Genomic DNA, 121,896 nt, shown 5'->3' with positions numbered 1-121,896 from the left:
GACCAACACATCTACATATATAATCCAATGGGCGACCAACACATCTACATATAATCGCATGGACGACCAACACATCTACATATAATCGCATGGACGACCAACACATCTACATATAATCGCATGGACGACCAACACATCTACATATAATCGCATGAACGACCAACACATCTACATATAATCCCATGGACGACCAACACATCTACATATATAATCCAATGGGCGACCAACACATCTACATATAATCGCATGGACGACCAACACATCTACATATAATCGCATGGACGACCAACACATCTACATATAATCGCATGGACGACCAACACATCTACATATACTCTCATGGACGACCAACACATCTACATATGATTTCGTCGACGACCAACGTATCTACATATAATCGCATGGACGACCAACACATCTACATATAATTGTATGGACGAGCAACACATCTACATATGATTTCGTCGACGAACAACACCTCTACATATAATCTCATGGACGACCAACACATCTACATATAATCGCATGGACGACCAACACATCTACATATAATCCCATGGACGACCAACACGTCTACATATAATCGCATGGACGACCAACACATCTACATATAATCCTATTGACGACCAACACATCTACATATAATCGCATGGACGACCAAAACATCTACATATAATCGCATGGACGACCAACACATCTACATATAATCGCATGGACGACCAACACATCTACATATAATCTCATGGACGACCAACACATCTACATATAATCTCATGGACGACCAACACATCTACATTTAATCGCATGGACGACCAACACATCTACATATAATCTCATGGACGACCAACACATCTACATATGATTTCGTCGACGACCAACATATCTACATATAATCGCATGGACGACCAATACATCTACATATAATCTCATGGACGACCAATACATCTACATATAATCTCATGGACGACCAACACATCTACATATAATCGCATGGACGACCAACACATCTACATATAATCGCATGGACGACCAACACATCTACATATAATCTCATGGACGACCAACACATCTACATATGATTTCGTCGACGAACAACACCTCTACATATAATCGCATGGACGACCAACACATCTACATATAATTGTATGGACGAGCAACACATCTACATATGATTTCGTCGACGAACAACACCTCTACATATAATCTCATGGACGACCAACACATCTACATATAATCGCATGGACGACCAACACATCTACATATAATCCCATGGACGACCAACACATCTACATATAATCTCATGGACGACCAACACATCTACATATAATCCTATTGACGACCAACACATCTACATATAATCTCATGGACGACCAACACATCTACATATAATCCCATGGACGACCAACACATCTACATATAATCTCATGGACGACCAACACATCTACATATAATCGCATGGACGACCAACACATCTACATATAATCGCATGGACGACCAACACGTCTACATATAATCTCATGGACGACCAACACATCTACATATAATCTCATGGACAGTGATTTTGATCAGTGGATTCTTTACACATAAATCAGATACTCGTTTTACACGTACTGGATAGAAATTCGGAATCAATGGTAGATCGGTATAAGTTATGGTCAATGGTTTATCGAATACCGGTGGCGTTAAATATCCAGTAATGTTGTTTATCACAGATTGACAATTAATCCTTTCCCAAGCGGCTACTGTTTGTCGCGTTTCTTCCGCCCAATCAACTTATTAGCTCACCTCAACTCACAGTTCAGGTGGGCTTATTCTGTCGACGTCCGTCTGTCCGTCGCAAACCCTCTGATTCTCAACATCTGTAACTCGTGTACCAGTGTGTTATTTAATGTACATGTAGAGATGATCATGATATTTGTTGTGGTCAAACTTCTGTTGCCAATTTTTCATATTGATGTTTGACGTTGTATGACCTTTCTGAGATCATACCTCGGACACGCCCAATTTTTCCATATACGACATAAGTATGTTGAAAAGTTTTATTGTACAGGTTGATCAGTGAAAGGACTATTTGCGTCGTACACAAGCTGAACAGATGGACAACAAATATACACATTACATATGAAACAACACCTTGCTAAATGACTGATGCTATAATTACAGTGATGGGTGAAAATGAAATTTTCAATATGGCGCTACTGAAAGATCAACCACAAGGTATTGTGATCATTGACATCCAAGTTGACGTAGTCATGTGCATGAATCTACAAAACCGTCGTATGGAAATAAATTATCTAAAAGTTGAAAAATAACAGTAGGTATACGTATAGAGTAAGCACATATTTGTCAGACACGTGACATACTGCACGGCGTGGATCGTTGCTCAAATATAAATTCCTGGACTGTCGGTCCAGACTCGATTTTTTACAGACCATGGTCATACATGTATAACAAGTGTTATATTTGGGACATAACCGTCATAGAGCTTTAATCTTGCTGAGTGCGACATTAGAAATACAAACAAAAACATTCTTATCAGAACAAGGAATTACTTGTCTATTTTGGAGTGTGGCTTTAAACAGCAAACGAAAAAACCACAAAAAATGTCTTACTATATGCAAAGTGGTATGTGCGCATGCGCATGCGTGCGTGCGTGCGTGCGTGGATCTTTAAATGTAATAAGTATATAAGTATTGATGGCACTATTTGTATGAATAATTACATGCGTTATATATGTATATGTACTAACGGAAACAAGTAACTGTGTTTCATAATAAGTTCAATACCAATTAAACAATGCATCTATCAATACATATTCATGAACACGTCACCTAGATTTTAAGGTCGTGATTCACATTTTTAACATGCATGTTCATGTACGGCGCACAATTTGAATATTTGCGTGTTTGTCGGGAGCATGATACTCACACACGTGTTTTTTTCAAAGTGAACAGCACACGATGATTATTTAGCTATCAGATGCTCATAAAAAAATCAACGTCTACGCGCCGTAGGTATGCTTCAAACAGGAATGGCGGAAAACGAAACTGCCAGACACGAACGAAACACAATATCATCTCTTTTGGGACGTTACCGGCAGCAGGGCTTGCAACGGGACGGTCGTCCTAGTGTGATGTCACGTCAAGAGAACCATATTCGGTGGGTGCATATACGGCATCGATACCAAACTGCCACGTTAGCAGTTCGAACAATGCCTGGGTTGAGACCAATCAGTGGCAGAACCGTACGCAACCAGTTGAGGTAGCACAACATCCGGCCCCGACCTCTAGTGGTACGCCCAATTTTGCTTCCGCGTCACCGTCAGGCACACTAGCTTGGTGTTAACAGCATCTGAGGTTCAGAAGACAAGACTGAGACAGTATACCGTTCACAGATGAGTCCAGGTTTCATCTTGACAGTTGTGATGGTTGTGCAAGGATGTACAGGTGTCCATGAGAACGCTTGCGTTACTCAACGTCTTCAGTATGATGGTGGAAGTGTAATGGTATTGACCGGCATCACTACTCATGGGAGAACACAACTAATCATTGCTAATGGCAGTTGGAATGGCGTACGCTAACGGGACGCCGTCGTTCGACCTTTTGTGCAAATGCAGAAACGTACCGTCACGTTGCAGCAGGAAAGTGCCTACCCACATGTTGCACGTGTTGAACAGCCTTTTTGACACAGCTTAACATTGCTGTACTGCCATGGCTGCCTGTTTCTCACGACGTTTTCCTAATAGAACATATCCGGGATGAGAAGTGGAGCGACGCCTACGACAGGACCAAAACCAGCCGGTAGCGCTAGCTCAATTGGACCAACCTTTGTTTGACAGTTGGAACAACATCCTCCAGGGTCTTTTCAATCATCTGGTATCACCGCTCCCTCGCCTGTATCAACGCAAATGGTGATCACACCCTATATTGACATTGTTAGTTAAGTTGTTAGGACACCCTTCCTTTAGGACGTGTATCTCCGTCTCCTGTGACCAGGTTTGGGTTTTTTCAATGAATGTGTTATGATAAAACATTGATCAGACGAATGACCACTTGATATGAAGCACAGTTATTTTATTCCGATGGTATATACAGTATGAGAGGCTGCACATGACGTGTTGGAACTGGTAGATCTACCAGAAGAGAAAAGAGGAAGAGAAAGGTATACTTGACTTGACAGACATTGAATAGGTTCAGTGTGAGCAATGTTATTCACCAATGTTTGGTGTTCGTATCTTTGTTGTCATTTAATTAGCATGTGTTGTGTATTAGGATTTTAGGGCACTCAACAAAGAGGGGCACCGCCTATGTAGATCCAATGGAGATAGTGATTATTACCTACTGTCGGCGTTGTCTGTTTATGTTCATGTTGCTTGTTTGCTTATCCCAACGCTACAATTGTCTTTCAGCGTCTTAAATAAAGACAGAAGATCTCTATACAAAGATCCCGCATCCAACACAAATATCCCAACAAACAGACTTAAGATGACAGCTATGCCAACATATCCCATACTGACTGCTGATTGCCGATGATCTGGCGCACTGGTTTTCTTTCTGATGGCTTGGGACACTGTGTCCTTGTCTACAGTCAGCTCTTTCTTGATGCTCTCAACGACCCGTGTAAGACTCTCCGAGGCGATGTCAGTCTTCCAGGGGGAGCACTTGCAAGTACATCGCTCCTCTATAGTTTGTTGGGGCTGACTTACAAAAGGGGTTGATGCTGTCAGTGCAGTATTAGCTTCAGATGATTCTTGTGTTTCTGTAGAGCTGAGAATGATGCTTGACGTATCTATTTGTGCTGAAGCATCTGAAAGAAAGGTGGGTGGCGATGTTAACATTGATACGTCTACACTAGAAGTTTTATGGTGTACAGGGGACTCGCTGGGAGAACTACCAAGAGAGGAGATGGGCGGCACCATGTCGATAGAGGTGGTTGACGGATATATGAAGGAGGATAATACCAAATGTTCTAAAGAGGAAGCAGATGGGTTCACGAAGGTGGCTGTTGCAATACCTTCGGAGGAAGTGGACGATACCAAATGCTCTACAGAGGAAGCAGGCGGGTTCACGAAGGTGGCTGTTGCAATACCTTCGGAGGGAGTGGACGATACCAAATGCTCTACAGAGGAAGCAGGCGGGTTCACGAAGGTGGGTGTGGCAATACCTTCGGAGGAAGTGGACGATACCAAATGCTCTACAGAGGAAGTAGGCGGGTTCACGAAGGTGGGTGTGGCAATACCTTCGGAGGAAGTGGACGATACCAAATGCTCTACAGAGGAAGCAGGCGGGTTCACGAAGGTGGGTGTGGCAATACCTTCGGAGGAAGTGGACGATACCAAATGCTCTACAGAGGAAGCAGGCGGGTTCACGAAGGTGGTTGTGGCTATATCTTCGGAGGTGGATTGTATTACGGGTTCAGATGAATACTCTGAAAGAAAAATTTAAATAGTATAAGGTATGTTTTATGATGCTCGGGGGAGTAGTGTCAAATACAAAACTCGTAGTTAATGTTTTCATAACACAGATTATCCACATTAACATAATATGTTAAACAATGTTCACAATTCATCAAACAAATAATTAATTACGGAATTTGTAGTGTGTTTATTAAAGACGTACAGACAATTCACATGATGGTCAAATTTTTCATTAATGTTGTTAATATGACGATTTAGTATGTCATCTATATTCCCTTGGCCACGCCCAGAAACCTTTGCTTGCGGAACTGAATCCCAGTTCACCCTGAGTATGTTTCTAGATTTCTCAGCACTATACCCGTGCTTCTGGGTTTCACCAAAGTAGTAAACGTCTGAGATCTGCATCAAATCGGGCTTTCCTGTCACATCAAGCTGACTAGCCGTTATGTGGAATACACACGTTAACTGGAATACACGAAACACTCAGTCACTCCTTGTGAAGTGACATTCACAAGTACCCAGAATAATTCCCTAGTTCGATACTTAATGTACCTTCATAACATGTACCCAGAATAGTTCCTTAGTTCGATACTTCATGTACCTTCACAACATGTACCCACTTTAGTTCCCTAGTTCGATACTTTGTGTTCCTTCATAACATGTACCCAGTATAGTTCCCTAGTTCGATACTTTATGTACCTTCATAACATGTACCCAGTATAGTTCCCTAGTTCAATACTTCCTGTACATTAGTTCGATACTTCATGGACCTTCACAACATGTACCCGCCATAGTTCACTACTTCGATACTTTATGTACCTTCACAACATGTACCCAGCATAGTTCCCTTGTTTGATACTTCATGTACCTTCACAACATGTACCCACTCTAGTTCCCTAGTTCAATACTTCATGTACCTTCACAACATGTACCCAGCATAGTTCCCTTGTTTGATACTTCATGTACCTTCACAACATGTACCCACTCTAGTTCCCTAGTTCGATACTTCATGTACCTTCACAACATGTACCCAGCATAGTTCCCTTGTTTGATACTTCATGTACCTTCACAACATGTACCCAGCATAGTTCCCTTGTTTGATACTTCATGTACCTTCACAACATGTACCCAGCATAGTTCCCTTGTTTGATACTTCATGTACCGTCATAACAAGTACCATCTATAGTTTCCTTTGTGGCAGGGGTGGGGCATTGTCACTTTTTTACACTTTTATCATGATAACCTCATTCAATATACTTTATATAGGACGAAGTTATAAATATTTAGTTTTTTAGCTGATCGGAACTTGTCAAGCGAAAATGAAGTAGGTTGTAGGTGCTTATCGCGAGGATTGTGCTGACAAACCAATCAACACAATGTCTACGATTCTTTGATTCTAACCCATGGTGAGCGAAACCTGTCACAGCAAAGGCGTCAAGCTTGCCCAGTGTTAAAATGCTGGCTAAGAAATGTGTATGGGTGCTTCCTCACAGGGTTCTCACCTTCCGTACTAGTCACTGTGTGGTCAACAGGTGCCCCAGTTATGGCGGACGCTTGCATTGTCGATGATGATGCTGGAAAGTAATTATTGGAAACACAGTTTGATTTAATAACTTCATTCCTCTAAATGCTTCTCTTAAATAGAGACAAACATTTCATAAATGAAACTTTTCTTGTACTGAATCGCCATGTAATTTGTGGGTTTCACATCACGACCAAGTCACACATGAACCACAAAGCTAAGACGTTTAACAATCTGTTTTGTAGTTTTTAGCCCACACGTGCTACCTGTGAAATAACACCCAATTCCACAGGGAACGGCTCTTTGCAAAGTAAATTGTATCAGCGTTAGCCAGGTCCACTATTTATGTAGCAATTGTTTGTGGTATACATGTATTCGCATGGCTGAAGGAACTATATATTCATGGTGCTGTGATAGTACAAGCCTACACACATCATAACTTTTGACTGGTGCTAGGTATGTAGAAATGTAAGTACCACATGCAGTGTTGCAGTTAAAGATTAACATAGACATACACAACACATACCAACAGCTGCCTCCTTACAGTCCTCGTCAAACATGCCATCATAGTCCCCATCTGCAGGTAGAAACTCATGTAGGAATTACACTTTCAAATACCAAACAACATTCAAAATGATACCCATTTTCAAAGACGCGTCAAAGTGGTTATGATTCGAGTACGAAGTCAAAGAAAGGGAACATTGCAAGTACATATTTCTCATAGTGTTTTGTGATACACATACCAGGATAGCTAGTTACTTGTATAAACTATACCTTGCACATTGTGTTAGATTGTAACATTTATGTTGTTTTCACCTGGTCTGTGTTACCGCATCATTGTTGTTTCCTTACTGTAACAATTAGTCGATGCTATATCAACTTGTCAGTGTTACGGCATTATCGCTGTTTCCCTTAGTTACTACATCAAGTAGACTGTGTTACGGCATTATCGTTGTTTCCTTACTACATCAAGTAGACTGTGTTACAGCATTATCGTTGTTTCCTTACTACATCAACTAGACTGTGTTACGGCATTATCGTTGTTTCCTTACTACATCAACTAGACTGTGTTACAGCATTATCGTTGTTTCCTTACTACATCAAGTAGACTGTGTTACAGCATTATCGTTGTTTCCTTACTACATCAACTAGTCTGTGTAACGGCATTATCGTTGTTTCCTTACTACATCAACTAGACTGTGCTCAAGCATTATCGTTATTTCCTTACTACATCAACTAATCAGTGTTACGGCATTATCATTGTTTCCTTACTACATCAATTATTCAGTGTTACGGCATTATCGTTGTTTCCTTTAGTAACTACATCAACTAGACTGTGTTACGGCATTATCGTTGTTTCCTTACTACATCAACAAGACTGTGTTACGGCATTATCGTTGTTTCCTTACTACATCAACTAGACTGTGTTACGGAATTATCGTTGTTTCCTTACTACATCAACTAGACTGTGTTACGGCATTATCGTTGTTTCCTTACTACATCAACTAGACTGTGTTACGGCATTATCGTTGTTTCCTTACTACATCAAGTAGACTGTGTGACGGCATAATCGCTGTTTCCTTACTACATCAACTAATCAGTGTTATGGCATTATCGCTGTTTCCCTGAGTTACTACACCAACTAGACTGTGTTACAGCATTATCTCTGTTTCCTTTAGTCACTAGATCAACTAGTCAGTGTTACGGCATTATCGCTATTTTCTTACGAAATAAATTAGACTGTTTTACGGCATTATTGTTGTTTCCTTACTATATCAACTAGTGAGTGTTATAGCATTATCGCTGTTTCCTTTAGTTACTACATCAACTGGTCAGTGTTACTGACATCAACTAGTCAGTGTTACGCCATTATCGCTGTTTCCCTTAGTTACTACATCAACTAGTCAGTGTTACGGCATTATCGTTGTTTCCTTTAGTTACTACATCAAGTAGACTGTGTTATGGCATTATCGCTGTTTCCTTACTACATCAAGTAGACTGTGTTACGGCATTATCGTTGTTTCCTTTAGTTACTACATCAAGTAGACTGTGTTACGCCATTATCGCTGTTTCCCTTAGTTACTACATCAACTAGTCAGTGTTACGGCATTATCGCTGTTTCCCTTAGTTACTGCATCACCTAGACTGTGTTATGGCATTATCGTTGTTTCCTTTAGTTACTACATCAAGTAGACTGTGTTACGCCATTATCGCTGTTTCCCTTAGTTACTACATCAAGTAGACTGTGTTATGGCATTATCGCTGTTTCCCTAAGTTACTACATCAAGTAGACTGTGTTACGGCATTATCGCTGTTTCGCTTAGTCACTAGATCAACTAGTCAGTGTTACGGCATTATCATTGTGTCCTTACTACATCAACTAGACTGTGTTACAGCATTATCGTTGTTTCCTTACTACATCAACTAGACTGTGTTACGGCATTATCGTTGTTTCCTTACTACATCAACTAGACTGTGTTACACCATTATCGTTGTTTCTCTTTAGTAACTACATCAACTAGACTGTGTTACAGCATTATCGTTGTTTCCTTACTACATCAACTAGACTGTGTTACAGCATTATCGTTGTTTCTTTATATATCAAGTAGACTGTGTTACAGCATTATCGTTGTTTCCTTAAGTAACTACATCAACTAGACTGTTTTACGGCATTATCGTTGTTTCCTTACTACATCAACTAGACTGTGTTACGGGATTATCGTTGTTTCATTTAGTTACTACATCAACTGGTCAGTGTTACTGACATTAACTAGTCCGTGTTACGACATTATCGCTGTTTCATTTAGTTAGTACAGTGACTAGTTAGTAATAACATATTATCGTTTTTTTAGGGGCGGTCGGGTAGCCTAGTGGTTAAAGCGCTCGCTCGTCACGCCGAAGACCCGGCTTCGAATCCCGACATGAGTACAATGTGTGAAGCCCATTTCTGGTGTCCCCCGCCGTGATATTGCTGGAATATTGCTAAGAGCGACGTAAAACCAAACTCACTCACTCACTATTATCGTTTTTACCTTACTACAGCAACTAGTCACTGTTACCACATGATTGTTGTTTCCTTACTGTAAGGGTTAGACGATGCTCCCGGATTATCACTGTAAGTTTAGTAAAGGGCTGCATGTGTACATTTTGCTGCCCGAGACATTTTAACGCTATCATTCACACATGACCTATTGTTACTGTGACAACTCGCGCATACCGTCTGAGATGCCAATGGTGCAGTTCTCCTCATCAATCAATCCGTCACAGTCGTTGTCGATGTTGTCTCCAGGAACTGATGGCGTCAATACACACGGCTGAAAAGAAGATAACAGTTTCTGCATACAATAATGATGGTCATAGTAATTAGGCAGGTAACAGGTGTATTGAATGTAGTCAGACATTGCAACGTTCAGAAACTTCCCAGCCTTGTTTTGGTCTTCATGGTGAATGATTCAGATGAACAGTTAATTTATTAAACTTATGCCAAACAACATTCAGACTAGTTTGGGCGGTTTTTTTACCGTTGGCCTACACATCTGAGATCTGATTTTGTTGCTGGGGGGCAGTGTTGGCGGCCAACAGTGGCTGACATAATTATGAGAAGCAAGTTATCTCTGTAAATGAAAACAGTCTTTAGGATAAGATTTTCCAATAGAGTATCAATATCTTTGATGGAATTGCATTCATGCTGTGTCGTCGACAATAGCACACATGCACTACCTCGTCGAGAAACAGACATGGACCTTACAGAGAAATACCTGGTTGATTGCATCAAGTCTAAAGGCCAGCGGGAAGGAAAATGTCCCGGGTGCGAATAGAGCCATTCTGGTGGCAATGTGTCCACCAATGATAGACTCAGCTGATCCAGTAATATTATTTGTGACTCCTTTGTCAAACGTCGCAGAGGATGTGGCTAACATCATAGTTCCGGGTAGATTTTCCCAGTTCATAAAAACATTGTCGTTATAGAAGATATTGAAAGTATCTGACTGGTTGGCGATAACCAGGAGGTTTATTGTATCAACATTTGTTGGAGGTATAAACACATGGTCTTCGTTAGAGTATTGTTCAACTGGAATGACTAGCACCATCCCTCCGTCAATCGTAATGCTATATTCAACCATCAATTGCATAACCATGATTGGTTTGTCACTTTCTATCGTGCCTTTGTCCAGCAGCATAATGTCCTGGAACATCCCTTCAAATATTAAGAAATAAGGAGTGGAAGTTCCATTCATGTTGAAAGTAACCAGGGTGTTGTCCTGTGAAGCAATGATTCTGATGTGATCTCTACACGTGGCACAGACACTCAGCCGACCAGGTGTTTGGACAACTGCAGCTAAACGCCCAAGTGTTTGAAGAGGCATTAATTGTTCAATGACCATGTCTTTATTGGAACGTCCCATCACCCTGGTAAACTGACCCCCTGTAATGACGGCTACTGGCTTGGTTGCTGTAATCTTAGACCCCGTCATGTCAACTGCACTCAGTACCTGAGCGGATTCGTACATAGCCAGACTAATAATAATAGTCTCCCCGTGCACATATTCAGCTCCATCATAGGTGACCACGTGACTTTTGTTCACAAGCTTAAGTAGAACTGTCACGACAGTGTCTGGATGAGCAGCAGAGATGTCAATGAAACACATGTTGTCTTCACAATAAGTCGCAGCAATGTACTCTCTACCAAGCCCGTCTATGGGCAGAGCTCTGAAAGCTCCCCCAGAGTAATCCGGTGATGGATCAGCCGACAGAATCATAAGTGATACTTCTTCCGATGCTTCTAGTAGCAGGGTGTTATTGGAAGAACTTGATCCGTTCACTTGAAAGGAATACGGGACGTCAAAGCTGTGGCTTGTCCCTGCAACACAACACCACTGGTGACACAGGGTATAACGAATATTGACAACGAATACAGACACACTGAAATGCTGAAAGCCAGGACTAAACCTCGAGCTCTGGCAACACATGACGTTTTTCCTTTGGCCTGAACTTTTCTGAAAAAAGGAAAAAGGAAATAGAACCAATACAAGATAACTAACATTATCATAATATATATCGTTTTAACATGTAGATATCTTTATTTAAACACATAATCTTCCACACAATTGTTCGCACCGACATATGCAGCCCCATGTACTGCCAGTCCCAACTGCCCCGGGTGTAGCACATGACAACTCGCCTGGCCCGTGTGTAGCACATGACATCTCACCTGGCCGGGTGTAACACATGACAACTCACCTGACCCGGGTGTAACACAAGACAACTCCGTGGCCCGGGTGTAGCACATGACAACTCGCCTGGCCCGGGTGTAGCACGTGAGTACTCACCTATCCGGGGTGTAGACGGTGACAACTCCCCTGACCCGGGTGTAGCACATGACAACTCACCTGACCGAGTTGTAGCACATGACAACTCACCTGAGATAGTGTAGCACATGACAACTCACCTCACCCGGGTGTAACATATGACAACTCACCTGACCCGTTTGTAACACATCACAACTCACCTGCCCCGGGTGTAGCACATGACAACTCACCTGACAGGGTTTAACACATGACAACTCATCTCATCCGGGTGTAGCACATGACAACTAGCCTGGAAGAGTGTTACACGTAACAACTCACCTCAACTGCGTGTAACACATGACAACTCACCTGACCGGGTTTTAGCACATGACAACTCCCCTGGCCCGGTCGTAGCACATGACAACTTCCCTGACCCGGGTGTAGCACATGACAACTCACCTGACAGAGTGTAGCACATGACAACTCACCTGACAGGGTGTAGCACATGACAACTCATCTCATCTGGGTGTAGCACATGACAACTAGCCTGGAAGAGTGTTACACGTAACAACTCACCTCAACCGGGTGTAACACATGACAACTCACCTGACCGGGTTTTAGCACATGACAACTCCCCTGGCCCGGTCGTAGCACATGACAACTTCCCTGACCCGGGTGTAGCACATGACAACCAACCTAACAGGGTGTAGCACATGACAACTCACCTCACCCGGGTGTAACATATGACAACTCGCCTGACCCGTGTGTAACACAACACATCTCACCTGCCCCTGGTGTAGCACATGACAACTCACCTGACCGGATTGTAGCACATGACAACTCACCTAGTCCGGGTGTAGCACATGACAACTCACCTGACCCGTGTGTAACACATGACAACTCACCTGACAGGGTGTAGCACATGACAACCCACCTCACAGGGTTTAGCACATGACAAGTCACCTCACCCGGGTGTCACATATGACAACTCGCCTGACCCGTGTGTAACACATCACAACTCACCTTGCCCGGGTGTAGCACATGACAACCCACCTAACATGGTGTAGCACATGACAACTCACCTGACAGAGTGTAGCACATGACAACTCACCTCACGCGGGTGTAACATATGACAACTCGCCTGACCGGTGTGTAACACAACACATCTCACCTGGCCCGGGTGTAGCACATGACAACTCACCTGACAGAGTGTAGTACGTGACAACTCACCTGCCCCGGGTGAAGCACATGACAACTCACCTCACCCGGGTGTAACATATGACAACTGACCTCACCCGGGTGTAACATATGACAACTCGCCTGACCCGTGTGTAACACAACACATCTCACCTGGCCCGGGTGTAGCACATGCCAACTCACCTGACAGAGTGAAGCACGTGACAACTCACCTGCTCGGGTGAAGCACATGACAACTCACCTGACAGAGTGTAGCACATGACAACTCACCTGACAGAGTGTAGCTCATGACAACTCACCTCACCCGGGTGTAGCACATGACAACTCACCTCACCCGTGTGTAACACATCACAAATCACCTGGCCCGGGTGTAGCACATGACAACTGACCTGACAGATTAGCACGTGACGACTCAACTGGCCCGGATGTAGCACGTGACAACTCACCTCACCCGTGTGTAACATATGACAACTCACCTGGAAGAGTGTAGCACGTAACAACTCACCTGACCGGGTTGAAGCACATGAGGACTCACCTCACCCGGGTGTAGCACATGACAACTCACCTCACCCGTGTGTAACACATCACAAATCACCTGGCCCGGGTGTAGCATATGACAACTGACCTGACAGATTAGCACATGACGACTCAACTGGCCCGGATGTAGCACATGACAACTCACCTCACCCGTGTGTAATATATGACAACTCACCTAACAGAGTGTAGCACGTGACAGCTCACCTGCCCCAGGTGTAGCACATGACAATTCACCTCACCCGGTGTAGCACATAACAACTCACCTCACCCGGATGTAACACATCACAACTCACCTAGCCCGGGTGTAGCGCATGACAACTCACCTGACAGAGTGTAGCACGTGACAACTCACCTGCCCCGGGTGTAGCACATGACAACTCCCCTGGCCGAGTTGTAGCACATGACAACTCACCTGGCCCGGTCGTAGCACATGACAACTTCCCTGACCCGGGTGTAGCACATGACAACCCACCTAACATGGTGTAGCACATGACAACTCACCTGACAGAGTGTAGCACATGACAACTCACCTCACCCGGGTGTAACATATGACAACTCGCCTGACCGGTGTGTAACACAACACATCTCACCTGGCCCGGGTGTAGCACATGACAACTCACCTGACAGAGTGTAGTACGTGACAACTCACCTGCCCCGGGTGAAGCACATGACAACTCACCTCACCCGGGTGTAACATATGACAACTGACCTCACCCGGGTGTAACATATGACAACTCGCCTAACCCGTGTGTAACACAACACATCTCACCTGGCCCGGGTGTAGCACATGCCAACTCACCTGACAGAGTGAAGCACGTGACAACTCACCTGCTCGGGTGAAGCACATGACAACTCACCTCACCCGGGTGTAACATATGACAACTCGCCTGACCTGGGTGTAACACATAACAACTCACCTGACCTGTGTAGCACATGACAACTCGCCTGGCCCGGGTGTAGCACATGACAACTCACCTGACAGGGTGTAGCACATGACAACTCACCTGGAAGAGCATTGCATGTAACAACTCACCTCACCCGGATGTAACACTTGACAACCCACCTAACATGGTGTAGCACATGACAACTCACCTGACAGAGTGTAGCACATGACAACTCACCTCACCCGGGTGTAACATATGACAACTCGCCTGACCTGTGTAGCACATGACAACTCGCCTGGCCCGGGTGTAGCACATGACAACTCACCTGACAGGGTGTAGCACATGACAACTCACCTGGAAGAGCATTGCATGTAACAACTCACCTCACCCGGATGTAACACTTGACAACTCATCTGACCGGGTTGTAGCACATGACAACTTACCTCACCCGGTTGTAACACATCACAACTCACCTGCCCCTGGTGAAGCAGATGACAACTCACCTGACAGGGTGTAGCAAATGACAACTCACCTGGAAGAGTGTAGCCTGTAGCAACTCACCTCACCCGGGTGTAACATATGACAACTCACTTAGCCCGGGTTGTAGCACATGACAACTCGACTGATCCGTGTGTAACACATCACAACTCACCTGGCCCGGGTGTAGAACATGACAACTCACCTGACAGAGTGTAGCACGTGACAACTCACCTGACAGGGTGTAACACATGACAACTCACCGGGAAGAGTGTAGCACATAATAACAACTTAGCTCACCCGGATGTAAGACATGACAACTCACCTGACCAGGTTGTAGCACATGACAACTCACTTAGCCCGGGTGTAGCACATGACAACTCGCCTGACCTGGGTGTAACACATCACAACTCACCTGGCCCGGGTGTAGCACATGACAACTCACCTAACAGAGTGTAGCACGTGTTAACTCACCTGCCACGGGTGTTGCACATGACAACTCACCTCACCCGGATGTAACATATGACAACTCGCCTGACCTGGGTGTAACACATGACAACTCACCTGGCCCGGATGTAGCACATGACAACTCGCCTGGCCCGGGTGTAGCACATGACAACTCTCCTGGCCCGGGTGTACCACATGACAACTCGCCTGACCCGGGTTGTAGCACATGACAACTCCCCTGGCCCAGGTGAAGCACATGACAACTCGCCTGGCCCGGGTGTAGCACATGACAACTCCCCTGACCCAGGTGTAGCACATGACAACTAGCCCGGCCCGGGTGTAGCACATGACAACTCACCTGATCCGGGTTGTAGAACGTGACAACTCACCTGACCCATGTGTAACACATGACAACTCGCCTGACCCGGGTGTAGCACATGACAACTGACCTGATCCGGGTTGTAGCACATGATAACTCACCTGACCCGCGTGTAACACATGATTACTCACCTGACAGGGTGTAGCACATGACAACTCGACTGCCCTGGATGTAGCACATGACAACTCACCTGACATGGTGTAGCACATGACAACTCACCTCACCCGGGTATAACATATGACAACTCGCCTGACCTGGGTGTAACACATGACAACTCACCTGACCCGTTTGTAGCCCTCGACAACTCACCTGGCCCGGGTGTAGCACATGACAACTCACCTGACAAGGTGTAGCACGTAACAACTCCCCTGGCCCGGGTGTAGCACGTGACAACTCACCTGACCAGGTTGTAGCACATGACAACTCACCTGGCCCGGGTGTAGCACATGACAACTCCCCTGACCCGGGTGTAACACATGACAACTAGACTGGACCGGGTGTAGCACATGACAATTCAACTGATCCGGGTTGTAGCACGTGACAACTCACCTGATCTATGTGTAACACATGACAACTCACCTGACATAGTGTAGCACATGACAACTCACCTGGCCCGGGTGTAGCACATGACAACTCAACTGAAAGAGTGTAGCACATGACAACTCACCTGACAGGGTGTAGCACATGACAACTCACCTAGAAGAGTGTAGCACCTAACAACTCACCTCACCCGGGTGTAACACATGACAACCCACCTAACAGGGTGTAGCACATGACAACTCGCCTGACAGAGTGTAGCACATGAGAACTCGCCTGGTCCGGGTGTAACACATGACAACTCGCCTGGGCCGCGTGTAACACATGACAACTCACCTGACAGAGTCCGTGTAGTGTTGACTTGCCCTGGGAGATTGGGTGTCTGCAATGTGACGTCGACGCCGGGTTTAGATAGATATACAGCCACAGTTAGGGCAGGATCAGGGGTATGGTAGGGGAACACAAACACAAATCTTGTTCCATAGACATCTCGGTCACCTGCACAAAGAAATTACTCTTAAATGCAGTTTCCCCAGTGCAACCATGTACATGTCAATTAATCAAGGACAATTAATCATGTTTGATAGACAAACCTGTTCAGTATAAAAAATGCAATCCATTTGAATTTGCGGTTTAGCATGAAGCTCTTTATAGAGAAAATAGCATTTATATCAGCTACGTGTATACCCATGCACTTACCTGACACAATGACAGAGCAGTCCTTCCCAACATAATCTGAAAGGAAAGTGGTTGATACAGTCGCCAAATACAATACGGTGTCTACAATAGCACCTACTCAGAGACACACTCAGAGTGCTATATGGCGGCGGTCTGTGAATCGAGTCTAGACCAGGTTACAGTGGGTGAGATGATGAGCATCGAGCTACAGAGCTCATGTGTAATACGTACAGACTCAGTTGGTGAAACAGCTGATGTGGGATACGTACAGAATCCGTGGGTGAAACTGAGCTGATGTGTAATACGTACAGATTCAGTGGGTGAAACTGAGCTGATGTGTAATACGTACAGACTCAGTGGGTGAAACAGCAGATGTGGTATACGTACAGACTCAGTGGGTGAAACAGAGCGGATGTGTAATACGTACAGATTCAGTGGGTGAAACAGCAGATGTGCAATACGTACAGATTCAGTGGGTGAAACAGCGGTTGTGTAATACGTACAGATTCAGTGGGTGAAACAGCAGATGTGTAATACGTACAGATTCAGTGGGTGAAACTGAGCTGATGTGTAATACGTACAGATTCAGTGGGTGAAACAGCAGATGTGTAATACGTACAGATTCAGTGGGTGAAACTGAGCTGATGTGTAATACGTACAGATTCAGTGGATGAAACAGCAGATGTGTAATACGTACAGACTCAGTGGGTGAAACAGAGCGGATGTGTAATACGTACAGATTCAGTGGGTGAAACAGCAGATATGTAAACCGTACAGATTCAGTGGGTGAAACTGAGCTGATGTGTAATGCGTACAGATTCAGTGGGTGAAACAGCAGACGTGCAATACGTACAGACTCAGTGGGTGAAACTGAGCTGATGTGTAATACGTACAGACTCAGTGGGTGAAACAGAGCTGATGTGTAATACGTACAGATTCAGGGGGTGAAACAGCAGATGTGTAATACGTACAGATTCAGTGGGTGAAACTGAGCTGATGTGTAATACGTACAGATTCAGGGGGTGAAACAGCAGATGTGTAATACGTACAGATTCAGTGGGTGAAACTGAGCTGATGTGTAATACGTACAGACTCAGTGGGTGAAACTGAGCTGATGTGTAATACGTACAGACTCAGTGGGTGAAACAGCAGATGTGGGATACGTACAGACTCAGTGGGTGAAACTGAGCTGATGTGTAATACGTACAGATTTAGTGGGGAAACAGCTGATGTGTAATACGTACAGACTCAGTGGATGAAACAGATCTGAAGTGGGATACGTGCAGAATCAGTTGGTGAAACAGAGCTGATGTGGGATACATACAGACTCAGTGGGTGAAACAGAGCTGATGTGGGATACATACAGACTCAGTGGATGAAACAGATCTGAAGTGGGATGCGTGCAGAGTCTGTGGTTGAAACAGAGCTGATGTGGGATAGATACAGACTCAGTGGGTGAAACAGAGCTGATGTGGGATACATACAGACTCAGTTGGTGAAACAGAGCTGATGTGTAATACGTACAGATTCAGTGGGTGAAACAGAGCTGATGTGTAATACGTACAGATTCAGTGGGTGAAACAGCAGATGTGTAATACGTACAGATTCAGTGGGTGAAACTGAGCTGATGTGTAATACGTACAGATTCAATGGGTGAAACTGAGCAGATGTCAAATACGTACAGATTCAGTGGGTATAACTGAGCTGATGTGTAATACGTACAGATTCAGTGGGGAAACAGCTGATGTGTAATACGTACAGACTCAGTGGATGAAACAGATCTGAAGTGGGATACGTGCAGACACAGTGGGTGAAACAGAGCTGATGTGGGATACATACAGACTCAGTGGGTGAAACAGAGCTGATGTGGGATACATACAGACTCAGTGGGGGAAACAGAGCTGATGTGGGATACATACAGACTCAGTGGGTGAAAACGCTAATGTGGGATACGCACACACTCCGTGGATGAAAAAGGCTGATGTGGGATACGTGCAGACTCAGTTGGAGAGCTGACGTAGCACATACTTAGAGACGCAATCAGAGTGCTATATGTGAATCGGGTCTAGACCAGGCAATCTAGTAATTGAGATAATGAGCATCGATCTACAGAACTGATGTGGGATACGCACAGACTCAGTGGGTTAAAACAGAGCTGATGTGGGATACGTACAGACTCAGTGGGTGAAACAGAGCTGATGTGGGATACGTACAGACTCAGTGGGTGAAACAGCTGATGTGGGATACGTACAGACTCAGTGGGGAAACAGCAGATGTGCGATACGTACAGACTCAGTGTGTTAAAATAGAGCTGATGTGGGATACTTACAGACTCAGTGGGGAAACAGCAGATGTGGGAGACGTACAAACTCAGTGGGGAAACAGAGCTGATGTGTGATACGTACAGACTCAGAGGGTGAGACAGTTGATGTGGGATACTTACAGACTCAGTGGGTTAAAACAGAGCTGATGTGGGATACGTACTAACTGAGCGGGTGAAACAGCTGATGTAGGATACGTACAGACTCAGTGGGTGAAACAGAGCTGATGTGGGAGACGTACAGACTCAGTGGGTGAAACAGAGCTTAGGTGTAATACGTACAGACTCAGTGGGTGAAACAGCTAATGTAGGATACGTTCAGACTCAGTGGGTGAAACAGAGCTGATATGGGATACGTACAGACTCAGTGGGTGAAACAGCAGATGTCGGATACGTACAGACTCAGTGGGTGAAACAGAGCTTAGGTGTAATACATACAGACTCAGTGGGTGAAACAGCTGATGTAGGATACGTACAGACTCAGTGGGTGAAATAGAGGTGATGTGGGATACGTACAGACTCAGTGGGTGAAACAGCAGATGTGGGATACGTACAGTCTCAGTGGGGAAGCAGCAGATGTGCGATACGTACAGTCTCAGTGGGGAAGCAGCAGATGTGGGATACGTACAGACTCAGTGGGGAAACAGCAGATGTCGGATACGTACAGACTCAGTTGGGAAACAGAGCTGATGTGGGATACGTACAGACTCAGTGGGTGAAACAGCTGATGTGGGATACGTACAGACTCAGTGGGTGAAATAGAGGTGATGTGGGATACATACAGACTCAGTGGGTGAAACAGCTGATGTGGGATACGTACAGACTCAGTGGGTGAAATAGAGGTGATGTGGGATACATACAGACTCAGTGGGTGAAACAGAGCTGATGTGGGATACGTACAGACTCAGTGGGTGAAACAGAGCTGATGTGGGATACATACAGACTCAGTGGGTGAAACAGCTGATGTGGGATACGTACAGACTCAGTGGGGAAACAGCAGATGTGCGATACGTACAGACTCAGTGTGTTAAAATAGAGCTGTTGTGGGATACTTACAGACTCAGTGGGGAAACAGCAGATGTGGGAGACGTACAGACTCAATGGGGAAACAGAGCTGATGTGTGATACGTACAGACTCAGAGGGTGAGACAGTTGATGTGGGATACTTACAGACTCAGTGGGTTAAAATAGAGCTGATGTGGGATACGTACTAACTGAGCGAGTGAAACAGTTGATGTGGGATACGTACAGACTCAGTGGGTGAAACAGCTAATGTAGGATACGTACAGACTCAGTGGGTGAAACAGAGCTGATGTGGGATACGTACAGACTCAGTGGGTGAAACAGAGCTTAGGTGTAATACATACAGACTCAGTGGGTGAAACAGCTAATGTAGGATACGTTCAGACTCAGTGGGTGAAACAGAGCTGATGTGGGATACGTACAGACTCAGTGGGTGAAGCAGCAGATGTGGGATACGTACAGACTCAGTGGGTGAAACAGAGCTTAGGTGTAATACATACAGACTCAGTGGGTGAAACAGCTGATGTAGGATACGTACAGACTCAGTGGGTGAAATAGAGGTGATGTGGGATACGTACAGACTCAGTGGGTGAAACAGCAGATGTCGGATACGTACAGTCTCAGTGGGGAAGCAGCAGATGTGGGATACGTACAGACTGAGTGGGTGAAACAGCTGATGTGGGATACGTACAGACTCAGTGGGTGAAACAGCTGATGTGGGATACGTACAGACTCAGTGGGTGAAATAGAGCTGATGTGGGATACATATAGACTCAGTGGGGGAAACAGAGCTGATGTGGGATACATACAGACTCAGTGGGTGAAAACGCTAATGTGGGATACGCACACACTCCGTGGATGAAACAGCTGATGTGGAATACGCACACACTCCGTGGATGAAAAAGGCTGATGTGGGATACGTGCAGACTCAGTTGGAGAGCTGACGCAGCACATACTTAGAGACGCAATCAGAGTGCTATATGTGAATCGGGTCTAGACCAGGCAATCTAGTAATTGAGATAATGAGCATCGATCTACAGAACTGATGTGGGATACGCACAGACTCAGTGGGTTAAAACAGAGCTGATGTGGGATACGTACAGACTCAGTGGGTGGAACAGAGCTGATGTGGGATACATACAGACTCAGTGGGTGAAACAGAGCTGATGTAGGATACGTACAGACTCAGTGGGTGAAACAGAGCTGATGTGGGATACGTACAGACTCAGTGTGTTAAAATAGAGCTGATGTGGGATACTTACAGACTCAGTGGGGAAACAGCAGATGTGGGAGACGTACAGACTCAGTGGGGAAACAGAGCTGATGTGTGATACGTACAGACTCAGAGGGTGAGACAGTTGATGTGGGATACGTACAGACTCAGTGGGTTAAAACAGAGCTGATGTGGGATACGTACTAACTGAGCGGGTGAAACAGTTGATGTGGGATACGTACAGACTCAGTGGGTGAAACAGCTGATGTAGGATACGTACAGACTCAGTGGGTGAAACAGAGCTGATGTGGGATACGTACAGACTCAGTGGGTGAAACAGAGCTGATGTGGGATACATACAGACTCAGTGGGTGAAACAGCTAATGTAGGATACGTTCAGACTCAGTGGGTGAAACAGAGCTGATGTGGGATACGTACAGACTCAGTGGGTGAAACAGAGCTGATGTGTGATACGTACAGACTCAGTGGGTGAAACTGAGCTGATGTGGGATACGTACAGACTCAGTGGGTGAAATAGAGCTGATGTGGGATACGTACAGACTCAGTGGGGAAACAGCAGATATGCGATACGTACAGACTCAGTGGGTTAAAATAGAGCTGATGTGGGATACTTACAGACTCAGTGGGGAAACAGCAGATGTGGGAGACGTACAAACTCAGTGGGGAAACAGAGCTGATGTGTGATACGTACAGACTCAGAGGGTGAGACAGTTGATGAGGGATACTTACAGACTCAGTGGGTTAAAACAGAGCTGATGTGGGATACGTACTAACTGAGCGGGTGAAACAGTTGATGTGGGATACGTACAGACTCAGTGGGTGAAACAGCTGATGTAGGATACGTACAGACTCAGTGGGGGAAACAGAGCTGATGTGGGATACGTACAGACTCAGTGGGTGAAACAGAGCTTAGGTGTAATACATACAGACTCAGTGGGTGAAACAGCTAATGTAGGATACGTTCAGACTCAGTGGGTGAAACAGAGCTGATGTGGGATACGTACAGACTGAGTGGGTGAAACAGCTGGTGTGGGATACGTACAGACTCAGTGGGTGAAACAGCTGATGTGGGATACGTACAGACTCAGTGGGTGAAATAGAGCTGATGTGGGATACATATAGACTCAGTGGGGGAAACAGAGCTGATGTGGGATACATACAGACTCAGTGGGTGAAAACGCTAATGTGGGATACGCACACACTCCGTGGATGAAACAGCTGATGTGGAATACGCACACACTCCGTGGATGAAAAAGGCTGATGTGGGATACGTGCAGACTCAGTTGGAGAGCTGACGCAGCACATACTTAGAGACGCAATCAGAGTGCTATATGTGAATCGGGTCTAGACCAGGCAATCTAGTAATTGAGATAATGAGCATCGATCTACAGAACTGATGTGGGATACGCACAGACTCAGTGGGTTAAAACAGAGCTGATGTGGGATACGTACAGACTCAGTGGGTGGAACAGAGCTGATGTGGGATACATACAGACTCAGTGGGTGAAACAGAGCTGATGTAGGATACGTACAGACTCAGTGGGTGAAACAGAGCTGATGTGGGATACGTACAGACTCAGTGTGTTAAAATAGAGCTGATGTGGGATACTTACAGACTCAGTGGGGAAACAGCAGATGTGGGAGACGTACAGACTCAGTGGGGAAACAGAGCTGATGTGTGATACGTACAGACTCAGAGGGTGAGACAGTTGATGTGGGATACTTACAGACTCAGTGGGTTAAAACAGAGCTGATGTGGGATACGTACTAACTGAGCGGGTGAAACAGTTGATGTGGGATACGTACAGACTCAGTGGGTGAAACAGCTGATGTAGGATACGTACAGACTCAGTGGGTGAAACAGAGCTGATGTGGGATACGTACAGACTCAGTGGGTGAAACAGAGCTGATGTGGGATACATACAGACTCAGTGGGTGAAACAGCTAATGTAGGATACGTTCAGACTCAGTGGGTGAAACAGAGCTGATGTGGGATACGTACAGACTCAGTGGGTGAAACAGAGCTGATGTGTGATACGTACAGACTCAGTGGGTGAAACTGAGCTGATGTGGGATACGTACAGACTCAGTGGGTGAAATAGAGCTGATGTGGGATACGTACAGACTCAGTGGGGAAACAGCAGATATGCGATACGTACAGACTCAGTGGGTTAAAATAGAGCTGATGTGGGATACTTACAGACTCAGTGGGGAAACAGCAGATGTGGGAGACGTACAAACTCAGTGGGGAAACAGAGCTGATGTGTGATACGTACAGACTCAGAGGGTGAGACAGTTGATGAGGGATACTTACAGACTCAGTGGGTTAAAACAGAGCTGATGTGGGATACGTACTAACTGAGCGGGTGAAACAGTTGATGTGGGATACGTACAGACTCAGTGGGTGAAACAGCTGATGTAGGATACGTACAGACTCAGTGGGGGAAACAGAGCTGATGTGGGATACGTACAGACTCAGTGGGTGAAACAGAGCTTAGGTGTAATACATACAGACTCAGTGGGTGAAACAGCTAATGTAGGATACGTTCAGACTCAGTGGGTGAAACAGAGCTGATGTGGGATACGTACAGACTCAGTGGGTGAAACAGCTGATGTGGGATACGTACAGACTCAGTGGGTGAAACAGCTGATGTGGGATACGTACAGACTCAGTGGGTGAAATAGAGCTGATGTGGGATACATATAGACTCAGTGGGGGAAACAGAGCTGATGTGGGATACATACAGACTCAGTGGGTGAAAACGCTAATGTGGGATACGCACACACTCCGTGGATGAAACAGCTGATGTGGAATACGCACACACTCCGTGGATGAAAAAGGCTGATGTGAGATACGTGCAGACTCAGTTGGAGAGCTGACGCAGCACATACTTAGAGACGCAATCAGAGTGCTATATGTGAATCGGGTCTAGACCAGGCAATCTAGTAATTGAGATAATGAGCATCGATCTACAGAACTGATGTGGGATACGCACAGACTCAGTGGGTTAAAACAGAGCTGATGTGGGATACGTACAGACTCAGTGGGTGGAACAGAGCTGATGTGGGATACATACAGACTCAGTGGGTGAAACAGAGCTGATGTAGGATACGTACAGACTCAGTGGGTGAAACAGAGCTGATGTGGGATACGTACAGACTCAGTGTGTTAAAATAGAGCTGATGTGGGATACTTACAGACTCAGTGGGGAAACAGCAGATGTGGGAGACGTACAGACTCAGTGGGGAAACAGAGCTGATGTGTGATACGTACAGACTCAGAGGGTGAGACAGTTGATGTGGGATACTTACAGACTCAGTGGGTTAAAACAGAGCTGATGTGGGATACGTACTAACTGAGCGGGTGAAACAGTTGATGTGGGATACGTACAGACTCAGTGGGTGAAACAGCTGATGTAGGATACGTACAGACTCAGTGGGTGAAACAGAGCTGATGTGGGATACGTACAGACTCAGTGGGTGAAACAGAGCTGATGTGGGATACATACAGACTCAGTGGGTGAAACAGCTAATGTAGGATACGTTCAGACTCAGTGGGTGAAACAGAGCTGATGTGGGATACGTACAGACTCAGTGGGTGAAACAGAGCTGATGTGTGATACGTACAGACTCAGTGGGTGAAACTGAGCTGATGTGGGATACGTACAGACTCAGTGGGTGAAATAGAGCTGATGTGGGATACGTACAGACTCAGTGGGGAAACAGCAGATATGCGATACGTACAGACTCAGTGGGTTAAAATAGAGCTGATGTGGGATACTTACAGACTCAGTGGGGAAACAGCAGATGTGGGAGACGTACAAACTCAGTGGGGAAACAGAGCTGATGTGTGATACGTACAGACTCAGAGGGTGAGACAGTTGATGAGGGATACTTACAGACTCAGTGGGTTAAAACAGAGCTGATGTGGGATACGTACTAACTGAGCGGGTGAAACAGTTGATTTGGGATACGTACAGACTCAGTGGGTGAAACAGCTGATGTAGGATACGTACAGACTCAGTGGGGGAAACAGAGCTGATGTGGGATACGTACAGACTCAGTGGGTGAAACAGAGCTTAGGTGTAATACATACAGACTCAGTGGGTGAAACAGCTAATGTAGGATACGTACAGACTCAGTGGGTGAAAAAGAGGTGATGTGGGATACGTACAGTCTCAGTGGGGAAACAGCAGATGTGGGATACGTACAGACTTAGTGGGGAAACAGCAGATGTCGGATACGTACAGACTCAGTTGGGAAACAGAACTGATGTGGGATACGTACAGACTCAGTGGGTGAAACAGCTGATGTGGGATACGTACAGACTCAGTGGGTGAAACAGAGCTGATGTGGGATACATACAGACTCAGTGGGGGAAACAGAGCTGATGTGGGATACATACAGACTCAGTGGGTGAAAACGCTAATGTGGGATACGCACACACTCCGTGGATGAAACAGCTGATGTGGATTACGCACACACTGCGTGGATGAAAAAGGCTGATGTGGGATACGTGCAGACTCAGTTGGAGAGCTGACGTAGCACATACTTAGAGACGCAATCAGAGTGCTATATGTGAATCGGGTCTAGACCAGGCAATCTAGTAATTGAGATAATGAGCATGGATCTACAGAACTGATGTGGGATACGCACAGACTCAGTGGGCTAAAACAGAGCTGATGTGGGATACGTACAGACTCAGTGGGTGAAACAGAGCTGATGTGGGATACGTACAGACTCAGTGGGTGAAACAGCTGATGTGGGATACTTACAGACTCAGTGGGGAAACAGCAGATATGCGATACGTACAGACTCAGTGGGTTAAAATAGAGCTGATGTGGGATACGTACAGACTCAGTGGGTGAAACAGCTTATGTAGAATACGTACAGACTCAGTGGGTGAAACAGAGCTGATGTGGGATACGTACAGACTCAGTGGGTGAAACAGAGCTTAGGTGTAATACATACAGACTCAGTGGGTGAAACAGTTAATGTGGGATACGTTCAGACTCAGTGGGTGAAACAGAGCTGATGTGGGATACGTACAGACTCAGTGGGTGAAACAGCAGATGTGTAATACGTACAGATTCAGTGGGTGAAACTGAGCTGATGTGTAATACGTACAGACTCAGTGGGTGAAACAGCAGATGTGGGATACGTACAGACTCAGTGGGTGAAAGTGAGCTGATGTGTAATACGTACAGATTCAGTGGGGAAACAGCTGATGTGTAATACGTACAGATTCAGTGGGTGAAACTGAGCTGATGTGTAATACGTACAGATTCAATGGGTGAAACTGAGCAGATGTGTAATACGTACAGATTCAGTGGGTATAACTGAGCTGATGTGTAATACGTACAGATTCAGTGGGGAAACAGCTGATGTGTAATACGTACAGACTCAGTGGATGAAACAGATCTGAAGTGGGATACGTGCAGACTCAGTGGGTGAAACAGAGCTGATGTGGGATACATACAGACTCAGTGGGTGAAACAGAGCTGATGTGGGATACATACAGACTCAGTGGGGGAAACAGAGCTGATGTGGGATACATACAGACTCAGTGGGTGAAAACGCTAATGTGGGATACGCACACACTCCGTGGATGAAACAGCTGATGTGGAATACGCACACACTCCGTGGATGAAAAAGGCTGATGTGGGATACGTGCAGACTCAGTTGGAGAGCTGACGCAGCACATACTTAGAGACGCAATCAGAGTGCTATATGTGAATCGGGTCTAGACCAGGCAATCTAGTAATTGAGATAATGAGCATCGATCTACAGAACTGATGTGGGATACGCACAGACTCAGTGGGTTAAAACAGAGCTGATGTGGGATACGTACAGACTCAGTGGGTGGAACAGAGCTGATGTGGGATACATACAGACTCAGTGGTTGAAACAGAGCTGATGTAGGATACGTACAGACTCAGTGGGTGAAACAGAGCTGATGTGGGATACGTACAGACTCAGTGTGTTAAAATAGAGCTGATGTGGGATACTTACAGACTCAGTGGGGAAACAGCAGATGTGGGAGACGTACACACTCAGTGGGGAAACAGAGCTGATGTGTGATACGTACAGACTCAGAGGGTGAGACAGTTGATGTGGGATACTTACAGACTCAGTGGGTTAAAACAGAGCTGATGTGGGATACGTACTAACTGAGCGGGTGAAACAGTTGATGTGGGATACGTACAGACTCAGTGGGTGAAACAGCTGATGTAGGATACGTACAGACTCAGTGGGTGAAACAGAGCTGATGTGGGATACGTACAGACTCAGTGGGTGAAACAGAGCTGATGTGGGATACATACAGACTCAGTGGGTGAAACAGCTAATGTAGGATACGTTCAGACTCAGTGGGTGAAACAGAGCTGATGTGGGATACGTACAGACTCAGTGGGTGAAACAGAGCTGATGTGTGATACGTACAGACTCAGTGGGTGAAACTGAGCTGATGTGGGATACGTACAGACTCAGTGGGTGAAATAGAGCTGATGTGGGATACGTACAGACTCAGTGGGGAAACAGCAGATATGCGATACGTACAGACTCAGTGGGTTAAAATAGAGCTGATGTGGGATACTTACAGACTCAGTGGGGAAACAGCAGATGTGGGAGACGTACAAACTCAGTGGGGAAACAGAGCTGATGTGTGATACGTACAGACTCAGAGGGTGAGACAGTTGATGAGGGATACTTACAGACTCAGTGGGTTAAAACAGAGCTGATGTGGGATACGTACTAACTGAGCGGGTGAAACAGTTGATGTGGGATACGTACAGACTCAGTGGGGGAAACAGAGCTGATGTGGGATACGTACAGACTCAGTGGGTGAAACAGAGCTTAGGTGTAATACATACAGACTCAGTGGGTGAAACAGCTAATGTGGGATACGTACAGACTCAGTGGGTGAAAAAGAGGTGATGTGGGATACGTACAGTCTCAGTGGGGAAACAGCAGATGTGGGATACGTACAGACTTAGTGGGGAAACAGCAGATGTCGGATACGTACAGACTCAGTTGGGAAACAGAACTGATGTGGGATACGTACAGACTCAGTGGGTGAAACAGCTGATGTGGGATACGTACAGACTCAGTGGGTGAAACAGAGCTGATGTGGGATACATACAGACTCAGTGGGGGAAACAGAGCTGATGTGGGATACATACAGACTCAGTGGGTGAAAACGCTAATGTGGGATACGCACACACTCCGTGGATGAAACAGCTGATGTGGATTACGCACACACTGCGTGGATGAAAAAGGCTGATGTGGGATACGTGCAGACTCAGTTGGAGAGCTGACGTAGCACATACTTAGAGACGCAATCAGAGTGCTATATGTGAATCGGGTCTAGACCAGGCAATCTAGTAATTGAGATAATGAGCATCGATCTACAGAACTGATGTGGGATACATACAGACTCAGTGGGCTAAAACAGAGCTGATGTGGGATACGTACAGACTCAGTGGGTGAAACAGAGCTGATGTGGGATACGTACAGACTCAGTGGGTGAAACAGCTGATGTGGGATACTTACAGACTCAGTGGGGAAACAGCAGATGTGCGATACGTACAGACTCAGTGGGTTAAAATAGAGCTGATGTGGGATACGTACAGACTCAGTGGGTGAAACAGCTTATGTAGAATACGTACAGACTCAGTGGGTGAAACAGAGCTGATGTGGGATACGTACAGACTCAGTGGGTGAAACAGAGCTTAGGTGTAATACATACAGACTCAGTGGGTGAAACAGTTAATGTGGGATACGTTCAGACTCAGTGGGTGAAACAGAGCTGATTTGGGATACGTACAGACTCAGTGGGTGAAACAGCAGATGTGTAATACGTACAGATTCAGTGGGTGAAACTGAGCTGATGTGTAATACGTACAGACTCAGTGGGTGAAACAGCAGATGTGGGATACGTACAGACTCAGTGGGTGAAAGTGAGCTGATGTGTAATACGTACAGATTCAGTGGGGAAACAGCTGATGTGTAATACGTACAGACTCAGTGGATGAAACAGATCTAAAGTGGGATATGTGCAGACTCAGTGGGTGAAACAGAGCTGATGTGGGATACATACAGACTCAGTGTGTGAAACAGAGCTGATGTGTAATACGTACAGACTCAGTGTGTTAAAATAGAGCTGATGTGGGATACGTACAGACTCAGTGGGTGAAACAGCTGATGTAGGATACGTACAGACTCAGTGGGGGAAACAGCAGATGTGCGATACGTACAGACTCAGTGGGTGAAACAGAGCTTAGGTGTAATACATACAGACTCAGTGGGTGAAACAGCTAATGTAGGATACGTTCAGACTCAGTGGGTGAAACAGAGCTGATGTGTAATACGTACAGACTCAGTGGGTGAAACAGAGCTGATTTGGGATACGTACAGACTCAGTGGGTGAAACAGAGCTGATGTGGGATACGTGCAGACTCAGTGGGTGAAACAGCTGATGTGGGATACGTACAGACTCAGTGGGGAAACAGCTAATGTGGGATACGTTCAGACTCAGTGGGTGAAACAGAGCTGATTTGGGATACGTACAGACTCAGTGGGTGAAACAGCAGATGTGTAATACGTACAGATTCAGTGGGTGAAACTGAGCTGATGTGTAATACGTACAGACTCAGTGGGTGAAACAGCAGATGTGGGATACGTACAGACTCAGTGGGTGAAAGTGAGCTGATGTGTAATACGTACAGATTCAGTGGGGAAACAGCTGATGTGTAATACGTACAGACTCAGTGGATGAAACAGATCTAAAGTGGGATATGTGCAGACTCAGTGGGTGAAACAGAGCTGATGTGGGATACATACAGACTCAGTGGGTGAAACAGAGCTGATGTTGGATACGTACAGACTCAGTGGGTGAAACAGAGCTGATTTGGGATACGTACAGACTCAGTGGGTGAAACAGCTGATGTGGGATACGTACAGACTCAGTGGGGAAACAGCAGATGTGCGATACGTACAGACTCAGTGTGTTAAAATAGAGCTGATGTGGGATACTTACAGACTCAGTGGGGAAACAGCAGATGTGGGAGACGTACAGACTCAGTGGGGAAACAGAGCTGATGTGTGATACGTACAGACTCAGAGGGTGAGACAGTTGATGTGGGATACTTACAGACTCAGTGGGTTAAAACAGAGCTGATGTGGGATACGTACTAACTGAGCGGGTGAAACAGTTGATGTGGGATACGTACAGACTCAGTGGGTGAAACAGCTGATGTGTGTTACGTACAGACTTAGAGGGTGAAACAGAGCTGATGTGGGATACGTACAGACTCAGTGGGTGAAACAGAGCTTAGGTGTAATACATACAGACTCAGTGGGTGAAACAGCTAATGTGGGATACGCACACACTCCGTGGATGAAACAGCTGATGTGGAATACGCACAAACTCCGTGGATGAAAAAGGCTGATGTGGGATACGTGCAGACTCAGTTGGAGAGCTGACGTAGCACATACTTAGAGACGCAATCAGAGTGCTATATGTGAATCGGGTCTAGACCAGGCAATCTAGTAATTGAGATAATAAGCATCAATCTACAGAACTGATGTGGGATACGTACAGACTCAGTGGGTGAAACAGAGCTGATGTGGGATACGTACAGACTCAGTGGGTGAAACAGCTGATGTGGGATACGTACAGACTCAGTGTGTTAAAATAGAGCTGATGTGGGATACTTACAGACTCAGTGGGGAAACAGCAGATGTGGGAGACGTACAGACTCAGTGGGGAAACAGAGCTGATGTGTGATACGTACAGACTCAGAGGGTGAGACAGTTGATGTGGGATACTTACAGACTCAGTGGGTTAAAACAGAGCTGATGTGGGATACGTACTAACTGAGCGGGTGAAACAGTTGATGTGGGATACGTACAGACTCAGTGGGTGAAACAGCTGATGTAGGATACGTACAGACTCAGTGGGTGAAACAGAGCTGATGTGGGATACGTACAGACTCAGTGGGTGAAACAGAGCTGATGTGTGATACGTACAGACTCAGAGGGTGAGACAGTTGATGTGGGATACTTACAGACTCAGTGGGTTAAAACAGAGCTGATGTGGGATACGTACTAACTGAGCGAGTGAAACAGTTGATGTGGGATACGTACAGACTCAGTGGGTGAAACAGCTGATGTAGGATACGTACAGACTCAGTGGTGAAACAGCATATGTGGGATACGTACAGACTCAGTGGGGAAACAGAGCTGATGTGGGATACATACAGACTCAGTGGGTTAAACAGAGCTGATGTGGGATACGTACAGACTCAGTGGGTGAAACAGCTGATGTGGGATACGTACAGACTCTTTCGGTGAAACAGAGCTGCTGTAAGACACGTGTATGGGGTATGAGAAACATGTTCTCATTGAGAGCAGTAAAATATATTAATGTTACAAGTTGACAACGGTTAACCATGCACCTGTCAGCGTGCAGTTGTCCTCGTCGGTCTGGCCGTTGCAGTCGTTGTCTACCTCGTCTCCGATAGACATCACTGTCGGGGAACACGGCTGTAGAATAAAGATAGTGTGAGGAGACAGTGTGTACAGGCAGCGGTAAATATGTGCCCCTGCTTCGGGCGAGTAAAACACATCATTTGATGTACATATTTGAATAATGGATTTAAACGTCTTGTTACAATTCAAACCTTTTCATATATCAACTGTTTTCATTTGAATGAGTGAGCGAGTTTAATGTTACGTCATTAAAGTACATTATTAGGATAGGAGTATAGGTGAATTCACCTACAGTTTTGACAAGCTTAAACATGACAACGAGACCAGTTGCGTGTATATTTTACAGTTACCGGATTGATGTTTGCATAGTTTCTTCCGCCAGTATACGCAAACGATGGAGACCCACGGCCGTGGAAATAGACAGCAAATCTGGCTTCAGGGCTAGACGATACAGTGATGTAGTTGGAAGTGACAGAGACCTCGGCCACCACGTAGTTAGAACTGCCCACTGTAAACCAGTTGATAACACTGTTGGACTCCACCAACATGTTGCCCGTGTACTGTTTCTTTGTTACAACCGTTATAATGCTGCTTGTCAATCCGGGCACTTTGGGCACAATCACATTCGTTCCCGTGACAAACTGTTCATTTGGTACCACCAACACCATTGTAGGAACTCCGGGCTCCGTGACTTCCCTCTGCCCCGGCGACAATCTCACCACCATCACCGGCTTGTTCGAACTGACGAGTATCTCGGCACTGCCACTGAAATTCCTCTGAACCCACTGCCCTCTGTTAGATAGAGTTATGGGACTCTCGCCAGATATCGTTACAACGGTATTTGACTCAGAGGTAATAATTCGGAAATAATCTCCAGTTTTAATCCTCCCTGGAGTCCTGACAGCGACATGCACTCTGCCCCACGTGGTCACCGGGGACATCGGCTTCAGAAGGAACCCCTCCCCAGCACCCCGGACCGTCGTGGCACTGCTCCCGCTGTACACCACGATGTTGGTATTGGATGAGATGCGAGTTCCTGTGAGATCACTAGCACTCTCTATGTGAGCCACCTGGTACTGATTCAAGGTCATGGTTATCGTATCTCCACCGTGGTAGGTGACCCCCAGGAACTCAACGGTCACATCGCTGTTTCCACCATTTGTTAACGCAACTTCAACAGTCGTGCCAACATCCAAACTAGCTATCTGTATGTGACAGAGATGCGCCGCCTCTTCGCAGTACGTCGCCACATAATACTCGCTCCCCAAGGATGTGGTGGGGATAGCCGAGTACAGTTCCCCTCTGTCGCCAGCAGTGTAACGCCCAAATATTTTGACATTCTTATCTGAGGTCAGGCGAACCATTTTAAAACTTATACCATCTCCGACTATGATATTGTTATTCACTATTGAGAGTTCACCATTCGTCATCAGCATTACCGTCGTGGCAGCTGACCCTGATTCGTAGACTGTCAATGTCATGGGACCAGTTCCTATCACGTACGGGCTAAGTGACACCGAGCCGTTATATCCTTTCATTTCAGGGTAGATAAGCACAAACTCCCTGCCGTCACTGAAGGCGGCACCTGAAACATAACGTCCGGGTACAGTTATTTATATAAGTAATTGGTATAAAATTATGTCCACGTTTGTCATTTAACATCTGTGGTAGTTCTTTCAACATAGCATGTTGGTCTTCTAATGTTTGAGAAATCACTTATGATAAAGGAGGTGTTTCAAAATACTAAATATCCGCTTCAATTTCAGAAAGGTAACACGTTCCACAAATGAAATTTATATGTTGCCATGTTAACCACATTTTCACCAGAGACGGATATTTTCTGATAAGAAGTAGTAACAAATTCCTAATTACAAGTATCATGTTGTTATTCATGTTATGATTGTTGATCGTTGCATCAATAATTCTGGATGTACAAATTCTATTGTAACTGTGGTATGACAATGCGTGTTTGAGTACAAAGTATAATCTATTTCGGTTTGGCAACTCACCCAATTGTAGTACAGGCAGAAGAAGTACAAAATAGGCAATGCCTCCCATTGTCGCCATATTCTGAAACAGCAACACACCTGGTCAGCAACCATCATGACAAGTAACTACGCACAGTAAGTACTTGGGTACATACCTGCTACAGTGACTACATCTCACAGCAAGTCATGGTAAGTACTTGGGTACACAACTGCTACAGTGACTAGATCTCACAGCAAGTCATGGTAAGCACTTGGGTATACACCTATAACACTGACTAGATCTCACAGCAAGTCATAGTAAGTAGTTGGATACACACCCACTACAGTGACTAGATCTCACAGCAAGTCATGGTAAGTACTTGTGTAAATACCTGCTACAGTAGCTAGATCTCACAGCAAGTTATAGAAAGTACTTGGATACACACCCAATACAGTGACTAGATCTCACAGCAAGTCATGGTAAGTACTTGGGTAAACACCTACTACAGTGACTAGATCTCACAGCAAGTCATGGTAAGTACTTGGGTACACAACTACTACAGTGACTAGATCTCACAGCAAGTCATAGTAAGTACTTGGATACACACCAACTACAGTGACTAGATCTCACAGCAAGTCATGGTAAGTACTTGGGTAAACACCTACTACAGTGACTAGATCTCACAGTAAGTCATAGTAAGTAGTTGGATACACACCCACTACAGTGACTAGATCTCACAGGAAGTCATAGTAAGTAGTTGGATACACACCCACTACAGTAGCTAGATCTCACAGCAAGCCATGGTAAGTACTTGTGAAAATACCTACTACAGTAGCTAGATCTCACATCAAGTCATATTTGGAAGTTGAAGGAACATCTGCTAGAGTGACTATATCTCACAGCAAGTCATGGTAAGTACTTGGGTACATACCTGCTAGATGACTACATCTCAGAGGATGTCATTGTACGTACTTGGTACACACCCGCTACAGAGACTACATCTCACAACACGTCATGGTAAGTACTTGGGTACATACCTGCTACAGTGGCTAGATATCACACCGAGTCTTAGTAAGTACTTAGGTACATACCTGCTACAGTGGCTAGATATCACAACAAAATTTGTTAGTGAATGGAAAACTTTAACAATTGTCATGTTTTTCAGACCATATTGTACACTGAAACAGTTTGAAAACGTACAGCGGATTTTGACTTTTGATAAGTAACAAGTGACTGGAAACTTATCCAGTTTTAACAATGTGAACGGGGATTGAAACCCATGCCTTGCATGCCTTCAGGTCTCACTACCACATACTCAATTGATTTATTTCCTGTCAGTAATTTATTTCGCTTCAAACATTTCCCAAATTCCACTATGTACCATTGATAGATGTTGTGGGATTCGATCTTCAAAGTAAATTCAATAGCCCATGCGCCGACAACATCGATGACATGTTCTGGGCATAATCAATATCAAAGGCCGGTTTGTATCCCCTAGTGTCCTACGCCGTTCTTCCTGTAAGGCCTATCAAAGCTGTTGGGAATTCTTGGAACGCTGGGGTCATTTGCGAATCCTTTGACCCAGAAGGTCCCAAAGTTGTTCAATCAGTGACATGTCTGGATATTTAGACAACCAGGACAATGTTATGACTCCTTGCTGCCTCAGTCGACTGAAACATGAACTCTTTGAGGACGTGCATTTTCATCCTGGAACTCGAAGGTCAAATGGGATTACCACTGGATGTAACATTTGGTACACATAATGTTTACCCGTCATGTTTCCTTGCAAGATCATCAGATCCGTCCTCTTGCCGTATACGATGCCAACTGAGACCATGATCGTACCTCGTGCTCTTGGACTGCTGCCCGATTGTACTTCTCTCCACATCGTCTCCAAACACGTTGCCCACCATCTGTAAAAGCATGTCCATTTTGGGGGGCATTTTCCTTCGTTGTACCCAATCAATGAACCGTGTGGCTGTGACGTTTATTGGAACATGTGTCACCGTGGACGGCATGCTATACAGGTGCAGTGTGCCAAGTTTGAGCGAGTTTGCTTTCCGCGTTCAGTTACTGTGCCTCATGCAACAAAAGTTGTCATTTTGTTCTGAAGCTGAAATGAAGCTGAGTTCCCTCAAATATTGTTCCTCGTATATATCCAGAAATAGATCTCTTCATTTATAAATGAAGCAAAGTAAATTGATTGTTTTTACATTTGCATGTGTGTACTTTTCCAATAAACCTTCTCAATATGTAAAATATATCAAAACAATGTTTAGGGGCTGCAGTTTTGCCAACCTTTCACCACCCTCTGCACGCCTGTCTCGTGCCTCAAGTGTAACCTATTTACGCACACTGTGCACATCGGCTTTTACGTTTATGTCTCCATAAAGGGAAACATAAATTTAAGTCAATTCTTATAAATGATAAGCCAACAATAGTGACCTCACAGATTTCTTGTTATCGATCAATTCATACAAACAGCGACATGAAATCAGAGAAATCTTAAGAAGTAAAACAGGTACCACTGTGGTAGTGAAATGGACTATTTGAAAGATATTCTAGACAAATTGCATGACAAAACAATTGAGAGACAGAAACTTGTAAAAGATAATCAAGAGTTGTTTCATGAGTTGGAATCTTATGATTTGAAGATTAAAGACAGGTTTGATCTGTTACATACAAATGTGTTAATGTGGAAGGAAGAGACATAGACAGGAAAGATTACATGAACATGAGACTTATATCAGTGCATACAGATGCTTCTGTGAGTCATATTTCTGCCGCAAGTCAACATTCAGTAAAAAAAGCATTGATGGCTAAAGTTGCTGCCAAGAAGGCCACGGTGTGTATTCGTGCAGAAGCATTTATACCGAACCTATTATTGCAGGTTGTCGTGATATTTTGAACATGTTGAGAAGAGAAATGAGTCTGGTAGCAATGATAGCGGTGAGCCATTCCCATCAATGCAGAAGCAGATGTTCAACCTTCTTCAGTTGCCTAAAACATTTGATGGAGATCCATTACAATACTGGATGTGTGTAGGTTCATTTGAGAATAGTTTTGTGCCAGTAATAGTGTCAAGTTAAATCGTCTGCTGCAGTATTGCATCATGAGGGCCCTGACTGTCATTGAATGTGTCGCAGTAATGGAACCTGAAGATAGTTTGGTATTCCGAAGAAAGGAGACTGTTGAGTGATTGCTTTGGAATCAGTTTGTCATCATAAAGGACTGGATACAGAAGGTTACTGAGAAACGCTGTTGAAGGCTTGGAGATTTTGCAGAACTGCGACGATATGCAGACAACGTACAGAGTTGTGTTGTTACTTTGACAACAATGGGCCTCCTCAGCGAAATTGATGATCAAATGCGAATGGGAAAGATATTGGAAAGTCACCACCCTTTCTTCAAGGAAGATGTCGGAAAGAAGCTGTTGGTGTTCTGAAGGCTAATGGATAGTATTCTGATATTACTCACTTGGCTGGATTCATAGAAACTGCTGCGGAGGAAGGGAATGACCCAGTCTTTGGAAGAATCGGTATTTCAAGAGATGACAAAATGAGAAAAAAGGGGAATTTGGTTCTAATGTTAATATTCAAACCAAAGCTGTTTACAGAGGAAATGGATACCAAACACAGTTCGGAAGGAGGGAGATGCCTGCCTGCAAGTATTGTAGTGGTGATTATGCCATATACACTTGTATACAATTCAAACAGATGAGTCCAGAAAACGGCATAGGTTTGTTTATGAGAAGCATTTGTGCTGTAACTGTTATTCAATCAATATATGTCATACAGCTGTTTACAGCCAAGCAAATGTTGTGTGAATGGATGTTTTGCAAGCATTTGAGACTGTTGCACTCCAGCAGAACCAATGGACTCGGGCTCATTAACATCAAAAGAAAACTCAAGAAATCTCAACGCAAACAACAGTCCAATCTCTAGATAGCTCTTCTCATTGTACAAGCTGAGACTCAAGGGTGTGAAAGTAAGTGCATCAGAACATACGCCTTACTTGACCCTGGAAACACAAACACATTCTGTACACAGGAACTCATTAAACAGCTTGGTCTACAGGGTAGTAAAACAACTTTGTCATTAACAACACTCACTACTAATAACTCCAAATTTGACACTAGTATGGTAACTCTCTATGTTGCGGACCTGAGTGGGATACACTGCATTAAGATGCATAATGATTTTGTCATTCCTGAAATTCCAATTTATGGAAACAGTAGGACATCTCAAAGTGATTTAGACAAATGGCCTAATTTGAAAGAAATTAATCTGCCTGAACTGGAAGGGGCTAAGGTAGATCTTATCGGACAAGACACTCCTTCGGCGCTGGCACCAATTGACATTCGTAGAGAAGCTTCTGATGAACTGTGTTAGGCTGGGTTGTGAACGGACCACTGGAGAATGTCAGACATGGAGCAGTAACACTTCATTATATCCAAGCAGTACAGAATGATTGTGAGTTACAGTCTTTAATTGGGGAGTTCTGGAAAGTGGATTCATGCGATATGGGTAGTGAAGTTACTATGTCTGTGAATTATAAGAGAGCTAACAACACGTGGGGCCAAAGTGTAGAGAAATTCATAATGGACATTATAAAATGGACATTCCATTCAAGTCTGATCATCCAGAGTTGCCAAACAATTATGCCATCGCAGAAGCAAGATTGGAATCTTTGTACAAGAGACTTTAAAAGGACCATAACAATGTATGAAAGATATCGAGGGGGTTGGGGTAGGGTTGGGTGGGGGTGGGTATGTGATTAGAGACTCAATGGAGAGCGGGTCGGGAGTGTTGTGTCCATTGTCCTTTCATGTGGGGAAACTGGGTCAGTGGCGACTACTGTAATCCGGGCTAGACTGTTGTTATCAAATGGCGTGGAATCTAATCCAGGTCCTATCTCAACGGAAGATCTAAATGCTGTTAAATCGGCGATCTTGGATGAGCCAAAGGACTTTAGAACTTCAATGCACACAGAAATAAACTCAATAAAAGAAACAGATCAATTACAGTAGTTAGAAAGGTGCAGAGTGACACGGAAAATATGCAGCGAGACACTGGTCGTTCTCGCCCACTTATTGCCAAATAAGTATTGAGTGAGGACAAGGTTAAAGTACTGAAGATGAGACCGAGTCTACAGTTGGATTCCATAGGAGTCCCAGATGACCTTACTCAGCATCAGCCAGGTAGTATTGCAGAGCAAAGAGCGAGGGGAATTGCAGCTTACTTCAAGAATGGCCGTCTTGTTATCAAGCCCAAAGAGCAATATCACAAAACAACTGAACAAAAAGCCCGTGCTCACTTCCGACAGAAACGCCCTTCACGTGAACTTAATAAAACAGTCACTATACACATTAGTTCTGGAGATTACATCTCTGTATTTAAACTCAAGGCTTCATTAACTTCTTAACAAAATCAGAGGAGCAATGCATCCCAATAGAAATACGGCCGGGCAAAGTCATTGATACATCGGACTCAGATCGATAATACATACAGTGAAATCAAATTGTCTTCTCTCATCAATATGTACATGGAACATAGATGTTCTGCGAAGTAAACAAGATGACATTGATTTTCTTGACTAAAGCAGGTCACATGACATTACATGTTTCCTGGAAACGTATGTAGACAAGAATATAGCTATCCCTGAACAACATGGCTTTGTACTCTTTTCTAGCAATGCAAACAAACTTGCCAAGTTCTGTCTACTGTCAGGGGACATGTGCTTTTGTGTCACTTTTAAATATTATTTTTTCTTTGAATTACATATACTCAATGGTCGTGTTGCTGGAGATAGTGGCGGTTCTTTTGCTTACATCTCTGATAAAGGATGTAGTGTCATCGATTATTTCATTTCCTCTGTTGAACTTTTTAGCTATTACAAAACCATACCAGTAGACAACAGAATTGAGTAAGCATATGTCCGTAGATTTACATTACAAAGATAATGTTAAGGATACCATACCAGTAGAAAACATACCATGTCCTGTCAAATATTGCTGGAATAAGTCTCATGCTGACACTTTTGTAGCCAACATGATGGCCCTTAAACAATATGTAACAGGCCTTGTTAATAATAATATTAAAAGGTATAGTTGGTTTGATCGTTTCGGCAATCATTTTAACAGCTTAAAAAATACTACTTTATAATATAAAATGAAACTGACAGCCCTGCACATATATGTGAGGTTGAAGAGCTTATATCAGAATCTTCTATAACAGTTGAAGAAATACATAACAAAAGAGATCTACAATCGTCCAGACGCTAACAGCAATTATAGAAAACAGAGGCGTAAAGACAAAATCTAAATTTGTTTCATTCATAGATTTTAAGAAGGCTTACGACTGTGTAAATAGAAATATTTTAAGGGATAAAGTTTCTCATCATTATATTAGAGTGCAATCATTATACAAGGACGTTAAATGCAGTGTTCGAGTGAAAGGTTTCTTTACTTCCTGGTTCGCGGTAAACCGTGGTTTTAAACAAGGGTGTTTGTTATCTCCCTTTCTTTTTAACTTTTTCATAAATGATTTATCAAATACTCCCAACATTCTTAATATTGGTGTAACTGTAGACAATTTTAATATTGCAGCATTAACATGATTTAGCTTTGCTAGCTGAGAATGAAGCTGATCTCAGTAAATTGTTAGATGTTCCACTTACATGGTGTTGCTCCATTAAGGAAAAGTCTAAAATTGTTCATTTTAGAAACCCGTCTGTAATACAGACGAAGCATGTTTTTATTGTCGGAAATATGATTTTAGACATTGTTGATAAGTATAATTATCTTGGTCTACTGTTTACAGACAACAGTGTGGCAGTGTGGGTTCGAATCCCGGGCGGAACACAACACAAAAAAGGTACGAGAATCTGTTCCTTACTCGGAAAGTACTCTCCCAAATATAACATTTGTTACATTTGACCTCTTTCTAAATAGTATTGTGTGTTCATAGCTTTCGGCCATGGTAGCCATGCCAATTTACACATGTCAGAGGAGTACACAAAGTACGTGATCTAGACCACCAGTTGCTGAGTGGGTTAGATCGCTGACTATGTGTGCTGGCGATTAGGTGCCTCACTCTGGCAGTGTTGGTTCGAATCCCGGACGGGACTCAACCCCCCCAAAGTACGAGAATCTGTACGAGAAAGTGTTATCCCAAATATAACATTTGTTACATTTGACCACTTTCTAAATGGCATTGTGTGTTCATAATTATTATGACAGTTTATATTAAACAATGCATTTACTTAATTGAAAATCTGCCAGTTTTTAACATGAAGTAATAAATAGAATCTAATGTTTGGATTCGATCTTCCTTACTCACATACGAATTTCTGCATAGCACTGTTTGTTAAAAATACATTTCATTTCGAAGAGCATAGTAATTTTTACGCACAAAAAAGAAGTGTAAAGCATCTTCGGTATGATATCCACAGGAACAAGTTTTAGTATCCAAAATATATCTATCATACTGATCTGCGTTAAACTCTCCATAGCCAAGCCTAAGGCGACTGTGAATAATTTGACATTACCTGTTTCCACAACTTAAATACCAGTGTATGTCATTATCTCCCCTTACATGTAGCACATTCTTAAATTGTGTAACGATCCCTGTCCTCTTCAGGTTTTCTGATAACATATTTCAAAGTTGTATTGTAGCCGGTATAAATGAATCTGTTTGAAGATTAGTTGTATCTCTAAGTGTGTCTTTGTGCTTTCCGACACTGTATAGAATAAACCTGCAAAATATTCGGGGGAGAGATGATTATTCATTTTGTAAAACATTACCAATTTTAAAATGTATCTTCTGTCTTTTAATTACCTACAATTTTGTAGTTGTCCCGGGTCGTCAAAATCAACTAAAAGTGACATATTTATCATTGAAAGTGTAAAGACGTTTAGAAGGATATTCAATCTAAGCATATACCACTTATAATGACACAGATCGTGGTGTTTAAAGCACTTTAACCAACGTGTCTGCTTTAAATAAGATGAACAGTGACATCATAGAGTTGTATTTAGTTAGATATAGTACTATGCTATAGATGTAAGCGCTATGCCGGACAGATGGACATTTGAATCACGATGGTTGGAAGTATTTGATACGTTTCAAATCTTATTTAGTTTAACGATTTCTCTTTTACATGTAACCTGGCTCAGCCACGCTCACAGACAGCTCGACTTTCTGTTTTTCAAGCGATTTACCCGCAATAACTTAACGATGCTGCACCTTTTTCGTTTATGATTGTTCATTAATGTCACGTGTGTATGTTACATCGATAATATGTAGGTACGGTCGTCGATAATGGGGAAATAAGCCAATAATACCGATATTTCTATTGGTTGTCCTATCACCTGCAGCCACTGACAATTCCTATAAATATATTCCAGAACATTTGTTCCACATTACAATACAGAGATGCCCCAGTGTGACAAGCATCGTAGGGTGAGTCCGGTGTTAAACTAATGATGGATCGAGTCAAGAGAAGAGATTTCAATGTATTTAAACAACAGCTAAGTGTAAGTAGGCGTGATAAAAGCTGCAACTGGATTATAATAGCTTTCCGATTGCTAAAAGTGATTATTTGTAGTCCATATGGTTCGTGACTTTTAATCTTATCCAACCTCACATACCCACTCTTGATTAATTTGCCGTGAATACATTGTCGATTGATACAGGGCCCTTTTTAATTCAATCAATCGTCGAATAATGGTAGTTTACCGTCCCACCACACATCGACAACAGCTGTGGTCAATATGTTCCAGGTTTTTTGTCATGATGAATACGCAGGGAGTATCACGTTCATATTGGAGCATTACCAGGTCCCTGGTTCACACAACTCACTTAAGTTTGGCCATAATAATAAAAGCTTAGCTGCGTTCAAGCAGGAGTATCGACAAAACGAGAGGATCTTATGTTGTATAGTAATAGTTTTATCAGAAAATGCAAACTTGGCTTCTATTTTGACTAATATTTTTTTTGTATCCATAGTCCAACGGTAATTCCAGGATCTGATAATTATGTTTAATGTGTTTTTAAATTGTTTTTGCATCTTTGTTTAATGTCACACTGAACATTATTCCATCTACACGACGGCCTCCTGTAAATCATCGAGTCGGGATAAACGATGACGATACACGTCATACGGGTACGATGTCACTCATACAACCAAGTATCCGAGCCTTACCACCCGATCCATTACGACCAGCGTACATGAAGGTTGCTAGGGATTTATTCGAACACGGGGGCATGTTATTATTGTTTTGCTTTTCTCAACATAAACCCCAAATATATGATCCAATAGGAACTTCGCAAGCGAACAAAAGCATTGCTGTTACCTGAAATGTACGACACTATCAGATGAAGGGTTTCATCACATTGTCACAGAACGGTTGCACAAGACTTTGCAAAATGCTACCACTATATACATCTGATTGGTGCGAAAAGTTCAGTCTTTTTCGCGATTAAGGATCACCTACCATCTTTTTCCAGAGATAATTGGAGCTATTAATAGAGCATATACACCGGTTGTGTGTTGGTTTCCACTTTGCCAGTCGCCTGAAAGGATTAGTGGTTACGATACAGTGCTCTGTTGGCCTTGTTTTAACCAAGTACAACTCAGCCCTCATTGTCCGAGTTTGACAGGCCAGTTGGCAGCAGTAAGATGACAACTGAACTGTGCTCACAGGAAGAAATAAAGTTCATTCATATCTTAATCACAAATCAATCAATACAAATACAAATGATTAGCTAATGAGAGGGTTAATGACGTAGTATTAGGAAAGGGATTGACATGTACCAAAAAGAACTCAACAGTAAGTTTGATTACTTATTATTCATTACTCAACCTTTTATGCTTTCAATGTTTTGTACTTTAATTCACACCGTTCCATATATTTGTGTGAATGAAGGGTTTTTGTTTTCATATTAACATATTGTTCTATATAGATCTAATTGCAAATCTGATCTTTTTAAAACACTTTGCCATATATTTGTGTTTTAATTACATAGCTCCGATCAGACACTCTCGCTGCTGTTTCTCTAGTTCCAACCTCAAATATCTATCACTGAAAGACGTTTAGAAGGATTATTTAATCTAACCAAATACCACTTACAATGACACAGATCGTAGTATTAAAAGCAAACGCGTAGGTCAAAGTGAAGCTTGTGTTCCAATACACTCAAACATATAGATATAAGTAATTTATGATACTATCCTATGGATGTAAACACATTTGGTGATACATATGCAAGGTTTAAGTTGGTTATGACAGCACTGGCCAAGTCGGATTGAACACTTGTGAGTGAGTATGGTTTTAGCAATATTCCAGCAATATCACGGCGGGGGACACCAGAAATGGGCTTCACACAATGTACCCATGTCGGGAATCGAACCCGGGTCTTCGGCGTGACGAGCGAACGCTTTAACCACTAGGCTACCCGACCGCCCCGAACACTTGTGAAACTATGTAGAGGGTATGCGGAAAAAAGCTTTCACTTTAACCAACGTGTCTGCTTTAAATAAGATGGACAGTGACATCATAGAGTTTGTATTTACTTAGATATAGTACTATGCTATAGATGTTAGCGCTGTGCCGGACAGATGGACATTTGTATCACGATAGTTGATACGTTTTAAATCTTATTTAGTTGTAACGATTCCTCTTTTACATGTAACCTAGCTGAGCTACGCTCAAAGACAGGTCGACTGATATATTTGTGTTTTAATTACATAGCTCCGATGAGACACTCACGCTGTTATTTCTCTAGTTCCAACAGTTTAAGTTCCCATTCCAGTCTCTATAGGCACAGAGCAAAAGAAATCCACCACTACCTCGTCAAGGACAAGAACTTGACCCTCCAGACTCCTACACCAAGACGCACAACAACGACAACTTTCTACTGTATGCAGTCGAAAACAGCAAGCCCCTAATTGGTTGCCACTGAAGAGAACCGCCATCATCTTATCTCTGTCGATGCCTACTTTTGCGATGGTACATTCAGCATGTGATCTGGTCAATGTTACCAGATGTAAATCATCCATGCATTTGTCCAAGGAAAGATCTTGCATGTTGTTTCGTGCCCATAAAAAGCAGACGGCACACATGGATGTCTTAACCATGCTCAAACAGAAGGCCAGTGAGATGAACGTTAACTTGTAGTCCACCACTATCTTCACTGAAAGGTTGTCTATTTCATCTCCGACAAGCCCTGTGGATGAAAGTTAAATCGTGCCATCTCCAAGATGCCTTTTCAAACGACGTTTAACAACTTCGTGCACCGTGCTTTTGCCCTTCCGCTTATGAGACGGATGTTGAGAACGTTTAGCTGCATGCCATTGAGTATGCTGGTATGGAGAGCATGAACGTGGGAAACTTCGCTGACCATGTGACAGAACAGGATGGAAGGTGGGGAACGTGCTATGTGGAACCACTGTGACATTCCTGGTCCACGAACCGCCAACCGTGTAGAAGGTTCGATCTCCAAGATGGCGAAGGTATCAGATAGTCATCCCAGCCTCTACAAGTTTATATTCATTCTTAGGACAGAACAATAACACTTTGAAAATAAACTTCTTCTACTACATGCAGTTGATGCCATCCACGAAGATGACGTATAAAGCCCTTGGTGCCTCACCTATGTAACTGAACTCATACTATGTTTGAATATGGTGGCGCCTCTCTCACCTTGTTGATACACAGTGATGCTCAGTATTACTTATTGTGTATTATGTTCTATGAACAGTGAGAAATGACCATTGTATCAATTAAAATGATATACGTATATATAAATGTGCTGATTTTATATAAAAAATGTTTCAAATCAAGATTCAAGAGTGATAAATGAATTTGTGATGAATAAGCTGGAACACACTATACCTTAATATCCCATTGTTTAAGGGATTCACACGCTTACTGACCCATAGCACCTTAACAGTGGGGACTGGCAAAGTTTGAACCCATCCAGGTTGGGCAAGCGTGATCTAGAAGGAGCTGGGATTTTGTCATTATATCATTCAGATCACGGGTACCGATTCTGTGTTCACTTACATATGTTTCAAGCTTCAAACCGAGATGTAGAATCTCTAAAAATTGCGGTAGTGAACGTTTGAGAACGTGAAGTCAACAAACCTTCAGACTTCTTTTCCTATATCGCATTTAAACATCACTGGTATTTGTCTTTTTAATACGGGTGCTGGTATTCAACAGCATTGGCCTTTGCCTTGTCTAATACAACACTACGATGAAACATTGTTTTATACAAACACTGCAATTGGAATGGAATATAGAAATTGGAATGAGTTGTGTGGCCATCAGCTGAGAGTTGGAGCCTCAACCAGCTGAATCGATTCGTACATAACCAGACCCAATGTGGTACAATGATTGCATGTTCTGTGCAATATTTGTGTGCAACAGTTAGATACTGCGGGATTCTCCCTTTTTTCCATCATAAGGTTCTGAACGGCGCTCACAATACATACACGATGACGTAATGAACAGGTTAACACTAACAATGATGGTGGTCGTGTATCGCTATGGTAACATATCGCAAATGGACACCCAGCGAAACATAATAACATGTCATTCTGTCATTTTGCAACTGTAAAAAGATGGATTTTAGTGTTGTCCTGAAAGATGACTATGAGAAGATTGCTCTGATAGAAATTGGGAGATTGTGCTATGGGGTTGAAGCAGCTGCAGCGAATGCTTTGTCTCTTATAGAAGTTCTGGTGCATGGCTGCGTCAGGCGAGATGAACCCACAGAACCCCCACTTTAACCCCTAGGCCACCACACAGCCCCAGTTGAATAAGAAGAGTGACTGATAGAATGAATGTGAAATCCGCAGTCAGCAATATTCCAGCTACAGAACCACCGCCTATAGATAAACAGATAATTTTACGTCTATGTGTTTATGAATTGGGACTTCTTCTAATAATGACTTATACTAAATAAAACAATTAGATGGATGTTTTGTGGTGTTACTTCGGAAGAAAGAATGACTTCAAACTTCTGGGTTTGAAATCAAACAATGTTCGTCCCACTTAATTAAGGTAGCATTTCCCATATTGTCAACACATTTCCCTAAATTCCCCTGATGAGGTTCGATCGCCTGCAAATAGTGTATCAACAGAGTAAAAGCTACCTCGTTTATATATACCAGACATAGGATTGGGCCAAATATTGGACATTGTCTTAAACTCGTAAACTGTGGAATATTCTCAATTGAAGAAGACTTTTTGGTCCTAACTGAAACATAGCCTTGTAAGACCTTATTATTACCTATTGTAGGACCAAACATGATCAAATGCAAACTTGGTGTAAACATTTCATGAAATTAAGTGCTGATTTTCAGATATGAGAGAAAACCTAAACCTGTGAGAGAACCCAAAGTATTAGACTTGCTATTCGACGGCGAGTTGTGGAATATATGCATTTATATTGATCAGTTATTAATTGTAAGGCGTAATCAACGACACCTGTGCTTGTTTTGAAAGATAGTCTGTTCACAGACCAGCATCTTGCTGTGTTTTCAGAGTACCCAGAAGCAGAATATATACAATAATGATGTCACCGAGACCTGGACACAAAACCGCATTTTAAGAGTCGGAAACAAATAGTACGTGTTCGGTACCGTTTTTCACCACTCGAGCTCTCTCGTATTTTGTCTATGTTCTCGGTGATGCAGATGTTTGCATCTTTTACCAGGCTATAGTTGGACTTGAAGAGTAACCGGACACAGCTCCAGCGTCTGGAGCTTTCTCATTCACGGAGAGCGGAATGAACACAGCGATCTTGTACACAATTACCAACTTTCCTTTTCGGCAGACCGGCTCCATGGTCTAGTGATAGAGTGTTCGACCGGGGAGCGCAAGGTCCGGGGTTCGATCCCCGGCCGCGTCGATGGTACTTATTGTTACCCTGTCCCGCGCTCGGCATTAAAGGGCTTAAACAAGGACTGGTCGACTCGGAGTCAGTATACTGTGTCTGATTGGGGTGTTCATGTAAAACTGCTTCATAATATCTCAGTTTGCTGGCAATATAAAACGGCATCAGTCCGGAATAGTACAAGCACACACACACACACACACACACACACACACACACACACACACACACACACACACACACACACACACACACACACACACACACACACACACACACACACACACACTTATGTATTAAGTAGAACATGTATGCAACTTTCAAATGCCACACTTCCCGCAGACAGTACTTACATGGTGACTGGTCATAGCACCGTTTACAACTGATAACTCATAACCAGAATGTATAAGTTTGACATAACTAGGATTAACAAGAGTATATCGTCATAAGTGAAACAACTTATTATGCACAATAAATGGTCCTACCTACAAATTAGAATAATCTTATTTGTGTTTATTTTTGGAACTGAATCCAAAAAAAGGTTTTTAATTAACACCCATCCGTCATGCAGAAATGATTTACAAACAACCAATATAATCTGTCTTTATCTTATGATTTTCATTTAAAACAATCATTATCGGTTGATGTATGACGTCACTGCTAATCCTAACAACTCCAGATCAAAGTGTGTTGATTTTATGAGTACCGGCGGAGCGGGATCCACACACGTCGCGGGTAATCCTAGGGCACTTTGTTCTACAGCCCTGGGCCCCGTTCCACAAAGTGATCTTAGCTCTAAGTTGATCGTAACTCCCATTCTTTAACACTGACTTACGACAATCGTAGCGCTAAGATCGCTTTGTGGAACGGGGCCCTGGTCAGTAAGTGTTCAAGTCAATCAGTTTTATTCAGTACTTAAAAGGCCACAGGCCTATAGTGCAATGCGTATTTACATGTAGGTGACGTGGTTGTTAACTAACAATTCTGTTTCTATGTGACATAGCATGATAAACATATGTTGACAGGTTACATAACATAGTATCATTAGATGAAGTTAAAAGATCTACAAACTTATGGACATTCGGGTGTACAGAGTAGAAAGATGGCAAATATTTATCACGTAAATGTTTGAAAGCTTGACATACCAGGAGAAAGTGAAACTCATCTTCAATTGAATTTGTGTTACACAATGTGCATATTCTGTCTCTTCTATCAGTGTGATTATATCTACCAGTCTCTATATACAGGTTGTGAGAGGAACATCTAAATCGTGCTAGTGCATTTCTAACATTTTTAAACTCAAGTTTACAGAGGTACGCATCAATTTCAATATTACATTTCATGATTCTATAATATATAGAGGTTATCACGCGAGTGTGTTTGGGGATGGTAAATATCCTGTATTAGGAATAAACATTGTATTTAGCGAGCCATGGCGAGCAAAATACATAGTGTTTATTCCTAATACAGGATATTTACCATCCCCAAACACACAAGCGTGATAACCTCTTTATCATATAATGTCATTCTTTAATTTTGTGCTTGAAAATCGCTTTCCCTCCCTCACAAACATTACCTAAACATTGCGAGTTTTCCTGGAATGCGCGCATTAATATTTATTACGTTACAGGGTAAGTGATGTGTCATTCGGAGAGTGACAGTAGACAATATAGTTCCAACTGAAATCTGTTTCTTTAACAGTGGCGAAGCAAAATATACGCATAACAACAACAAAAAATTACTCGCATTTCGCGGCAATCCATCGGTCTTTGTCAAAGGGAAGCTACTCTAACCCTAGTCTATGAGACGTCATGGCCAATTATCTCTGTAGTTTATCCAGATTCCCGATGGTTAATTCTGACTCGATTGCCGAATGACAAGGGCGACGCCATGTTTGTTTATAAACAATGAAAGTAGTCCCTACTTGACCTTTGATATTTGCATCTGTATCCGCATATGACCCCAACGGATATCGTTTTTATCCGTTGGCTTTATCCTGCCGAAAAACCTACCCATTATATGATAAAAACATTTATTTGATTTGAACATTAATTCTAACCATTTCTGCAAATACATATCTTTTAATCTCTGGGTGAAGGACATTAAAAAGAGCGGTTCTGATTCTACACACTGATTTTACCACATAATAATTAAAACCCGTAATAAATAATAATTCTCTTACGTTTGTTACCCAATTTCGTTTTCCAGTACTGTCGTAGAGTTTTAACATATCTAAGCACTTCCTAGTGTTTCTATCATTAGTCATGTTTATCAAGCGAAGCCAGTATTTAATAACTTTTAAGTAGGATTGAATATACAGCGGATATCGTCCCGTTTCTCCATATACCATTATGCTGGATGTACTATTTTTAACTCCTAAATATTTCTTGCAAGCAAACAAATGTACTTTTTCCCCCATTTTTGAAGACTATAACTTTTGTTTTTTCTCTATTTACAACTAAATTTGATTCTTTACAGAATTTTTCAAGTTCATTAATTTGCCTTTGCAAACCAATCACTGTCGTGAAGAAATGTATGACATCATCTGCGAACAGCAAGTGTTCAGGTCACGCAGGCGCTTTGTTCTACAGCCCTGGTCAGTAAGTGTTCAAGTCACGCGGGCGCTTTGTTCTACAGGCCTAGTCAGTAAGTGTTCAAGTCACGCGGGCGCTTTGTCATACAGCCCTGGTCAGTAAGTGTTCAAGTCACGCGGGCGCTTTGTTCTACAGGCGTGGTCAGTAAGTGTTTAAGTCACGCAGGCGCTTTGTTCTACAGGCCTGGTCAGTAAGTGTTCAAGTCACGAGGGCGCTTTGTTCTACAGGCGTGGTCAGTAAGTGTTCAAGTCACGCGGCGCTTTGTTCTACAGGCGTGGTCAGTAAGTGTTCAAGTCACGAGGGCGCTTTGTTCTACAGGCGTGGTCAGTAAGTGTTCAAGTCACGCGGGCGCTTTGTCCTACAGCCCTGGTCAGTAAGTGTTTAAGTCACGCAGGCGCTTTGTTCTACAGGCGTGGTCAGTAAGTGTTCAAGTCACGCGGGCGCTTTGTTCTACAGGCGTGGTCAGTAAGTGTTTAAGTCACGCAGGCGCTTTGTTCTACAGGCCAGGGCCCACTTGCACAAAGCTATCTTAGCACTAAGATGATCGTAACGCCCATACTTTAACATACGCTTACAATAGTCTTAGCGCTAAGATCGCTTTGTGCAAGTGGGCCCTGGTCAGTAAGTGTTCAAGTCACGCGGGCGCTTTGTCCTGCAGCCTTGGTCAGTAAGTGTTCAAGTCACGCAGGCGCTTTGTTCTACAGGCCTGGTCAGTAAGTGTTCAAGTCACGCGGGCGCTTTGTTCTACAGGCCTGGTCAGTAAGTGTTCAAGTCACGCGGGCGCTTCGTTCTACAGGCCTGGTCAGTAAGTGTTCAAGTCACGCGGGCGCTTTGTTCTACAGGCCTGGTCAGTAAGTGTTCAAGTCACGCGGGCGCTTTGTTCTACAGGCCTGGTCAGTAAGTGTTCAAGTCACGCGGGCGCTTTGTTCTACAGGCCTGGTCAGTAAGTGTTCAAGTCACGCGGGCGCTTTGTTCTACAGGCCTGGTCAGTAAGTGTTCAAGTCACGCAGGCGCTTTGTTCCACAGGCCTGGTCAGTAAGTGTTCAAGTCACGCAGGCGCTTTGTTCTACGGGCGTGGTCAGTAAGTGTTCAAGTCACGCGGGCGCTTTGTTCTACAGGCCTGGTCAGTAAGTGTTCAAGTCACGCGGGCGCTTTGTTCCACAGGCGTGGTCAGTAAGTGTTCAAGTCACGCAGGCGCTTTGTTCTACAGGCGTGGTCAGTAAGTGTTCAAGTCACGCGGGCGCTTTGTTCTACAGGCCTGGTCAGTAAGTGTTCAAGTCACGCGGGCGCTTTGTTCCACAGGCGTGGTCAGTAAGTGTTCAAGTCACGCGGGCGCTTTGTTCTACAGCTCTGGTCAGTAAGTGTTCAAGTCACGCGGGCGCTTTGTTCTACAGGCGTGGTCAGTAAGTGTTCAAGTCACGCGGCGCTTTGTTCTACAGGCCTGGTCAGTAAGTGTTCAAGTCACGCAGGCGCTTTGTTCTACAGGCGTGGTCAGTAAGTGTTCAAGTCACGCGGGCGCTTTGTTCTACAGCCCTGGTCAGTAAGTGTTCAAGTCAGCACTAACACTTGGATGAACTACATCAACGCTTTCATAATTAATAGATTGAGAATGGTAATACAGCTCACGTAAAAATATCATGAATAAATGACTGAAATGTTATTGTTCATTTTGATGAGTTAATTTGCCTTCTCCACGCCATTTCAGACAACGCGAAGATGCGCTGGGAACAAGTATCCATACATGTTTCAAGAAACCAAGTATTGAGAATATCTGTACGTTTGTTAAGAGAAGGCGTTATAGCTTTAACTTTGTCCCATACAGTAACATGTCATGGTGATTTAATTTTATGGTTATATACGATATGTCTAAGGGTTTCAAACACGCCCACCGGAGATCCCATATCATAAATAGTGTTCCTTACCTCACAAATGTAGATGGTAGTATCCGACAACAACACTTCTCAAAACTCTTTCCTCACAAAACTTGTCAGATACAATCAGGAATGCCATGATAACTGAAGATCTCTCTTTCATATGTCCAATATTTTTTCAATATTAATGTACGTGTACATAATATATTTGCCGTGGAGAGGATTAGAAACAAAAAGAGTATTCTGCGCCGCGCACCCCACCACCCTGCGGTCCAGTGGTTTCAAAGATATAAATGTCTGTCAAATTTTCTACATTATTTCCATCTTAGCTCAGTCAGTCGAGAAGCAATATAAACAAAGGTATCAATCATAGATGCGTCCAGTGTTAACAGAAGCCATCACCAACGGATATCAAGTATTCGATGTGGCGGCTTGGGAGAGGGGTTTATTGATTTTGCCACTGACAGCTTTTCAAGCGTGAAAAAAAATCGGTAAACTTTGTCAATGGTCCTACCTAGAGGTATAGAGAACTACGTGACATAGATTGTGCCGATAACATCGACTGTCTGCCTCATAATTAACCTCCTGATAAAATTCTATAGTTGGCTAATGGGTCTGATCCAAACACTCACACAAACAATCAACAATAGACGATAATGAGTTACTACGGTATGTAACTAGATTGATATTATATGGCTCTTTATTAATATTAAAAAGTGTCATGCTGTATCTTTTATGCTTTATTGTTAAATTTGTTTTTGAATCATTCCACTAATTAGATGTACATATTGATGTAGGTATTATAAGGATGAACTGCAGCCCAAATCTATGTATTTTCAACAAATGCAGATTGATCAAACTGCAATACATATCACCGTCATTCGGTGTTGTATAGCTCTGATAACACGATTGTGCAAATGACTCCATAAAGTTTTATGAGATCCATATATTTCAGATAAAATCGTTTATAATTTGTTTGGCTAGTTTTTGGTTTTAATTATTCTTATTATTCAAAAGAACTGGCCCGTAGGAGATTCGTGGTACTACATGGTACTGGGTATTGTTGTCTTGTGGCCACCGACGGCGTGACCTTTCTAAATACATTGATTATTATTAGTTATTGGATTGTAACGGCGTGCATTGATTCCCATACTCATTTACAACTTCTACACCGGTGGTACTTGATCCCTTTGCGATCTAAAGTAAGTAAATAATGTCAGAAATACTGGCTTCAGAAATCTCTATCCTTTTATGATTGATTGACTTAATGAAGCATACTCAATCCTGGTCATAATGCTACATGCATGAGTGACATCAGTCTGTGGAGGATCTGTCACAAAACGATGGTACATCTCAGTTGTAACAATGAAGGAACTGAAGCATTATATCCATGCATTATAATACTGTAAAAATAAAATGTTTGTAGTACTAAATACCGGTGACTGTATATGTTAGATTGCACTATGACATCATACTATGTTCGAGTGCACTGTGACGTCAAAATAGCGTAACAGTAAAGCTGTGCTCTTGAAAATCACATTCGTGAAACCGGTTGAGTAAATTATACAGCTCATCTTTGGACTTTTGTATTTTCTATTTTATCTATTTTATCCGCAAAAGAAACGTCATCCCAAGTAACATTGCATGAAAAGATGTCATTTAAATATTTGGGTAATTTTTGTCAAAGTTTCTAAAATTTAACATTACATTGTCCGGAAAAATAAAATTTGATGATAAAAAACCCAAAGCAGATGACAATAAAACCGATCGCTCAAACGCATCACGGCAACGGCCATGGTAACCAGATGCACGTGAGTTCCATGCAAATTGAAATGCACATGCGTTCCCCCATATCTTGCCTTATAAAAGTCCACCCAGATCGGATAACATTCATTCTTTATTGAATTGCTACCGCATGCCAAGATTGACAAGAAATCAGCGACACCATAAGGACCATATACAGACTTCAGTAACGGTACCAGACCACCAACACTACAGATGACCGACCACGTAGTGGAAGACCAAGGGTCACCATCCGACGTCAGGGTCCTCAGATTGTGCGACAGCATCTACAAGATCGCTTTGTTACTGCGGAAACTGCTCGACAGACCATGGGGTACCTACAGCGACACATTAGTGCGGACACCGTGCATCGAAGAGCAGACACTTCCACTGTCACAGGCCACAACGAGGACCCATTCTGATACCACGTTATCGCCGGGACCGTCTTCAGTGGGCAACACAGCACCAGCATTGGCGCCACCATCAGTGGAGAAGAGTCCTCTTTTCAGACGAGAGCCGTTACTGTATCTCATCACCAGATGGCAGAGAGAGAGAGAGAGAGAGAGAGAGAGAGAGAGAGAGAGAGAGAGAGAGAGAGAGAGTCTGGCGACGCCGTGGGGAACGTTATTCGGATGCTTGTGTTGTTGAGAGAGACTCGGGGGGTGGTCCGAGCATCATGTTGTGGGGCGGCATTGGTCTTGCACAGAGGGTTGGCCCTGTGGTCTTCCAGAACATCGGTCCAGGGAGAAGCAATGGTGTCACAGCAGCTCGGTACATTGATCAAGTCTTGAGACTACATTTGGCACATCGCTGTAACCACAAGTTTCAGCATGATAACGCCCGTGCCCACACTGCGGGAGCAACAAGACACTTCCTCCAGCAGAATGGCATCAGAACCAAGCAGTGGCCTGCCTTCAGTCCCGATTTAAATCCAATTGAACACCTGTGGGGCGATATTCAAAGGCAGCAGAATGACGTCCGACCAAGGCCGAACTGTGTCAGGCGTTCCTCAGAGTGGGGGCTCAAGTGCCTATGGTCTTCATCAACCGCCTCATCCATTCAACGTATCGACGTTGCACGGCAGTCAATAATGCACATGGCGGACACACGAGATACTGACTTGTGATGCCATTTTCTCAGAGATTGGTGTTGTTTCACTTTCAGAACAATTGACACCTTAATTTCAACCTTGATGATCAGTTTTGCCAAGTGTCATCTTTTTAATATGTCTCAAAGTATGTTTAAAGTGTTTGGACAAATAAGGTTTCTCATATATCTATCCATGGTGACGTTTCTTTTGTGGTTCAGTATATTATATATACAAGAAACCGATGCTGGTTGTAAGTCGTTCAAAAAGGGTGTATGTTAATACATCTGTCCAGCAAGACTAGTTAAACCGCAGAGATTATGCGGTTTTCATTGATTTCAGGAAAAAGCGTTTGACTGAGTCTTTTATACTCTATTTATTGCTACAGAGTGATTGTCACGGTAAAATGTATAACATATGTACACACTATTTCATGTTGCTTCTACTTAATATTCTTGACTTATAGTGCTGCGATTTATGGTTTTAAATACAGAATATTGAAAAAACCTTATCATTGCTTTTCAAACATTTTATTGGAGATTCTAAATATAAATTTACATCATTTATTGCCATACCTTGTGAGCGTGTCAGGAGGTATGAGGTCTCTGTAATAGACATTAATATACTGGTGTAAAAACCCTATAGATATCCTCGAAATTGTTCATATTCAATGCTAAAGGATGCTAATGCTTTTGGGTTTTACATCTTCGCACGGTGCTGTTTGGAACGGGTTTACTTAACTCAAAGGATGTAGGCCAAGATCTTAACACAATTATATTTAGTACGTGTGACTTAATGTTTACACTGACAGCCATACAACAACCAGCTAAATCGCGGAGTAAAATAGTTCCTCAAAAAGAGAGGTGACATGGGCGTATGGATGCACAACTTGCTCTTCAGAAACATCTTACGCAGCAGATGTGTTCAAATCATATCCTCATCAGATGAGAAAGGTCTGTAAAAAACTACCTCAGTAAGTCAGGCACAATGACAGCGCGTCGTAATACATTTACATCAAGTACAAGACGTCAAAATGGCCGACACGATAAACGTGACGGGAGAGATTTCCGAAGTTGTTAATGAACCTGTGGCGGTAACATGTGTTAGTCATCATTGCTCAAATGGCCGATCATTGAAAGGTGAATAAAGATGCGTCAAACAGACACAAAGGTAAATTCATAGATTGCTGGAGACGGTCAATGTCAGCCTAGGCACGGATCGAGTCGATACTACGATAGTTTAGATGTGCATTTCTTCGTTTGTTCATTAGGATGGGCCGTAGCGAGGATATTCGTGAACAATCGTGCAGTCACGCTCTCTGACATTTCTCAATGTATACTGAAAGGCTGAGACCAAGAATAAAGGTTCTAAATGATCAGAAAGAACGCTTATGCATGTTTTCGTGCTAGGGAATTCCCAGGGGTTTCCCCAGGAATATGGAAGTAGTCCGTCAGTGTTTAGGGGAGGGGGAGGACATCAACGTTGTTGTTGTGTAGACAGGCTCCTGAGATCCGTGCTGTACGCGGTTGAGCGTTGTCCTGCTGGAATACACCGTTGCTGTTGGCTGCAATTAGGATGTGATGTGACCTGCCATGATGAGAGACGTCGTCTGTAGACCCGTGCTCTTCCATCCCATCGGCGGCGGAGAAATCTTGATTCGTCGCTGAACAATCTCTCCATCGCAGTTGAGGCCATACCCTGTGTTTGACGACACCAATGCAGTCGTTACTGACGATGTTGTCAACGTCGAATAGGACAGCTTGCTCGTAGACCTGCTGCTCTTAAACGGTTTCCTACGGTCTGGTCGGAGATTCTGCGCAGTCGGATGTAGCGATCTTGGGCGGGGCTGGTTTCTCTTGGTCGTCCCGACCTTGGCCGATCACGTGTTGACCGATGCTGTTGAAACCGATCCAATAACCTTGTGATGGTGCTGGGCTCTACATTGAAAACCCTGGTTACAGCTGATCGGGATTCCCCTGCCCGCAAGCGGCCTATGACGTTGTTTCTTTGCACTTCTGTTAATGTTGGCATGTTGTTGAACTGTCACTGTTCGATTGACGCAGATGCCAGGCAATCAAAAACCCCGTACTTTAATACCGCTCATAGTGCTTCTGCACGTGTAGTACGTACAGCTCTATAGCTCTTTTGTTAATGCACTGGGTGCGTTTTTCCGAATCGAAACTAATGGTTTGCATGTCCTTGTTATGATCATTTTGATCCGGAAAATTGTCACTGGCACTGTTATAGCCAAAATATCCGTATTGCGTTTCTTTGTTTCAATACAACATAATCTTGTCATTCAAATGCATAAATAAACTGACGTCCAAAAGAAACTTTACCAGAGTTTGAAATCACTCTTGCTTAAAAACAACAAAACATACATGCATGAAGTAAAGTGTATTGAGAATATCAATATATCAACATAATCAACACTGAAAATGACAATCATACCGCGACCGAGAATGACGTCAGAGCCCCCCCCAAAGTTGGGTGTGGTACAAAACTCGAGCTTTCAGAATCATGGACAATAGGCAGAGTACATAAACAATCGCTCACGTTCAATAACAAGTCGCTAGTAACGTGTGTGACCACCAAATACCTCAATACACGCACAAACTCTTCGACGCACAGAAAAAGTCAGTCGTCTGATGAGGTCACGTGGGATTTGACGCCATTCTGCTTGGAGGGCCAAGATCAGTTCTTGCCGGTTGGCTGGAGAGTGTGGTCGTTGTCGAACACGACGATCCATCAAGTCCAGGAGGTGTTCTATGGGGGACATGTCGGGTGAGCGTGCAGGCGACGTCAGGACGTTGACGTTGTTGGCTGCGAGGAAGTTAGTGACACTTCTGGCTGTATGGGCTCTAGCGTTGTCATGCTGATAAATGACACCACGTGGCTGCTGTTGGAGAAATGGTAGGACAACTGGACGAAGAATTGTATCCATGTAACGCTGAGCTTTCAAGTTTCCGTCAACGATGACCAGCGGTGTCCTCTCCTGCCCACAGATCCCTCCCCTCACCATGACACTCCCTCCACCATATGGCACGACCTCCTGCACGCAACACGCCGCCGTTCGTTCACCCCTTCGGCGGTAAACACGTTGTCTTCCATTACCCTTAAACATACAGAATCGACTTTCGTCAGTGAAGACAACCCTCTGCCAGTAACGTCGTTGCCGACGTCGTACAGTCCGGGCCCATCTCAATCGCAGACGACGGTGTTGCGCTGTCAATAGCTGTCCTCTGTATGGTCTAAAAGCCCTGATTCCATGAGCCCTGAGTCTCCTGGCCACCGTCTGTCGACTAACCCTGTGATCTAAGGCATTTGTCACCGATGACGTCACTGTCAGGAAGCGATTTCGGAGGTGCAAGGTACGCAAGTAACGGTCATCATGGGGCGTGGTCACCCTGGGTCTGCCTGTTCTTGGCCTGTCAGCGGTCCGCCCTGTCTGTCTGTAACGTTGCATCAAGTTGGTAACGGCAACACGGGAGCAACCGAAGGTTCGTGCAATATGGGCGTGGGTGGCTCCAATCTGTACCATACCCAAGGCTCGTTCACGTTAAACAGACGATAAACATTTTCTGCATACACTATTGTTGTATTTAGGTTATGTGTTTTAGATAGACTTCATCGGAAAAAAAAAATATGCTTTGTCTGAAATTAATATTTTCAGTTGGTAAAGTTTCTTTTGGGCGTCAGTTTATTATATAAATAATATTGCGTACAACAGACTATGCACCAAAAATGTTCACATACAGATGATGTACTGAGGTCACGAGGCCCCTTTTCCGTAGTAAAGAGTCTGAAGTTATAATAATTCAATCGTGTGTATGTAGAATGATATACACCAGCAGCTAGCCTTTGAAAAGTACATTTCATAACCGTCAAGGAGCCAATTAGTAATTCCAGTTCTTTCAATATTGAACAACCCTTTCATCAATCACCATTGATATTACGTTGTCTACAACATCGTGTAAAACTATCATGAATTTAAAACGGGAGCAATTTGTCTCCATGTATTGATATTTGACGTTCATATTGTTTACAGAAGCTGATCAATTCTATTTGTCTTGGCGTGGAATGAGTAGGACCTAATGCAAATCCCCTGTGATCAATCGGAACAACAGAACAAAATATGGAATAAACATTTATGAACCGTCACAACAGTATTTCCTTCATTTGTAAAGGTAAAGCAATAGCCTCATGTATGATTCAGTGTTCCGAACCGAACCTGTGTTACGACTTGCTTCCATGGAACGGTTCCCAATGTTGGCACAAAGCAAACGAATTGTTTACATGACGATTGCATGAATGTACTTCGACATTAATGATGAACTGACCATTTGTCAGCTATTCTCCCTCTTTATAGATAACTTACTTTATGCTATATTTCTATTGCAAGCGCAGCCCTAATATGACCATTTTATTGAGTATAGTAGTGGTGTACTGTTAATACATTGCATATCTTAGATTATCAGGGACGTTCACAACACATGGGTCTTTCAAGGCGGAGTTGTCTTGATTCAGAATGTGTAGTCTGTTGTGTAACAGCACGTAGACATCAGTTGTAACACCACGAACATTTTCCCGTGGTGTTTACACACCACTTCAGATATGTGCTACCAACACTGCTATTTCCTGCAGGAGAAGTAGGCCCTGTTCTGCATGTGGTGGACAACTCATTGGCAGCATTGTATTCCGTACAGCTTGGAATTGATTCAAGAGTATTTTGTCCAGTTGACAATCGCTTTGTTGGTGGTGTGTATGTATGTATGTATGTGTGTGTGTGTGTGCGTGCGTGCGTGCGTGCGTGTGTGATATGTACGAATGCATGTTGTTACAGTTACTTGGAAATGAATATTAGAGTGATGGTGAAACTGACGAGGTCGCAGAAGATGTTGACGCTGAGGCGAGATTGGTGTCCCAGGAAGGTGTTTGTGCTGGAGGCGTGTTTTATGAGGCCGAAGTAACATAAACATTGAACAGTAACACGACTTGCTGGCAGATTTAATTCTACCACGGCGCCAACAGGAAACAAGACTTGTATAATGTAACAATGCCCTATTTTTAGTGTGACAACACATCACAAACTGACTTCCTGACGGCCGATTTGGACACCCAGCATGATTCAACACTGAATCTAATAGCCTCCGAAAATCAAGGATACAAGCACACGCTTTGTAGGAGAATCGTGAGACAGACAGTAGTCGGCGTGTTATTATCAAATGTGTTCCGCACAAATATATTCCCACATGTTAACAATGATCTTCATTTTATCGACATTTCATTCAGTACAAATTGTTTGCTAATTGTGAAATGAGCACTAGCTACGCAGTATGATGCCACATTTATGCCTTGGCGGTAGGAATCATGAAGATATTAGATCAAAATTATGTGCAGAGATTCCCTCCACGAAGTCTGTAATTAGTGGCCGTAGAGAACGGGCTGTTTGAAATATGCCTAATGTAATGAATCCGGAATAAAATGGTCTGCATGTATATCTCGGGGTAGGATTATACTAGTATCGCGAGGTTCAATTGTTTTAGTTCCGATCTGTCAGAAAAACTTCAGCGCTTTAATTTCTCAGTTCATTTTAATCATATTTGAGAATCTTCTCTACCGATAACCGATTAATCACCAGGCTGTGAGATGTTGGCACTGTCATATAGAATTCTGACACTTATAGGAAGTTTGAAACAAAAGCCTGTTTTCCTTTACATTGGACCTTATCATTGCATGGTATCGCTGGACGCCTCAGTCTGGTATCGCTTGACGCCTCTGCCTGGTATCGCTTGACGCCTCTGCATGGTATCGCATGACGCCTCTGCATGGTATCGCTGGACGCCTCTGTCTGGTCTCGCTTCACGCCTCTGCATGGTATCGCTTGACGCCTCTGTCTGGTATTGCTGGACGCCTCTGTATGGTATCGCATGACGCCTCTGCATGGTATCGCTTGACGCCTCTGTCTGGTATTGCATGACGCCTCTGTATGGTATCGCATGACGCCTCTGCATGGTATTGCTGGACGCCTCTGCATGATATCGCTGGACGCCTCTGTCTGGTCTCGCTTCACGCCTCTGCCTGGTATCGCTGGACGCCTCTGTCTGGTATTGCTGGACGCCTCTGCCTGGTATCGCATGACGCCTCTGCATGGTATCGCTTGACGCCTCTGTCTGGTATTGCTGGACGCCTCTGTATGGTATCGCATGACGCCTCTGTCTGGTATCGCTGGACGCCTCTGCCTGGTATCGCTTAACGCCTCTGCCTGGTATCGCTTAACGCCTCTGTCCGGTGTCGTTTAACGCCTCTGCCTGGTGTCGTTTAACGCCTCTGCCTGGTATCGCTTAACGCCTCTGCCTAGTATCGCTTAACGCCTCTGCTTGGTGTCGTTTAACGCCTCTGCCTGGTATCGCTTAACGCCTCTGCCTGGTATCGCTTAACGCCTCTGCTTGGTGTCGTTTAACGCCTCTGCCTGGTGTCGTTTAACGCCTCTGCATGGTATCGCTGAACGCCTCTGTCTGGCATTGCTTGATGCCTCTGCCTAGTATCGCTGGACGCCTCTCTCTGGTATTGCTTAACGCCTCTGCCTGGTATCGCTTAATGCCTCTGCATGGTATCGCATGACGCCTCTGCATGGTATCGCTTGACGCCTCTGTCTGGTATCGCTTGACGCCTCTGCCTGGTATCGCTGGACCCCTCTGCCTGGTATCGCTTGACACCTCTGTCTGGTATCGCTTGACGCCTCTGCATGGTATCGCTTGACACCTCTGTCTCATATCGCTGGACGCCTCTGCCTGGTATCGCTTCACGCTTCAGCCTGGTATCGCTTCACGCTTCAGCCTGGTATCGCTGGACGCCTCTTTCTGGTATTGCTGGACGCCTCTGTCTGGTATCGCTTCACGCCTCTGCATGGTATCGCTTGACGCCTCTGCCTGGTATCGCCAGACGCCTCTGTCTGGTATCGCTTGACGCCTCTGCCTGGTATCGATTGACGCCTCTGTCTGGTATCGCTTGACGCCTCTGTCTGGTATCGCTTGACGCCTCTGCATGGTATCGCTGAACGCCTCTGTCTGGTATTGCTGGACACCTCTGTCTAGTATCGCTTGACACCTTTGTCTGGTATCGTTCGACGCCTCTGCCTGGTATTGCTTGATGCCTCTGTCTGGTATCGCTTGACGCCTCTGTCTGGTATCCCTTGACGCCTCTGCATGGTATCGCTTGAGGACTGTGCATGGCATTGCTTGACACCTTTGCCTGGTATCGCGTAACGCCTCTGTCGGGTATCGCTGGACGTCTCTGTCTGGTATCGCTTGAAGCCTCTGTCTTGTATCGCTTGACGCCTCTGCATGGTATCACTTGACGCCTCTACATGGTATCACTTGACGCCTCTGCCTGGTATTGCTTGACACCTCTGGCTGGTATCGCTTAACGCCTCTGTCTGGTATCGCTTAACGCCTCTGTCTGGTATCGCTGGACACCTCTGCATGGTATCGCTTGACACCTCTGCCTGGTATCGCTGAACGCCTCTGTCTGGCATTGCTTGATGCCTCTGTCTGGTATCGCTTGACGCCCCTGCCTGGTATCGCTTAACGTCTCTGTCTGGTGTCGCTTAACGCCTCTGTCTGGTGTCGTTTAACGCCTCTGTCTGGTATCGTTTGATGCCTCTGCATGGTATCGCTTAACGCCTTTGCATGGTGTCGCTTAACGCCTCTGTCTGGTATCGCTTGATGCCTCTGCATGGTATCGATTAACGCTTCTGCATGGGGTCGCTTAACGCCTCTCTCTGGTATCGCTTAACGCCTCTGCATGGTATCGCTTAACGCCTCTGTCTGGTTTCGCTGAATGCCTCTGTCTGGCATTGCTTGATGCCTCTGTCTGGTATCGCTGGACGCCTCTCTCTGGTATTGCTTAACGCCTCTGCATGGTATCGCTTTACGGCTTTGTCTAGTATCACTTAACGCCTCTGCCTGGTATCGCTTAAAACCTCTGCATGGTATTGCTTAACGCCTCTGTCTGGTATCGCTTAACGCCTCTGTCTGGTATCGCTTAACGCGTCTGTCTGGTATCGCTTAACGCCTCTGCATGTTATCGCTTAACGCCTCTGTCTGGTATCGCTTAACGCCTCTGCATGTTATCGCTTAACGCCTTTGTCTGGTATCGCTTAACGCCCTTGCATGGTTTCGCTTAACGCCTCTGCATGGTATCGCTTGACGCCTCTATCTGGTATCGCTGGACGCCTTTGTCTGGTGTCGCTTAACGCCTCTGCAAGTTATCGCTTAACGCCTTTATCTGGTATCGCTTAACGCCCTTGCATGGTATCGCTTAACGCCTCTGCATGGTATCGCTTGACGCCTCTATCTGGTATCGCTGGACGCCTCTGTCTGGTATCGCTTAACGCCTCTGCGTGTTATCGCTTAACGCCTCTGTATGGTGTCGCTTGACGCCTCTGTATGGTGTCGCTTGACGCCTCTGTCTGGTATCGCTTAACGCCTCTGCATGTTATCGCTTAACGCCTCTGTATGGTGTCGCTTGACGCCTCTGTATGGTGTCGCTTGACGCCTCTGTCTCGTATCGCTGGACGCCTCTGTCTCGTATCGCTGGACGCCTCTGCATGGTATTGCTTAACGCCTCTGCATGGTGTCGCTTAACGCCTCTGTATGGCATTGCTTAACGCCTCTGTATGGTATTGCTTAACGCCTCTGTATGGTATTGCTTAACGCCTCTGTATGGTATTGCTCAACGCCTCTGCATGGTATTGCTTAACGCCTCTGCATGGTATCGCTGGACGCCTCTGTCTGGTATCGCTTAACGCCTCTGCATGGTGTCGCTTAACGCCTCTGTATGGTATTTCTTAACGCCTCTGTATAGTATTGCTTTACGCCTCTGCATGGTATTGCTTAACGCCTCTGCATGGTATCGCTGGACGCCTCTGCATGGTGTCGCTTGACGCCGCTGTCTCGTATCGCTGGACGCCCCTGCTTCCTACTGAGAGGTTATGTTGTCAGGAGCACCATGTTTTGCATATATTGATGTTGCCAGTATTCGTGACATGTACACACCAGCAAATATCAGAATACCATGATCGAGCATGAGCTAATGCTTCATTTCCATATTCAGACCTAGGAAAGATGATTCGTGATCAATAGCTAATCCATTTCAAACACAAATCTCTCTGTTGTACTGACGTATAAATCAATGGCAACATTTGGTAACAGGACAGTCATGATATTACAAGATTCACTTAAAAGCGTAGCCTTGCAGTTGCCTCATTATCACATAATCTACATGCAGACCTCTTTCTGTCCATAACCACGTACAGAACCCCTTCCAAGACCCACATACAGATCTTCTTTCCAAGCCGATCTCATTTCATGGTCAGCATAAACCTTACTGGTTACACACAACCAAATGTTTTCCCATAGACTCTTATAGTAACGTTTGTTTTTTTAAATAACTAAGCATTCAACAGCTATTACCTGTACGTGTGAGCACAGTTTGGCCTTAGAGCAGCAATAAAAAAGATAAAAATGACCAGCTTAGCCAGCTCCTTTTCCGAGTACAGGAAGCTAAACACACCACCCCCAGTTTCTTACCAAATGTCACCTACTTGAAAATAGCTGTGGTCACATTCAGCATAAGTCATCATGTTGAAAAAGACAGTACTAAATACAGAAAAAAACATGGTCAGTTTTAATAACTGGATGGATGTACATTTGAAAGACATAAAAATCTTACAGAATATCCTCCAATCACAGCCTGCAGATATCTCTTTATCTGCACCGCACTGTCCAAACTGGTACTGATTTGGTGTAGTAGAACCTGTAGCTCCACACAAATTAAACGTTCTCCTTGTTAGGTCCACACACATATAAAGATCTCCCTATCGGGTCCACACAAACATAAAGATCTCCTTTCCAGGTCCACACAAACATAAAGATCTCCTTTCCAGGTCCACTAAAACATAAAGATCTCCTTTCCAGGTCCACTAAAACATAAAGATCTCCTTTCCAGATCCACTAAAACATAAAGATCACCTTTCCAGATCCACTAAAACATAAAATTTCCTTACCATGTCCACACAAACAGATAGATCTCCTTTCCAGGTCCAAACAATCATATATATCTCCTTACCAGGTCCACATAAACATATAGATTTCCTTGCCAGGTCCACACTAACACAAAGATCTCCTTACCAGGCCCACACAAACATAAAGATCTCCTTACCAGATCCAACAAAAGATACAGATTTCCTTACCATGTCCACACAAACAGATAGATCTCCTTTCCAGGTCCAAGCAATCATTTATATATATCCTTGCCAGGTCCACACAAACATATAGATTTCCTTGCCAGGTCCACACAAACATATAGATCTCCTTACCAGGGTCACACAAACACAAAGATCTCCTTACCAGGTCAAAACAATCATATATATCTCCTTGCCAGGTCCACACGATTTCCTTGCCAGGTGCACGCGCATATATATATATATATATATATATATATATATATATATATATATATATATAATATAAAAAATAAATAATAAATTATCAAGAAATCTTATTTTGAATAAACTGATGAAAATATTAATATTTCAAACATCCTGGCTAATCCATACAAAACCAAACCCAAATTGAAATAGAATATGTTTGATATGTGTAGCCCATGTGACTCTGCCAGCATCATCAAGAGACTTTAACATTAAATAACATTGATGAGGTAGCCTATTTCTATCTAGTGTGATTAGTCTACACCTGGGCCCACTTGCACAAAGCGATCTCAGCGATAAGGAAATAAATATATATAGTGATTTCATCAGGTGTATAAGTATTAAATGTAGAAAAAAAACAGAGGCCAGTTATTCCTGCTTGTCAAAACTCCTTTATCCACACAGGATCTTTCGCCGTTCAACGGCTTTTCAGGTGTAATGAAAATTTTAACTAACATTTTAGTCCTAGGCGACGCTTAACAGTAGTATTTGTGGCGTCATAATGCCTATGATGTAATAGTGACAATAGAGGGAGAAGTAAAACGTAGCCAACAGCCAACGTTATGCTTTTGACGTCATAAAGCATATGACGTCATAGCTAGTGATAATAGTGGGAGGCATGAATAGATTATGGTGTGAGTGTACAAATACACATTGAGCTGGACAGGAGCTTGAGGTGGTGTCATTTTATAGATATTTAGGTATAGTATTTACAGCCAGACTAGTTTGGACTAAAGCACAGTCATGCCTTGCATCACAAACAAATAAAGCCATAATGGCAATATACAGGTATAAAAAGAGAGTAGGTGATATTAATTGTACTGATCTTTTCAGGATTTTTGATGCAATGGTTACACCAATATTGTGCTATGGGTCAGAAATCTGGGGAACAACATATTGTAAAACTACTGAAAATGTTCAGATAAGAATGTGCAAATATTTCCTGAAAGTTGGTAAATGTACATGCAATAGTATGGTACTGGGTGAATGTGGTAGAGCTCCACTTCAGCTTACACACATGTCACGGGCAGTTAAGTACTGGGCTCACTTTCACAAAGCGATCTTAGCGCCAAGATGATCGTAACTCCCATACTTTAGCATAGGCTTACAATAGTCTATGCGCTGAGATCGCTTTGTGCAAGTGGGCCCAGGTGTAGACTAATCACACTAGATAGAAATAGGCTACCTCATCAATGTTATTTAATGTTAAAGTCTCTTGATGATGCTGGCAGAGTCACATGGGCTACACATATCAAACATATTCTATTTCAATTTGGGTTTGGTTTTGTATGGATTAGCCAGGGTGTTGGAAATATTAACATTTTTATCAGTTTATTCAAAATAAGACTTCTTGATAATTTTAAACAAAACTGGTATTCTACACTACACTCTTCTCATATATGTGCTAACTATGTGTTATATAAGACACCTTGACACGTGGAAACAAACTTATGCATTGCTATTCCTGTACATTTGAGAATCTGTTTCACAAGATTTAGATGTGTCAATTTTAGACTTATGACAGAAACAGGAAGATACACTAATATACCATACCATTTAAGACTATACCCTCATTGTTGGCTAAATGACAAATTGTACTTAGAAGACGAGATTCATGTTTTACTTGTATGTGATGCATATACCTATATTAGAAAAAAGTATGTTAGTAAATACACCAGAAATGACAGTGCAGTAAACATATTCATAAATATTATGAACACTCAAAATACACATACAATAAGTGATCTCTGTTTACACATATTCAATTTGCAAAAAAAAAGGAATATGTTCAATACCACTAATATACCTATTTTCCAAGAATGCTACATACGGTATATATATATATAAAATTAAATTTTCGTTGTGTTCATGGAAATTCCTGCATTCTGATTAGCTGAATTTGTCACGTGTTATTGCATTCATTTCCCAATGAATGTAAAAAATTAAGCCACGCCCACCGCAGCGCACTACTTTTATTACTGCGGAATGTCGGGGAATCCCAATATTACAGTCGAGGGAATTCCCTTTCTGCTCACGTGTATCGTCATGCACAGGACATTTAGCGACTTTCATGCATATTCATTGTCCAAACTACCCTTTGAAACCGAAGGCCGAGAATGAATGAAACAGCAAACGTGCAGGCTCGCTCGCCTGTTTTTTTACCGGTCGCCCCGGTTTAACTTTCATGTCTTCGGGTTTCATTTATAACTAGCATTTCTCCAACTGTGTTTTACCGTAATCAGGGAAGTAATGTTTGAATCACGCAGTAAATGACCATGTTATTTGAAACAGCCGCCTTCTCTCGGACATATTTCTTCCGGTTCGTTACAGTCTGACTGTTGCAGTTCTTTTCGCCTGTTGCCTTAATTGACAGGTCCAATGAACCTTGTTTTAATCCCGCTCTCTGTTGATTGGCTACTGACTGTGTAGGCGTGTCAAGTTATGTGCATAAATTAAACGATCATCTGATTCATGTCACGCCACTGTATGTATTCCTACACCTGGAATGTTTATCAATGTCGTCATTTTTGTCTGTTTTGATATATGCAACTGTTTTGGTTTAAACTATTGTAGATAAAACATGTTTTACGTTGTCGAATTTAATTATAAGCATTGACTGTATATTTGATTCATACCTCAATGAACCGAAAAAAATACACAGTCAATCCTTAAATAAATATATATATATATATATATATATATATATATATATATAGATAGATAGATAGATAGATAGATACCGTTAGTTACGCTGTTTTGACGTCACAGTGCACTCTAACATAGTATGACGTCATAGTGCAATCTAACTTTGTGACGTCACAATAGGGCAGGCGTACGACACATACAGCAATAAGTATTGTAGTGGCAGTAAAATGTACAATACATTGTAATTGTATAAAATAATGCAATTATTTCAGGCCATTTAATTTTGGTTTGAAAGTATTAATACAATAACTTTCTTTTATCTTTCTCAATGCATCATTGTCACATTTGTAAAACGGGAATATCACAAAAATTGCTGTTTTATTCCCGGTACATTGATCAATGTGTTGACTGAGTGGGATACATCGACAAGAGGGGTCCCTTATTTGTCGTCGGTGGACCCTCACTATATGTTTGTAAGGATGTAAAATAGCGCTAAGAAATGAAACCTTTATATGTCTGTATTTGGGGGCACTGGCCTCTAATCTGAATAAATTGTCTTATATTACGGCGATCTGTAAATAATCGAGTCTGAAACAGACAATCCAGTGATTAATATCATGAGCATCGATCCACGCGATTGGGATCGATGACAAACTTCAACCAAGTCAGCGAGGCTGACCACCCGATCCCGTTAGTCGCCTCTTACGACAAGCAGAGTCGCCTTTTACGGCAAGCATGGGTTGCTGAAGACCCGGATCTTCATGGGTCATAAACACTTGGAACAGATAACTGCAAACTTTCAAACAGTTTCAACACACTGTTGTCCCAAGACTTTTTAAATTTAATTGACCATAATCTGGAGACGCCCAGTTCAACTTTATCCAGAAACGAACAATATCAATTCTCTGCTTTGCGATGGGCAACATCCACAACATCTCGTCTCGTGTAGCGAAGTTAGGAGTTTTCAGGCCCACATAAAAAAAAAGAAGTTAAGTTCTATTTTGAACCGTGTTAGTACAGCTAAACTCTCGATTCCCCCATGTGGCAGAACCGTTGGACAAAACAGGTTGAACCAGGTTATTGTACATCAAACGGAAACATCAAACGGCATTCCGCCAATAGCCTTAAATTGACTAATTATTGCGCCGAGAGCTCTTCCAGTAGATTAAGCAATTTCTTTGGTTGTATTATTAATATCATGATGTTCCTGCAGCCATATTCCTAGGTATTTACAACCAGATGCAATGTCAATGGTATCCTCACCACAAGAGAAGCTGACATCTGATTTGGGTATATTTAATGGTCTATTAATGAACATTTGTTGTCTTTTTAATATTGATTTGCAATATCCAACGTTTACACCAATCCGCAAAACAATCTAACATCAACTTAAGCGAAAGCCTATCCGCTGCTATGAGAGCAATATCATCAGCGTATAACAATAAACTCAGCATGTTGCCGGCAATATCTACGCCACACTGCAGATGGTTAATTTCTTGCGCTAAATCATTGATGAATACAGAATATAATGTCGGGGACAAGGCGCAACCTTGTCTAACGCTAGATACAGTGAAAGTGTCAGTCACCCAACCACTGATAGATACACATGATCATGACGTTTTATTTTCATACATTCATTTTACTGCTAAATAGAACTTACCAGTAATACCCTGTTTCAACCGTCTATACCAGAGACAGTTGCGATTCACTCAGTCAAATGCCTTCATAGCATCAACATAACAAACAAAAGTGGGCTGTTTCATTAACCTCATGGTTTAATTACGGAATAGAGTGTGTATATGTTACAGGGAATATGTATAATCCCTGAAATTTTCAGGGAATATATTTCATGTCTGATTCACTCAGGGAATATACATAATCTCTAAATGTTTCAGGAATTATACATATTCCCTGATTTAACATCAAGTTTGTTAGACATACTCAAATTACTTTTGAGGCTCTCAGATGGTCAAACTTGATGCTCTATATGCTCAGCGGTGCTTCGTTTAGCGCGAAAGTCATTCTGTACTTCAGCAAATATCGCATTAGAGTCTAGCCAATAGGTAAAACGGAGATTAAAAAAATCCGAATAAAGATTAAACGGAACAGATATCAATGATATACCACGATAACCCAAACGATCCCTTACTTTAGTATCGCGCTTTCTGATCACGCGCGATATTATACTATCACGCCACTTTTCTGGACAGGTAAAATGTTGAAGAATACAGTAACACAAGAACTGTTTTTCAGAGCTGTAGCAGGAATACGATCTACACACCATGCCTTACCGCGTGTAGCCCGGTTGATGACATTCAGTACTTCCTCGAGGGTTATCGGTGCATGGAGACTACTGATGTCATAAATATCGGAATTGACAGACATATTATAAACATCTTCCGTGATAATCTCAAGGAATTGTTCATCAAACAAACCAGCAGAGACGGTATTGTACAGTGAACAATAGTCTCATTGCCAATACTCCAGGACAACATCCTTGTCAGTTACAATCACACCATCCTTAACTACGATCATTGGCAATACCAAATTTTCCAATTGCTTTCCAAAACTCACGAGAATCTTTTACGCTGGTATTTGTCTAAAGTTTGTATATGATAGGAGCGTTTTGACTTTCCCCATAGCTTATCAAAAGATTTTCTTTCAAAAACGCACTTTTGTTTCAGTGCATTTATAAGGAGAGGAGATTTAAATTTTAACCTCTTTCACTCACACTCACGATCAGTAACCACATCCCAAAAGGACTGCAGTGCATCACTCCAATAAAAGACTTATAAAATGACCTACCACTGGAAGTTCTAGGTTTGTATGGCAAACTTCCAACCTTATCTGATGCCATGTACAACCACGTCAAACATCCATCATATGCAGCATTAGCATGTTGAACCGAGAGGTGGGATTCAATGTTACTAACAGTTTTATTTATCATTTTTAAAGAATCTTCACTTGATAAAACTCATTTGGAAAGTTGTTTAGCCGGTAAGGCTTATGAACTGATGAGGTGAAGTCTTGTCCTCAGCAGGCTTATAACATTCATGGTCGGTACAAGACATGAATGATCAGGAACAACTTCTGGAACGTTTGCACCATTGATACACGTTGACATCTTTAGTACGTTAAGTTTCGAAAAGCCAGACAAATCTTCATGGGCAACAACATTATAATCAACGACTGAGCAGCCATTCTTGAATAAGGTATAGTCCTGCTTGCCAGCACGACCGTTCAGCACACACATGTTGCTCTCAATAAGATAGTCAAGAAAAAGATTGCCATGAGAATTATATTTAAGGTCAATTACCTCTAGTTCGTCCACAAAGTCAACTCCCTTGATGCAATATTTTTTTGTTCCAATGCGAGCATTAAAATCCTCATATAAAAAAATTAACCCTTCATTTTGATTTAAATACATTCGTTTCTAACAGTGTCTCGAAAAACTTTTCGCCATCATTTACTCTTCTCAAACAAGACGGTGGTAAATAACATACACACAGTATAATTACACACTCCGGATCAGGCTTAGAGACAAGCAAAGGATATCACCAGTATCTGAATCTACAATCACAACATCAAAGTAGGTTTAGAGAGAATTTTTAATAAAGGCACCAACACCACCCGACCCTCGTTTAGCCTTAGAAATAATCTGGCGACGGATGTTTCCATACCATGTGAACCCTTCCACATAAAGGCTTTCATGGTGTCTTAAAAATGTTTCATAAACACCAAAAATATCACAATCTAGTTGTATTAGAACTCTCTCTAAATTGTTTATTAGTTGACTCGCGCCTACACCATCCGCCTGCGTTCAAAGCACCAAGCAACACTGTGTCCTGTTCTCTCCTGGCGGCCAGACGCTTACCATGGAAACGAAGATTCTTTCCTTTGCCGATCTCTGTGATCATCGTCTGCATATTAAATCGTGAGATAAGTTCATCCTGAGACATTGCGCTTTTGAAGTAAACATTCGCGAAGTCCTTATTTTCACCTAAGTTCCTTTTATACTGGAAAAAATTCCTTTTCTGATCACCGGGTTCTGAGTACACCAAAACAAGACCCGGTTTGTTGTCGCTTCGCTGTTTACTCTCTGCACGTGCTTCACGGACATCTGTCAATTTCAACCCGTCCCTTATAACGCGGTTGACCAGTCGACATATGGTAGCAGGGTCCTTCTTCTCACGCTGGTCAATCGGTAGATTTCTCACCACAGCATTACAAACCACTTCGTTGTTCGTTGTTCTGATCCCTTCAGGACATCGGGAAACTTCTTTTCCAAAGTGTTGACGGACCTCTCCACCGAATCACATTTCCTAGTGAAGTCTCCAGTTGTTTAACTTTATCCGTAGCGTCATTATTTACTCCTCGAATTCCTTCTTTGTTTTCTGTCTCTTGTTTCAGCACAGCGGGCAAAATCTTAGTCCCTCTCGCTTGATGCTGACATCTTCCCGAGGCAAGGGAGTAAACTGACTCTAAAAATCGCATTCATTGTAATGAAAACGTTGCATATCCGAACAACTGTCTTCCTTGTCGTCGTCGCGCGTGTGTGTGCGTGCTTGTACAAGTCCGGACTAATACCGATTTCATAGTGCTAGCCCAATGAGATACCATGCCGCAGTTTAACATGAATTCCCCACTCAGACACAGTATACCGACCTGTCCTTGTCTTAGCCCCTTAATGCCGAGCGCCAGACAAGCTAACGTCTTTTGGTATGACGCGGCCGGGTATCGAACCCCGTACCTGACCGGACTGACGCTCTACCAGTAGACCGCGGAGGCGAGGCGGTTATAAAGCTTTTGAACTTGATATATTCTCGCTATAAATTGATCTTATTTCGACCTTTCAAACCAGCAATCGCCTTGTAAAAAAAGATGTATTTATTTATACTTCTGTCAATCCGACGTTGTTTTACTAGTACTGCTTCTATCCATTTATAAGATGTTTCATTAACAACATAATCTAGTATCATGTAAGTATATGGATTATATGAGGGACCGTTAGTATTCGCTAATTAATGCCAGAAGGAAATTATCCGTTTAAGCACCTTAATGTTCAGGGGTTCATTGAAAACATAAAATTGAAGTCTTAAGATCTGTTACGATTTTAAATAATTCAGTTGCAGTTTGACCTAACTTACTGTCATATGTACTCTTCAATTATTGGATGAAATAAAGAATGTCTGTCTGCCATCTAATGTAAGGTTAACGTTTCGAGTTCTTTTTATTTGGCAGTACATTGCTTTTGTCGCGTTTGCTGTTAATGATTTTTACAGAAACCACAAATGTCCTATTTCTGTGAAGATTTATACCAAGGCATGTATAATTATCAACAATTTCCAGTATCTTTCCTCATAAATATAATATTGATTTGGTGGATTTTGCTGGGCCTCCAAAGATGATCATTTTGGTTTTGGAAATATTGACATTAAGCTTCCATTTTAAGCAATATTCAATAAAGGAAACCTAATGATCGTGTAACCCAGGTTGAGTATTGTTGTATCGTCTGCACAACAGTAATACTATTAATTTAACTACACTGTGATCCAATAAATCCCTTCACACCCTCGTTATCCTAAATATGGCCCATAACGAACTCGGTGGAATCAAATCTTGCTAAACCAACAATGGAGACGCCTTAATATAATGGAGACGCCTTATATATTTGCTCATACTTGGTTTCAAAAGACAATTCAACTGCATAAATTTTACTGTATGTATGGACAATAAGCAGCAAGTCATTGTAGTCATTAGCATTCATCACTTGCCAAGGAATACGTCTTCAGAACACATGCTTGTTGTAAGAGGCGACTAACGGGATCGGGTGGTTAGGCTCGCTGACTTGGTTGATGCATCTCATCGTACCCCAATTGCGTAGATCGATGCACATGATATCAATCACTGGATTGTCTGGTCCAGACTCGGTTATTCAAAGACCGCCGTCACTGAGCTGGTAATATTGCTGACAGCGGCGTTAAACAACAAACAAACAAACAAACAAACAAACAAACAAACATTCACTGGTCAAGAGCAAACGTAAATGGTGACTAAAACATCCTCATCGACACACTGTAACTTATGATGGTTCAACAGAGACCAGTTAGTTCACTAACGTTATATCATTAGTTGTCGCCTACACTGTCCCCACCGTATATGTTATAATGAAAGTCTTTGGTAACGAGGAGCGGTGGGCTAGTTTCAGTGGTTGAAGCGTTTGCTCGTCACGCAGTATGGTAACAACGCGGGGACTTGGTGTACCCTGCCGTGACATGGTAGGAAGGAAGCGGACACTCTGATTACTCGAGCATTTGGAGTTAAGCTATGTGTTTACTTAGACTGCGCTGTGGGACAGCGCTATCTGATATTATAATCGTGTTCTACCCGGACTCTTTCCATTATATTTTGTTTGTTTGTTTGTTGTTTAACGCCGCACTCAGCAATATTCCAGCGGTCTGTAAATAATCGAGTCTGGTCCAGACAATCCAATTTTCATATCGATCCACGCAATTGGGATCGATGACATGCATCAACCAAGTCAGTGAGCCTGACCACCCGATCCCGTTAGTCGCGTCTTACGACAAGCATTTCCATAATGTACAAACAACATCTTATTTTGAGATGCATGTTGCCTGACCCGCTGTACGCCTGTGGTAATTCCTGTCGGTTGGTTGGGTTTCGTTGCGCTGCGTTGCGTTGCGTTTCATATATTGTGGAGATAACATGTACTCCTGGGACTAAGTCCAGCCAGCAGTTTGGTAGTCGGGTGTTGGCATTATCTGGTGGTACTATATGGTAGGACATGGTGCCATAATGTGTATAATAGCGACGACACCACCTGGTTGCATGAAATAATTCAGAGAAAGTAATTTTCTTTTCACCTGGATTATTATCAGGGGTCGTGTTGAGCACTTATCCATATTACAAGTCAATGCCTGAGACATTAATCACCATAGGATATACCACAAGTGTTGCGGTGTATGTGTATTGTCGTTGCTGGCAGACAATCACTGGACCCGATCCTGAATCAGCACCATATAGATAGGACAATGAGGCCGGTCATCAGTGTTAGGTGGTTGTGAACGCTGGTTATCTCAGCTGGCATAAAATATTTTTCTTTTTGTCTTCAATGTTGATAAACTTACATAGTCAGGAGAAATGCTTCTTTCTTAAAGAAAGCCTTTGGTGTCTACTTTTCACAAATTTCTACAAAGATTTCTAAGATCGCGTTACGACTTCTGCTCAGAAGTGGCTTCATCGGGGTTACAACATGTGGAGGACAGTTCCAATTTGACGCATCAGTGACAAAATAATTAACGATGCAATTCCCTATTTTGACTTGTTCTATATGTTGTTTCAGGTGAACACTTGACTTGCCCTCACGTGTGTTCATGACGGGTGCCTTTGGTGGGGCACGTTACGTTTACCATTTCGTTCCTGTTTACAGTGCAGGGCAAAGTTATATTATATCATCCGGAATTCCTGTTGTAGTTCCCAACGTAGACATGCGGACATATAACGTCGACATATAGTGTTTGTTTGTTTATGACAAGATGCCACTCCTGTATCAGGTATCATTGTTTTGACCTAAAGGCAGACCTACGTTGTTTTAGTGTACGAGGGGTGCTTGATATGTTCTGAGCCTCACATAGATAAACTTGACCTAGATACTGGATTGTAGCCAAGGTAATGCCTGATTTATGCACTATCAAATTGTCCCGATGGAAAAGCACACATATCCTTGGCTTCCCGCGTTTCGTTATCGTAATACCACCTCATACTGACCTCCAAATTGCTCCGTTTATGGCCTCCGTAAATTGATGATTGTCATGTCAAATGCTTCTACTGTTTTCATTGTTCTTTGGACCCATGGAAGTGGTTCATCCACAGTCACAAATCGTTGTAAGAACCTTTCTGGTTCAGATTCGAACAGAACGGTTTTATAAGATGTTAGAAGGTTTGGAATCCAAGGAGCTGTCACATTCTTCATTGCAAGGTTTCCGTGATAATGGAATGTGCCTACTGAACTAGCAATACTCCCAGTCATTTGGTGGTGGTAGTAGATTCTCTCGATAATTTCACAGGCATTCAAGGAAGGGGGTTATTGTCAAGGCTCTCCCTGTCACGCTTAAACTCTGCTACCTACCTTTTTTACGATTGCAGCGGAAGGGACATCCTTCCCTCGTGTTGTACTCATATCTTTTGGTGTTAATAAGCCTTTTTTCTGCTAGTACCTGATCACTGCACGTTCCTTCACAGTCACAGGCCCCTGTTTATTATACTGGCTTGTACACAGCGAAACAATTTGTTCAATCGATTCATGTTTCATTTTATATACCTCAATTCCATCATGTAATGTCAACAAAATATTTCACCATTACGCAATTTCATTCCAGATTTTCAACGATCCATGCATATAATCTTCACCGCTATTTTGCCTTTTACGCCCCATCGAATTTCGGCGGATAATCGAAACAGGTCATTCTCTGACGTTGACGTCTTATAGTCTGTGTGAGGCTCAGAACGTTTCAGTAAAACATCGTATGCGCAAGCGATGTTAGCTTACCAAGATGAAATACTTCAAATTACCAATTTTTAAATACTAGTAAGGCCATTTTGACATTTGACTTTTGTTCATTTTGATTCAGTACATCCAGATGCGAAATGATGTCAATCAATTGAAAAACGACAGAACTTACCTGTACTGCGTATCTACTTCAACCTGCCAGTCACACAGACGAGAAACCTTCAACTTTATACTTTTTATACCATGTGTGCATGACTTCAGTGAGTTGACAGCAAATGCTAGAGCAGGAGTTCGTGTTGTCCAACCTGTATCACGCAGTGAGTTGAAATCACTAATTGATTAGTGGTGTTCCTGCCTGTTTGAGCTCACTGCGTAGACGACACAGCGCTCACTGCGCTCCAGTATATCAGTATCGCTATTGATCTTGTCTGATTGCCACACTCATAGACTTGGCAATACACTATACACATGATCCTTCTAAAGAATTTGAAATTATCTAAGTATTGAATACTTATTAGGCATTCACGAATGGCAATTTTTTTGTCACTGTCCAATGTTTTGAAACAGGTTCTTGAATCCGGAAAAGTGATGGAAGCCAGCAGGAATTCAGTGTTTTCAAATATGTTTCCAATCTGCACTTTGGAAAGTAGAGAAGACGCAGCCCACTTCTCACTCTTATATGGGGACAGCCAGCCTTCTAAATCTAGTAACCGCCTCCGTGGTCTAGTGGATAGAGCGTTTGACCGGAGAGCGTAAGGGCGGTGGTTCAATCCCCGACGGCGTCATACCAAAAGAAGTTTAAAGATGGCACTTGTTGTTTCAATGTCTGTCACTCGGCATTAAGAGAACGTGAACGATTCGTAAAATTCTCAAACGATCAAGCCTGTGATGTTTGCCAACATCAACCAGGGGCGGTAACTCTAATTTAGTCTTTACCGTTGTCTGCCGCTCAAATCTGACAGCGCTGGACAGTTCAGCAGCACTTCAATCATGCTGCCACTGACAATCACTGCAAATAAACATTCTCTGCTGCCATATAACATTGGGTGTCTTTTTCATGATTGCATGTTCGTGAAGAGGACAGATCACGTTGGTCAATATACTAGTCAAAAAACGTTAGGGACCATGAAACGTGAATGTTAAGAACAAGTATAAGAACAAAGATAATTGTTCACACAAACATCATATGCAGGAACCTTTATGTCTGTAAAACCAAATACCAAAACACACAACATTCTACGTATCTCTATCCAATAATTAATTACCCTTAATTGGCTGGCTACAAAAATATTACTAAGGCCTGTTTCACCAAGGATTGCCTTGTTTTAAGGCAATCTTACCAACACCTAGAAAACATTTGAAATATGAAATGTGAACTTTTCAATTGCAGCGTAATACTTAGCACCCCATATTTCAGAACCATACAAAAGTATAGGCATAATTTTGCCTTAAAAATTAGTACATGCTGTGAAAAAAGACACACGACTATTTTTCCTGAATAAATTATAAAGAGGCATAATGGCTTTCGACGCCTGAGCAGCTAATTGCTTACATGCCATAGACCATGACAATCTAGAGGAGAACATAAGACCTAGATATTTATAGTAAGTGACTTCACTCAAGTTAGACGAACCAAGAAACCACTTTTCTCCCCGGCATATAATGCGGGGGGATATAGCGATCAGCCAGTCTGTCTGTCCGTCCGTCTGTCCGTCCGTAATCATTTCCTTTTCCGGGGCAGAACTCGAAAATAATTCAGTGTATTTGATCGAAACTTGGCATGTCTATCAGTCACATACTGAAGTTGTGCCTTTTGCTATTTAGGAATTTAGGAATTTATATTTTTTAGGTTTCCATGGTAACAAGTTGGACTTAGGTTCTATAAGGGTGGTGTTCGTTTCCGGAGCGTAACTCAAAAACCGTTAAATTCTTTCTTACAAAACTTTGCATGTCTACCTGGCACATACTGAACTGGTGCCTTTCGCTATTTAGGAATATTTTTTTTAATTTATTGTTTACGTTTCCATGGCAACCAGTTGGACTTAGGTTCTATAGGGTAGAGTTCGTTTCCGGAAAATAACTCAAAACCCATTCAAAATTTTCTTACAAAACTTTGCATGTCTATCAGACTCATGTTGAACTGGTGCCTTTTGCTATATATTTAGGAATTTTAGAAATTTTTATTTTTTACGTTTACATGGCAACAAGTTGGATTTAAGTTTTTATATAGGGTGGGTTCACTTACGGTGTATAACAAATAAACTGTTAAATAGTTCCTTGCCAAACATTGCATGTCCATATATAAAGTACATACTGAACAGGTTCCATTTGATATTAAGGAGTTTTAGAAATGTTTATTTTAGAATTTCCATTGCAGCTATTTTGACATGGGCTAAGAGAAATGTTGGGTCAGTTACCTGGTTTTGGACCATAACGTGTTAAAATGGGTGGGGGATATAGATGACTTCGTTGTCTATACGCTTGTTTCTTGTAATTTGTCATTTGTTTGCATAAAAAAACTGACAGAAACACACGTTTTTCTTTCCATTTCATATGGATACGACCATGGTGGATCTTTTGTTGGTAAACAATGTAGGCTTTTAAAGGAAAATTCAACTCTTGACTCATTACATACAGAATTGCACATTTACTTGTGGTTACTTTACAGACAGCTGCCGGGGGGGATATGTCATCTTTCTGATGACTCTTGTCATGTTTTGCAACAATACCACCTTTTCTAAAAACTACAACATTGGTTTGAATCAGATTTACTTAATATATAAAGTGGCCGATTGTGAGAATATTTTATACTTTTAAAAAGGTTAGTTACAGTGCCGTGGTGCTAGTGTTTAACAGTAACAAGTCAAATAACTCCTCACTTTCTTCGGGACATATTGCCGCATTGCTGTGGCAGTTTGGTTGGGTTGTGTGAGATCTCATTTCTCATAAAAAGTCACTAAAGTCTCGGTGAAGTAAATGAACTCACCACATCCATTAAATCTCCAACTACGCATCTTTGCTTTCAAGTTTCTTTTTAACGCCGTGACTACATCTGCTCAACACGTCAATTTCCCTTTTAGTGGATGCTAAACTTGCTGAACTTACCCTATTCTTTCGTAATTTATTCAAATGTGTTTTTTCTTAATATTATGAACTCTCTCGTTAGAGGGAATGATTAATGCAGAACTAAACGCATGATATATGACGAATCTAGCTTATTTATAAACGGTTAATAGTAGGGCCAGTAAATGTGGAATAGGCGTAGTCGATATTACTTTGCATTGCATGGCATACTGCCATTGGAAGTGTTTTTAGCCAGGTATATAGTTGTATTGAGTGGTTGGTATTAGATTCTGTCTTAGTGTGTGCCTGTCAAGCTGATCGGTGGCTGTGATTAAATCCTTTAATATCATATTCACACGTTAGAGGATTCGCTTGACTTACGCGTCAATACTGAGTTCAAAACTTGTTTCGGTAATCGAAATCCATTAAGCTGTTCGATGGTCGTAGATACACTGTAGACAAAGGGACAGGCCATATACACCTAGATATTGGCCCCAGCTGAGAAACACACAAGACAACGTACGCTAGTGCAGCTCGGACCGGATCCTAACGTGTGTGACAAAAAGCACATTCGTACACGACATATCTATCAAGTCGTTTCTTCCTGCTCTCGGACATCTCCAGAAAAGGCAGTCGTTGAGCGTTGTCAACCAGTATAGAATGGCCTAAGATATAGGACACTACAACGTCTGTAAAGTGTTTGACATTCCATAATCATCTCGAACTACTTTCATTGTAGTCCCCTTGGCTCTTCTTGTGTTTAAAGACAAATAAGCTAGCACTAAATCTAGTTGAAGCATTGAGCCAATGATCTTAAAACATACATCAAAATATAAGGCTGAGGGGGCATTTCCAACCGAACGTGTTAGGGGGCCAGTGCCGGCACATAATTAGTAGCATGTCACCTACTGTTGACGAGTTATTAAAGCAATCGACTGCCTGTGTTTATTTGGAATTAATGACGCTTTAGATACATGCACATATTGAACCGTAAGCTAGCTTGAATATTATGCAATTTTGTGATTAGAACGTGCATATAGATTAGAGTGTGTATGCGCAGGACAAAGCTGAGTGGACGTTAACCACCGTCTATCAAACACGTTACTCGCGCGACATTGTGTTGTAGACCATGGAAGCAATAAAGTCTCCTTGGTGGCTGGGATTTTCATTCTGTCTGCTTCCGTCCTCTGAAGCGGGATTGGTATCTACTTAGTTGAAGGCCTCCTCCCGACAGCCGTCCAAATGTCGATAGGAACTGAACTTGTGTAGAATTCTAAACCTTCGGACAAGCAGACGATGAAAGTCCACTGTGAAATCTCATTAACATCGCATCTAAATGTAAAACAAATAATTAATTATCAATTAATACCGTTACTCCACACACCGCTTGACTGAACTCAAGGTAGACGGACGTATACGTGTCTGAATGCAGTCAAATACAGCAATGGATGCAAACAACATTCTGGAAACCCATTCATTTGTTGTGGGATCGGTAATGGTATGAGGGTGTGTTTAAATTGTAAACTTGCCTTGATCACTGCACTGGGCAATCTGAACGAACCTCGATATAAGATGGCATGCCAGAGAGAGCAGTTATCCCTCATTTTAACAATCATGCGCTGGCCACTAGACCTGTATTCATGGATAATAATGCTAGAACTAATAGATCACGGGCTATCCTGGTTGCTTAATTCACAATGTCATGGAGACACTTCCTTGGCCAGCAAAACGTCCAGATCTTAATCCAGTAGAACATCTGTGGGGCATTTTAGACCGTCAAATTTGACAGAAACTTACATGTACCTGTCCACATTATTTTAGGATTCTGAAATCGTGTATCATGCTCCTCGTCCCAGCCGCTATCGCCCTTGATAGCTTCTGACCTGTCTTGTCCCGGAAGTCCATCTTTCCCTGAATGATTACTACAGCTAAATCGATGCCAACGGGAATCTGCTTGAAACAATATCTACCGCGTGGGGTATTACATGTCGTTTGGAAGTGTCTGGATGAGTGGTATCTTCTAGAACCAACTTGAATCAACAAGTTAAGAATAAAGACTTGAGGCCCTGTCAGCTGCTAAACTATATCCTCGAAGGCTGCAACGTTCAACTTCTTCAGATCCATATAGATCCTAATCGTGTTGTTGCTTTTCACACTAGTGTGCACCAATGTGTTAGTTGTGTCACTTAGTAGATTGTTTCTATGACCACTAAAGACACAAATATTGAAGTTGTACATTTCAACTTCTGCAGATTGTGTGAACTTCAATATCTCCAACACAGGTTCACTTTCGCCAGGGCAATCACATTTCTTGCCCTGGTGATGCCTTATAAGGGAGATTCCCATACGTATTGCCGTATATGACCGAGGTGTCCGGTCGTATGTCAATCGTCAACTTAACCTATCTTCAGATTCAAATATTAATAATAGTTACAGTTCACCAAACCTGTTTAGATAAATCATGTGGCTCAAACAGTTCGCTCTCTCTCTCTCTCTCTTTGTGCCACAAAGTATTAGTGTTGGTGTGTTAGCACTAATGCTGACGTTGGTATACATGAAGATCGGGTTGCATTATGTGCCACAAAGTATTAGTGTTGGTGTATTAGCACATATGTTGACGTTGATATACATGAACATCGGGCTGTATTATGTGTGTCACCAGGTATTAGTGTTGGTATGTAGTTCTAATGTTGACGTTGATATACATGAAGACCGAGGTGTATTTTGTGTATCACCAGATATTAGTGTCAGTGTGTTAGCACTAATGTTGACGTTGATAAACATGAAGACCGAGCTGTATTATGTGTATCACAAGATATTAGTACTGGTGTGTTAGCACTTATGTTGACGTTAATATGCATGAAGATCGGGCTGTATTATGTGTGTCACAAGGTATTAGTGTTTGTGTGTTAGCACTAATGTTGACGTTGATATGCATGAAGACCGAGCTGTATTATATGTATCACCAGGTATTAGAGTTAGTGTGTTAGCACTTATGTTGACGTTGATATACATGAAGACAGAGCTGTATTATGTGTATCACAAGGTATTAGTACTGGTGTGTTCGCACTAATGTTGATGTTGATATGCATGAAGATCGGGCTGTATTATGTGTGTAACAAGGTATTAGTACTGGTGTGTTAGCATGAATGTTGACGTTGATATACATGAAGATCGGCTGTATTATGTGTATCAGCAAGTATTAGTGTTGGTGTGTTTGTTCTAATGTTAACGTTGATATACATGAAGACCAAGCTTTATTTTGTGTTTCACCAGGTATTAGTGTTGGTGTGTTTGTTCTAATGTTGACGTTGATATACATGAAGATCGGGCTGTATTATGTGTATCACCAGGTATTAGTACTGTTGTGTTAGCACTAATGTTGACGTTGATATGCATGAAGATCCGACTGTATTATATGTGTAACAAGGTATTAGTACTGGTGTGTTAGCACTAATGTTGACGTTGATACACTTGAAGACCGAGCTGTATTATGTGTATCACCAGGTATTAGTGTTGGTGTGTTAGCACTAATGTTGACGTTGATATGTATGAAGATCCGGCTGTATTATGTGTGTCACAAGCTATTAGTGTTGGTGTGTTAGCACTTATGTTGACGTTGATATACTTGTAGACCGAGCTGTATTATGTGTATCACCAGGTATTAGTGTTGGTGTGTCAGCACTTATGTTGAAGTTGATATAAATAAAGATCCGGCTGTATTATGTGTATCACAAGGTATAAGTGTTGGTGTGTCAGCACTTATGTTGAAGTTGATATAAATAAAGATCCGGCTGTATTATGTGTATCACAAGGTATAAGTGTTGGTGTGTTAGCACTGAGGTTGACGTTGATATGCATGAAGATCGGGCTGTATTATGTGTGTCACCAGGTATTAGTGTTGGTGTGTCAGCACTTATGTTGACGTTGATATGCATAAAGATCCGGCTATATTATGTGTATCACAAGGTATTAGTGTTGGTGTGTAAGCACTAATGTTGACGTTGATATACATGAAGACCGAGCTGTATTATGTGTATCACCAGGTATTAGTGTTGGTGTGTTAGCACTAATGTTGACGTTGATATGCATGAAGATCGGGCTGTATTATGTGTATCACCAGGTATTAGTGTTGGTGTGTTAGCACTTATGTTGACGTTAATATGCATGAAGATCGGGCTGTATTATGTGTGTCACAAGGTATTAGTGTTGGTGTGTTAGCACTAATGTTGACGTTGATATGCATGAAGACCGAGCTGTATTATGTGTTTCACAAGGTATTAGAGTTAGTGTGTAGCACTAATGTTGACGTTGATATACATGAAGACCGAGCTGTATTATGTGTATCACAAGGTATTAGTACTGGTGTGTTCGCACTAATGTTGACGTTGATATGCATGAAGATCGGGCTGTATTATGTGTGTAACAAGGTATTAGTACTGGTGTGTTAGCATGAATGTTGACGTTGATATACATGAAGATCGGCTGTATTGTGTGTATCAGCACGTATTAGTGTTGGTGTGTTTGTTCTAATGTTGACGTTGATATACACGAAGACCGAGCTGTATTATGTGTATCTCCCGCTATTAGTACTGGTCTGTTAGCACTAATGTTGACGTTGATATGCATGCAGGTCCGGCTGTATTTTGTGTGTCACAAGGTATTAGTGTTGGTGTGTTTGTGCTAATGTTGACGTTGATATACACGAAGACCGAGCTGTATTATGTGTATCACCAGGTATTAGAGTTAGTGTGTTAGCACTAATGTTGACGTTGATATACATGAAGACCGAGCTGGATTATGTGTATCACCAGGTATTAGAGTTAGTGTGTTAGCACTAATGTTGACGTTGATATACATGAAGACCGAGCTGTATTATGTGTATCACCAGGTATTAGTGTTGGTGTGTTTGTTCTAATGTTGACGTTGATATACATGAAGACCGAGGTGTATTATGTGTATCACGAGGTATTAGAGTTAGTGTGTTAGCACTAATGTTGACGTTGATATACATGAAGACCGAGCTGCATTATGTGTATCTCCCGCTATTAGTGTTGGTCTGTTAGCACTAATGTTGACGTTAATATACATGAAGACCGAGCTGTATTATGTGTATCACCAGGTATTAGTGTTGGTGTGTTTGTTCTAATGTTAACGTTGATATACATGAAGACCAAGCTTTATTTTGTGTTTCACCAGGTATTAGTGTTGGTGTGTTTGTTCTAATGTTGACGTTGATATACATGAAGATCGGGCTGTATTATGTGTATCACCAGGTATTAGTACTGTTGTGTTAGCACTAATGTTGACGTTGATATGCATGAAGATCCGACTGTATTATATGTGTAACAAGGTATTAGTACTGGTGTGTTAGCACTAATGTTGACGTTGATACACTTGAAGACCGAGCTGTATTATGTGTATCACCAGGTATTAGTGTTGGTGTGTTAGCACTAATGTTGACGTTGATATGTATGAAGATCCGGCTGTATTATGTGTGTCACAAGCTATTAGTGTTGGTGTGTTAGCACTTATGTTGACGTTGATATACTTGTAGACCGAGCTGTATTATGTGTATCACCAGGTATTAGTGTTGGTGTGTCAGCACTTATGTTGAAGTTGATATAAATAAAGATCCGGCTGTATTATGTGTATCACAAGGTATAAGTGTTGGTGTGTCAGCACTTATGTTGAAGTTGATATAAATAAAGATCCGGCTGTATTATGTGTATCACAAGGTATAAGTGTTGGTGTGTTAGCACTGAGGTTGACGTTGATATGCATGAAGATCGGGCTGTATTATGTGTGTCACCAGGTATTAGTGTTGGTGTGTCAGCACTTATGTTGACGTTGATATGCATAAAGATCCGGCTATATTATGTGTATCACAAGGTATTAGTGTTGGTGTGTAAGCACTAATGTTGACGTTGATATACATGAAGACCGAGCTGTATTATGTGTATCACCAGGTATTAGTGTTGGTGTGTTAGCACTAATGTTGACGTTGATATGCATGAAGATCGGGCTGTATTATGTGTATCACCAGGTATTAGTGTTGGTGTGTTAGCACTTATGTTGACGTTAATATGCATGAAGATCGGGCTGTATTATGTGTGTCACAAGGTATTAGTGTTGGTGTGTTAGCACTAATGTTGACGTTGATATGCATGAAGACCGAGCTGTATTATGTGTTTCACAAGGTATTAGAGTTAGTGTGTAGCACTAATGTTGACGTTGATATACATGAAGACCGAGCTGTATTATGTGTATCACAAGGTATTAGTACTGGTGTGTTCGCACTAATGTTGACGTTGATATGCATGAAGATCGGGCTGTATTATGTGTGTAACAAGGTATTAGTACTGGTGTGTTAGCATGAATGTTGACGTTGATATACATGAAGATCGGCTGTATTGTGTGTATCAGCACGTATTAGTGTTGGTGTGTTTGTTCTAATGTTGACGTTGATATACACGAAGACCGAGCTGTATTATGTGTATCTCCCGCTATTAGTACTGGTCTGTTAGCACTAATGTTGACGTTGATATGCATGCAGGTCCGGCTGTATTTTGTGTGTCACAAGGTATTAGTGTTGGTGTGTTTGTGCTAATGTTGACGTTGATATACACGAAGACCGAGCTGTATTATGTGTATCACCAGGTATTAGAGTTAGTGTGTTAGCACTAATGTTGACGTTGATATACATGAAGACCGAGCTGGATTATGTGTATCACCAGGTATTAGAGTTAGTGTGTTAGCACTAATGTTGACGTTGATATACATGAAGACCGAGCTGTATTATGTGTATCACCAGGTATTAGTGTTGGTGTGTTTGTTCTAATGTTGACGTTGATATACATGAAGACCGAGGTGTATTATGTGTATCACGAGGTATTAGAGTTAGTGTGTTAGCACTAATGTTGACGTTGATATACATGAAGACCGAGCTGCATTATGTGTATCTCCCGCTATTAGTGTTGGTCTGTTAGCACTAATGTTGACGTTAATATACATGAAGTCCGAGCTGTATTATGTGTATCACCAGGTATTAGAGTTAGTGTGTTAGCACTAATGTTGACGTTGATATACATGAAGACCGAGCTGGATTATGTGTATCACCAGGTATTAGTGTTGGTGTGTTTGTTCTAATGTTGACGTTGATATACATGAAGACCGAGGTGTATTATGTGTATCACGAGGTATTAGAGTTAGTGTGTTAGCACTAATGTTGACGTTGATATACATGAAGACCGAGCTGCATTATGTGTATCACCAGGTATTAGTGTTGGTGTGTTACTTCTAATGTTGACGTAAATATACACGAAGACCGAGCTGTATTATGTGTATCACCAGGTATAAGTGTTAGTGTGTTTGTTCTAATGTTGACGTTGATGTGCATGAAGATCGGGCTGTATTATGTGTATCACCAGGTATTATTGTCGGTGTGTTAGCACCAATGCTGACGTTGATATGCATAAAGATCCGGCTATATTATGTGTATCACAAGGTATTAGTGTTGGTGTGTTAGCACTAATGTTGACGTTCATATACATGAAGACGGAGCTGTATTATGTGTATCACCAGGTATTAGTGTTGGTGTGTTAGCACTAATGTTGACGTTCATATGCATGAAGATCTGGCTGTATTATGTGTATCACCAGGTATTAGTGTTGGTGTGTTAGCACTTATGTTGACGTTAATATGCATGAAGATCGGGCTGTATTATGTGTGTCACAAGGTATTAGTGTTGGTGTGTTAGCACTAATGTTGACGTTGATATGCATGAAGACCGAGCTGTATTATGTGTATCACCAGGTATTAGAGTTAGTGTGTTAGCATTAATGTTGACGTTGATATACATGAAGATCGGGCTGTATTATGTGTATCACCAGGTATTAGTGTTGGTGTGTTGTTGTAATGTTGACGTTGATATACATGAAGACCGAGCTGTATTATATGTATCACCAGGTATTAGTGTTGGTGTGTTTGTTCTAATGTTGACCTTGATATACATGAAGACCGAGCTCTATTATGTGTGTCACCAGGTATTAGTGTTGGTGTGTTAGCACTAATGTTGACGTTGATGTGCATGAAGATCGGGCTGTATTATGTGTATCACCAGGTATTAGTACTGGTGTGTTAGCACTAATGTTGACGTTGATATGCATGAAGATCGGGCTGTATTATATGTGTAACAAGGTATTAGTACTGGTGTGTTAGCACTAATGTTGACGTTGATATACTTGAAGACCGAGCTGTATTATGTGTATCACCAGGTATTAGTGTTGGTGTGTTAGCACTAATGTTGACGTTGATATGTATGAAGATCCGGCTGTATTATGTGTGTCACAAGCTATTAGTGTTGGTGTGTTAGCACTTATGTTGACGTTGATATACTTGAAGACCGAGCTGTATTATGTGTATCACCAGGTATTAGTGTTGGTGTGTCAGCACTTATGTTGAAGTTGATATAAATAAAGATCCGGCTGTATTATGTGTATCACAAGGTATAAGTGTTGGTGTGTCAGCACTTATGTTGAAGTTGATATAAATAAAGATCCGGGTGTATTATGTGTATCAGAAGGTATAAGTGTTGGTGTGTTAGCACTGAGGTTGACGTTGATATGCCTGAAGATCGGGCTGTATTATGTGTGTCACCAGGTATTAGTGTTGGTGTGTCAGCACTTATGTGACGTTGATATGCATAAAGATCGGGCTATATTATGTGTATCACAAGGTATAAGTGTTGGTGTGTTAGCACTAATGTTGACGTTGATATACATGAAGACCGAGCTGTATTATGTGTATCACCAGGTATTAGTGTTGGTGTGTTAGCACTAATGTTGACGTTGATATGCATGAAGATCCGGCTGTATTATGTGTATCATCACCAGGTATTAGTGTTGGTGTGTTAGCACTTATGTTGACGTTAATATGCATGAAGATCGGGCTGTATTATGTGTGTCACCAGGTATTAGTGTTGGTGTGTTAGCACTAATGTTGACGTTGATATACATGAAGACCGAGCTGTATTATGTGCATCACCAGGTATTAGTACTGGTGTGTTAGCACTAATGTTGACGTTGATATGCATGAAGATCCGGCTGTATTATATGTGTAACAAGGTATTAGTACTGGTGTGTTAGCACTAATTTTGACGTTGATATACTTGAAGACCGAGCTGTATTATGTGTATCACCAGGTATTAGTGTTGGTGTGTCAGCACTTATGTTGAAGTTGAGATAAATAAAGATCCGGCTGTATTATGTGTATCACAAAGTATAAGTGTTGGTGTGTCAGCACTTATGTTGAAGTTGATATAAATAAAGATCCGGCTGTATTATGTGTATCACAAGGTATAAGTGTTGGTGTGTTAGCACTGAGGTTGACGTTGATATGCATGAAGATCGGGCTGTATTATGTGTGTCACCAGGTATTAGTGTTGGTGTGTCAGCACTTATGTTGACGTTGATATGCATAAAGATCCGGCTATATTATGTGTATCACAAGGTATTAGTGTTGGTGTGTTAGCACTAATGTTGACGTTGATATACATGAAGACCGAGCTGTATTATGTGTATCACCAGGTATTAGTGTTGGTGTGTTAGCACTAATGTTGACGTTGATATGCATGAAGATCGGGCTGTATTATGTGTATCACAAGGTATAAGTGTTGGTGTGTTAGCACTGAGGTTGACGTTGATATGCATGAAGATCGGGCTGTATTATGTGTGTCACCAGGTATTAGTGTTGGTGTGTCAGCACTTATGTTGACGTTGATATGCATAAAGATCCGGCTATATTATGTGTATCACAAGGTATTAGTGTTGGTGTGTTAGCACTAATGTTGACGTTGATATACATGAAGACCGAGCTGTATTATGTGTATCACCAGGTATTAGTGTTGGTGTGTTAGCACTAATGTTGACGTTGATATGCATGAAGATCGGGCTGTATTATGTGTATCACCAGGTATTAGTGTTGGCGTGTTAGCACTTATGTTGACGTTAATATGCATGAAGATCGGGCTGTATTATGTGTGACACAAGGTACACTACTGCCTAGAAGTTCATTCCCCTTACACGCATGGGCAACGCGTTACGCAACCAGTGTGCATCGGGTTGGTCACGCGTGTGAGACCCGTGTGCAACGCGTTGCACACGGGTGTGCACCCCGTCCGCCACTCGTGTGCAACGCGTGACACACTCATTAGAGGGGGAACAAACTTTTGACCAAAGGAGGACCCGTCTTAAGCTGAACCTGGAGGTGGTAACAAGGAGAGAAAATTTTGTTATCCTGACGCAAAATGATAATACACATGTATTTCCTAATGTCTCCTTTCTTTATGTGATTTTGTGGGAATAACATGAATACTGTTGCGATTAAATAGATCTGTTTTGTTTTATACGACCATTGCTTCTAAATCCGATGGTGTTAATTAAGAGAATACATGGTCCTGGAACATGTTATTGCAATTGAAATGCTTTTATTGTGATTTGACATTAACCGTCTGTAGTACGACTTTCAGTGATAATATGTATGAGGTTTGGCGGCGCATTGTTTTTATTGGACCCTGATTACTTTATGATGACTTGGACTCTTTATCACAGCTCCATAGCCGTGAGGCTGGAAAAGAGCAGCATGTAATTAATGAGGGTGGGTTATATCATTGAGGATACACTTGAGGGAGAGAATACTAATTACCGTACTACAGGAAGAGACCTGTAGACGTAAGCGCGGGGTTGTGTTTTAGCTGGCCGTTTGATAATGGCCGCCAGGAGAAGTGAGCTTTGCCTGCATCATCTAAAATAAATAATAAGATACAGCAGTGTTATTTTCACGGTCTGTTGAATAAACTCCCAGCGCAACGGTCAATGTATCTTCTACTTGATCCTTGATACATCATTTTGTCTTTCACAATATATAGTATTTCAACGTACAAAGGACACTGATCTAAAGCAATTCCGCGGGAGTAGTTGTTACCTGTGCATTACTGTATTTTCCCAGTGAGTACCCGGATGATATAGCAGAAATCTAGACTTGTTCGCGACCTGTGTTCGCCATTCGTAAGCGCATTTTAATTGAAAGTAGAAGGACGTATGGTCACACTGATCAACAAAAATGAAATACAGTTTTTGAAATGTAGGTATATTTGTGGGGAGCATCGGTAATGGTGATGCAGTTTTGATAAGTCACTTGCTTGGTAATTGTGCAATCTTCGTGTACACTATTTTGACTTGCAACACAGAGTAAATATTTCACTGAACATTGCTTATTTTACCGTGTGTATATGTTTACATTCAAAATGTAAACAGATTTCACTAAGGAAATGTATTAAAACGCCTAAATATTCAGTTTAAAAATTAACTGAAAAATATGTCCATCTTTATTAATATGATAACGAATTCCAAATATGTTTAATACCATCACCAAGTACAGTTCTGTATTGTTTGGCTTCTTTTCTTAGCATAATTAATATATTGTGATGTGTTTAAGCTCTCTTGGTCGTCTTTATCATTTTTAGTCAGTCGGTTAAATAAATGAATGGATTATTCAGTCAATTTGTAAAATGACTGAAATATTTAGATATTTAATAAATTGCCTGAGTGAATCATATTTTACACATTGACTGTAACATATACACGCTTACAAAAGAAAATACTTGTGAAAACACCGTCTATCGCGCATCGAAAAACTTCCCAACCAAACGGAATGGAACAAGAATGATTCTGTTCAAAGCTGCAGCGAATGAATGAAAACAAAATGCAAATATCATTATAACAACCTACCAAAGTTATAATGTATCCGGGAATATCAACATACAGGAACAATATCCATTGCGTCTGCAGCTGTACAAAAATACTTATTCGATGTAAAATGTCTATGTGAGAATCAAATACTTTAATAATAATTATTTGGAAACAATATTTGGAATATATATGAAATATATTAAAATATTTAAATATATCGTTTTTAAACGTTATTTAAATGTATCGAATAGTATAACCCGTGTTTGTTTCTTAACTGATCACTTATTTTGTTTCAATTGTTTCACACAGGTGCCAAGTTAGCTGAGAAAGCCCACGTGACAACTATTTTTATAATGTCCACGGTTCTTAAAAACATACATTGAGTTAGATAACAATGAACAACTAGTCAGTGTATTATCGGTTACCCTTTGAACAAAGTACATTCGATGGTCCTTCAGCATCAACATTGTCGAGGTGTAATTTCATTTGTTTCTTATAATAAAGCTTGAAATTCTTTATGATCCTGGCATCTAGTGTTAATTGTTAAAGTTAATCTCTGCAGCCGGTGCGTGTCAAAACACGGAGTTGTGTACTCGCGGGCAGATGACCACGGAGTACGCTGACCACTGTGTCGGATTAACGAGACTGATTAATGAGTGATTTCAGTAATTCGTTGCAAATTAGGTGTGTCGGAGTCGGAGTGCGAGAATGTCGGATTAACGGGACTAAATAGCGCTGAATCAATCGGTTCCCATCATTTGTGTCGGATAAAGCCGAGTGTCGGATTAACGAGTGTCGGATTAACGAGACTTGACTGTATGTTGTTTTTACATCTGTACTTCACGCCATGATATGAGTATTCCCTAGGTTTAGTAACCCTACCTTCACATGTAAACACTTACTTTTGACGTATCCACTGTGCAAGATAACAGTAATTAATCAATCAACGTATTTCCTGTTGATCCTTTGATGTCTGGGAATGATCAGTTGATTTACAAAAAAAGTAAAGCAACTGATCATACATCACTTGCTGGGCTGCGACGTGCATAACTCACATTCCACCTCACTTCAAACCTGGATTTAGATTAAATAATTACCCCAGGTACAAGAAAGACCAAATTTGAACCTTTATCGGGTAATCTGAGTTGTGCTACAACTAAGTATACATGTTATAAATTCATTAACTGAGCAGCAAGTGAATTACGACAAATACACAAGTGTAGGGTTATACCAGAAAATGTGGATGACAACAAGGGAGTAGTAATTGTATCATCCACGCAATCCGAAATCCGCAAATGCTTTCACTCAGGGATACTTTTTTATTATCAAACTGTAACAATCAGGGGTATTTCCAAATGACGACATCCGATGAGCTTTCGCCGTTATTTGTCTGTTTGTTTAGGCTGAAGAAATTAATTACCATGCGCCCTTTGTTGAAATCTTCATAGATCACGGGTAACCAATCAGTTTTCAAAAATGCGTAAGTTTATTTAGCTGTCCTTGCAGACTGGTAGCCCAGTCTCTTGTCACGCTCGGTTGCGTTAACGAGCAAATTGACTCACGGCAGCTAGTAAGCCCAAGCGGAAATCCAAAGGTCGTGCTACCTGAAGAATCAACCTTCATTTGCGAAATATCTACTGCTCTCAAAATCAATATTTCTCCCAATACTAAAAGTCAGAACTTTCTAACCAAGGAGTACCAGTTGAAACTGGTCGATGGCTGAACATTCCCAGGGAAGACAACCAGTGTCCACTCTGTGATTCTATCGCCGTGGGAGATGAATTGCATTACATCCGATGTGAAGCTTTTCACCAACGGCGATATGAACTCTTAAATAAGCAATATCTTAAGTTTCCAAACATTTAAGAAAATTATGACCACTAACAGTGTAAGAAATCTTAAAGGCCTATCTAAATTCCTTAACAATGTGTATAATACAATTGGTAAATTGTATTAGTATCCACGTATCCTATTTTTATTAAATTGTACATAATAAAAATTGTAGATAATTGTATGTCATGTTATATCTAAGAATAAATGAGTTTGAGTCCGACACCCGAGAAGAAGCCAGAGATTAGTGCCCCTTTTTGAATAGTTTACAATCATGTGTTTTACCGTTAGCTGTGTTGGCTTAAACGTATTTTTATTTCAAAAGAAATCTGTATCGGTAAACAAGCAAAACATGCTTATGTAATACCTCTCCAGGTAACAACTTAACAACCGCTGGATATATATAAGAGAGTGATGAACATAAACATACGAAATGCACAAATGAAAGCAAGCAAGTGGTGTCTTTGAAATAAGGTAATGCAGTTTTCCTTTACTACATGCATAAACTTAAGCTACTCAAACCTTCTGCTTTTGACAATGATGTCATGAACTGATTTAAGAAGAGTCATGTTTGTATAACTGCTTAACTACTGCCATGTAATATAATTTTTAGACCATACCCATGTGTGTAGAAATACACAGTGTTTCTGATATTATCGTATTTTTTAACAGTTATAGAAAAAGTGAATTGCATCTTCAAGGTGATATCCACAAGTGCAGTCTGGTATGTCTGATACATGTCGTCTAAACTTATCAGCGTTTAAGTCACTGCAGCCGAGCCTAAGGCGACAGTGGACAATTTGGCATGATCTATGAAAATATTTGAAGTCAAAATTATTAATAATTGCATCAGAACGATTAATTAAGGATTTGATTTCTTTTAATGAGCGAGCATTAGTTACTTCATCGGATAGAGGGTTCCGCAGGTTGATCATATCCAGAAGAAATGATAATAAGCATAGGACTGTGTTCTACATTTGATTGTTTGTATGTTGAATCTTTTCCTAAGGTTATATTTCCTGTTATCAGAGAATTGAATATACACTTTTCAAATAATTTGGCTAAGCAACTTGTGAGTGCTACAAGTCTATAATTTGAGCATTCATGTTCATCGCTGACACTGACACCGCATCAGCCCGGCAGTGGACTTGACACAATTATTTGCGCACCGATTATATAACTCCTACAGACAGGTGGGGTGGTTGTTCAAAGCGAAACGGACGACCCCGTCTGTTATCTAATAAATGCTGTGCGGCGCCTTTGATCTTGCCTCCAACCATACACCTTATAGTAGTAAACGACGATCAGGATGGCCTGGAAATAAACACAATTCTGTCTGCCCGGTGCATCCACAATTAACTAGAATGCTTCATATCTACAAATATATATAGAAAATAGATTGCACTTCTTTATTTAATCATTACCCTTTTTTACCCTCATAGTACAAGTGCTTCCCCGTGTGCGAGATAGGCTTAAGTCGGAAAGCGCACGTTATATCTCCGAGGTACCTATCTACCAGAACTCTATTTGCTGTTCTGGCCATACATAAATATATGTAAGTTACGTACATGGGGAGGCTAGATTATTTACAGCTTACAGCAATATAGTGCAAATATTATGTTCAATAAAAGAAAACGTTGATAGATCTATAACACACTTTTTGTACTATTAAACCAACTGTGGACTTTTAAGACATTTTCGCTTATTGTAATAACATCTAGCTAACCAATCATGTCTATCTCTGAAATCCACAAGCATAGTTGCTGTCAAACCTAAAAAACATATTCAGGGAGGTCAGTTTTGATTTGCCAAGCACCTTAAGGTGAGTTTATTTTTAAACTGTCAAAAGCGATTGTCCCTTCAATACTAGTATATGTCTGGAAGCTGTCTCTCGGACTGTTATGAGTTATGATGTATTTTATGATATAACTGGGGAATGTTCAAATTAGTTACTGTCGTTTAATCCAACGTTCTAACTGTCAACTGTCTCAACAGGATCATAGGTTTGGTTATATATCTCCTCCCTGTCTCTATGTCTTAAGTTGTTAATCGGTAACTGCGGTCCAAATGTATCAACTTATTCATCTATTGTTGCAAACTTGACTGATTTAAACATATCTTATTGATCATGAACTACTCAGTCAGTCAAGCACCTGTATCAGAAATGTAAAACCAGCCATGTTTCATGTAGTCCCAATATCACTGAAAAATGCCGATGTAACGTGACAAATAAATTTACTCACAGGCAATATATTTTTCGTGAGAGTGAAGCACAATTTTATTAAAGTTTTATTAACAATTTCATAAACTATAATAATATTAATATTAAAATTCATCATCACTTGCCAAGTTTATGAAAATGTCCCCATTTGGGAGATGTCACATATAAACAAGGATTCGAACTAAGTTTGATCGTCTTTGACACTGAGGTTTATCCCCACTTTGCCAGCAAACTGCAGAAGATTAACAGTGAGTGAGTGAGCATCGTTTCTATGTTTATACAAGAAAGGATGTCATGCCAAAAACGCTCACAGTAGTTAGTAAGTAAACTCACGACCTGTCATGACCTGGTTGAGTGACTTCCTCAAATGAACGTGAAAGGATTACCCACAGAGAAAGAAAGGATTAAAGTCACCCATAAATCTTATCCTAACGTAGTACTCCAACTTCTAAATGCCTCTCAAAGAAGGATTAAAATCCTAAAGATATCCTATCTACGTGGTATAGGTACTCACAACCTCTAATAATAAACTGTTACGTTTGGTATCCCCAGCAATACTCACTATGGTAATTGGGCAAATGTAAAAATCACAAACCCTAACGAGATTCTGTCTACATGGTCATACCCGGTGATTGTGAAGATCTCAAATTTTATCAACTGTCAGACAGCATGGCTGTTCATATTCATTTACAACATCCTCTTATAATTAGTATAAAAGTGTCCCACACAAAACCTTCTTTTATTTATTTTTCAAAATACAACACAGAAAGTTGGGTGTGGGGAAATGGGACATATTCCTACGTGAAATAATAAGACATTAGTAGTGGTGACGGCTATGTCATAATTGAACTGTCTAAAGCATAAATTTGGCGAACGAAAAACGTTATATTTGCAATCAAATGGAATGACTCGTGTGGGCAAATGAATATGTTCGCAATCCACAAACAATTATTTTATTAATGGCGAACATTTACCAACCCGCGACAATCGTGTCAACACGGGGGTTTCTTAGCAATAAACTCGCATCTAAATTCACTACTGTTCTACTGTCGGCTAGCCACAATGGCTAGACTGGACCCTAGTGGAATGGTTCATGCCATAAAAGTCTAGCAACCGAACACTAATTAAGATGGGCCGACCTTGTATTTACGGTCTGGTGAACACAGCTCAATGGCCGCTCATTAACTCAAATTTCACATCTCACTGTTTTGTTTTATTTCACTATTCATTTGATAAATTTGTCAACTTCAACTGGAACCCGGTCCCGTGTTACACGCGTGGCACACGCGTGTGCAACGGGTTGCACACGCGATTCACACCCGTTGGACACGGGTGTGCAACGGGTGTGAATCGCGTGTGCAACCCGTTGAGCACCCGTGTCACATGCGTGTTACACGCGTTCTCAACGCGTGTTAGGGGAATGAACTTTTAGGCAGTAGTGTATTAGTGTTGGTGTGTTAGCACTAATGTTGACGTTGATATGCATGAAGACCGAGCTGTATTATGTGTTTCACAAGGTATTAGAGTTAGTGTGTTACCACTAATGTTGACGTTGATATACATGAAGACCGAGCTGTATTATGTGTATCACAAGGTATTAGTACTGGTGTGTTCACACTAATGTTGATGTTGATATGCATGAAGATCGGGCTGTATTATGTGTGTAACAAGGTATTAGTACTGGTGTGTTAGCATGAATGTTGACGTTGATATACATGAAGATCGGCTGTATTATGTGTATCAGCACGTATTAGTGTTGGTGTGTTTGTTCTAATGTTGACGTTGATATACATGAAGACCGAGCTGTATTATGTGTATATCCCGCTATTAGTGTTGGTCTGTTAGCACTAATGTTGACGTTGATATGCATGAAGGTCCGGCTGTATTTTGTGTGTCACAAGGTATTAGTGTTTGTGTGTTACTTCTAATGTTGACGTTAATATACATGAAGTCCGAGCTGTATTATGTGTATCACCAGGTATTAGAGTTAGTGTGTTAGCACTAATGTTGACGTTGATATACATGAAGAGCGGGCTGTATAATGTGTGTCACAAGATATTATTATTGATGTGTTAGCACTAATGTTGACGTTGATATACATTAATATCATCCTGTATCATGTGTGTAACAAGGTATTAGTACTGGTGTGTTAGCATTAATGTTGACGTTGATATGCATGAAGATCCGGCTGTAATATGTTTATAACAAGGCATTAGTGTTGGTGTGTTAGCACTAATGTTAACTTTGATATACATGAAGACCGAGCTTTATTTTGTGTATCACCAGGTATTAGTGTTGGTGTGTTTGTTCTAATGTTGACGTTGATATACATGAAGATCCGGCTGTATTATTTCTGTCACAAGGTATTAGTGTTGGTGTGTTAGCACTAATGTTGACGTTGATATGCATGAAGATGGGGCTGTATTATGTGTATCACCAGGTATTAGTACTTGTGTGTTAGCACTAATGTTTACGTTGATATGCATGACGATCCGGCTGTATTATATGTGTAACAAGGTATTAGTACTGGTGTGTTAGCACTAATGTTGGCGTTGATATACTTGAAGACCGAGCTGTATTATGTGTATCACCAGGTATTAGTGTTGGTGTGTTAGCACTAATGTTGACGTTGATATGTATGAAGATCCGGCTGTATTATGTGTGTCACAAGCTATAAGTGTTGGTGTGTTAGCACTTATGTTGACGTTGATATACATGAAGACCGAGCTGTATTATGTGTATCACCAGGTATTAGTGTTGGTGTGTTAGCACTAATGTTGACGTTGATATGCATGAAGATCGGGCTGTATTATGTGTATCATCACCAGGTATTAGTGTTGGTGTGTTAGCACTTATGTTGACGTTAATATGCATGAAGATCGGGCTGTATTATGTGTGTCACCAGGTATTAGTGTTGGTGTGTTAGCACTAATGTTGACGTTGATATACATGAAGACCGAGCTGTATTATGTGCATCACCAGGTATTAGTACTGGTGTGTTAGCACTAATGTTGACGTTGATATGCATGAAGATCCGGCTGTATTATATGTGTAACAAGGTATTAGTACTGGTGTGTTAGCACTAATTTTGACGTTGATATACTTGAAGACCGAGCTGTATTATGTGTATCACCAGGTATTAGTGTTGGTGTGTTAGCACTAATGTTGACGTTGATATGTATGAAGATCCGGCTGTATTATGTGTGTCACAAGCTATTAGTGTTGGTGTGTTAGCACTTATGTTGACGTTGATATACTTGAAGACCGAGCTGTATTATGTGTATCACCAGGTATTAGTGTTGGTGTGTCAGCACTTATGTTGAAGTTGAGATAAATAAAGATCCGGCTGTATTATGTGTATCACAAAGTATAAGTGTTGGTGTGTCAGCACTTATGTTGAAGTTGATATAAATAAAGATCCGGCTGTATTATGTGTATCACAAGGTATAAGTGTTGGTGTGTTAGCACTGAGGTTGACGTTGATATGCATGAAGATCGGGCTGTATTATGTGTGTCACCAGGTATTAGTGTTGGTGTGTCAGCACTTATGTTGACGTTGATATGCATAAAGATCCGGCTATATTATGTGTATCACAAGGTATTAGTGTTGGTGTGTTAGCACTAATGTTGACGTTGATATACATGAAGACCGAGCTGTATTATGTGTATCACCAGGTATTAGTGTTGGTGTGTTAGCACTAATGTTGACGTTGATATGCATGAAGATCGGGCTGTATTATGTGTATCACCAGGTATTAGTGTTGGCGTGTTAGCACTTATGTTGACGTTAATATGCATGAAGATCCGGCTGTATTATGTGTGACACAAGGTATTAGTGTTGGTGTGTTAGCACTAATGTTGACGTTGATATGCTTGAAGACCGAGCTGTATTATGTGTTTCACAAGGTATTAGAGTTAGTGTGTTACCACTAATGTTGACGTTGATATACATGAAGACCGAGCTGTATTATGTGTATCACAAGGTATTAGTACTGGTGTGTTCACACTAATGTTGATGTTGATATGCATGAAGATCGGGCTGTATTATGTGTGTAACAAGGTATTAGTACTGGTGTGTTAGCATGAATGTTGACGTTGATATACATGAAGATCGGCTGTATTATGTGTATCAGCACGTATTAGTGTTGGTGTGTTTGTTCTAATGTTGACGTTGATATACATGAAGACCGAGCTGTATTATGTGTATATCCCGCTATTAGTGTTGGTCTGTTAGCACTAATGTTGACGTTGATATGCATGAAGGTCCGGCTGTATTTTGTGTGTCACAAGGTATTAGTGTTTGTGTGTTACTTCTAATGTTGACGTTAATATACATGAAGTCCGAGCTGTATTATGTGTATCACCAGGTATTAGAGTTAGTGTGTTAGCACTAATGTTGACGTTGATATACATGAAGAGCGGGCTGTATAATGTGTGTCACAAGATATTATTATTGATGTGTTAGCACTAATGTTGACGTTGATATACATTAATATCATCCTGTATCATGTGTGTAACAAGGTATTAGTACTGGTGTGTTAGCATTAATGTTGACGTTGATATGCATGAAGATCCGGCTGTAATATGTTTATAACAAGGCATTAGTGTTGGTGTGTTAGCACTAATGTTAACTTTGATATACATGAAGACCAAGCTTTATTTTGTGTATCACCAGGTATTAGTGTTGGTGTGTTTGTTCTAATGTTGACGTTGATATACATGAAGATCCGGCTGTATTATTTCTGTCACAAGGTATTAGTGTTGGTGTGTTAGCACTAATGTTGACGTTGATATGCATGAAGATGGGGCTGTATTATGTGTATCACCAGGTATTAGTACTGGTGTGTTAGCACTAATGTTTACGTTGATATGCATGAAGATCCGGCTGTATTATATGTGTAACAAGGTATTAGTACTGGTGTGTTAGCACTAATGTTGGCGTTGATATACTTGAAGACCGAGCTGTATTATGTGTATCACCAGGTATTAGTGTTGGTGTGTTAGCACTAATGTTGACGTTGATATGTATGAAGATCCGGCTGTATTATGTGTGTCACAAGCTATAAGTGTTGGTGTGTTAGCACTTATGTTGACGTTGATATACATGAAGACCGAGCTGTATTATGTGTATCACCAGGTATTAGTGTTGGTGTGTTAGCACTAATGTTGACGTTGATATGCATGAAGATCCGGCTGTATTATGTGTATCATCACCAGGTATTAGTGTTGGTGTGTTAGCACTTATGTTGACGTTAATATGCATGAAGATCGGGCTGTATTATGTGTGTCACCAGGTATTAGTGTTGGTCTGTTAGCACTAATGTTGACGTTGATATACATGAAGACCGAGCTGTATTATGTGCATCACCAGGTATTAGTACTGGTGTGTTAGCACTAATGTTGACGTTGATATGCATGAAGATCCGGCTGTATTATATGTGTAACAAGGTATTAGTACTGGTGTGTTAGCACTAATTTTGACGTTGATATACTTGAAGACCGAGCTGTATTATGTGTATCACCAGGTATTAGTGTTGGTGTGTTAGCACTAATGTTGACGTTGATATGTATGAAGATCCGGCTGTATTATGTGTGTCACAAGCTATTAGTGTTGGTGTGTTAGCACTTATGTTGACGTTGATATACTTGAAGACCGAGCTGTATTATGTGTATCACCAGGTATTAGTGTTGGTGTGTCAGCACTTATGTTGAAGTTGAGATAAATAAAGATCCGGCTGTATTATGTGTATCACAAAGTATAAGTGTTGGTGTGTCAGCACTTATGTTGAAGTTGATATAAATAAAGATCCGGCTGTATTATGTGTATCACAAGGTATAAGTGTTGGTGTGTTAGCACTGAGGTTGACGTTGATATGCATGAAGATCGGGCTGTATTATGTGTGTCACCAGGTATTTGTGTTGGTGTGTCAGCACTTATGTTGACGTTGATATGCATAAAGATCCGGCTATATTATGTGTATCACAAGGTATAAGTGTTGGTGTGTTAGCACTAATGTTAACGTTGATATACATGAAGACCGAGCTGTATTATGTGTATCACCAGGTATTAGTGTTGGTGTGTTAGCACTAATGTTGACGTTGATATGCATGAAGATCGGGCTGTATTATGTGTATCACCAGGTATTAGTGTTTGCGTGTTAGCACTTATGTTGACGTTAATATGCATGAAGATCGGGCTGTATTATGTGTGTCACAAGGTATTAGTGTTGGTGTGTTAGCACTGATGTTGACGTTGATATGCATGAAGACCGAGCTGTATTATGTGTTTCAAAAGGTATTAGAGTTAGTGTGTTAGCACTAATGTTGACGTTGATATACATGAAGACCGAGCTGTATTATGTGTATCACAAGGTATTAGTACTGGTGTGTTAGCACTGATGTTGACGTTGATATGCATGAAGACCGAGCTGTATTATGTGTTTCACAAGGTATTAGAGTTAGTGTGTTAGCACTAATGTTGACGTTGATATACATGAAGATCGGCTGTATTATGTGTATCAGCACGTATTAGTGTTGGTGTGTTTGTTCTAATGTTGACGTTGATATACATGAAGACCGAGCTGTATTATGTGTATCTCCCGCTATTAGTGTTGGTCTGTTAGCACTAATGTTGACGTTGATATGCATGAAGGTCCGGCTGTATTTTGTGTGTCACAAGGTATTAGTGTTTGTGTGTTACTTCTAATGTTGACGTTAATATACATGAAGTCCGAGCTGTATTATGTGTATCACCAGGTATTAGAGTTAGTGTGTTAGCACTAATGTTGACGTTGATATATATGAAGACCGAGCTGCATTATTTGTATCACCAGGTATTAGTGTTGGTGTGTTGGTTCTAATGTTGACGTTGATATACATGATGACCGAGGTGTATTATGTGTATCACGAGGTATTAGTGTTGGTGTGTTAGCACTAATGTTGATGTTGATATGCATGAAGATCGGGCTGTAGTATGTGTATCACCAGGTATTAGTACTGGTGTGTTAGCACTAATGTTGACGTTGATATGCATGAAGATACGGCTGTATTATATGTGTAACAAGGTATTAGTACTGGTGTGTTAGCACTAATGTTGACGTTGATATACATGAAGATCGTGCTGTATTATGTGTGTCACAAGGTATTATTGTTGGTGTGTTACCTCTAATGTTGACGTTGATATACATTAATATCGTGCTGTATTATGTGTGTCACAAGGTATTAGTGTTGGTGTGTTGGAATTAATGTTGACGTTGACATGCATGAAGATCGGGCTGTATTATGTGTATCACCAGGTATTAGTGTTACTTCTAATGTTGACGTTGATATACATGAAGACCGAGCTGTATTTTGTTGATAACAAAGTATTAGTGTTGGTGTGTTAGCACTAATGTTGACGTTGATATGCATGAAGGTCCGGCTATATTTTGTGTGTCACGGGGTATTAGTGTTGGTGTGTTACTTCTAATGTTGACGTAAATATACACGAAGACCGAGCTGTATTATGTGTATCACCAGGTATAAGTGTTAGTGTGTTTGTTCTCATGTTGACGTTGATGTGCATGAAGATCCGGCTGTATTATGTGTATCACAAGGTATTAGTGTTGGTGTGTTAGCAATAATGTTGACGTTGATATACATGAAGACCGAGCTGTATTATGTGTGTCACCAGGTATTAGTGTTGGTGTGTTTGTTCTAATGTTGACGTTGATTTACATGAAGACCGAGCTGTATTATGTGTGTCACAAGGTATTAGTGTTGGTGTGTAAGCACTAATGTTGACGTTGATATGCATTGAAATCCGGGTGTATTATGTGTGTCACAAGGTATTAATGTTGGTGTGTTAGCACTAATGCTGACGTTAATATACATGAAGACCGAGCTGTATTATGTGTATCACCAGGTATTAGTGTTGGTGTGTTAGCACTTATGTTGACGTTAATATGCATGAAGACGGAGCTGTATTATGTGTATCACCAGGTATTAGTGTTTGTGTGTTTGTTCTAATGTTGACGTTGATTTAGATGAAGACCGAGCTGTATTATGTGTGTCTCCAGGTATTAGTGTTGGTCTGTTAGCACTAATGTTGACATTGATATGGATGAAGGTCCGGCTGTATTTTCCGTGTCACAAGGTATTAGTGTTCGTGTGTTACTTCTAATGTTGACGTTAATATACATGAAGACCGAGCTGTATTATGTGTATCACCAGGTATTAGTGTTGGTTTGTTTGTTCTAATGTTGACGTTGATATACATTAAGATCGTGCTGTTTTATGTGTGTAACGAGGTATGAGTACTGGTGTGTTAGCATTAATGTTGACGTTGATATACATGAAGATCGGGCTGTATTATGTGTATCACCAGGGATTAGTGTTGGTGTGTTACTTCTTATGTTGATGTTCATATACATGAAGACCGAGCTGTATTATGTGTATCAGAAGCTATTAGTGTTGGTGTGTGAGCACTAATGTTGACGTTGATATGCATGAAGATCGGGCTGTATTATGTGTGTCACCAGGTACTAGTGTTGGCGTGTTACTTCTAATGCTGACGTTGATATACATAAAAACCGAGATGTATTTTGTGTATCACAAGGTATTAGTGTTGGTGTGTTAGCACTAATGTTGACGTTGATATTACATGAAGACCGAGCTGTATTATGTGTATTACCAGGTATTAGTGTTGGTGTGTTAGCACTAATGTTGACGTTGATATGCATGAAGATCCGGCTGTATAATGTGTATCACCAGGGATTAGTGTTGGTGTGTCAGCACTAATGTTGACGTTGATATACATGAAGACCGAGATGTATTATGTGTGTCACAAGGTATTAGTGTTTGTGTGTTAGCACTAATGTTGACGTTGATATGCCTGCAGATCCGTCTGTATCATGTGTATCACCAGGTATTAGTGTTGGTGTGTTAGCACTAATGTTGATGTTGATATACATGAAGACCGAGCTGTATTATGTGTATCACAAGGTATTAGTACTGGTGTGTTCGCACTAATGTTGATGTTGATATGCATGAAGATCGGGCTGTATTATGTGTGTAACAAGGTATTAGTACTGGTGTGTTAGCATGAATGTTGACGTTGATATACATGAAGATCGGCTGTATTTATGAATGACCAAGTATTAGTGTTGGTGGGTTTGTTCTTATGTTGACGTTGATATACATGAAGACCGAGCTGTATTATGTGTATCACCAGGTATTAGTGTCGATGTGTTAGCACTAATGTTGACGTTGATATACATGAAGACCGAGCTTTACTATGTGTATCACCAGGTATTAGTGTTGGTGTGTTAGCACTAATGTAGACGTTGATATGCATGAACATCGGGCTGTATTATGTGTGTCACCAGGTACTAGTGTTGGCGTGTTACTTCTAATGCTGACGTTGATACACATAAAGACCGAGATGTATTATGTGTATCACAAGGGATTAGTGTTGGTGTGTTAGCACTAATGTTGACGTTGATATTACATGAAGACCGAGCTGTATTATGTGTATTACCAGGTATTAGTGTTGGTGTGTTAGCACTAATGTTGACGTTGATATGCATGAAGATCCGGCTGTATAATGTGTATCACCAGGGATTAGTGTTGGTGTGTCAGCACTTATGTTGACGTTGATATACATGAAGACCGAGATGTATTATGTGTGTCACAAGGTATTAGTGTTTGTGTGTTAGCACTAATGTTGACGTTGATATGAGTGCAGATCCGTCTGTATCATGTGTATCACCAGGTATTAGTGTTGGTGTGTTAGCACTAATGTTGACGTTGATATACATGAAGACCGAGCTGTATTATGTGTATCACAAGGTATTAGTACTGGTGTGTTCGCACTAATGTTGATGTTGATATGCATGAAGATCGGGCTGTATTATGTGTGTAACAAGGTAATAGTACTGGTGTGTTAGCATGAATGTTGACGTTGATATACATGAAGATCGGCTGTGTTTATGAATGACCAAGTATTAGTGTTGGTGGGTTTGTTCTTATGTTGACGTTGATATACATGAAGACCGAGCTGTATTATGTGTATCTCCAGGTATTAGTGTTGGTCTGTTAGCCCCAATGTTGACGTTGATATGCATGAAGGTCCGAGCTGTATTATGTGTATCACCAGGTATTAGTGTTGGTGTGTTAGCACTAATGTTGACGTTGATATAACATGAAGTCCGAGCTGTATTATGTGTATCACCAGGTATTAGTGTTGGTGTGTTAGCACTAATGTTGACGTTGATATGCATGAAGATCCGGCTGTATAATGTGTATCACCAGGGATTAGTGTTGGTGTGTTACTTCTGATGTTGATGTTCATATACATGAAGACCGAGCTGTATTATGTGTATCACAAGGTATTAGTGTTGGTGTGTTAGCACTTATGTTGACTTTGATATGCATAAAGATCCGTCTGTATTATGTGTATCACCAGGTATTAGTGTCGATGTGTTAGCACTAATGTTAACATTGATATGCATCAAGATCCGGCTGTATTATATGTATCATCAGGTATTAGTGTTGGTGTGTTAGCACTAATGTTGACGTTGATATACATGAAGACCGAGCTGTATTATGTGTATCATAAGGTATGAGTGTTGGTGTGTTAGCACTAATGTTGACGTTGATATGCATGCAGATCCGGCTGTATCATGTGTATCACCAGGTATTAGTGTTGGTGTGTTAGCACTAATGTTGACGTTGATATATATGTAGATAGAGCTGTATTATGTGTGTCACAAGTATTAGTGTTGGTGTGTTAGCACTAATGTTGACGTTGATATGCATGAAGATCCGTCTGTATTTTGTGTGTCACAAGGTATTAGTGTTTGTGTGTTGGAATTAATGTTGACGTTGATATGCATGAAGATCCGGCTGTATTATGTGTATCACCAGTGATTAGTGTTGGTGTGTTAGCACTAATTTTGACGTTTATATGCATTCAGATCCGGCTGTATCATGTGTATCACCAGGTATTAGTGTTGGTGTGTTAGCACTAATGTTGACGTTGATATACATGAAGACCGAGATGTATTATGTGTGTCACAAGGTATTAGTGTTTGTGTGTTAGCACTAATGTTGACGTTGATATGCCTGCAGATCCGGCTGTATCATGTGTATCACCAGGTATTAGTGTTTGTGTGTCAGCAGTAATGTTGACGTTGATATGCATGAAGATCGGGCTGTATTATGTATATCACCAGGGATTAGAGTTGGTGTGTTACTTCGTATGTTGATGTTCATATACATGAAGACCGAGCTGTATTATGTGTATCAGAAGCTATAAGTGTTCGTGTGTCAGCACTAATGTTTATGTTGATAGGAATGAATATCCGGGTATATTATGTGTATCACCAGGGATTACTGTTGGTGTGTTACTTCTTATGTTGATGTTCATATACATGAAGACCGAGCTGTATTATGTGTATCAGAAGCTATTAGTGTTGGTGTGTCAGCACTAATGTTGACGTTGATATGCATGAAGACCGAGATGTATTATGTGTGTCACAAGGTATTAGAATTTTTGTTTTAGCACTAATGTTGACGTTGATATGCCTGCAGATCCGGCTGTATCATATGTATCAACAGGTATTGGTGTTTGTGTGTCAGCACTAATGTTGACGTTGATATGCATGAAGATCGGTCTGTATTATGTGTATCACCAGTGATTAGTGTTGGTGTGTTACTTCGTATGTTGATGTTCATATACATGAAGACCGAGCTGTATTATGTGTATCAGAAGCTATTAGTGTTGGTGTGTCAGCACTAATGTTGACGTTGATATGCATGAATATCCGGCTGTATTATGTGTATCACCAGGGATTAGTGTTGGTGTGTTACTTCTTATGTCGATGTTCATATACATGAAGACCGAGCTGTATTATGTGTATCACAAGCTATTAGTGTTGGTGTGTTACTTCTTATGTCGATGTTCATATACATGAAGACCGAGCTGTATTATGTGTATCACCAGGTATTAGTGTTGGTGTGTTAGCACTAATGTTGACGTTTATATGCATGCAGATCCGGGTGTATCATGTGTTTCAACAGGTATTAGTGTTGGTGTGTCAGCACTAATGTTGACGTTGATATACATGAAGACCGAGCTGTATTATGTGTGTCACCAGGTATTAGTGTTGGTGTGTTAGCACTAATGTTGACGTTGATATGCATGAAGATCCGGCTGTATAATGTGTATCACCAGGGATTAGTGTTGGTGTGTTACTTCTGATGTTGATGTTCATATACATGAAGACCGAGCTGTATTATGTGTATCACAAGGTATTAGTGTTGGTGTGTTAGCACTTATGTTGACTTTGATATGCATAAAGATCCGTCTGTATTATGTGTATCACCAGGTATTAGTGTCGATGTGTTAGCACTAATGTTAACATTGATATGCATCAAGATCCGGCTGTATTATATGTATCACCAGGTATTAGTGTTGGTGTGTTAGCACTAATGTTGACGTTGATATACATGAAGACCGAGCTGTATTATGTGTATCATAAGGTATTAGTGTTGGTGTGTTAGCACTAATGTTGACGTTGATATGCATGCAGATCCGGCTGTATCATGTGTATCACCAGGTATTAGTGTTGGTGTGTTAGCACTAATGTTGACGTTGATATATATGTAGATAGAGCTGTATTATGTGTGTCACAAGTATTAGTGTTGGTGTGTTAGCACTAATGTTGACGTTGATATGCATGAAGATCCGTCTGTATTTTGTGTGTCACAAGGTATTAGTGTTTGTGTGTTGGAATTAATGTTGACGTTGATATGCATGAAGATCCGGCTGTATTATGTGTATCACCAGTGATTAGTGTTGGTGTGTTAGCACTAATTTTGACGTTTATATGCATTCAGATCCGGCTGTATCATGTGTATCACCAGGTATTAGTGTTGGTGTGTTAGCACTAATGTTGACGTTGATATACATGAAGACCGAGATGTATTATGTGTGTCACAAGGTATTAGTGTTTGTGTGTTAGCACTAATGTTGACGTTGATATGCCTGCAGATCCGGCTGTATCATGTGTATCACCAGGTATTAGTGTTTGTGTGTCAGCAGTAATGTTGACGTTGATATGCATGAAGATCGGGCTGTATTATGTATATCACCAGGGATTAGAGTTGGTGTGTTACTTCGTATGTTGATGTTCATATACATGAAGACCGAGCTGTATTATGTGTATCAGAAGCTATAAGTGTTCGTGTGTCAGCACTAATGTTTACGTTGATAGGAATGAATATCCGGGTATATTATGTGTATCACCAGGGATTACTGTTGGTGTGTTACTTCTTATGTTGATGTTCATATACATGAAGACCGAGCTGTATTATGTGTATCAGAAGCTATTAGTGTTGGTGTGTCAGCACTAATGTTGACGTTGATATGCATGAAGACCGAGATGTATTATGTGTGTCACAAGGTATTAGAATTTTTGTTTTAGCACTAATGTTGACGTTGATATGCCTGCAGATCCGGCTGTATCATGTGTATCAACAGGTATTGGTGTTTGTGTGTCAGCACTAATGTTGACGTTGATATGCATGAAGATCGGTCTGTATTATGTGTATCACCAGTGATTAGTGTTGGTGTGTTACTTCGTATGTTGATGTTCATATACATGAAGACCGAGCTGTATTATGTGTATCAGAAGCTATTAGTGTTGGTGTGTCAGCACTAATGTTGACGTTGATATGCATGAATATCCGGCTGTATTATGTGTATCACCAGGGATTAGTGTTGGTGTGTTACTTCTTATGTCGATGTTCATATACATGAAGACCGAGCTGTATTATGTGTATCACAAGCTATTAGTGTTGGTGTGTTACTTCTTATGTCGATGTTCATATACATGAAGACCGAGCTGTATTATGTGTATCACCAGGTATTAGTGTTGGTGTGTTAGCACTAATGTTGACGTTTATATGCATGCAGATCCGGGTGTATCATGTGTTTCAACAGGTATTAGTGTTGGTGTGTCAGCACTAATGTTGACGTTGATATACATGAAGACCGAGCTGTATTATGTGTGTCACAAGGTATTAGTGTTTGTGTGTTAGCACTAATTTTGACGTTGATATGCCTGCAGATCCGGCTGTATCATTTGTATCACCGGGTATTAGTGTTTGTGTGTCAGCACTAATGTTGACGTTGATATGCATGAAGATCCGGCTGTATTATGTGTATCACGAGGGACTAGTGTTGGTGTGTTACTTCTTATGTTGATGTTCATATACATGAAGACCGAGCTGTATTATGTGTATCACCAGGTATTAGTGTCGATGTGTTAGCACTAATGTTGACGTTGATATGCATGAAGATCGGGCTGTATTATGTGTATCACCAGGGATTAGTGTTGGTGTGTTACTTCTTATGTTGATGTTCATATGCATGAAGATCGAGCTGTATTATGTGTATCACCAGGTATTAGTGTCGATGTGTCAGCACTAATGTTGACGTTGATATACATGAAGACCGAGCTGTATTATGTGTATCACCAGGTATTAGTGTTGGTTTGTTAGCACTAATGTTGACGTTGATATGCATGAAGATCGGGCTGTATTATGTGTATCACCAGGTTTTAGTGTTGGCGTGTTACTTCTAATGTTGACGTTGATATACATGAAGACCGAGATGTATTATGTGTATCACAAGGTATTAGTGTTGGTGTGTCAGAACTAATGTTGACGTTGATATGCATGAGGATCCGGCTGTATTATGTGTATCACCAGGTATTAGTGTCGATGTGTTAGCACTAATGCTGACGTTGATATGCATGAAGATCGGGCTGTTTTATGTGTATCACCAGGTATTAGTGTTGGTGTGTTAGCACTAATGTTGACGTTGTTATGCATGCAGATCCGGCTGTATCATGTGTATCACCAGGTATTAGTGTTGGTGTGTTAGCACTAATGTTGACGTTGTTATGCATGCAGATCCGGCTGTATCATGTGTATCACCAGGTATTAGTGTTGGTGTGTTAGCACTAATGTTGACGTTGTTATGCATGCAGATCCGGCTGTATCATGTTTATCACCAGGTATTAGTGTTGGTGTGTTACTTCTAATGTTGACGTTAATATACATGAAGTCCGAGCTGTATTATGTGTATCACCAGGTATTAGAGTTAGTGTGTTAGCACTAATGTTGACGTTGATATACATGAAGACCGAGCTGCATTATGTGTATCACCAGGTATTAGTGTTGGTGTGTTTGTTCTAATGTTGACGTTGATATACATGATGACCGAGGTGTATTATGTGTATCACGAGGTATTAGAGTTAGTGTGTTAGCACTAATGTTGACGTTGATATACATGAAGACCGAGCTGCATTATGTGTATCACCAGGTATTAGTGTTGGTGTGTTTGTTCTAATGTTGACGTTGATATACATGAAGACCGAGGTGTATTATGTGTTTCACAAGGTATCAGTGTTGGTGTGTTAGCACTAATGTTGATGTTGATATGCATGAAGATCGGGCTGTAGTATGTGTATCACCAGGTATTAGTACTGGTGTGTTAGCACTAATGTTGACGTTGATATGCATGAAGATACGGCTGTATTATATGTGTAACAAGGTATTAGTACTGGTGTGTTAGCACTAATGTTGACGTTGATATACATGAAGATCGTGCTGTATTATGTGTGTCACAAGGTAATATTGTTGGTGTGTTACCTCTAATGTTGACGTTGATATACATTAATATCGTGCTGTATTATGTGTGTCACAAGGTATTAGTGTTGGTGTGTTCGCATTAATGTTGACGTTGACATGCATGAAGATCGGGCTGTATTATGTGTATCACCAGGTATTAGTGTTACTTCTAATGTTGACGTTGATATACATGAAGACCGAGCTGTATTTTGTTGATAACAAAGTATTAGTGTTGGTGTGTTGGCATTAATGTTGACGTTAATATGCATGAAGATCGGGCTGTATTATGTGTATCACCAGGTATTAGTGTTTGCGTGTTAGCACTTATGTTGACGTTAATATGCATGAAGATCGGGCTGTATTATATGTGTAACAAGGTATTAGTACTGGTGTGTTAGCACTAATTTTGACGTTGATATACTTGAAGACCGAGCTGTATTATGTGTATCACCAGGTATTAGTGTTGGTGTGTTAGCACTAATGTTGACGTTGATATGTATGAAGATCCGGCTGTATTATGTGTGTCACAAGCTATTAGTGTTGGTGTGTTAGCACTTATGTTGACGTTGATATACTTGAAGACCGAGCTGTATTATGTGTATCACAAGGTATAAGTGTTGGTGTGTCAGCACTTATGTTGAAGTTGAGATAAATAAAGATCCGGCTGTATTATGTGTATCACAAAGTATAAGTGTTGGTGTGTCAGCACTTATGTTGAAGTTGATATAAATAAAGATCCGGCTGTATTATGTGTATCACAAGGTATAAGTGTTGGTGTGTTAGCACTGAGGTTGACGTTGATATGCATGAAGATCGGGCTGTATTATGTGTGTCACCAGGTATTAGTGTTGGTGTGTCAGCACTTATGTTGACGTTGATATGCATAAAGATCCGGCTATATTATGTGTATCACAAGGTATTAGTGTTGGTGTGTTAGCACTAATGTTGACGTTGATATACATGAAGACCGATCTGTATTATGTGTATCACCAGGTATTAGTGTTGGTGTGTTAGCACTAATGTTGACGTTGATATGCATGAAGATCGGGCTGTATTATGTGTATCACCAGGTATTAGTGTTTGCGTGTTAGCACTTATGTTGACGTTAATATGCATGAAGATCGGGCTGTATTATGTGTGTCACAAGGTATTAGTGTTGGTGTGTTAGCACTAATGTTGACGTTGATATGCATGAAGACCGAGCTGTATTATGTGTTTCACAAGGTATTAGAGTTAGTGTGTTAGCACTAATGTTGACGTTGATATACATGAAGACCGAGCTGTATTATGTGTATCACAAGGTATTAGTACTGGTGTGTTCACACTAATGTTGATGTTGATATGCATGAAGATCGGGCTGTATTATGTGTGTAACAAGGTATTAGTACTGGTGTGTTAGCATGAATGTTGACGTTGATATACATGAAGATCGGCTGTATTATGTGTATCAGCACGTATTAGTGTTGGTGTGTTTGTTCTAATGTTGACGTTGATATACATGAAGACCGAGCTGTATTATGTGTATATCCCGCTATTAGTGTTGGTCTGTTAGCACTAATGTTGACGTTGATATGCATGAAGGTCCGGCTGTATTTTGTGTGTCACAAGGTATTAGTGTTTGTGTGTTACTTCTAATGTTGACGTTAATATACATGAAGTCCGAGCTGTATTATGTGTATCACCAGGTATTAGAGTTAGTGTGTTAGCACTAATGTTGACGTTGATATACATGAAGAGCGGGCTGTAAAATGTGTGTCACAAGATATTATTATTGATGTGTTAGCACTAATGTTGACGTTGATATACATTAATATCATCCTGTATCATGTGTGTAACAAGGTATTAGTACTGGTGTGTTAGCATTAATGTTGACGTTGATATGCATGAAGATCCGGCTGTAATATGTTTCTAACAAGGCATTAGTGTTGGTGTGTTAGCACTAATGTTAACTTTGATATACATGAAGACCAAGCTTTATTTTGTGTATCACCAGGTATTAGTGTTGGTGTGTTTGTTCTAATGTTGACGTTGATATACATGAAGATCCGGCTGTATTATTTCTGTCACAAGGTATTAGTGTTGGTGTGTTAGCACTAATGTTGACGTTGATATGCATGAAGATGGGGCTGTATTATGTGTATCACCAGGTATTAGTACTTGTGTGTTAGCACTAATGTTTACGTTGATATGCATGAAGATCCGGCTGTATTATATGTGTAACAAGGTATTAGTACTGGTGTGTTAGCACTTATGTTGACGTTGATATACTTGAAGACCGAGCTGTATTATGTGTATCACCAGGTATTAGTGTTGGTGTGTCAGCACTTATGTTGAAGTTGATATAAATAAAGATCCGGCTGTATTATGTGTATCACAAGGTATAAGTGTTGGTGTGTCAGCACTTATGTTGAAGTTGATATAAATAAAGATCCGGCTGTATTATGTGTATCACAAGGTATAAGTGTTGGTGTGTTAGCACTGAGGTTGACGTTGATATGCATGAAGATCGGGCTGTATTTTGTGTGTCACCAGGTATTTGTGTTGGTGTGTCAGCACTTATGTTGACGTTGATATGCATAAAGATCCGGCTATATTATGTGTATCACAAGGTATAAGTGTTGGTGTGTTAGCACTAATGTTGACGTTGATATACATGAAGACCGAGCTGTATTATGTGTATCACCAGGTATTAGTGTTGGTGTGTTAGCACTAATGTTGACGTTGATATGCATGAAGATCGGGTTGTATTATGTGTATCACCAGGTATTAGTGTTTGCGTGTTAGCACTTATGTTGACGTTAATATGCATGAAGATCGGGCTGTATTATGTGTGTCACAAGGTATTAGTGTTTGCGTGTTAGCACTGATGTTGACGTTGATATGCATGAAGACCGAGCTGTATTATGTGTTTCACAAGGTATTAGAGTTAGTGTGTTAGCACTAATGTTGACGTTGATATACATGAAGACCGAGCTGTATTATGTGTATCACAAGGTATTAGTACTGGTGTGTTCGCACTAATGTTGATGTTGATATGCATGAAGATCGGGCTGTATTATGTGTGTAACAAGGTATTAGTACTGGTGTGTTAGCATGAATGTTGACGTTGATATGCATGAAGATCGGCTGTATTATGTGTATCTCCCGCTATTAGTGTTGGTCTGTTAGCACTAATGTTGACGTTGATATGCATGAAGGTCCGGCTGTATTTTGTGTGTCACAAGGTATTAGTGTTGGTGTGTTACTTCTAATGTTGACGTTAATATACATGAAGTCCGAGCTGTATTATGTGTATCACCAGGTATTAGAGTTAGTGTGTTAGCACTAATGTTGACGTTGATATACATGAAGACCGAGCTGCATTATGTGTATCACCAGGTATTAGTGTTGGTGTGTTTGTTCTAATGTTGACGTTGATATACATGATGACCGAGGTGTATTATGTGTATCACGAGGTATTAGAGTTAGTGTGTTAGCACTTATGTTGACGTTGATATACATGAAGACCGAGCTGCATTATGTGTATCACCAGGTATTAGTGTTGGTGTGTTTGTTCTAATGTTGACGTTGATATACATGAAGACCGAGCTGTATTATGTGTTTCACAAGGTATTAGTGTTGGTGTGTTAGCACTAATGTTGATGTTGATATGCATGAAGATCGGGCTGTAGTATGTGTATCACCAGGTATTAGTACTGGTGTGTTAGCACTAATGTTGACGTTGATATGCATGAAGATACGGCTGTATTATATGTGTAACAAGGTATTAGTACTGGTGTGTTAGCACTAATGTTGACGTTGATATACATGAAGATCGTGCTGTATTATGTGTGTCACAAGGTATTATTGTTGGTGTGTTACCTCTAATGTTGACGTTGATATACATTAATATCGTGCTGTATTATGTGTGTCACAAGGTATTAGTGTTGGTATGTTGGCATTAATGTTGACGTTGACATGCATGAAGATCGGGCTGTATTATGTGTATCACCAGGTATTAGTGTTACTTCTAATGTTGACGTTGATATACATGAAGACCGAGCTGTATTTTGTTGAGAACAAAGTATTAGTGTTGGTGTGTTAGCACTAATGTTGACGTTGATATGCATGAAGGTCCGGCTATATTTTGTGTGTCACGGGGTATTAGTGTTGGTGTGTTACTTCTAATGTTGACGTAAATATACACGAAGACCGAGCTGTATTATGTGTATTACCAGGTATAAGTGTTAGTGTGTTTGTTCTCATGTTGACGTTGATGTGCATGAAGATCCGGCTGTATTATGTGTATCACAAGGTATTAGTGTTGGTGTGTTAGCAATAATGTTGACGTTGATATACATGAAGAGCGAGCTGTATTATGTGTATCACCAGGTATTAGTGTTGGTGTGTTTGTTCTAATGTTGACGTTGATTTACATGAAGACCGAGCTGTATTATGTGTGTCACAAGGTATTAGTGTTGGTGTGTTAGCACTAATGCTGACGTTAATATACATGAAGACCGAGCTGTATTATGTGTATCACCAGGTATTAGTGTTGGTGTGTTAGCACTTATGTTGACGTTAATATGCATGAAGACGGAGCGGTATTATGTGTATCACCAGGTATTAGTGTTTGTGTGTTTGTTCTAATGTTGACGTTGATTTAGATGAAGACCGAGCTGTATTATGTGTGTCTCCAGGTATTAGTGTTGGTCTGTTAGCACTAATGTTGACATTGATATGGATGAAGGTCCGGCTGTATTTTCCGTGTCACAAGGTATTAGTGTTCGTGTGTTACTTCTAATGTTGACGTTAATATACATGAAGACCGAGCTGTATTATGTGTATCACCAGGTATTAGTGTTGGTTTGTTTGTTCTAATGTTGACGTTGATATACATTAAGATCGTGCTGTTTTATGTGTGTAACGAGGTATGAGTACTGGTGTGTTAGCATTAATGTTGACGTTGATATACATGAAGATCGGGCTGTATTATGTGTATCACCAGGGATTAGTGTTGGTGTGTTACTCCTTATGTTGATGTTCATATACATGAAGACCGAGCTGTATTATGTGTATCAGAAGCTATTAGTGTTGGTGTGTGAGCACTAATGTTGACGTTGATATGCATGAATATCCGGCTGTATTATGTGTATCACCAGGGACTAGTGTTGGTGTGTTAGCACTAATGTTGACGTTGATATACATGAAGACCGAGCTTTATTATGTGTATCACCAGGTATTAGTGTTGGTGTGTTAGCACTAATGTTGACGTTGATATGCATGAACATCGGGCTGTATTATGTGTGTCACTAGGTACTAGTGTTGGCGTGTTACTTCTAATGCTGACGTTGATATACATAAAGACCGAGATGTATTATGTGTATCACAAGGTATTAGTGTTGGTGTGTTAGCACTAATGTTGACGTTGATATTACATGAAGACCGAGCTGTATTATGTGTATTACCAGGTATTAGTGTTGGTGTGTTAGCACTAATGTTGACGTTGATATGCATGAGGATCCGGCTGTATAATGTGTATCACCAGGGATTAGTGTTGGTGTGTCAGCACTAATGTTGACGTTGATATACATGAAGACCGAGATGTATTATGTGTGTCACAAGGTATTAGTGTTTGTGTGTTAGCTCTAATGTTGACGTTGATATGCCTGCAGATCCGTCTGTATCATGTGTATCACCAGGTATTAGTGTTGGTGTGTTAGCACTAATGTTGACGTTGATATACATGAAGACCGAGCTGTATTATGTGTATCACAAGGTATTAGTACTGGTGTGTTCGCACTAATGTTGATGTTGATATGCATGAAGATCGGGCTGTATTATGTGTGTAACAAGGTATTAGTACTGGTGTGTTAGCATGAATGTTGACGTTGATATACATGAAGATCGGCTGTATTTATGAATGACCAAGTATTAGTGTTGGTGGGTTTGTTCTTATGTTGACGTTGATATACATGAAGACCGAGCTGTATTATGTGTATCACCAGGTATTAGTGTCGATGTGTTAGCACTAATGTTGACGTTGATATACATGAAGACCGAGCTTTATTATGTGTATCACCAGGTATTAGTGTTGGTGTGTTAGCACTAATGTTGACGTTGATATGCATGAACATCGGGCTGTATTATGTGTGTCACCAGGTACTAGTGTTGGCGTGTTAGCACTAATGTTGACGTTGATATACATGAAGACCGAGCTGTATTATGTGTATCACAAGGTATTAGTACTGGTGTGTTCGCACTAATGTTGATGTTGATATGCATGAAGATCGGGCTGTATTATGTGTGTAACAAGGTATTAGTACTGGTGTGTTAGCATGAATGTTGACGTTGATATACATGAAGATCGGCTGTGTTTATGAATGACCAAGTATTAGTGTTGGTGGGTTTGTTCTTATGTTGACGTTGATATACATGAAGACCGAGCTGTATTATGTGTATCTCCAGGTATTAGTGTTGGTCTGTTAGCCCCAATGTTGACGTTGATATGCATGAAGATCCGGCTGTATAATGTGTATCACCAGGTATTAGTGTTGGTGTGTTAGCACTAATGTTGACGTTGATATGCATGAAGATCCGGCTGTATAATGTGTATCACCAGGGATTAGTATTGGTGTGTTACTTCTGATGTTGATGTTCATATATATGAAGACCGAGCTGTATTATGTGTATCACAAGGTATTAGTGTTGGTGTGTTAGCTCTAATGTTGACGTTGATATGCATAAAGATCCGTCTGTATTATGTGTATCACCAGGTATTAGTGTCGATGTGTTAGCACTAATGTTAACATTGATATGCATCAAGATCCGGCTGTATTATATGTATCACCAGGTATTAGTGTTGGTGTGTTAGCACTAATGTTGACGTTGATATACATGAAGACCGAGCTGTATTATGTGTATCATAAGGTATGAGTGTTGGTGTGTTAGAACTAATTTTGACGTTGATATGCATGCAGATCCGGCTGTATCATGTGTATCACCAGGTATTAGTGTTGGTGTGTTAGCACTAATGTTGACGTTGATATACATGAAGACCGAGCTGTATTATGTGTATCACCAGGTATTAGTGTTGGTGTGTTAGCACTAATGTTGACGTTGATATGCAGGAAGATCGGGCTGTATTATGTGTATCACCAGGTATTAGTGTTTGCGTGTTAGCACTTATGTTGACGTTAATATGCATGAAGATCGGGCTGTATTATGTGTGTCACAAGGTATTAGTGTTGGTGTGTTAGCACTGATGTTGACGTTGATATGCATGAAGACCGAGCTGTATTATGTGTTTCACAAGGTATTAGAGTTAGTGTGTTAGCACTAATGTTGACGTTGAGATACATGAAGACCGAGCTGTATTATGTGTATCACAAGGTATTATTACTGGTGTGTCAGCACTAATGTTGATGTTGATATGCATGAAGATCGGCCTGTATTATGTGTGTAACAAGGTATTAGTACTGGTGTGTTAGCATGAATGTTGACGTTGATATACATGAAGATCGGCTGTATTATGTGTATCTCCCGCTATTAGTGTTGGTCTGTTAGCACTAATGTTGACGTTGATATGCATGAAGGTCCGGCTGTATTTTGTGTGTCACAAGGTATTAGTGTTGGTGTGTTACTTCTAATGTTGACGTTAATATACATGAAGTCCGAGCTGTATTATGTGTATCACCAGGTATTAGAGTTAGTGTGTTAGCACTAATGTTGACGTTGATATACATGAAGACCGAGCTGCATTATGTGTATCACCAGGTATTAGTGTTGGTGTGTTTGTTCTAATGTTGAAGTTGATATACATGATGACCGAGGTGTATTATGTGTATCACGAGGTATTAGAGTTAGTGTGTTAGCACTAATGTTGACGTTGATATACATGAAGACCGAGCTGCATTATGTGTATCACCAGGTATTAGTGTTGGTGTGTTTGTTCTAATGTTGACGTTGATATACATGAAGACCGAGGTGTATTATGTGTTTCACAAGGTATTAGTGTTGGTGTGTTAGCACTAATGTTGATGTTGATATGCATGAAGATCGGGCTGTAGTATGTGTATCACCAGGTATTAGTACTGGTGTGTTAGCACTAATGTTGACGTTGATATGCATGAATATACGGCTGTATTATATGTGTAACAAGGTATTAGTACTGGTGTGTTAGCACTAATGTTGACGTTAATATACATGAAGATCGTGCTGTATTATGTGCGTCACAAGGTATTATTGTTGGTGTGTTACCTCTAATGTTGACGTTGATATACATTAATATCGTGCTGTATTATGTGTGTCACAAGGTATTAGTGTTGGTGTGTTGGCATTAATGTTGACGTTGACATGCATGAAGATCGGGCTGTATTATGTGTATCACCAGGTATTAGTGTTACTTCTAATGTTGACGTTGATATACATGAAGACCGAGCTGTATTTTGTTGAGAACAAAGTATTAGTGTTGGTGTGTTAGCACTAATGTTGACGTTGATATACATGAAGACCGAGCTTTATTATGTGTATCACCAGGTATTAGTGTTGGTGTGTTAGCACTAATGTTGACGTTGATATGCATGAACATCGGGCTGTATTATGTGTGTCACCAGGTACTAGTGTTGGCGTGTTACTTCTAATGCTGACGTTGATATACATAAAGACCGAGATGTATTATGTGTATCACAAGGTATTAGTGTTGGTGTGTTAGCACTAATGTTGACGTTGATATTACATGAAGACCGAGCTGTATTATGTGTATTACCAGGTATTAGTGTTGGTGTGTTAGCACTAATGTTGACGTTGATATGCATGAAGACCGAGATGTATTATGTGTGTCACAAGGTATTAGTGTTTGTGTGTTAGCACTAATGTTGACGTTGATATGCCTGCAGATCCGTCTGTATCATGTGTATCACCAGGTATTAGTGTTGGTGTGTTAGCACTAATGTTGACGTTGATATACATGAAGACCGAGCTGTATTATGTGTATCACAAGGTATTAGTACTGGTGTGTTCGCACTAATGTTGATGTTGATATGCATGAAGATCGGGCTGTATTATGTGTGTAACAAGGTATTAGTACTGGTGTGTTAGCATGAATGTTGACGTTGATATACATGAAGATCGGCTGTATTTATGAATGACCAAGTATTAGTGTTGGTGGGTTTGTTCTTATGTTGACGTTGATATACATGAAGACCGAGCTGTATTATGTGTATCACCAGGTATTAGTGTCGATGTGTTAGCACTAATGTTGACGTTGATATACATGAAGACCGAGCTTTATTATGTGTATCACCAGGTATTAGTGTTGGTGTGTTCGCACTAATGTTGACGTTGATATGCATGAACATCGGGCTGTATTATGTGTGTCACCAGGTACTAGTGTTGGCGTGTTAGCACTAATGTTGACGTTGATATACATGAAGACCGAGCTGTATTATGTGTATCACAAGGTATTAGTACTGGTGTGTTCGCACTAATGTTGATGTTGATATGCATGAAGATCGGGCTGTATTATGTGTGTAACAAGGTATTAGTACTGGTGTGTTAGCATGAATGTTGACGTTGATATACATGAAGATCGGCTGTGTTTATGAATGACCAAGTATTAGTGTTGGTGGGTTTGTTCTTATGTTGACGTTGATATACATGAAGACCGAGCTGTATTATGTGTATCTCCAGGTATTAGTGTTGTTCTGTTAGCCCCAATGTTGACGTTGATATGCATGAAGATCCGGCTGTATAATGTGTATCACCAGGTATTAGTGTTGGTGTGTTAGCACTAATGTTGACGTTGATATGCATGAAGATCCGGCTGTATAATGTGTATCACCAGGGATTAGTGTTGGTGTGTTACTTCTGATGTTGATGTTCATATATATGAAGACCGAGCTGTATTATGTGTATCACAAGGTATTAGTGTTGGTGTGTTAGCTCTAATGTTGACGTTGATATGCATAAAGATCCGTCTGTATTATGTGTATCACCAGGTATTAGTGTCGACGTGTTAGCACTAATGTTAACATTGATATGCATCAAGATCCGGCTGTATTATATGTATCA

At 41.5% G+C, this 121,896-nt stretch overlaps 1 protein-coding gene across 3 annotated transcripts; it reads right to left on the bottom strand.

Annotated features, from left to right (window-relative positions):
• Window positions 1–2,034: 2,034 nt before the first annotated feature.
• Window positions 2,035–77,665, bottom strand: LOC124123795. 3 transcript variants are annotated; one of them, XM_048387837.1, is made up of 12 exons: window positions 77,477–77,665; window positions 34,440–34,500; window positions 32,781–34,015; window positions 32,397–32,484; window positions 17,384–17,419; window positions 17,021–17,182; window positions 10,697–11,799; window positions 10,156–10,252; window positions 7,465–7,515; window positions 6,919–6,990; window positions 5,014–5,427; window positions 2,035–4,806 (listed from the first exon to the last, which is right to left on the bottom strand). In XM_048387837.1, the coding sequence occupies exons 2-12, from the start codon at window positions 34,495–34,497 to the stop codon at window positions 4,364–4,366; spliced, it is 3,759 nt and encodes a 1,252-aa protein (XP_048243794.1). In that variant the 5' UTR covers window positions 34,498–34,500; window positions 77,477–77,665; the 3' UTR covers window positions 2,035–4,363. The 3 variants fall into 3 exon arrangements, with proteins under 3 accessions (XP_048243794.1, XP_048243796.1, XP_048243795.1); XM_048387839.1 differs by having other exon boundaries at window positions 5,314–5,427; XM_048387838.1 differs by lacking the exon at window positions 77,477–77,665 and adding an exon at window positions 52,819–52,994.
• Window positions 77,666–121,896: the final 44,231 nt, after the last annotated feature.

This window comes from Haliotis rufescens, unplaced genomic scaffold (assembly GCF_023055435.1).
Source record: "Haliotis rufescens isolate VD_foot unplaced genomic scaffold, xgHalRufe1.0.p SCAF_7, whole genome shotgun sequence".
Classification (NCBI taxonomy): domain Eukaryota; kingdom Metazoa; phylum Mollusca; class Gastropoda; order Lepetellida; family Haliotidae; genus Haliotis; species Haliotis rufescens.
This window is presented reverse-complemented; position numbering and strand designations above follow the sequence as displayed.

Coding starts and splice junctions, on each gene's coding strand:
- LOC124123795 (XM_048387837.1), bottom strand. CDS start 34,497: ATGGCGACAATGGGAGGCATTGCCTATTTTGTACTTCTTCTGCCTGTA. Junction 32,485..32,780: donor ACTATGCAAACATCAATCCG/GTAACTGTAAAA, acceptor TTTATTCTACAG/CCGTGTTCCCCGACAGTGAT. Junction 4,807..5,013: donor ATCGTCCACTTCCTCCGAAG/GTATTGCAACAG, acceptor CCTTTCTTTCAG/ATGCTTCAGCACAAATAGAT.